The following is a 144,179-nucleotide window of genomic DNA, read 5'->3' as shown; positions in this document are numbered from 1 at the left end:
TGAACTAAAATTAAATCTTTTAGAATGCACAAACGGAAGGAACTACTTTTTAACAATAACCTATTGATAAACTTTAGTTCCACAAAATTTAAGAAAATTTTGCCATAACCTCCTTTGTATGGCTCACCATTTCTCAATTTTAACATTCAATTTATGACTTGAATTAATCCAATTTGAATTCTAATATCTCTAATCTACTCCATTTTCTAAAAATTAAGAGAGTAAACAATGAAAAGAGTTTAATCAATCATTTAATTAAACTTTCTAGGATTAAGAAGGGCTGAATTGTAAAGAAGAGAAAGGGGTGGCCTTTCCATCAAGGCATAGCATCAGATTTTAATTCAAACATTTTCAAAGCATAAAATTTAAGAAAACCATAGATTTAAAATTCACAATAAGTAAGAATTAAGCTTACATGGAGTTTGTAAGCTTTCCTTTGGCTTGAGAAATTGAAAGTTCTACTCTTGTTTGCAACAAGAGTGGCCGCCAATTCTTTTGGAGAGGATTTAGTCAAAAACAATTGAATTATCAAGTGAATTCAATGTATTTGACTCTGGGGAGGAGTAGAGTAACAATGCATAAACACTATTAACCTTTTACAAGGGGGGAGGCTTCTATTTATAGGAAAAAGTGAGCCTCTAACCAAGCAAACTGATTCTAGAATTTTCCAGATCAATTTGTTCTCATTCACGTCCATTCTTCTCATACACATCCTTATCCATTCTTTCACATACTCATTCACATCCATTCCTCACATACACATTCACATTCATTATCATCACATACATTCACTCACATCCCATATCATTCATTTATATTCTCATTCACATGACATCACATCTCATCCATTCATTCACATTTATCTGATTCACATCGCATCTCATCACATCCATTCATTCACATTTATCTGATTCACATCGCATCTCATCCCATCTATCCACCTCACATTCTCATCACCTCTATTCACATCACATCCACCCATCCATCCATTCCCATCTATCTGATTCACATCACATCTCATCACATCTATCCACATCACATTCTCATCACTTATATTCATATCACATCCGTCCATCCATTCATTCACATCTATCTGATTCTCATCTCACATCTCATCACATTCGTTTAAACATAGAATTTAAGAGCATTCTAATTTTTGATATAAAGATTCTTTACGCATCTATTTATGCATAAAATCAACTTCAGTGGGAATAACACTTTTAACAAAACCCTTTTATGCATCTATTTATGCATAAATTTAATTTTTAAGAAAAATAACACTTTAAAAATAAAAGAAATCCTTTATGCATCTTTTCTATGCTTAAAAGTAATTTTAATGAAATTAACACTTTTGGAATTTAAAAAAATCCTTTATGCATCTTTCAATGCATAAATTCAATTTTAATGGGAATAACACTTTTGAAAAAAAAATCTTTTATGCATCTTTATATGCATAAATTTAATTTTAATGAAAATAACACTTTTGGAAAAAAAATAAATCTTCTATGTATCTTTCTATGCATAAAATCAAATTGAAAGAATAACACTTTTGGAATAAAAATAAATCTTTTATGCATCTTTCTATCCATAAATTCAATTTTAATGAGAGTAAAACTTTTGATATAAAAAATTTTCCTTTTATGCATCTTTCTATGCATAAAATCAAAATTAATGAGAATAACTCTTTTGAAATAGAAATAAATTCCTTTATGCATCTTTCTATGCATAAAATCAAAATTAATGAGAATAACTCTTTTGAAATAGAAATAAATTCCTTTATGCATCTTTCTATGCATAAAATCAAAATTAATGAGAATAACTCTTTTGAAATAAAAATAAATTCCTTTATGCATCCTTCTATGCATAAAATCAAAATTAATGAGAATAATGTTTTTGAAATTAAAAATAAATTATGCATCTTTCTATGCATAAATTCAATTTTAATGGGAATAACACTTTTGAAATAAAAATAATTCTTTTATGCATCTTTCTATGCACAAATTCAATTTTAATTGGAATAACACATTTGAAATAAAAATAAATCTTTTAGAATGCACAAACGGAAGGAATTACTCTTTTAGAATAACCTAATGATAAACTTTAGTTTCAAAAAGATTAAGAAACTTTTACCATAACCTCCTTTGTATGGCTCACCATTTCTCAATTTTAACATTCAATTTATGACTTGAATTAATCCAATTTGAATTCTAATATCTCTAATCTACTCCATTTTCTAAAAATTAAGAGAGTAAACAATGAAAAGAGTTTAATTAATCATTTATTTAAACTTGATAGGATTAAGAAGGGCTAAATTGTAAAGAAGAGAAGGGGGTGGCCTTTCCATCAAGGCATAGCATCAGATTTTAATTCAAACATTTTCAAAGCATAAAATTTAAGAAAACTATAGATTTAAAATTCATAATAAGTAAGAATTAAGCTTACATGGAGTTTGTAAGCTTTCCTTTTGGCTTGAGGGATTGAGGGTTCTACTCTTGTTTGCCACAAGAGTGGCCACCAGTACTTTTGGAGAGGATTTAGTCAAAAACAATTGAACTATCAAGTGAATTCAATGTATTTGACTCTGGGGAGGAGTAGAGTAATAGTGCATAAACACTATTAACCTTTTACAAGGGTGGAGGCTTCTATTTATAGGAAAAAGTGAACCTCTAACCAAGCAAACTGATTCTAGAATTTTCCAGATCAGTTTGGTCATTTTTTGACCATTTTTAGGTAAGTTTGGATCTAGTTGAAACAGGAGAGAGGAGAGATGAAAACATCTCATTATTTGTGAGTTTAAAACTCATCCACACATCTGAAATAGGCGCCTCCTTCATGAGGGAAATTTCCCACACTGAGGTGTCAAAAATGCATCATTTCCTCTAAATATCTCTTCTTTTTTTAACTAATAAACTTTATTCTTAGTCATCTCTTCATGTTATTGAGTATTTACTCATTTTTGGGAGATTTTTCTTTTATTCTTCAATTTATCTCCTCCCTGCATTTGGATTAATCTTATTGTTCCATAGGAATCTTAATCCAAAATTTTAGAACATCAAGACCAGGGATTTAATATTCACATGATCATAAGATTTTTTGTGATAATAACACATGTGAACAAGTTATTCATATGTTCTCATGTTACCGTTCACAAAATAACAGGTCACTTGCCATTTGGGAACCCCTTAAAAGCTTGGCTACACATGGAATAAAGCTATTCACATGTTCTCATGTTACCATCTTCACATAATAGCAGGTCAGTGGCCACCTAAGAAGATTTTTTATGCCCGACAAAGATAATTTTTTTAGGCCCTTGTGAAAGCTTTGTGAATATAACATGTGATCATAATATTTTTTGTGTTATTAACATATGTTATTAACATGTTCACATGTTCTCGTTTACGTCAGTGAAATCCCTGATCAAGACCCTCAGGCTAAGGTCCTTTGTACCTATTTTCAATTTATTCCAATTGCACACTGGAAAGTTCTTTTTGAATTTCTGTTTCTCGGGAAATCATTTTAATAAGAAGGGATATTTTTCCATCCAAAGATATCTAGAAACTGAATTACCTCTCTCTAGAACATTTTTTCTCTCTAGGCCAAAATAGAGAGAAACAAGATCTGTTATTATTCTGAAAAGGGGATTGATTATTACAGGTAGAGAAACTAGACATCTTGAAGGGATGGGGGAGGAATCTTACATCCTACCCCACTTAAAAAACGTGAGATGTTCTCATCTCGCAGGTGGAGTATTATCTCTTTTATCTTCTTCTTCTTCTTCAATCACTTCCAGCGTTACTACCTTGGAAGTGGATGGCCAATTCGGGAACAACTCTCTTTGACTTCCCCTATTCTGAGGTAGAGGTCTTGCATTACTTTGGTTTGAAACTAAGGGTTGGTTAGAGGGTCTATCTCTGGGATCTCCCTGATTCTGGCGGATAGATACCTAATTACTCTATGGAAGGAAGGAGCTAGAGTGTGGAATCTTGATCCCTGATTTCCCTGCCCTGAAAACCTTGATCCAAAAGGAGTTGGACAATCCATATTGCATGTCCAAATCCTTGACAGTTATAGCATTTCACTCCCTTGTTCAAGGGTGGAACTTCTAAAGTTGAATTCCATGAGATTGCGTTTCGGGAAAAGGACATTTCTTCCATTCTGAAACTTCCCATATCCTGGGCTTTGACCTTGATATCTCTTAGGCGGTGGAAGGTTGGAATCACCTTCACGAACTAAAAACCTTTTGAAAGGTGATGGTGCTGGCTTTGGTGCGACCTTGACATCAGAGGCCTTGGAGAAATCCTTCGCCATCCGCAGTGCTTCGGCCATGGAAACTGGCTTGGCTTTCTTCACCAAAATATTCAAAGGTTTGTTCAGTCCCCGAATGAACCTGGCCATCAGCTGTTTTGCATTGAGCGGTGGTGAGTATTTGAGGAGGAGAGCGAACGCTTGGTGATATACTTCAATAGTTCTCCTCCCCTCGGTTAGCTCTAAGAATTCGTTCATCTTTGTTTCCAAAAACCTGGGAGGACAGAACCTCGTCCTTAGGTAAATTTTGAGATCATTCCATTTCAGAGTATTCTGATCCAGATGGTTTATCTTGCAGTGGTTTCTCCATGCCACTCTGGCTGTTTCTACTATCTTTAGCCTTGCAAGAGCCATTTTGCTCTTCTCATTGTACTCGATGACATCAAATTACTCTTCCATTGCTTCGATCCACTTCTCCACAGCCTCGCCCAACTTTTCCCCTTCACCCTTGAAAGGCCCAGGCTACGAACTATGAAGAGTTTTACGAACATCCAAGTTGAGCTCTTTCTCATCGAGTTGGGGGTTATCATTTTTACCACACGACGACCTCGATCTAGTTCCTATCAATACGAAAAATTTTGTTGAGTCCCTTTATTTATGATTCAAATCCAATTTTTGATTCATCTGATTCTGGGGTCCTTTAGATAGGTCGGCTCCCCACACAATCGTGGGATAAAGATACTCGCATTATCAGATAACAAATCATTCAAAACATATCATTCATATCTTTAACACAATAATGGTCTATTAGACCAAAATTTCCATCTGAACAATACTCCATGGGGGATTTCAATTTTATATAGTGATTTGCTGAAGTCATTATCGTCATTCTAGTTACGAACATCAACACAGGGACTCATCCCATTCATCTCCTCATTGTCGTTTTGCTCAGTTTATCACTTTTCAACCAAAAATTTGGGAATCATCATTTTTCAATCAAAATCCAATTCAACTCATCAGTTCTCAATGAGAATTTTATAATCATATCAACCACATTCGAATTCATCATCTAGATAGCATTTTAGCTTATAATTTCAAGATCTTAGATTTACTCGTACTACATACTGCCTGTAAAGAACTGCAGTTATACCCTCGGTATATACGGGTAGTCACGGTCCGTGAAACTATAAGGTAAATACCATCATGTCTAGGCCTCAAGCAAGTTAGGGACTCCATATAATTGCAGTACTTCCATCTGAAGACCCAATTATCAATTTATGAATTTCAGTGCGAATAACAATTTGTATGAATTTTATCACACGATTACAACCTTTTAATGCTTCTTCATAAATATTAGACATTTTTGATTTCTTGGTTGATCCACATTAGCCAAATTTTCTCTGATACGAGCTCTGATATCCCTGTAACCACACTGTGCAACAAATTTAGGGGTGCTAGCAATGGAAGTAGCACTTCTTGCACGGGGCAGGGTCCCACACTTGGGGCCTCGCCCACCACGGATATCCGGATAGAGACTAATCCATCGGTTCTTCCAAAAACCGAACCCGGAAAAACTTCCCTTGCCCGGAAAGCACAAACGATTCCTCTAGGATAACTTTTCTCTAACATAGTCAAAAGCCTTAACTAACAGAACTAATTTGACCGAACCCGTAAGTCCCATAGTCAGATCAAAATGCTTCCCCAGCATTCTTGACATAAAACATTCATTTCAAAACAGATCATAAATACAATTTCTATAACAAACTCTCGTCTTTCCACATTGTTCCACATCAACCACATTATTTAATTCCACAACCATTTCACAAGTATTCTTATTCTCATCCAATCACATCATTTTCATCTCATCACATCTTTCCTCAATATATCCTCTCATCAGATCTCATCCACTTGCATCTACCCATATCCACATCTCATGTCATCACATCACATTCATTCATATCTCATCCATTCAGACCACATCACATTCACTCACAACTCATTTATTCATTTTATCTCACATCTCATTCATTCACATCTCATTCATTCATATCTATCCCGGTTCACTCACAACTCATCCATTGAATCTACCTCACATTTATTCATTCACATCTATCCCGCTTCACATCCCATCACATCACATTCATTCATATCCATCACATTCACATTCATTCATATCCGTCACATTCATTCTCATCACCATTATATCACATCACTTCTATCCACATCATATCTCATTCATACACATCTCATCTCATTCATCCACATCCATCCAATCGTTCACATGTACGACTACTCATATCTATCCATACATTCATATCTATCACTTCACATCCACATATATTCATGTCACATCGCATCACATCTGTATCCATTCTTTCACATACTCATTCATCCACATCCATCCAATCGTTCACATGTACGACTACTCATATCTATCCATATATTCATATCTATCACTTCACATCCACATATATTCATGTCACATCGCATCACATTCTTTCACATACACATCTATATCCATTCTTTCACATGCTCATTCACATCCATTCTTCACATACACATTCACATCCATTCTTCTCATACACATCCTTATCCATTCTTTCACATACTCATTCACATCCATTCCTCACATACACATTCACATTCATTATCATCACATACATTCACTCATATCCCATATCATTCATTTATATTCTGATTCACATGACATCACATCTCATCCATTCATTCACATCTATCTGATTCACATCGCATCTCATCACATCTATCCACCTCACATTCTCATCACCTCTATTCACATCACATCCATCCATCCATCCATCCATTCCCTTCAATCTGATTCACATCACATCTCATCACATCTATCCACATCACATTCTCATCACATCTATCCACATCACATTCTCATCACTTCTATTTATATCACATCCATCCATCCATTCATTCACATCTATCTGATTCTCATCACACATCTCATCATGTATCTATTCTCATCACATTCGTTTAAACATAGAATTTAAGAGAATTCTAATTTTTGATATAAAGATTCTTTACGCATCTATTTATGCATAAAATCAACTTCAGTGGGAATAACACTTTTAACAAAATCCTTTTACTAGTTAGGAATTTGGTTAGGTTTTGTCCCGGGTACCAGGGAAAAGAGTTCCAAGCTCCCCTAGCCGGATTTTCAAGCAAATTTAACTCTAGTCACACCACTTACACACCCAATATGAAATTGCCTTTTTCTTAGATTGAAATGTATTTAATTCAGTCATTTAATGAAAATATAGTGTTACTGATCATAAACTTCCAAGTATCGGATTGAATCTTAATTTCCAATCATTCTTTCATCGTAGTATCTATGACATCATTGGCAACGAGAACGCTCACCACCTGTTCACTCAGGGGGGCCTTTTCGATAGTTCCTAGCTCATAGTACCCGGCAGATAATCACTTATAAAAATCAAGATCGAATCCTTGATCAGCAAGATCAACCAACAGATCCATATAAGAGAGCTATGGACTAATCAGTTGAGGACCAGCAAGGTCAATCAACCAGATCCATACTCGGTTTTAGAAAACAACTCTTACTCCTTGTTCCAATATCTTCCACGACGCACGTGTGGGTATCTTCGGCGACCGAGAGCCCGAGCACCGTATGGTCAGCACCCTCTAGGATCCTTCGCAGATCACCTAGTGCTTCACTCATAGGCCGCTTCCTTGGTCCCTCATCCACTGTACCGGAATCTCACCATTTTAATCAAACCGAGGCTGGTCAAGACCTCGGCCGACCTTGCTACGCGAGACGTCCTCCATTGACCGTCATAGCAGTTGCAACTTTAACAGATAGATCTCCACGACTTCATTCACAAGACGGTCAAAATGCTACCCTATTATTCTTGACATAAAATAGTCATTTACAAACAGGTCACAATTATAGTTTCTATAATGAACTCTCGTCTTTCCACATTATCCCTTATCAGTCCACATTACTTATTCCACATTCAATTCATATGTGTACTCATTCTCATCCAATCACATCATTTTCCATCTCATCACATCAGATTCATTCACATCACATATCATTTATTCACATCCCAATTCACATGTCATCACATCTCATCCATTCACTCATATCGACATCTCATCCATTCACTCATATCAACATCTCATCATTTCACATACACATTCGCATTGATTATTCCCCATACACATCCACATTCGTACATCCACATCCATACATCCAATTCCACATCTGCATTCATACATACGCATCCATATCCACATCCATATATCCACATCCATACATCCACATCCACATCTGCATTCATACATACGCATCCATATCCACATCCACATTCATACATCCATATCCACATCCACATCCATACATCCATTTCCACATCCACATCCATACATCCATTTTCACATCCACATTCATACATCCATATCCACATCCACATTCATACATCCACATCCATATTCCATATCTACATCCATACATCCACATCCATACCCACATCCATACATCCACATTCACATTCACATCCATACATCCATATCCACATTCCATATTCATACATCCACATCCACATCCACATCCTCATTCATACATCCACACATCCATTTTCACATCCATATTCATACATCCACATCCACATTCATACATCCACATCCACATCCACATCCATATTCATACATCCACATCCACATTCACATCCATACATCCATATCCACAATCCACATTCATACATCCATATCCACATTCCACATTCATATCCACAATCCACATTCATACATCCATATCCACATTCCACATTCATACATCCACATCTACATTCCACATTCATACATCCATTTTCACATTCCACATTCATACATCTACACATCCATTTCCACATCCACATACATACATCCACATCCACATCTACATCCATACATCTACATCCAGACATCCATTTTCACATCCTCATTCATACATTCACATCCACATATACATCCATACATCCATTTACATCTATCTGATTCCTATCACATCTTATCACATCTATTTATAGAATGTAGGAGAATTCTAATTTTTTTAATATAAAGATTCTTTACGCATCTAATTAGGCATAAAGTCAACTTTAGTAGGAATAACACTTTTATAAAAATCCTTTTATGCATCTATTTAGGCATAAAGACAACTTTAGTAAGAATAACACTTTTATAAAAATCCTTTTATGCATCTATTTAGGCATAAGTTCAATTTTAAGGAGAATAACACTTTCGAATTAAAAATAAACCTTTTATGCATTTTACTATGCATAAATTCCATTTCTAATGAGAATAACACTTTTAAAATAAAAAAAATCTTTTATGCATTTTACTATGCATAAATTCCATTTTAATGAGAATAACACTTTCAAAATAAAAATAAATCTTTTATGCATCTATCTATGCATAAATTCAATTTCAATGAAAATAATACTTTTGAAATAAAAAAAATCTTTTATGCATCTTTCTATGCATAAAATCAAAATTGATAAGAATAACTCTTTTGGATTAAAAGTAAAATTCTTTATGCATCTATTTATGCATAAAATCAAAATTGATAAGAATAACTCTTTTGGATTAAAAGTAAAATTCTTTATGCATCTATTTATACATAAAATCAAAATTGATAAGAATAACTCTTTTAGATTAAAAGTAAAATTCTTTATGCATAAAATCAAAATTGATGAAAATAACTCTTTTGAATTAAAAATAAAATTCTTTATGCATCTTTCTATGCATAAAATAAAAATTGATGAAAATAACTCTTTTGAATTAAAAATAAAATTCTTTATGCATCTTTCTATGCATTAAAAATTTTTTTGATGAAAATATCTCTTTTGAAATAAAAATAGATTTCTTTATGCATAATTCTATGCATAAAATCAAAATTGATGAGAATAACACTATTGCATTAAAATTAAATCTTTATGCATCTTTCCATGCATAAATCCAATTTAGTAAGAATTACACTTTTAGAATAAAATAATTTCTCTTATGCATCTAATTTATGCATAAAATCCATTTATGATGAAAATCACATTTTTAATATAAAAAATTATCTTTTATGCATATGTTTATGCATACAAATCATTTATGATGAAAATCACTCTTTTAATATAAAAGAATTTCTTTTATGCATCTATTTATGTAAAAAAAACATTTATGATAAAAATCACACTTTTAATATAAAAAAATATCTTTTATGCATATGTTTATGCATACAAATCATTTATGATGAAAAAACACTTTTATAATCAAAAGAACAATTTCAATATACTTCCTTCTATGCATGGAGTTTAATTCTAAAGAAATTAACACTTTTTTAATAAAATATTTTTAGTATGCATTTTCTTATACCTAGGATGAAAATTAACACTTTAAGAATACATATAAGATGGGAATTACTCTTTTTGAATTAAGAAAATAAAACTTATTTTTCACAATTTTAGAAAATTTTGCCATAACCTCCTTTGTGTGGCTGATCATTTTTTAATTTTTAATTCTCTAAAATTAATTAGAAGTTCACCAAGAGTATTTAAATCATTCTAATGTAAACATTTTCTACTTATCAAAGCGAAACATTATGAAAAACTTGATTTTATCCATTAATCATTCATCTAGGATAAAGAATGGTTGGATTTACTAAAGAAGAGAGGGGAATGCCTTTTTTCAATGAGGCATAACATCATAATCATTTTAGAGAAGATAAAAATCATAAAAACCATAAAATGAAATAGAAAAGAGAAGAATCTCCAACTTACAAGGAGAATTTGAGAGCTTTCCTTTGGCTTGATGGTTTGAGGAATCTACTCTTGTTTGAAACAAGAGTGGCCACCAATCTTTAGAAGAGCGAAGGTCAAAAACTAATGAATTATGAGTAAATTCACAGTTTTTTGGCTCTTGGGAGAAGCAGGGTAACAGTGCAAAAACACTATTAAGCTTCAATAAAGGGGGAGGCTTTTATTTATAGGAAAAAGTGAGCCTCTAACCAAGCAAACTGATTCTAGAATTTTCCAGATCAGTTTGGTCAATTTTTGACCATTTTTAGGTCAGTTTAGCTCACTTTTTGAATCTAGTTGAAACAGGAGAGAGGAGAGATAAAAATATCTCATTATTTGTTGGGAGTTTAAAACTCTCCGCCACATGTGAAATAGGCGCCTCCTTCATGAGGGGAATTCCCCCATACTGAGGTGTCAAAAATGCATCATTTCTTCTAAATATCTCTCTTTTTTAACTAATAACCTTGTCCTTAGTCAACTCTTCATCTTATGTGAGTATTTACTCATTTTTGGGGGGATTTTCTTTATTCCTTATGTGAGTATTTACTCATTTTTGGGGGGATTTTCTTTATTTCTTCCATTTATCTCCTCCACACATTTGGATGAATCTTATTGGCCCATAGAAACCTTAATTTAAAATTTTGAAAAAATCTTGACCCTCAGGATAAGGCCTCTTAAACAGATTATACTTGATTTCTAATGCACCTTCTGAAAATCTTTTTGAACTTATATTTTGGGAGAACTTTTTTAAATAAGAAGAGATATTTTTCCATCCAAAAATATTTAAAAATTGAATAATCTCTCTCTAGAATATTTTCTCTCTCTAGGCCAAAATAGGTAGAAACAAGATCTTTTATATTTCTGAAGAGGGATTTGACTACAGAGGGAGAATTTGGACATCATGAGGGGCTGGGGGAAGGAATCTTACAGCATCTTTATATGCATAAAATCAAAATTAATGAGAATAACTCTTTTGAAATAAAAATAAATTTCTTTATGCAGCTTTCTATCCATAAAATCAAAATTAATGAGAATAACTCTTTTGAAATAAGAAAAATAAATCTTTTATGCATCTTTCTATGCATAAATTCAATTTTAATGGGAATAACACTTTTGAAATAAAAATAATTCTTTCATGCATCTTTCTATGCATAAATTCAATTTTAATGAGAATAACACTTTTGAAATAAAAATAAATCTTTTAGAATGCACAAACGAAAGGAATTACTCTTTTAGAATAACCTAATGATAAATTTTAGCTCCACAAAATTTAAGAAAATTTTACAATAACCTCCTTTGTATGGCTCACCATTTCTCAATTTTAACATTCAATTTATGACTTGAATTAATCCAATTTGAATTCTAATATCTCTAACCTACTCCATTTTCTAAAAATTAAGAGAGTAAACAATGAAAAGAGTTTAATCAATCATTTAATTAAACTTTCTAGGATTAAGAAGGGCCAAATTGTAAAGAAGAGAAGGGGGTAGCCTTTTCATCAAGGCATAGCATCAGATTTTAATTCAAACATTTTCAAAGCATCAGATTTTAATTCAAACATTTTCAAACATCAGATTTTAATTCAAACATTTTGAAAGCATGAAATTTAAGAAAACCATAGATTCAAAATTCACAATAAGTAATCATTAAGCTTACATGGATTTTGTAAGCTTTCCTTTGGCTTGAGGGATTGAGGGTTCTACTCTTGTTTGCAACAAGAGTGGCCGCCAGTTGTTTTAGAGAGGATTTAGTCAAAAACAATTGAATTATCAAGTGAATTCAATGTATTTGACTCTAGGGAGGAGTAGAGTAACAGTGCATAAACACTATTAACCTTTCACAAGGGGGGAGGCTTCTATTTATAGGAAAAAGTGAGCCTCTAACCAAGTAAACTGATTCTAAAAATTTCCACATCAATTTGGTCACTTTTTGACTATTTCTAGTTTAGTTTAGCTTACTTTTTGAGAGGAGAGATGAAAACATCTCATTATTTGTTGTGAGTTTAAAACTCATCCACACATGTGAATTCCCCACACTGAGGTGTAAAAAATGCATCATTTCCCCTAAATATCTCTTCTTTTTTCAACTAATAAACCTTGTCCTTAGTCATCTCTTCATCTTATGTGAGTATTACCTCATTTTTGGGGGTTTTTTCTTTTATTTTTCAATTTATCTCCTCCCTACATTTGGATTAATCTTATTGGTCCATAGAAACCTTAATCCAAAATTTTAGAAAATCAGGACCCTTAGGCTAAGGTCCTTTTTACCTATTTTCAATTTATTCCAATTGCATGGAAAGTTCTTTTTGAATTTCTGTTTCTGGGCAAATCATTTTAATAAGAAGGGATATTCTTCCATCCAAAGATATCTAGAAACTGAATTACCTCTCTCTATAATATTTTTTCTCTCTAGGCCAAAATAGAGAGAAAAAAGATCTGTTATTATTCTGAAAAGGGGATTGATTATTACAGGGAGAGAAACTAGACATCTTGAAGGGATGGGGGAGGAATCTTACATCCTACCCCACTTAAAAAAACGTGAGATGTCCTTATCTCGCAGGTGGAGTATTATCTCTTTTATCTTCTTCTTCTTCTTCAATCACTTCCAGCGTTACTGCCTTGGAAGTGGACGGCCGATTTGGGAACAACTCTCTTTGACTTCCCCTACTCTGAGGCAGAGGTCTTGCATTACTTTGGTTTGAAACTGCGGGTTGGTTAGAGGGTCTATCTCTGGGATTTTGGCGGATAGAAACCTGATCACTCTGGGGAAGGAAGGAGCTGATTACTCTGGGAAAGGAAGGAGTTGGAGTGTGGAATGTTGATCCTCCCTGATTTCCCTGCCCTGAAAACCTTGATCCAAAAGGAGTTGGACAATCCATACTGCATGTCCAAATCCTTGACAGTTATAGCATTTCACTCCCCTTCAAGGGTGGAACTTCTGAAGTTGAATTCCAAGGGATTGAGTTTTGGAAAAAGGACATTTCTTCCATTTTGAAACTTCTCATATCTTGGGCTTGACCCTAATATCTCTTAGGCGGTGGAAGGTTGGAATCACCTTCACGAACTAAAAACCTTTTGAAAGGTGATGGTGCTGGCTTTGGTGGGACCTTGACATCAAAGGCCTTGGAGAAATCCTTCGCCATCCGTACTGCTTCGGCCATGGAAACTGGCTTAGCGTTCTTCACCAAAATATTCAAAGGTTTGTTCAGTCCCCGAATTGACCTGGCCCATCAGCTGTTCTCCATTCAGCGGTGGCGAGTATTCGAGGAGGAGAGCAAACGCTTGGTGATATACTTCAATAGTTCTGCTCCCCTGGGTTAGCTCTAAGAATTCGTTCATCTTTGTTTTCAAAAACCGGGGACAGAACCTTGTCCTTACGTAAATTTTGAGATCATTCCATGTCTGGGAATTCCAATCTGGATGGTTTGTCTCGCAGTGGTTTCTCCGTGCCACTCTGGCTATTTCTACTATCTTCAACCTTGCAAGAGCCATTTTGTTCCTCTCATTGTACTTGGTGACATCAAAGTACTCTTCCATTGCTTGGATCCACTTCTCCAGAGCCTAGCCCAAGTTTTCCCCTTCACCCTTGAAAGGCCTAGGCTACGAACTATGAAGAGTTTTACGAAAATCCAAGTTGAGCTCTTCCTCATCGAGTTGAAGGTTATCATTTCTACCATGATGACCTTGATCCATGTTCCTATCAATATGAAAAATCTTGTTAAGTCCCTTTATTTATGATTCAAATCCGATTTTTGATTCCTCTGATTCTGGGGTTCTTTAGATAGGCCAGCTCCCCACAGAATCGTGGGATAAAGATACTCGCATTATCAAATAACAAATCATTCAGAACATATCATTCATATCTTTAACACAGTAATGGTCTATTAGACCAAAATTTCCATATGAACAGTACTCCATGGGGGATTTCAATTTTATAGATTTTTAATTTGTCATCCCTTAACTTGATCCACTGGGTCAAGAGTTAACAGTAGCAATCTGTCAGCATAATCCACTAATCTCAAAATGATTTGCTGAAGTCATTATCGTCATTCTAGTTACAAATATCAACACAGGGACTCGTCCCATTCATCTCCTCATTGTGGTTTTGCTCAGTTTATCCCTTTTCAACCAAAAATTCAGGAATTATAATTTTTCAACTAGAATCCAATTCAACTCATCAGTTCTCAACAATCAGAATTTTAAAATCATATCAACCACATTTGATTTCATCATCTGGATAGCATTTTAGCTTATAATTTCAAGATCTTAGATTTACTTGTATATACTGCCAGTAAAGAGTTGCAGTTATACCCTCGGTATATACAGGTAGTCACGGTCCATGGAACTATAAGGTAAATACCATCATGTCTAGGCCTCAAGCAAGTTAGGGATTCCATATAATTGTAGTACTTCCATCTGAAGACCCAATTATCAATTTATGAATTTCAGTCTGAATAACAATTTGTACGAACTTTATCACACAATTACAACCTTTTACTGCTTCTTTATAAATTTTTGACATTTTTTGCTTCTTGGTTGATCCACATTAGCCAAATTTGCTCTGACACCAGCTGTGAGATCCCTGTCCCCACTGTACAACAAATTCAGGGTGCTAGCAACGGAATTAGCACTTCTTGCATGGGGAAGGGTCCCACACTCGGAGCCTTTCCCACGGATATCCGGATAGAGACTAATCCATCGTTTCTTCCAAAACTAAACCCGAAAAAACTTTCCTTGCCCGAAAATCATGGGCGATTCCTCCAAGATAACTTTTCTCTAACGTAGTCAAAAGCCTTAACTAACATAACTGATTTGACCGAACCTATAAGTCCCATAGTTTGATCAGGGAAAAGATTGCACTTTGATCATAGAGGCCAACCCTTTTTTTCCTCATTCAGAGGCACAACCATTGATTCTTTTCCATAGAAAAATTTTTGTCCAAGATTTACTTCATCTATCGTACCATAATAGAATTGAGTCTCAATTTACGGATCCATCAGTCCAGCCTACTAACCCCATCCAATCCCATGGGTTAGCCAACCGCCCAACCACTGTAGTGATGGGATCCAATCAAGAATTTGGTTAGGTTTTGTCCCGAGTACTAGGAAAAAGAGTTCCCAGGCCCCTAACCGGATATTCATGCAAACTTAAAACTAGTCACACCACTTACACACCCAATATGAAATTACTTTTTTCACAGAATCAGCTATCATTAAAAATAATCATTTAATGAAACCATTAACTCACTGATCATAATCCTCAAAATCTCTGGTTAAATCCTTATTTCCAATCATTCCTTCATCGGTGTACCTATGGCATCATTGGGAACCAGAATGCTCACCACCTGTCCACTGTGAGGGGCCTTTTCGATAGTTCCTAGCTCATAGTAACCGGCAATATATTCACATATCAAAATGGAAACTCCATTAAAGATCAGCAAGATCAACCAACGGATCCATATAAAAGGGCCATGGACTCATCAGTTGAGGACCAGCAAGGTCGATCAACCAGATCCATGTTCGAATTCAGAAAACAACTCTTACTCCTTGTTCCAATATCTTCCACGATGCACGTCTGTGTATCGTTGGCTACCCAAAGCCCGAGCACCGTATGGTCAGCACCCTCTAGGATCCTTCGCAGGTGACCTAGCTCTTCACTCATAGGGGCCGCTTCCTTGGTCCCTCATCCACTGTACCGGAAGCTCACCATTTTAACCGAACCAAGGCTAGTCAAGACCTTGGCCGACCTTGCTACGCGAGACGTCCTCCATTGACTCTCTGTGAGCTGTTGCAACTTAATTGATTAGGTCTCCACCACGACCTCATTCACAAAACGGTCAAAATGCTTCCCTAGCATTCTTGACATAAAACATTCATTTAAAAACAGTTCATAAATACAGTTTCTATAATGAACTCTCCTCTTTCCACATTGTTCCACATCAACCACAATATTTAATTCCACAACCATTTCACAAGTATTCTTATTCTCATCCAATCACATCATTTTCATCTCATCACATCTTTCCTCAATTTATCCTCATCAGATCTCATCCACTCGCATCTACCCATATCCACATCTTTCCTCAATTTATCCTCATCAGATCTCATCCACTCGCATCTACCCATATCCACATCTCATCAAATCACATTCATTCAAATCTCATCCATTTTGACCACATCACATTCACTCACAACTCATCCATTCACTCACAAGTCATCCATTCATTTTACCTCACATCTCATTCATTCACATCTATCCCGATTCACATCCCATCACATCACATCCCATCACATCCCATCACATTCACATCCCATCACATCACATTCATTCATATCCATCATATCCACATTCATTCATATCCATCACATTCACATTTATTCATATCCATCACATTCATTCTCATCCAACCATTATATCACATCACTTCTATCCACATCATATCTCATTCATACACATCTCATCTCATTCATCCACATCTCATCTCATTCTATCCACATCTCATCTCATTCATCCACATCCATCCAATCGTGCACATGTACGACTACTCATATCTATCCATATTCATATCTATCACTTCACATCCACATATATTCATGTCACATTGCATCACATTCTTTCACATACACATCTATATCCGTTCTTTCACATACATCCACATCCATTCTTTCACATGCTCATTCACATCCATTCTTCTCATACATATCCTTATCCATTCTTTCACATACTCATTCACATCCATTCCTCACATACACATTAAAATTCATTATCATCACATACATTCACTCACATCCCATATCATTCATTTATATTCTGATTCACATGACATCACATCTCATCCATTCATTCACTCACATTTATCTGATTCTTCACATCGCATCTCATCACATCTATCCACCTCACATTCTCATCACCTCTATTCACATCACATCCATCCATTCCCATCTATCTCATTCACATCACATCCATCCATTCCCATCTATCTCATTTACATCACATCTCAACACATCTATCCAAATCACATTCTCATCACTTCTACTCATATCACATTCATCCATCCATTCATTCACATCTATCTGATTCTCATCACATCTATTCTCATCACATTCATTAAACATAGAAATTAAGAGAATTCTAATTTTTGATATAAAAATTCTTTATGCATCTATTTATACATAAAATCAACTTCAATGGGAATAACACTTTTAACAAAATCCTTTTATGCATCTATTCATACATAAATTTAATTTTTAAGAAAAATAACACTTTTAAAATAAAAATAAATCCTTTATGTATCTTTCTATGCATAAAATTTATTTTAATGAAATTAACACTTTTGGAATAAAAATAAATCCTTTATGCATCTATCTATGCATAAATTCAATTTTAATGAGAATAAAACTTTTGAAAAAAAAATTATTCTTTTATGCATCTTTCTATGCCTAAATTCAATTTTAATGAAAATAACACTTTTGGAATAAAAATAAATCTTTTATGCATCTTTCTATGCATAAAATTAGATTGAATGAGAATAACACTTTTGGAATAAAAATAAATCTTTTATGCATCTTTCTATGCATAAATTCAATTTTAATAAGAATAAAACTTTTGATATAAAAATAAATTCCTTTATGCATCTTTCTATTGCATAGAATCAAAATTAATGAGAATAACTCTTTTGAAATAAAAATAAATTCCTTTATGCATCTTTCTATGCATAAAATCAAAATTATTGAGAATAACTCTTTTGAAATAAAAATAAATTCCTTTATGCATCTTTTTATGCATAAAATCAAAATTAATGAGAATAACTCTTTTGAAATAAAAATAAATTCCTTTATGCATCTATCTATGCATAAAATTAAAATTAATGAGAATAACTCTTCTGAAATAAGAAAAATAAATCTTTTATGTATCTTTCTATGCATAAATTTATTTTAATGGAATTAACACTTTTGAAATAAAAATAATTCTTTTATGCATCTTTTTATGCATAAATTCAATTTTAATAGGAATAACACTTTTGAAATAAAAATAAATCTTTTAGAATGCACAAACGGAAGGAACTACTCTTTTAGAATAACCTAATGATAAACTTTAGTTCCACAGAGTTTAAGAAAATTTTGCCATAACCTCCTTTGTATGACTGACCATTTCTCCTTTTTAACATTCAATTTATGACTTGAATTAATCCAATTTGAATTCTAATATCTCTAATCTACTCCATTTTCTAAAAATTAAGAGAGTAAACAATGAAAAGAGTTTAATCAATCATTTAATTAAACTTTATAAGATTAAGAAGGGTTGAATTGTAAAGAAGAGAAGGGGGTGGCCTTTCCATCAAGGCATAGCATCAGATTTTAATTCAAACATTTGCAAAGCATAAAATTTAAGAAAACCATACATTTAAAATTTATAATAAGTAAGAATTAAGCTTACATGGAGTTTGTAAGCTTTTCTTTGGCTTGAGGGATTGAGGATTCTACTCTCGTTTGCAACAAGAGTGGCCACCAGTTCTTTTGGAGAGGATTTAGTCAAAAACAATTGAATTATCAAGTGAATTCAATGTATTTGACTCTCGGGAAGAGTAGAGTAACAGTGCATAAACACTATTAACCTTTTACAAGGGGAGAGGCTTCTATTTATAGGAAAAAGTGAGCCTCTAACCAAGCAAATTGATTCTAGAATTTTCCAGATCAGTTTGGTCACTTTTTGACCATTTTTAGGTCACTTTAGCTTACTTTTTGGATATAGTTGAAACAGGAGAGAGGAGAGATAAAAATATCTCATTATTTGTGAGTTTAAAACTCATCCACACATGTGAAATAGGTGTCTCCTTCATGAGGGGAATTCCCCACACTGAGGTGTAAAAAATGCATCATTTCCTCTAAATATCTCTTCTTTTTTTAACTAATAAACCTTGTCCTTAGTCAACACTTCATCTTATGTGAGTATTTACTCAATCTTGGGGGATTTTTCTTTTATTCTTCAATTTATCTCCTCCCTACATTTGGATTAATCTTATTGATCCATAGGAACCTTAATCCAAAATTTTCAAAAAATCAGGACCCTCAGGCTAAGGTCCTTTTTACCTATTTTCAATTTATTCCAATTGCACACTAGAAAGTTCTTTTTGAAATTCTGTTTCAGGGAAAATCATTTTAATAAGAAGGGATATTTTTCCATCCAAAGATATCTAGAAACTGAATTACCTCTCTCTAGGCCAAAACAGAGAGAAATTTAATTATCTCTCTAGAATATTTTCTCTCTCTAGGCCAGAACAGAGAGAAACAAGATGTGTTATTATTGTGAAAAGAGGATTGATTACAGGGAGAGAAACTGGACATCTTGAGGGGATGGAGAAGGAATCTTATATCCTACCCCACTTAAAAAACGCAAGATGTCCTCATCTCGCAGCAGGTGGAGTATGATCTCTTTCATCTTCTTCTTCTTCTTCAATCACTTCTAGTGTTACTGCCTTGGAAGTGGACAGCCGATTTGGGAACAACTCTCTTTGACTTCTCCTATTCTGAGGCAGAGGTCTTGCATTACTTTGGTTTGAAACTTAGGGTTGGTTAGAGGGTCTATCTTTGGGACTTCCATGATTTTGGCGGAAACCTGATTACTCTAGAAGGAAGGAGCTGGAGTCCGGAATGTTGATCCTTGATTTCCCTGCCCTGAAATCCTTGATCCAAAAGGAGTTGGACAATCCATACTGTGATGTCCAAGTCCTTGACAGTTATAGCATTTCACTCCTTGAAGTTGGACAATCCATACTGTGATGTCCAACTCCTTGACAGTTATAGCATTTCACTCCCTGAAGTTGAATTCCAGGGGATTGAGTTTCGAGAAAAGGACATTTTTTCCATTCTGAAACTTCCCATATCCTGGGCTTGACCTTGATATCTCTTAGGCGGTGGAAGGTTGGAATCACCTTCAGGAACTAAAAACCTTTTAAAAGGTGATGGTGCTGACTTTGGTGGGACCTTGACATGAAAGGCCTTGGAGAAATCCTTCGCCATCCGCAGTGCTTCAGCCATGGAAACTGGCTTGGCATTCTTCGCCAAAACATTTAAAGGTTCATTCAGTCCCTGAATGAACTTGGCCATCAGCTGTTCTTCATTCAGCGGTGGTGAGTATTTGAGGAGGAAAGCGAACACTTGGTGATATACTTGTTAGCTCTAAGAATTCGTTCATCTTTGTTTTCAAAAACTCGGGAGGAGAGAACCTCGTCCTTCCTTAGGTAAATTTTGAGATCATTCCATGTCTGGGTATTTCGATCCAGACGGTTTGTCTCGTAGAGATTTCTCCATGCCACTCTAGCTGTTTCTACTATCTTCAGCCTTGTAAGAGCCATTTTGCTCTTCTCATTGTACTCGCTGACATTAAAGTACTCTTCCATTGCTTCAATCCACTTCTCCACAGCCTCGCCCAAGTTTTTCCCTTTACCCTTGAAAGGCCCAAGCTGCGAACTATGAAGAGTTTTACAAACATCCAAGTCGAGCTCTTCCTCATCGAGTTGGGGGTTATCATTTCTACCACGACGACCTCGATCCATGTTTCTATTATCAATACGAAAAGTCTTGTTAAGTCTCTTTATTTAAGATTCAAATCCGATTTTTGATTCATCTGATTCTGGGGTTCTTTAAATAGGTCGGCTTCCCACAGAATCATGGGATAAAGATACTTGTATTATCAGATAACAATTCATTCAGAACATATCATTCATATCTTTAACACAATAATGGTTTATTAGACCAAAATTTCCATATGAATAGTACTCCATGGGGGATTTTAATTTTATAGATTTTTAATTTGTCATCCCTTAACTTAAACCACTGGGTCAAGAGTTAACAGTAGCAATATGTCAATACAATCCCCTAATCTCATAGTGATTTGCTGAAGTCATTATCGTCATTCTAGTTATGAACATCAACACAGGGACTCGTCCCATTCATCCTCATTGTGGTTTTGCTCAGTTTATCGCTTTTTAACCAAGAATTCAGGAATCATCATTTTTCAATCAGAATCCAATTCAACTCATCAGTTCTCAATTAGAATTTTAAATCATATCAACCACAATTGAATTCATCATCTGGATAGCATTCTAGCTTATAATTTTAAGATCTTAGATTTACTCATATATACTGCCAGTAAAGAGCTATAGTTATACCCTCGGTATATACGGGTAGTCACGGTCCTTGGAACTATAAGGTAATTACCATCATGTCTAGGCCTCAAGCAAGTTAGGGATTCCATATAATTGCAGTACTTCCATCTGAAGACCCAATTATCAATTTATGAATTTCAGTCTGAATAACAATTTGTATGATTTTTATCACACAACTACAACCTTTTACTCCTCCTTCATAAATTTTTGACATTTTTGGCTGCTTGGTTGATCTACATTAGCCAAATTTTCTCTGATACCAGCTGTGAGATCCCTGTCCCCACCGCGCAACGAATTCAGGGGTGCTAGCATGGAAGTAGCACTTCTTGCAAGGGGTAGGGTCCCACACTCGGGGCCTCGTGCACGGATATCCAGATAGAGACTAATCCATTAGTTCTTCCAAAACCAAACCTGAAAAAACTTCCCTTGCCCGAAAAGCGCGGGCGATTCCTCCAGGATAACTTTGCTCTGACGTAGTCAAAAGCCTTAACTAACAGAACTGATCTGACGGAACCCGTAAGTTCCATAGTCAGATCAGGGAAAAGATTGCACTTGGATCAGAGAGACCGACACTTTTTTCCTCATTAAGAGGCATAGCCGTTGATTCTTTTCCATAGAACAATTTTTGTTTGGGATTTACTTCATCTATCGTACCATAATAGAATTGAGTCTCAATTTAGGGATCCATCAGTCCAACCTAACCCCATTCCTATGGGTTAGCTAACCGCCCAACCATTGTAGTGATGGGATCCAATTAGGAATTTGGTTAGGTTTTGTCCTGGGTACCAGGGAAAAGAGTTCCCAAGCCCCCTTACCGGATATTCATGCAAACTTAAAACTAGTCACACCACTTACACACCCAATATGAAATTGCCTTTTTCACAGAATCAGCTATCTTTAAAAATAATCATTTAATGAAACCATTGAGTCACTGATCATAATCCTTAAAAACTTTGATAAAATCCGTATTTCCAATCATTCCTTCATCGGTGTACCTATGGCATCATTGGGAACCAGCACGCTCACCACCTGTCCACTCAGGGGCCTTTTCGATAGTTTGTAGCTCATAGTAATCGGTAATATATTCACATATCAAAATGGAAACTCCGTTGAAGATCAGCAAGATCAACCAACGGATCCATATAAAAGGGCCATGGACTCATCCGTTGAGGACTGGCAAGGTCAATCAACCAGATCCATTCCCGAATTCAGAAAACAACTCTTAATCCTGGTTCTGATATCTTCCAACGACGCACGTGTGGGTATCGTTGGTGACCCAGGTGTTGTAACTTAATTGATTAGGTCTCCATGACCTCATTCACAAGACGATCAAAATGCTTCCCCAGCATTCTTAACTTAAAACATTCATTTAAAAACAGGTCATAAATACAGTTTCTATAAAACAAACTCTCGTCTTTCCACATTGTTCCACATCAACTACATTATTTAATTCCACAACCATTTCAAAAGTATTCTTATTCTCATCCAATCACATCATTTTCATCTCATCACATATTTTCTCAATTTATCCTCATCAGATCTCATCCACTCGCATCTACCCATATCCACATCTCATCACATCACATTCATTCACATCTCATCCATTCAGACCACATCACATTCACTCACAACTCATCCATTCATTTTACCTCACATCTCATTCATTCACGTCTATCCCAATTCACATCCCATCACATCACATTCATTCATATCCATCATATTCACATTCTCATTCATATCCATCATAATTACATTCATTCATATCCATCACATTCATTCTCATCACCATTATATCACATCACTTCTATCCACATCAAATCTCATTCATACACATCTCATCTCATTCATCCACATCCATCCAATTGTTCACATGTACGACTACTCATATCTATCCATACATTCATATCTATCACTTCACATCCACATGTATTCATGTCACATCGCATCACATTCTTTCACATACACATCTTTACCCGTTCTTTCACATACATCCACATCCATTCTTTCACATACTCATTCACATCCATTCTTCACATACACATTCACATCCATTCTTCTCATACACATCCTTATCCATTCTTTCACATACTCATTCACACCCATTCCTCACATACACATTCACATTCATTATCATCACATACATTCACTCATATCCCATATCATTCATTTATATTCTGATTCACATGACATCACATCTCATCCATTCATTCACATTTATTTGATTCACATCGCATCTCATCACATCTATCCACCTCACATTCTCATCACCTCTATTCACATCACATCCATCCATCCATCCATTCCCATCTATCTGATTCACATCACATCTCATCACATCTATCCACATCACATTCTCATCACTTCTATTCATATCACATCCATCCATCCATCCATTCATTCATATCTATCTGATTCTCATCACATCTCATCACATCTATTCTCATCACATTTGTTTAAACATAGAATTTAAGAGAATTCTAATCTTTGATATAAAGATTCTTTATGCATTTATTTATGCATAAAATCAACTTCAGTGGGAGTAACACTTTTAACAAAATCCTTTTATGCATCTATTTATGCATAACTTCAATTTTTAAGGAAAATATCACTTTTAAAATTAAAAAAAATCCTTTATGCATCTTTCTATGCATAAAATTTATTTTAATGAAATTCACACTTTTGGAATAAAAATAAATCCTCTATGCATCTTTCTATGCATAAATTCAATTTTAATGGAAATAACACTTTTAAAAAAAAATCTTTTATGCATCTTTCTATAAATTCAATTTTAATAAAAAAACACTTTTGGAATAAAAATAAATCTTTTATGCATCTTTGTATGCATAAAATCAAATTGAATGTGAATAACACTTTTGGAATAAAAATAAATCTTTTATGTATCTTTCTATGCATAAATTCAATTTAATGAGAGTAAAACTTTTGATATAAAAATAAATTCCTTTATGCATCTTTATATGCATAAAATTAAAATTAATGAGAATAACTCTTTTGAAATAAAAATAAATTCTTTTATGCATAAAATCAAAATTAATGAGAATATCTCTTTTGAAATAAAAATAAATTCCTTTATGCATCTTTCTATGCATAAAATAAAAATTAATGAGAATAACTGTTTTGAAATAAAAATAAATAAATCTTTTATGCATCTTTCTATGCATAGATTCATTTATTAATGGGAATAACTGAGAAATTATGAAAAAAGATCAAAATTCACACTTTACCTTACAAATTGCTTCATTCTTTGATCACGGTAGAGGCCCCCAACCAATCAATTTGTTTGGTATGCTGATGAAGCCACCAATGGAGATTGAAGAAGGAGGGAAGCTCCAATTTCTTCAATTTGGAGAGAATTTTAGAGAATAGTAAAAATTATCATTATTTCAGCATAATTCTGGGATAGTATAATTCTCCTATTTTTTTTACAAAGGACTCAGGTTCTATTTATAGGAGAGGGAGGCTCTAACCAAGACCAACTGATTTCTAGAATTTTCTAGATTCAGTTTGGTTGAATTTGGACTAGATTTGGACCTGGTTTGGTTCCTTTTTGATTCGATTTTGATTTGGTTGGATCCAAGAGAGAGGAGAGATAAAAATATCACATTATTTTTGAGTTTAAAACTCATTTAAGCATGTGAAGTAGACGCCTCCTTGAAGGGATCCCCTTTTCTTACACAAGTGTCAAAATGGAATCATTATACCCAAAATATCTCATTTTTTTAGTAATACTCATAGTTTTTTACTAATAAACCTTGTACATAGTCAACTCTTCATCTTATGCGAGCATTTACTCATTTTTGGTTATTTTCTATTACAAATTGGATTTATCTCCTCCCCACACATGGATTGATCTTATTGGCCCATAGGAACCTTAATTAGACCATAATCCAAAATTTTTTGAAAATCTAGACCCTTAGGCTAAGGTCCTTTATACCCATTCTCAATTAAATCCAATTGCAAATTGGAAAGTTCTTTTTGAAGTTTTGTTTCAAGGAAATTCATTTTAGACACTAGGAGGATTTTTATATCCAAAAATATCTCAATTTTGAACTATCTCTCTCTAGATATTTTCTCTCTCTAGGTCAAAACAGGGTAAAACAGAATCTTTCTTTTATTTCAGAGAGGGGAATAATTATAAGATCAGAAAGGGAGGTTCTTACTCCTGTATACCTTAAAAGTTGGGAAGGAGGAATCTTACATTCTACCCCACTTAAAAAACGTGAGATGTCCTCATCTCGCAAAACTAGAGGACAACTCTTTCCCTTCAGATCTAACTTATTCTGGGGTTCCTTATATTCAGGTCAACCCAACCAAATCCTGGGATAAATATCCCTTATACAGAACTCATCATTAAATAACAATTCATTCAAATCATAACATTCTTTTTTTTAACACAATAATGGTCCATTAGACTGAAAAAGATTTCCTTCTGACCATTCCTCCATGGGAATTTTAGTCAAACGAGTCCTTAATTTGTCATCCAATTATCTTGATCCATCGGGTCAAGTGTTAATAGTAGCAATCTGACAGCACAATCCATTAATCTCATAGTGATTTTCTGAAATCATTAACGTTATTCTAGTTAAGAACATTATCACAGGGACTCGTCCCATTCATCCTCATTGTGGTTTTGCTCAGCTTATTACATTTCAACCAAAATTCAAAAATCTTCATTTTTCAATCAGAATCCAAATCAACTCATCATTTCTCAATCAGAATTTAAAATCATATCAACCACATTCGAATTCATCATCTGGATAGTATTAATGCTTATAATTTCAAGTCTTAGATTACTCATATATACTGCCAGTAAAGAGCTGCAGTTATACCCTCGGTATACGGGTAGTCATGGTTCTTGGAACTATAATACCATCATGTCTAGGCCTCAAGCAAGTCAGGGATTCCATACAATTACGGTATTCCGTCTGAAGACCCAATTACCAATTTACGAATTTCAGTTTGAATATCAAATTGTATGAATTTTATCACACAATTACAATCTTTTAGTGCTTCTTGATAAATTTTTGACATATTTGGTTTCTCGGTTGATCCTCATTAACCAAAGGCTCTGATATCAACAATAAGATCCCCGCCCCCACCGCACAATGGATTCGGGGTGCTAGCAGCGAAAGTAGTACATCTGGCACCACGGGACAGGGTCCTACACTCGGGGCCTCGCCCACAGATATCCGGACAGGTGACTAATTTCTTGATTCTTCCAAAATCGAACTTGGAAAAACTTCTTTTGTCTGGAAAGCACAAGCGATTCCTCTAGGATAAAATTTTACTCTAACGTAGTCAAGATCATTACTGACCAAACTGATCCTATCACACCTATAAAGATACTCGGCCAGATCAAGGAAGAAACTTGCACTTGGATCATAGAAATCAACGCTTTTTTTTCTATCAAGAGGCACAGCCGTTGATTCCTATCCATAGAACAATTACTAGCCGGGATTTACTTCATCTATCGTAATAACAGAAAGGAGTCTCATTTTACGGATCCATTAGTCCAACCTAACCCCATCCAGTCCCATGGGTTAGCCAACCGCCCAGCCACTGTAGTGATGGGATCCAATTTAGAATTTGGTTAGGTTTTGTCCCGGGTACCAGGGAAAAGAGTTCCCAGGCCCCCTAGCCGAAAGTTCATGCAAACATAAAACTAGTCACACCACTTACACACCCAATATGAAATTGCCTTTTTCTCAGCATCAGCTTACTTTAAAATAATCCTTTAATGAAACCATTATGTCACTGATCACAATCCTCAAAATCTCTGGTTGAATCCATATTTCCAATCATTCATTCATCGATGTACTTATGGCATCATTGGCAAGTAGAACGCTCACCACCTATTTACACAGGGGCCTTTTCGATAGTTCCTAGCTCAAAGTAACCGGCAATATATTCACATAACAAAATGGAATCTCCATGGAAGATCAGCAAGATCAACCAACAAATCCATATAAAAGAGCCATGGACTCATCTCTTGAGGACCAGCAAGGTCAATCAACCAGATCCATGCCCGATTTCAGAAAACAACTCTTACTCCTTATTATAATATCTTCCACGACGCACGTGTGGGTATCTTCAACGACCCAGAGCCCGAGCACCGTATGGTCAGCACCCTCTAAGATCCTTCGCTCGTCGCAGGTCACCTAGCGCTTCACTCGCAGGCCGCTTCCTTGGTCCCTCATCCACTGTACCGGAAGCTCACCATTTAAATCAAACTAAGACTGGTCAAGACCTCGATCGACCTAGGGATTACTCTTTTTAACATAAAATTTAACTACTAGAAATCCTCTTTTTCTTAATTCATCAATTATGCATAACATAAAAATCAATTTCTCCATGATTACAATGAAATTCTTTCAATTAATCTAGGATGATAATTCCTAGAATATGGTAGGAAGTCCTCTTTTCATGCTTTGAATGAAATTTTTTTATGTGTAATTTTTACAAAAATTTTACCCCATAGCTCCCCTGCCATGACTGATAAATCTCAATTATTTTACAGGATAAAGCTTAATATTAAGGAAATGGTTAGAATGATCCCTAATTGGATCATTAACCCAATAATGGATTGAATCATCCATATTCATAAAATACATAAACTAAAAGTATTAAAAAAATCCATTAATTTGGCCTCCAATTAAATAAGCATAGATTAATCTTGGATTAAGGAAAAGCTTCATTTGGATTGAGAATCGGTCATGGGAACAACCATTCTTTGAGTGAGAGAGAAATTACATAAAAACCATTAAAATTAAGCATAAATGGAAATTTAGGTATTCCTTTACTACCATTCATAAATTAACTTCAATAGCATTCAAAAGCCATTCCAATTAAGCTTCTCAAGCTTGAGAGGGGTTGAGAAGAGAGGAACATTGAGAAATTATGGAAAAAGATCAAAATTCACACTTTATCTTACAAATTGCTTCATTCTTTGATCACAGTAGAGGCCCCCAACCAATCAATTGGTTTGGTATGGTTATGGAGCCACCAATGGAGATTAAAGAAGGAGGGAAGCTCCAATTTCTTCAATTTGGAGAGAATTTCAGAGAATAGTAAAAATTATCATTATTTCAACATAATTCTGGGATAGTATAATTCTCTTATTTTTTTACAAAGGACTCAGGTTCTATTTATAGGAGAGGGAGGCTCTAACCAAGACCAACTGATTTTTAGATTTTTCCAGATTCAGTTTCGTTGAATTTGGACTAGATTTGTACCTGGTTTTGTTCCTTTTTGATTCGGTTTGATCCAAGAGAGAGGAGAGATAAAAATATCACATTATTTTTGAGTTTAAAACTCATTCAAGCATGTGAAGTAGACGCCTCCTTGAAGGGATCCCCTTTTCTTACACAAGTGTCAAAATGGAATCATTATACCCAAAATATCTCATTTTTTTTAGTAATACTCATAGTTTTTTACTTATAAACCTTGTACATAGTCAACTCTTCATCTTATGCGAGCATTTACTCATTTTTGGTTATTTTCTATTACAAATTGGATTTATCTCCTCCCCACACATGGATTGATCTTATTGTCCCATAGGAACCTTAATTGGACCATAATCCAAAAAATTTTGAAAATCTACACCCTTAGGCTAAGGTCCTTTATACCCATTCCCAATTAATTCCAATTACACATTGGAAAGTTCTTTTTGAGTTTTTGTTTCAAGGGAATTCATTTTAGACACTAGGAGGACTTTTATATCCAAAAATATCTCAATTTTGGACTATCTCTCTCTAGATATTTTCTCTCTCTAGGTCAAAACAGGGTAAAACAGAATCTTTCTTTTATTTCCGAGAGGGGAATAATTATATGATCAGAAAGGGAGGTTCTTACTCCTGTATACCTCAAAAGTCGGGGGGAGGAATCTTACATATTCTACCCCACTTAAAAAACGCGAGATGTCCTCATCTCGCAAAACTAGAGGACAACTCTTTCCCTTCAGATCTAACTTATTCTGGGGTTCCTTATATTCAGGTCAACCCAACCAAATCCTAGGAAAAATATCCCTTATACAGAACTCATCATTAAATAAAAATTCATTCAAATCATAACATTCTTATTTTTAACACAATAATGGTCCATTAGACTGAAAAAGATTTCCTTCTGACCATTCCTCCACGGGAATTTTAGTCAAACGAGTCCTTAATTTGTCATCCAATTATCTTGATCCATCGGGTCAAGTGTTAACAGTAGAATTCTAACAGCACAATCCACTAATCTCATAGTGATTTGCTGAAGCCATTAACGTTATTCTAGTTAAGAACATTATCACAGGGACGTTATTCTAGTTAAGAACATTATCACAGGGACTCGTCCCATTCATCCTCATTGTGGTTTTGCTCAGCTTATTACATTTCAACCAAAATTCAAAAATCTTCATTTTTCAATCAGAATCCAAATCAACTCATCATTTCTCAATCAGAATTTAAAATCATATCAACCACATATCGAATTCATCATCTAGATAGTATTAATGCTTATAATTTCAAGTCTTAGATTACTCATATATACTGCCAGTAAGAGCTGCAGTTATACCCTCGGTATACGGGTAGTCATGGTTCTTGGAACTATAATACCATCATGTCTAGGTCTCAAGCAAGTCAGGGATTCCATACAATTGCGGTATTCCGTCTGAAGACCCAATTACCAATTTACGAATTTCAGTTTGAATATCAAATTGTTTGAATTTTATCACACAATTACAACCTTTTAGTGCTTCTTGATAAATTTTTGACATATTTGGTTTCTCGGTTGATCCTCATTAACCAAAGGCTCTGATATCAACAATAAGATCCCCGCCCCCACCGCACAATGGATTCGGGGTGCTAGCAGCGAAAGTAGTACATCTGGCACGGGACAGGGTCCTACACTCGGAGCCTCGCCCACAGATATCCCGACAGGTGACTAATTCCTTGATTCTTCCAAAACCGAACTTGAAAAAACTTCTCTTGTCTGGAAAGCACAAGCAATTCCTCCAGGATAAAATTTTACTCTAACATAGTCAAGATCATTACTGACCAAACTGATCCTATCGCACCTATAAAGATACTCGGCTAGATCAAGGAACAAACTTGCACTTGGATCATAGAAATCAACGCTTTTTTTCCCATCAAGAGGCACAGTCGTTGATTCCTATCCATAGAACAATTACTAGCCGGGAGTTACTTCATCTATCGTATTAACAGAAAGAAGTCTCATTTTACGGATCCATCAGTCCAGCCTAACCCCATCGAGTCCCATGGGTTAGCCAACCGCCCAGCCACTGTAGTGATGGGATCCAATTTAGAATTTGGTTAGGTTTTGTCCCGGGTACCAGGGAAAAGAGTTCCCAGGCCCCCTAGCCGGAAGTTCATGCAAACATAAAACTAGTCACACCACTTACACACCCAATATGAAATTGCCTTTTTCTCAGCATCAGCTTACTTTAAAATAATCCTTTAATGAAACCATTATGTCACTGATCACAATCCTCAAAATCTCTGGTTGAATCCATATTTCCAATCATTCATTCATCGGTGTACTTATGGCATCATTGGCAAGTAGAACGCTCACCACGTATTTACACAGGGGCCTTTTCGATAGTTCCTAGCTCAAAGTAACCGGCAATATATTCACATAACAAAATGGAATCTCCATGGAAGATCAGCAAGATCAACCAACAAATCCATATAAAAGAGCCATGGACTCATCTCTTGAGGACCAGTAAGGTCAATCAACCAGATCCATGCCCGATTTCAAAAAACAACTCTTACTCCTTATTATAATATCTTCCACGACGCACGTGTGGGTATCTTCAACGACCCAGAGCCCGAGCACCGTATGGTCAGCACCCTCTAAGATCCTTCGCAGGTCACCTAGCGCTTCACTCGCAGGCCGCTTCCTTGGTCCCTCATCCACTGTACCGGAAGCTCACCATTTAAATCAAACTAAGACTGGTCAAGACCTCGATCGACCTAGGGATTACTCTTTTTAACATAAAATTTAACTACTAAAAATCCTCTTTTTCTTAATTCATCAATTATGCATAACATGAAAATCAATTTCTCCATGATTACAATGAAATTATTTCAATTAATCTAGGATGATAATTCCTAGAATATGGTAGGAAGTCCTCTTTCATGCTTTGAATGAAATTTTTTTATGTGTAATTTTACAAAAATTTTACCCCATAGCTTCCCTGCCATGACTGATAAATCTCAATTATTTTACAGGATAAAGCTTAATATTAAGGAAATGGTAAAAATGATCCCTAATTGGATCATTAACCCAATAATGGATTGAATCATCCATATTCATAAAATACATAAACTAAAAGTATTAAAAAAACCCATTAATTTGGCCTCCAATTAAACAAGCATAGATTAATCTTGGATTAAGGAAAAGCTATATTTGGATTGAGAATCGGTCATGGGAATGACCATTCTAGAGAAATTACATAAAAACCATTAAAATTAAGCATAAATGGAAATTTAGGTATTCCTTTACTACCATTCATAAATTAACTTCAATAGCATTCAAAAGCCATTCCAATTAAGCTTCTCAAGCTTGAGAGGGATTGAGAAGAGAGAAACATTGAGAAATTATGAAAAAAGATCAAAATTCACACTTTACCTTACAAATTGCTTGATTCTTTGATCACGGTAGAGGCCCCCAACCAATCAATTGATTTGGTATGGTTATGGAGCCACCAATGGAGATTGAAGAAGGAGGGAAGCTCCAATTTCTTCAATTTGGAGAGAATTTCAGAGAATAGTAAAAATTATCATTATTTCAACATAATTCTGGGATAGTATAATTCTCTTATTTTTTTACAAAGGACTCAGGTTCTATTTATAGGAGAGGGAGGCTCTAACCAAGACCAACTGATTTCTAGATTTTTCCAGATTCAGTTTCATTGAATTTGGACTAGATTTGGACCTGGTTTTGTTCCTTTTTTATTCGGTTTGATCCAAGAGAGAGGAGAGATAAAAATATCACATTATTTTTGAGTTTAAAACTCATTCAAGCATGTGAAGTAGGCACCTCCTTGAAGGGATCCCCTTTTCTTACACAAGTGTCAAAATGGAATCATTATACTCCTTATATCTCATTTTTTTAGTAATAGACCTTGTACATAGTCAACTCATAGTTTTTTACTAATAGACCTTGTACATAGTCAACTCTTCATCTTATGCGGGCATTTACTCATTTTTGGTTATTTTCTATTACAAATTGGATTTATCTCCTTCCCACACATGGATTGATCTTATTGGCCCATATGAACCTTAATTGGACCATAATCCAAAAAATTCTGACAATCTACACCCTTAGGCTAAGGTCCTTTATACCCATTCCGAATTAATTCCAATTGCACATTGGAAAGTTCTTTTTGAATTTTTGTTTCAGGGGAATTCATTTTAGACACTAGGAGGATTTTTATATCCAAAAATATCTCAATTTTGGACTACCTCTCTCTAGACATTTTCTCTCTCTAGGTCAAAACAGGGTAAAACAGAATCTTTCTTTTATTTCGGAGAGGGGAATAATTATAAGATCAGAAAGGGAGGTTCTTACTCCTCTATACCTCAAAAGTAGGGGGGGAGGAATCTTACATATTCTACCCCACTTAAAAAACGCGAGATGTCCTCATCTCGCAAAACTAGAGGACAACTCTTTCCCTTCAGATCAAACTTATTCTGGGGTTCCTTATATTCAGGTTAACCCAACCAAATCCTGGGATAAATATCCCTTATACAGAACTCATCATTAAATAACAATTCATTCAAATCATAACATTCTTATTTTTAACACAATAATGGTCCATTAGACTGAAAAAGATTTCCTTCTGACCATTCCTCCACGGGAATTTTAGTCAAACGAGTCCTTAATTTGTCATCCAATTATCTTGATCCATCGGGTCAAGTGTTAACAGTAGCAATCTGACAGCACAATCCACTAATCTCATAGTGATTTGCTGAAGTCATTAACGTTATTGTAGTTAAGAACATTATCACAAGGACTCGTCCCATTCATCCTCATTGTGGTTTTGCTCAGCTTATTACATTTCAACCAAAATTCTGAAATCTTCATTTTTCAATCAGAATCCAAATCAACTCATCATTTCTCAATCAGAATTTAAAATCATATCAACCACATTCGAATTCATCATCTGGATAGTATTAATGCTTATAATTTCAAGTCTTAGATTACTCATATATACTGCCAGTATAAAGAGCTGCAGTTATACCCTCGATATACGGGTAGTCATGGTTCTTGGAACTATAATACCATCATGTCTAGGCCTCAAGCAAGTCAGGGATTCCATACAATTGCGGTACTTCCGTCTCTGAAGCCCAATTACCAATTTTACGAATTTCAGTTTGAATATCAAATTGTATGAATTTTATCACACAATTACAACCTTTTAGTGCTTCTTGATAAATTTTTGACATATTTGGTTTCTCGGTTGATCCTCATTAACCAAAGGCTCTGATACCGACAACTGTAAGATCCCCGCCCCCACCACACAATGGATTAGGGCTGCTAGCAGTGAAAGTAGTACATCTGGCGCGAGACAGGGTCCTACACTCAGGGCCTCGCCCATGGATATCCGGACAGGTGACTAATTCCTTGATTCTTCCAAAACCGAACTCGGAAAAACTTCTCTTGTCCGGAAAGCACAGGCGATTCCTCTAGGATAAAATTTTACTCTAACTTAGTCAAGATCATTACTGACCAAACTGATCCCATCGCACCTATAAAGATACTCGGCCAGATCAAGGAAGAAACTTGCACTTGGATCATAGAAATCAACGCTTTTTTTTCGTCAAGAGGCACATCCGTTGATTCCTATCCATAGAACAATTACTATCTGGGATTTACTATCTGGGATTTACTTCATCTATCGTAATAACAGAAAGGAGTCTCATTTTACGGATCCATCAGTCCAGCCTAACCCCATCCAGTCCCATGGGTTAGCCAACCGCCCAGCCACTGTAGTGATGGGATCCAATTTAGAATTTGGTAAGGTTTTGTCCCGGGTACCAGTGAAAAGAGTTCCCAAGCCCCCTAGCCGGAAGTTTATGCAAACATAAAACTAGTCACACCACTTACACACCCAATATGAAATTGCCTTTTTCTCAGCATCAGCTAACTTTAAAACAATCCTTTAATGAAACCATTATATCACTGATCACAATCCTCAAAATCTCTGGTTGAATCCATATTTCCAATCATTCATTCATCGGTGTACTTATAGCATCATTGGCAACTAGAACGCTCACCACCTGTTCACACAGGGGTCTCTTCGATAGTTCCTAGCTCATAGTAACCGGCAATATATTCACATAACAAAATGGAATCTCCGTGGAAGATCAGCAACCAACAGATCCATATAAAAGAGCCATGGACTCATCTGTTGAGGACCAGCAAGGTTAATCAACCAGATCCATGCCCGGTTTCAGAAAACAACTCTTACTCCTTATTACAATATCTTTCGCGACGCACGTGTGGGTATCTTCGATGACCTAGAGCCTGAGCACCGTATGGTGAGCACCCTCTAGGATCCTTCGCAGGTCACCTAGCGCTTCACTCATAGGCCGCTTCCTTGGTCCCTCATCCACCGTACCGGATGCTCACCATTTAAATCGAACCGAGGCTGGTCAAGACCTCGGTCGACCTTGCTACGCGAGACGTCCTCTGTTGACTCTCCGTCAGCTGTTGCAACTTTATCAGGTAGGTCTCCATGACCACACTCTCAAGATAGTCAAAATGCTTCCCCAGCATTCTTGACATAAAACAGTCATTTACAAACAGTTCACAAAATACAATTTCTATAATGAACTCTCATCTTTCCAGATTGTTCCACATCAATCCATACTACCTAACCCAATTCCAAATCATATGTGTATCCATTCTTAACCAGATACATCATTTTCCATCCCATCCCATCAGATTCATTCATTTCTCATAACATCCATTCCTATCTTCTTAAATTACATTACGTCTCATCACATCCATTTCTCATTATATCTCATTTATTCATCTTATATCATTCATTCACATTCTGATTCACGTATCATCACATCTCATCCATTCACTCATCTCGACATCCTATCCATTCACATACATATTCGCATTCATTAATCCTTGTACACATCCACATTCATACATCCACATCGATATCCTCATCCATACATCCACATCCACATCTGTATTCATACATCCACATCCATACATACACATCCATATCCACATCCATATCCATTTTCATACATCCATATCCACATCTACATTCATACATCCATTTCCACATCCATACTTCCATATCCACATTCATATTCATACATCCATTTCTACATTCCCATTCATATATCCACGTATGCCTTCACATCTATTCTTTTACAACACATCCATTCTCGCCCTATCACAACCCACTTATTTTTTATATAAGATTTCATTACGCATCTATTTATGCATAAATTCCATTTTAAGGAGAATAACACTTTCGAAATAAAAATCAATTTTTTATGCATCTTCCTATGCATAAATTCATTTTAAATGAGAATGATACTTTTGAATGATACTTTTGATTTTAAATGAGAATGATACTTTTGAATTTAAAATCAATTTTTTATGCATCTTCCTATGCATAAAATCAAAATTGATGAAAATAACTCTTTTGAACTAAAAATAGATTTCTTTATGCATCTTTCTATGCATAAAGTTGAAATTGATGAAAATAATTCTTTTGAAATAAAAATAGATTTCTTTTTGCATATTTCTATGCATAAAATTAAAATTGATGAAAATAATTCTTTTGAAATAAACATAGATTTCTTTATGCATCTTTCTATGCATAAAATCAAAATTGATGAAAATAACTCTTTTGAAATAAAAATAGATTTCTTTATGCATTTTTCTATGCATAAATCTAATTTAGTAGAAATTATACTTTTAGAATAAAAGAATTTCTCTTATGCATCTAATTTTTGCATAAAATCATTTATGAGATGAAAATCACTCTTTTGAATTAAAAAATATTCTATATGCATCTTTCTATGCATAAAATAAGAATTAATGAAAATAACACTTTTTGGATTAATTTAAATTCTTTATGCATCTATCCATGCATAAATTCAATTTAGTAGGAATTACATTTTTAGAATAAAAGAATTTCTCTTGTGCATCTGATTTGTGCATAAAATCCATTTAGATGAAAATCTCACTTTTAATATAAAAAAATCTTTTATGCATATGTTTATGCATACAAATTATTTATGATAAAAATCATTTTTTAAATATAAAAGAATTTATTTTATGCATCTAATTTATGCATAAAATAATTTATGATAAAAATCACACTTTTAATATAAAAAATATCTTTTATGCATACAAATCATTCAGATAAAAATCACTCTTTTAATATATAAAAAATTCTTTTATGCATCTACTTAATCAATTATGATAAAAATCACACTTTTATAATAAAATATTTCTACTATACATTTTTCGATGCCTAGAACGAAAATAACCCTTTAAGGGATTACTCTTTTTAACATAAAATTTAATTGCTAGAAATTCTCATTTTCTTAATTCATCAATTATGCATAACATAAAAATCAATTTCTCCATGATTACAATGAAATTCTTTCAATTAATCTAGGATGATAATTCCTAGAACATGGTAGAAAGTCTCTTTTCATGCTTTGAATGAAATTGTTTTATGTGTAATTTTTACAAAAATTTTACCCCATAGCTCCGTTGCTATGATTGATAAATCTAAATTATTTTAAAGGATAAAGCTTAATATTAAGGAAATGATTAGAATGATCCCTAATTGGATCATTAACCCAATAATGGATTCAATCATCCATATTCATAAAATACATAAACTAAAAGTATTAAAAAACCATTAATTTGGCCTCCAATTAAACAAGCAAAGAAAAAGCTTCATGGTGAGAAGCTTCATTTGGATTGAGAATCGGTCATGGGAATGACCATTCTTTGAGTGAGAGAGAGAAATTACATAAAAACCATTAAAATTAAGCATAAATAGAAATTTATGTATTCCTTTACTACCATTCATAAATTAACTTCAATAGCATTCAAAAGCCATTCCAATTAAGCTTCTCAAGCTTGAGAGGGGAAACATTGAAAAATTATGAAAAAGATCAAAATTCATACTTTACCTTACAAATTGCTTGATTCTTTGATCACGGTGGTAGAGGCCCCCAACCAATGGAGATTGGTGCCAATGGAGATTGAAGAAGGAGGGAAGCTCCAATTTCTTCAATTTGGAGAGAATTTTAGAGAATAGTAAAAATTATCATTATTTCAGCATAATTCTGGAATAGTATAATTCTCCTATTTTTTTACAAAGGACTCAAGTTCTATTTATAGGAGAGGGAGTATCTAACCAAGACCAACTGATTTCTAGAATTTTCTAGATTATGTTTGGTTGAATTTGGACTAGATTTGGACCTGGTTTGGTTCCTTTTTTATTCGGTTTGATCCAAGAGAGTGATCCAAGAGAGAGGAGAGATAAAAATATCACATTATTTTTGAGTTTAAAACTCATTCAAGCATGTGAAGTAGGCACCTCCTTCTTGAAGGGATCCCCTTTTCTTACACAAGTGTCAAAATGGAATCATTATACCCAAAATATCTCATTTTCTTAGTAATACTCATAGTTTTTTACTAATAAACCTTGTACATAGTCAACTCTTCATCTTATGCGGGCATTTACTCATTTTTGGTTATTTTCTATTACAAATTGGATTTATCTCCTCCCCACACATGGATTGATCTTATTGGCCCATAGGAACCTTAATTGGACTATAATCCAAAAATTTCTGAAAATCTAGACCCTTAGGCTAAGGTCCTTTATACCCACTCCCAATTAATTCCAATTGCACATTGGAAAGTTCTTTTTGAATTTCTCTTTCAGGGGAATTCATTTTAGACACTAGAAGGATTTTTATATCCAAAAATATCTCAATTTTGGACTATCTCTCTCTAGATATTTTCTCTCTTTAGGTCAAAACAGGGTAAAACAGAATCTTTCTTTTATTTCAGAGAGGGGAATAATTATAAGATTAGATAGGGAGGTTCTTACTCCTGTATACCTCAAAAGTTAGGGGGGGAGGAATCTTACAAATATCTCTAATCTACTCCATTTTCTAAAAATTAAGAGAGTAAACAATGAAAAGAGTTTAATCAATCATTTAATTAAGCTTTCTAGGATTAAGAAGGGCTGAATTGTAAAGAAGAGAAGGGGGTGACCTTTCCATCAAGGCATAGCATCAGATTTTAATTTAAACATTTTCAAAGCATAAAATTTAAGAAAACATTTTCAAAGCATAAAATTTAAGAAAATCATAGATTTAAAATTCACAATAAGTAAGAATTAAGCTTACATGGAGTTTGTAAGCTTTTCTTTGGCTTGAGGGATTGAGGGTTCTACTCTTGTTTGCAACAAGAGTGGCCACCACTTCTTTTGTAGAGGATTTAGTCAAAAACAATTGAATTATCAAATGAATTCAATGTATTTGACTTTGGGGAGGAGTAGAGTAAGAGTGCATAAAGACTATTAACCTTTTACAAGGGAGGAGGCTTCTATTTATAGGAAATTTAAGTGAGCCTCTAACCAAGCAAACTGATTCTAGAATTTTCCAGATTAGTTTGGTCACGTTTTGACCATTTGTAGGTCAGTTTAGCTTACTTTTTGGATCTAGTTGAAACAGGAGAGAGGAGAGATGAAAATATATCATTATTTGTGAGTTTAAAACTCATCCACGCATGTGAAATAGGCACCTCCTTCATGAGTAATCAATCCCCTTTTTAGAATAATAACAGATCTTGTTTCTCTCTGTTTTGGCCTAGAGAGAGAAAATATTCTAGAGAGAGATAATTCAGTTTCTAGATATCTTTGGATGGAAAAATATTTCTTCTTATTAAAATGATTTTTCCTGAAACAAAAATTCAAAAAGAACTTTCCAGTATGCAATTGGATTAAATTGAAAATAGGTAAAAAGGACCTTAGCTTAAGGGTTTAGATTTTTCTGAAAATTTTGGATTAAGGTTCTTATGGACCAATAAGATTAATCCAAATGGAGGGAGGATAAAAATTGAAGAATTAAAAAAAAACTCCCAAATTTGAGTAAATACTCACAGAAGATGAAGAGTTGACTAAGGACAAGGTTTATTAGTTAAAAAAAGAAGAGATATTTAGAGGAAATGATGCATTTTTGACACCTTAGTGTGGGGAATTCCCCTCATGAAGGAGGCACCTATTTCACATGTTTGGATGAGTTCTAAACTCACAAATAATGAAATATTTTCACCTCTGCTCTCTCCTGTTTCAACTGGATCCAAAAAGTAAGGTAAACTGACCTAAAAATGGTCAAAAAGTGATCAAATTGATCTGGAAAATTCTAAAATTAGTTTGCTTGGTTAGAAGCTCACTTTTTCCTATAAATAGAAGCCTCTCCCCTTGTAAAAGATTAATAGTGTTTATGCACTATTACTCTACTGTCAAATACATTGAATTCACTTGATAATTCAATTATTTTTTACTAAATCCTCTCCAAAAGAACTGGTGGCCACTCTTGTGGCAAACAAGAGTAGAACCCTCAATCCCTCAAGCCAAAGGAAAGCTTAAAAACTCCATGTAAGCTTAATTCTTACTTATTGTGAATTTTAAATCTATAGTTTTCTTAAATTTTATGCTTTGAAAATGTTTGAATTAAAATCTGATGCTATGCCTTGATGGAAAGGCCACCCCCTTCTCTTCTTTACAATTCAACCCTTCTTAATCCGAGGTCGTCGTGGTAGAAATGATAACCCCCAACTTGATGAGGAAGAGCTCAACTTGGATGAAAGGCCCAGGCTGTGGAGAAGTGGATCGAAGCAATGGAAGAGTACTTTGATGTCACCGAATGAGAAGAGCAAAATGGCTCTTGCAAGGCTGAAGATAGTAGAAACAGCCAGAGTGGTATGGAGAAACCACTGCGAGACAAACCGTCTGGATCAAAATACCCAGACATGGAATGATCTCAAAATTTACCTAAGGATGAGGTTCTGTCCTCCTGGGTTTTTGAAAACAAAGATGAACGAATTCTTAGAGCTAACCCTAGGGAGCAGAACGATTGAAGTATATCACCAAGCTTTTGTTCTCCTCCTCAAATACTCGCCACCACTGAATGAAGAACAACTGATGGCCAGGTTCATTGGGGGACTCAACAAACCTTTGAATATTTTGGTGAAGAACGCGAAGCGAGTTTCCATGGCCGAAGCAGTGCGGATCGCCAAGGATTTCTCCAAGGCCTTTGATGTCAAGGTCCCATCAAAGCAAGCACCATCACCTTTCAAAAGGTTTCTACTTCTTGAAGGTAATTCCAACCTTCCACCGCCTAAGAGATATCAGGGTCAAGCCCAGGATATGGGAAGTTTCAGAATGTAAGAAATGTCCTTTTTTCGAAACTCAATCCCTTGGAATTCAACTTCAAAATTTCCACCCTTGAACAAGGTAGTGAAATGCTATAACTGTCAAGGATTTGGACATCACAGTATGGATTGTCCAACTCCTTTTGGATCAAGGTTTTGAGGGCAGGGAAATTAGGGATCAAGATTCCACACTCTAGGTCCTTCCTTCCAGAGTAATCAAGCTTCTATATGCCAAAATCAGGGAGATCCCAAAGATAGACCCTCTAATCAACTCGGTACTCTCTCAGCTTTGGTTTTCTGACAGATGAGATTCAACACATCCTCCTTTAGGCCTGGCTTGAAGAAACTTCTTTTAACTACCATAAATGTCTTGACATAGCTTGGGTGTCCTGCTATGGGGCTACCATGTGCATCCATCAAAATTCTTATCCTAAAATCACCTTTATTAGGAACGCATAAGCGATTATTGAATTACAAGAATGGGAACGCATAAGCGATTATTGAAGTACAAGAATCCATCTTCAATTTTGTATCCTTGAACCTTATTCATTTCTAAAGGAGTTTTTCTTTCTTGATTTAATAAGGTAAGGATTGGTGCAAAGAAGTGATCTAATTTCTTCTTTGATTTGAGTAGGAAGAGGGTTAGAAATCATGGTTATGGAAAGCAATGATGCTTTTTGACTCAAGGCATCGGCAATTGTATTTTCTTTACCAGATCTATATTTAATCTCAAAGTCAAACTCTTGTAATATCTACATCCATCTTCTTTGATGCATATTAAGATCACTCTGAGTAAAATTCCATTTTAAACTTTTATGATCTAAAATCAGTGTAAATCTTTGGCCAAGAAGGTAATGTCTCCATAACCTTAATGCATGAACAATGGCTAATAATTCTAGATCATGAACTGCATAATTCAAATCATGAGGTTTGAGCTTTTGAGATTCATAAGCTACTGGATTTCCCTCTTGCATGAGGACTCCTTCTATGGCAAAGCCACTCACATCAATAATGACTTAAAAAGGCTTATCAAACTCTAACAGCTTCAATACTAGATTTGAAACTAGAGCAACTTTTAGTTTATCAAAAGCACTTTGACATATCGGAGTCTAGTTGAAGAAAATATCCTTCTTGAGAAGGGTTGTCAAAGGAGAGGCTATCTTAGCATATCTCTGAATGAATATTCGGTACCAACCTGTGAGCCCAAGAAATCCTCTGACTTTCTTCACATTTTTTGGCTCTAGCCAGTCAATGACATCTTGAATCCTTGCAAGATCTGCCTAGATCCCAATCCTTGGATACAATAAATCCCAAGTACTCAATGTGATCAGTGAAGAATGTACACTTACTTTTCTTTGCAAACAAAGAGTCTATGTTTCCTCAAGATGATCATGACTTTTTGAACATGATCCTCATGATCACTAGCATTCTTGGAATAAACTAGGATGTCATCAAAGAATACCAAAACAATTTAATCATGCAAATATTTCCTAAAAATTTCTTGCCATAAGCCGATTGAAGGTAGCAAGGGCGTTGAAGGTAGCAGGGGCATTTGTCAATCCAAAGGGCATCACATTAAACTCATAGTACCTATATCTAGTGTTGAATGTTGTCTTTGGTATATCATGTTCCTTGATCCTCATTTGATAATACCCTGACTTTAGATTAATTTTGGTAAACGATTGTGCTCCATGCAATCTAGAAACTGGACATCTTGAGGGGATGGGGGAGAAATCTTACATCCTACCCCACTTAAAAAATGCGAGATGTCCTCATCTCGCAGGTGGAGTATGATATCTTTCATCTTCTTCTTCTTCTTCAATCACTTCCAGCGTTACTGCCTTGGAAGTGGACGACCGATTTGGGAACAACTTTCTTTGACTTTCCCTATTCTAAGACAGAGGTCTTGCATTACTTTGGTTTGAAACTGCGGGTTGGTTAGAGGGTCTATCTCTGGGATCTCCATGATTTTGGCGGATAGAAGCCTGATTACTCTGGATGGAAGGAGTTGGAGTTTGGAATCTTGATCCCTGATTTCCCTACCCTGAAAACCTTGATCCAAAAGGAGTTGGACCATCCATACTGCGATGTCCAAATCCTTAACAGTTATAGCATTTCACTCCCTTCTTCAAGGGTGGAACTTGTGAAGTTGAATTCCAGGGGATTGAGTTTCGGGAAAGGACATTTCTTCCATTCTAAAACTTCCCATATCGTGGGCTTGACCTTGCTATCTCTTAGGCGGTGGAAGGTTGGAATCACCTTGATATCTCTTAGGCGGTGGAAGGTTGGAATCACCTTCAGGAACTAAAAACCTTTTGAAAGGTGATGGTGCTGGCTTTGGTGGAACCTTGACATCAAAGGCCTTGGAGAAATCCTTCGCCATCCACACTACTTCGGCCATGGAAACTGGCTTGGTGCTCTTCACCAAAATATTCAAAGGTTCATTCAGTCCCCGAATGAACCTGGCCATCAATTGTTCTTCATTCAGCGGTGGCGAGTATTTGAGGAGGAGAGCGAACGCTTTTGGTGATATACATCAATAGTTCTACTCCCCTGGGTTAGCTCTAAGAACTCGTTCATCTTTGTTTCCAGAAACCCGAGAGGACAGAACCTCGTCCTTAGGTAAATTTTGAGATCATTCCATGTTTGGGTATTTCGATCCAGACGGTTTGTGTCGCAGTGGTTTCTCCATGCCACTCTAGCTTTTTCTACTATCTTCAGCCTTGCAAGAGCCATTTTGCTCTTCTCATTGTACTCGGTGACATTAAAGTACTCTTCCATTTCTTCGATCCACTTCTCCACAGCCTCGCCCAAGTTTTCCCCTTCACCCTTGAAAGGCCCAGGCTGCGAACTATGAAGAGTTTTACAAACATCAAAGTCAAGCTCTTCCTCATCGAGTTGGGGGTTATCATTTCTACCACGACGACCTCGATCCATGTTCCTATCAATACGAAAAATCTTGTTAAGTCCCTTTATTTATGATTCAAATCTGATTTTTGATTCATCTGATTCTGGGGTTCTCTAGATAGGTCGGCTCCCCACAGAATCGTGGGATAAAGATACTCGCATTATTAGATAACAATTCATTTAGAACATATCATTCATATCTTTAACACAATAATGGTCTATTAGACCAAAATTTCCATCTGAAAAGTACTCCATGGGGGATTTCAATTTTATAGATTTTTAATTTGTCATCCCTTAACTTGATCCACTAGGTCAAGAGTTAACAGTAGCAATCTGTCAGCACAATCCACTAATCTCATATTGATTTGTTGAAGTCACAGGGACTCGTTCCATTCATCCTCATTGTGGTTTTGCTCAGTTTATCCCTTTTCAACCAAAAATTCAAGAATCATCATTTTTCAATCAGAATCCAATTCAACTTATCAGTTCTCAATCAGAATTTTAAAATCGTATCAACCACATTCAAATTCATCATCTGGATAGCATTATAGCTTATAATTTCAAGATCTTAGATTTACTCGTATATACTGCCAATAAAGAGCTGCAGTTATACCCTCGGTATATACGGGTAGTCATGGTCCTTGGAACTATAAGGTAAATACCATCTCTAGGCCTCAAGCAAGTCAGGGATTCCATATAATTGTAGTACTTCCATCTGAAGACCCAATTATCAATTTATGAATTTCAGTTTGCATAACATATTTTATGAATTTTATCACACAATTCTTCTACTGCTTCTTTATAAATTTTTGACATTTTTGGCTTCTTGGTTGATCCACATTAGCCAACTTTGCTCTCATACCAGTTGTGAGATCCCTGTCCCCACCGCGCAACAAATTCAGGGGTGCTAGCCAATGGAAGTATCAGTTATGGCAGGGTCCCACACTCAGGGCCTCGCCCACGGATATCCGAATAGAGACTAATCCATCGGTTCTTCCAAAACCGACGAACCCAAAAAAACTTCCCTTGCCCGAAAAGCGCAAGCGATTCCTCAAGGATAACTTTTCTCTAACGTAGTCAAAAGCCTTAACTAACAGAACTGATCTAACCGAACCCGTAAGTCCCATAGTCAGATCACGGAAAAGATTGCACTTGGATCATAGAGACCAACACTTTTTTCCTCATTAAGAGGCACAACCGTTAGAATTGAGTCTCAATTTAGGGATCTATCAGTCCAGCCTAACCCCATCCCCAGTTCCATGGGTTAGCCAACCGCCCAACCACTGTAGTGATGGGATCCAATTAGAAATTTGGTTAGGTTTTGTCCCGAGCACCAGGGAAAAGAGTTCCCAGGCCCCTAACCAGATATTCATGCAAACTTAAAACTAGTCACACCAGTTACACACCCAATATAAAATTACCTTTTTCACAAAATCAGCTATCTTTAAAAACAATCATTTAATGAAACCATTGAGTCAATGATCATAATCCTCAAAATCTTTGGTTAAATCCTTATTTCCAATCATTTCTTCATCAGTGTACCTATGGCATCATTGAAAACTAGAACACTCACCACCTGTCCACTCAGGGGCCTTTTCGATAGTTCATAGCTCATAGTAACCGGCAATATATTCACATATCAAAATGGAAACTCTGTTGAAGATCAGCAAGATCAACCAACGGATCCATATAAAAGGGCCATGGACTCATTCGTTGAGGACCAGCAAGGTTAATCAACCAGATCCATTCTTGAATTCATAAAACAACTCTTACTCCTTGTTCCAATATTTCCCACGACGCACGTGTGGGTATCGTCTCCGCGACCTAGAGCGCGAGCACCGTGAGGTCAGCACCCTCTAGGATCCTTCGCAGGAGGTGACCTAGCGCTTCACTCATAGGCCGCTTTCTTGGTCCCTCATCCACCGTACTACTACCGGAAGCTCACCATTTTAACCGAGGCTAGTCAAGACCTCGGCCGACCTTGCTACGCGAGACGTCCTCTATTGACTCTTTGTCAGCTATTGTAACTTAATTGATTAGGTCTCCACACGACCTCATTCACAAGACGGTCAAAATGCTTCCCCAGCATTCTTGACATAAAACATTCATTTAAAAACACATCATAAATACAGTTTCTATAACGAACTCTCGTCTTTCCACATTGTTCCACATCAGCCACATTATTTAATTCCATAACCACTTCACAAGTATTCTTATTCTCATCCAATCACATCATTTTCATCTCATCACATCCTTCCTTAATTTATCCTCATCAGATCTCATCCACTCGCATCTACCCATATCCACATCTCATCACATCACATTTATTCACATCTCATCCACTCGCATCTACCCATATCCACATCTCATCACATCACATTCATTCACATCTCATCCATTCAGACCACATCACATTCACTCACAACTCATCCATTCATTTTACCTCACATCTCATTCATTCACATCTATCCCGATTTACATCACATTCATTCATATCCATCATATTCACATTCATTCATATCCATCACATTCCCATTCATTCATATCCATCACATTCATTCTCATCACCAATATATCACATGACTTTTATCCACATCATATCTCCTTCATACACATCTCATCTCATTCATCCACATCCATCCAATCGTTCACATGTACGACTACTCATATCTATCCATACATTCATATCTATCACTTCACATCCACATATATTCATGTCACAACGTATCACATTCTTTCACATACACACCTATATCCGTTCTTTCACATATATCCACATCCATTCTTTCACATGCTCATTCACATCCATTCTTCACATACACATTCACATCCATTCTTCTCATACATATCCTTTTCCATTCTTTCACATACTCATTCACATCCATTCCTCACATACACATTCAAATTCATTATCATCACATACATTCACTCACATCCCATATCATTCATTTATATTCTGATCCACATGACATCACATCTCATCCATTCATTCACATTTATCTGATTCACATCGCATCTCATTACATCTATCTACCTCACATTCTCATCACCTCTATTCACATCACATCCATCCATCCATCCATTCCCATCTATCTGATTCACATCACATCTATCCACATCACATTCTCATCAATTCTATTCATATCACATCCATCCATCCATTCATTCACATCTATCTGATTCTCATCACATCTCATCACATCTATTCTCATCACATTCGTTTAAACATAGAATTTAAGAGAATTCTAATTTTTGATCTAAAGATTCTTTACGCATCTATTTATGCATAAAATCAACTTTAGTGGGAATAAAACTTTTAACAAAATCCTTTTATACATCTATTTATGCATAAGTTTAATTTTTAAGAAAAATAACACTTTTAAAATAAAAATAAATCCTTCATGCATCTTTCTATGCATAAAATTTATTTCAATGAAATTAACACTTTTGGAATAAAAATAAATCCTTTATGCATCTTTCTATGCATAAATTCAACTTTAATGGGAATAACACTTTTGAAAAAAAAATCTTTTATGCATCTTTCTATGCATAAATTCAATTTTAATGAAAATAACACTTTTGGAAAAAAAATAAATCTTTCTATGCATAAAATCAAATTGAATGAGACTAACACTTTTGGAATAAAAATAAATCTTTTATGCATCTTTCTATGCATAAATTGAATTTTAATGAGAATAAAACTTTTGAAATAAAAATAAATTCCTTTTTGCATCTCTCGATGCATAAAATCAAAATTAATGAGAATAACTCTTTTGAAATAAAAAAATTTCCTTTATGCATCTCTCTATGCATAAAATCAAAATTAATGACAATAACTCTTTTGAAATAAAAATAAATTCCTTTATGCATCTTTCTATGCATAAAATCAAAATTAATGAGAATAACTTTTTTCAAATAAAAAAAATAAATCTTTATGCATCTTTCTATGCATAAATTCAATTTTAATCAGAATAACACTTTTGAAATAAAAATAAATCTTTTAGAATGCACAAATGGAAGGAATTACTCTTTTAGAATAACGTAATGATAAAATTTAGTTCCACAAAATTTAAGAAAATTTTGCCATAACCTTCTTTGTATGGCTGACCATTTCTCAATTTTAGCATTCAATTTATGACTTGAATTTATGACTTGAATTTATCCATTTTGAATTCTAATATCTCTAATCTACTCCATTTTTTTAAAATTAAGAGAGTAAACAATTAAAATAGTTTAATCAATCATTGAATTAAACTTTCTAGGATTAAGAAGGACTGAATTGTAAAGAAGAGAAGGGGGTGGTCTTTCCATCAAGGCATACCATCAAATTTTAATTCAAACATTTTCAAAGCATAAAATTTAAGAAAACCATAGATTTAAAATTCACAATAGGTAAGAATTAAGCTTACATGGAGTTTGTAAGCTTTCCTTTGGCTTGAGGGATTAAGGATTCTACTCTTGTTTGCAACAAGATTGGCCACCAGTTCTTTTGGAGAGGATTTAGTCAAAAACAATTGAATTATCGAGTGAATTCAATGTATTTGACTCTGGGGAGGAGTAGAGTAACAGTGCTTAACCTTTTACAAGGGGAGCGACTTCTATTTATAGGAAAAAGTGAGCCTCTAACCAAACAAACTGATTCTAGAATTTTTCCAGATCAGTTTGGTCACTTTTTGAACATTTTTAGGTCATTTTAGCTTACTTTTTGGATCTAGTTGAAACAAGAGAGAGAAGAGATAAAAATATCTCATTATTTGTGAGTTTAAAACTCATCCACACATGTGAAATAGGTGCCTCCTTTATGAGGGAAATTCCCCACACTGAGGTGTCAAAAATGCATCATTTCCTTTAAATATCTCTTCTTTTTTTAACTAATAAACCTTGTCCTTAGTCAACTCTTCATCTTCTGTGAGTATTTACTCAATTTTGGGGGGGTTTTTTTTTATTCTTGAATTTTTCTCCTCCCTACATTTGGATTAATCTTATTGGTCCATAGGAACCTTAATCCAAAATTTTCAGAAAATCTGGACCCTCAAGCTAAGGTCCTTTTTACCTATTTTCAATTTATTCCAATTGCACACTGGAAAGTTCTTTTTGAATTTCTGTTTCAGGGGAAATCATTTTAATAAGAAGGGATATTTTTCCATCCAAAGATATCTAGATTCTCAATTATCTCTCTCTAGAATATTTTCTCTCTCTAGGCCAAAACAGAGAGAAACAAGATCTATTATTATTCTGAAAAGGGGATTGAATACAGGGAGAGAAACTGGACATCTTGAGGAGATGGGGGAGGAATCTTACAGTTGTCCCCATGGATGCCTTCGAAGTGATTGTAGGACTTACCTGGTGTTGACAAATACATTACTGCCTTTATGGGAAAGGGCGTGAATATGATGATACTGGATATGCAGGGAGCAGGAGTCAATGTCCCATGCATCCGGCCTCACATGGGAGACAAACCAGTCAAAAATAAAAATGGAAGAAAAATCGAGAGCACCCCGATGTATGTAACAAGGTCTAGTAAGGCTCAGAAAGTGACATATAACCACGGCAAGATGCCAAAATGGTGTAGTGCTGCCAAGTAGGCAGAAAGGGCAGCTAAGTAGGGTTGCCAAATACACTTATGTGTGATGAAGGTTAAGGATGCACAGTAGACAAAGTGCAAGATTGGTGAAGTAGAGATACATGAAGTTCTAAATAAGTTCCATGATGTATTGCGTGAGAAATTGCCATCATCTACAATCTGGATATCATCAAATACGAATCGCCGAATGTGGGATCCCAGTGCCCCCTTCGCACACTAGATTCTTGGTAGTTGGCAGTGGAAGCATCTCCCTCATGCGCGGGGCAAGGTTTCCCACTCAAGGCCTCGCCCTCAAATGTCTAAGCATGAGACTAAGCTGGTGGTCATTCTGCAAACCAAAATCGGGAAAATTTTCCATGCCCAGAAAACTGGGACGATTCCACCATTTTTATTTTCTTAATGAATTTATCTAACGAAGTCAAGATATTGAACTAACCTTAATCTGAATAAACCAGATAGAAGGGAAAGTATTACAGACTTAACTTGAAGGGATCAACGCTTTTTTCCTAATTGAATCAGGCACAGCCGTTGATCTATTCATTAGAGAAGTCTTCAGGCTTTTATTTAACTACTCAAGTTCTAAACGTATTCCTATTAATCAATTTTATTATTAAGATACTACTGATTCCAGCCTCCCCATCCGGCCCATGGGTTAGCCACCGCCCAACCACTGGAATTGGTAGAACCAGACAAGTACTCACCCACCCATAATTGAATGCCTTTCTTAACTTTTGCTTTAGAATACAAATACGCACACTCCTCTTTAAACTTTAACTTATAAAACAATCCATTGACAAACAATTATTGGTTATAGATGTCATAACTCAAAATTTCCATTCAATCCTTGTTTCTCACAAAAAAACAGTATCACTCTGGACTCTCCGTTGAGACCAGCTAGTCAACAATGAGATCCACTAATAGATTACAATAAACATTGGTCCATCATATAATATATATCTTCCACGACATACGCATGGGTGTCCTAAGCACCGCGAGCCCGTGCATCGCTCTGGTCAGAACCCTCCAGGAACCTCCTTAGGTGTCCTGGCACTGCACTCAGGGACCACTTCGTCGGCCCTTGCCCATCGTATTGAAAGCACATCATTTTTCACCATACCAAGACCTGGGCAGGTTTTGGCCGTGCGTGAGCCGTCCTTTTTGAACACTCCCCCCGCCGCCAGCTGTTGCAACCAAACTTCCCTTAGAAAAACACATATACCAAATGCTCCCTCTAGCATTCTAGCGTAAGATAGTCCTTTAAGAAAATAAGGTTTCTATGCAAGTTTTTATTTTTTATTTTCTTTTGAATTTAATGAGTATATCTTAAATCCGTATCCCAATACTTCTAGATCGCAGGTCTGAATTCCAACATAATTTCATGAATTCTGTAACCTTGATCCTCCGAATCAAAGGGTCTTAAGTTGATTTCAGATTCGGTGGGTGATTTGAGTGAATTTTCCTGAACTGGTCACATCGTCTTTTCTTGAAAAACTGACGAAGGAGTTATATCTTGGTCATAGTCTGATTTAGGGTTTGAGATTGGGGAAAGGTTCTCCTTGAACTATCTTTCTCGAAGGGTAATATTTCAATTACCACTTTACTAAATTTCATTCATTGAGTATTTGCTTAATTGAATTCAAAACTAATCACGAAATCCTATGAGGAATAAATTAATCATTTATCTAAAATTCTGACTTCGATAGTTTTTTGAGTTTTCTCATTACCATCCTAGAGAATATGAAACGGTAGAATTTTCTCTCACAGAGTATTTATTTATTCATTTACCAGTATTCATAAAATTTAAACGTAGGATTAGAGAGAACTCTTCTTTTGATATAAAAATTCTGTATGCATCTATTTATGCATAAAATCTAACTTCTATGAAAATAACACTTTTATATAAAAGAAAATCCTTTTATGCATCTATTTATGAATAAAAATCAATTTTGATGAAAGTAACACTTTTATAATAATAATAAAAATTCTTTTATGCATCTATTTATACATAAAAATCAATTTTGATGAAAGTAACACTTTTATAATAAAAAAATCTTCTACGCATCTATTTATGCATAAAAATAAATTTTGATGAAATTAACACTTTTATAATTAAAAAAAAAATCTTTTATGCATCTATTTATGCATAAAAGTCAATTTTGATGAAAGTAACACTTTTATTATATAAAAATTTATTTTATGCATAAAAATAAATTTTGATGAAAGTAAAAATTTTTATGCATAAAAATTAATTTTGATGAAAGTAACACTTTTAGAATAAAAAATATCTCCAATATGCATCTTTCTATGCATAAAAATTAATTCTAATGGAAATAACACTTTATAATAAAAATATTTCTTATATGCATTTTTTTATGCATAGAATGAAAATAACACTTTTAGAATACACAAACGGTGGGGATTACTCTTTTTGAATAATAAAAGATAAAACTTATTTCACAAAATTCAAGAAAATTTTGCCATATCCTCCTTTGTATGGCATTTTTTATTTTTTTTCATTCTCAAGTTACTTAGAAACTATCCCAAATGGTTTAAAGCATTCTAAACTAATCTAATTCCACTTTTTAAAGAGAAACAATATGAAAAGTTTAATTCTAAGAATTTGATTACATATCTAGGATAAAGAAAGGCTGAATTAAAGAATAAAGAGAGGGGGAAAGCCTTTCCAACAAGGCATAACATCATTTTTCATTTTAAAGAAAACAAAAATTAGAATACCATTAAATGGAATAAAGAAAAAGTAGGATTTCTAGCTTACATGAATTTTTGTGAGCTTTCCTTTGGCTTGATGGTTTGAGGGATCTACTCTTGTTTGCAACAAGAGTGGCCACCAATTCTTTTGAAGAGAAAATGGTTCAAAACTAATGAATTATAAATAAATTCACTGTTTTTGGCTATGGGGGGAGGAGTAGAGTAACAGTGCATAAAACACTATTAAGCTTCTACAAAGGGGGAGGCTTCTATTTATAGGAAAAAGTGAGCCTCTAACCAAGCAAACTAATTCTAGAATTTTCCAGATTAGTTTGGTCAATTTTTGACCATTTTTGGGTCAAATTAGCTTACTTTTTGGAGCTAGACTTGAATTAGGAGAGAGGAGAGATGAAATATCTCATTATTTGAGAATTTAAAACTCCACCACACATGTGAAATAGGTGTCTCCTTCATGAGGGGGAATCCCCACTCTGAGGTGTCAAAAAATCTTTTTTTTAGTATTTCCTTTGATCCTTAGTCCACTCTTCATCTTATGTGAGTATTTACCCTTTTTTGGGGGGATTTTCTTTACTTCTTCAATTTACCTCCTCCTACATTTGGATTAATCTTATTGGTCCATAGGAACCTTAATTTAAAAATATCAAAAAATTTGGACCCTTAGGATAAGGCCTTATTATAATTTATTTCTAATGCACCTTCTGAAATTCTTTTTGAACTTCTATTTTGGGGGAATTTATTTTAATAAGATGAGATATTTTTCCATCCAAATATATTTAAAAAGTGAATCACATCTCTCTAGAAGATTTTCTCTCTCAAGGCCAAAACACAGGTAGAAACAAGATCTTTTATATTTTTGAAGAGGGATTTGATTACAGGGGAAGATACTAGACTTCTTAAGAGGCTGGGAAGGAATCTTACATTCTCTCCCACTTGAAAAACACGAGATGTCCTCATCTCGCAAACTGGGGGTAATCCTGTAATAGTTCGACTTCTTTCTCCCACGAGGCATCTTCTTTCTCCCAGGAGGCATCTTCAAACGGAAAGAACTTCCATTTTACCAATAATTCTCTCAGAATTCTATTACTGAGAACCTTCTCTCAAACATCAAGGATTTCTTCAGGTTGGAGTTCCATCTGCCCTTGGGTTGAAGAAGTTAAGATTTCATCTCATCAAGCACATGATTCACACTTGGTACATACTTTTTAAGTAGGCTGCCATGAAATACATTATGTACTTTGAGATGAGGAGGCAAAAGAAGTTCATAGGCTAAGTCACCTACTTTCTTTGTAATAAGATATGGCCCACAATATCTGGGGGATAACTTCTTGTACTTCCCAAGAGATAGAGAACTTCTTTTGGGGCGTACTCAAATGAAGACCATATCTGCTTCTTCGAATTTTCTTTCTGTCCTCTTCTTATCTGCATACTATTTCTGTCTATCCTAGGTAGCTTTTATATCTTTGTGAATTGACTGCATCTAGTGCTCCATGTTGTCAAGCATCTGTCTGGACATCTTGACCCTAATAAATGGGTCGGACCAAGTTAATGGAGTTAAGCAATCTTGTCCATACAGAGCTTTGAAAGGGCTCATCCCAATACTTCGGTGATAAGAAGCATTGTAGGCAAACTCGACTAGGTGCAAATAACTTAGCCACTTCTTGGGTTCCCTGCCACAACATGACCAAAGTATATCTTCAATTACTTGGTTTACCCTTTCTGTTTTGACCGTCGATCTCGGGGTGGTAAGCTATGCTGAGATCCAAGAAAGTTCTTACTGCTTCAAAAAATGCAGTCCAGAATCTTGACGTGAATTTGGGGTCTCGATCACTTACTATTCTTCTGGTGGGTAGGCCATGCAATCTGAAGATTTCTTTGAGGAACACTCTGGCCACATCCACTGCGGTGTAGGTTTCTTTTACTGGAATCAGATGGGCAACTTTGGTTAGTCTATCAACTACCACAAAGATGGAGTTGTAACCTGATTGCACTGAAGATAATCCAGTAATAAAATCCATACTGATACATTCCCACTTCATATGTTGGATGTAACTTCCCAAGCATTTTTACTCTCTTGGCTTTGACTTTCTGACATGTAAGACATTGACATACATGATTAAGTACATCCTTTTTTAGTCCACGCCAAAAGATGTTTTTCTTCACAGACATGTAGGTTTTGATGAAACCTGGATGTCCTGCAAGAAGGCTGTCATGGGCTTCATTCAGAATTTGACCCTTAGTTCCCTCATTATTGGGAATGCATAGCCTGCGATTATAATATATAATTCCATCATCCAGGATGTACCCTTGAACTTGGTTCAACTCCTATGGAGTTTTGCTTTCCTGCATAAGTAGGGTAGCAATAGGGCCAAAGAATCTATCCTGCATGATCTTCTCTCTTGCCTCATTAATCAATGGATTTGACACCACTCTAATTGCAAGCAAGAAGGCTTTTCTAATCAGGGAATTTGCTACCACATTTTCTTTGCCTGGGCGGTACTTGATTTCAAAATCAAATTCTTGCAGGGTGTACATCCACCTTCTTTGGCGCATGTTGAGATCCTTCTAAGTGAAGATCCATTTTAAGCTCTAATGATCTGTCATCAAAGCGAATCTTTGACCCAGTAGGTAATGTCTCCACAACTTCAGGGCATATACTACTGAAAGTAGCTCTAGGTCGTGGATAGCATAATTCCTCTCATGCGTTCTGATTTTTCTCGGGATCCATAGGCCACTGCATGACCTTCCTGCATGAGTGCACCTCCTGGGGCAAAACCACTAGCATCAGTTTACTACCTCAAAGAATAGAGAGAAATATGGCAACTTCAGAACGGGATTGGTTACCAAGGTGATCTTTAGCTTATCAAAAGCACTCTGGCACCTGGCAGACCATTGAAACGGAGTATTCTTCTTGAGAAGATTAATCAAGGGGGAAGCTATAAGAGCATACTTTGGTATAAAAATTCTATACCAGTAGCCAGTCAATCCCAAGAATCCCCTGACTTCTTTCACTATTTTTGGTTCAGGCCAATCTATGACTGCTTGGACTTTTGCAGAATCTGGAGAAATTCCATCTTTGGATACCAGAATGCCCAAGTATTCAACATGGTCGTCGGCAGAGAGTGCATTTTCTCTTTTTTACAAAGAGTTGGTGCTTCCTTAGAATATCAAGAACTTTTCTGACATGAGCTTCATGGTCAGCTGCATTCTTTGAGTAAATCAGAATATCATCAAAGAAAACAAGAATAAAATCATCCAAGTATTCTTTGAAAATGTCTTGCATTAGGCGCTTGAATGTAGCTGGGGCATTTGTCAATCCAAACGGCATGACAGTGACTTCATAATTCCCATACCGAGTATTGATAGGTTTCCTTGATTTCTGGTATAAGAAGCGTACACATAAAGAAGCGAAACTGCGAAGGAGACATGCCATGGTACACACAATTCATTACAGAAAGAGGTGCTGTAATTCTACTTCTAAGGATAAAGCGGCTAAGAAGCCTAAAAACTCGGCATGAAATTTTGAAGTTTCGTGGTGAATGATTAAAGAGTTGTACATGCTAAACAAAAACCCTAGCCTTATCAGAATTCATGGCTAAGGAAATATTTTGCCGGAGCCTCTGACGACGCTGATTGGTACTGATATTAATTCATCGTCCTCCAAAGAAGCACATATAGCGACGTCGCTCTACAGTATCAGGAAAGTAAAGACTCTCAAAATGACGTGCGAGTCTCACTCTGCTTACTCGGGTCGTAGCAAAGTTGATGAGGTGCTCGAATGCAAAGGCTATCATATCCTGACTCTGGGAGAGTTCAAGAATGCCAGATAGATTTGGGATATCCATCTATAAATTTCCAATTCAATTTTTAAAGTTCATTCAACATATTATTAACAAGCAAAAACATTATTTCCCAGATGTACTTTAAAATTTTAAGCAATTTCTTGCTGTTACGTAAATTTATAACAGCGCTCTGATACCAAATGTGGGATCCCACCGTCCCCGCACACCGGATTCCTGGTAGCTGGCAGCCGAAGCAACTCCCTCATGCGCGGGGCAGGGTTTCCCACTTGGGGCCTTGCCCTCGAATGTCTGGGCAAAACGAGACTAAGCTGGTGGTCATTCCAAAAATCGAAACCGGGAAAATTTCCCATGCCCGAAAAATGAGAACCATTCCACCATTTTTTATTTTCTTAACGACCGAGTTTATCTAACAAAGTCAAGATACTGAACTAACCTTCTATTTGAATAAGCCAGATAGAAGGGAAACTATTACAGACTTAACTTGAAGGGATCAACGCTTTTTTTCCTAATTGAATCAGGCACAGCCGCCGTTGATCTATTCAGTAGAGAAGTCTTCAGGCTTTTATTTAACTACTCGAGTTCTAAACTTATTCCTATTATTTAATTTTATTATTAAAACTCTACTGATTCCATCCTACCCATGGGTTATAGCCACCACCCAATCACTGAAATTGGTAGAACCACACAAGTACTCACCCACCCATAATTGAATGCCTTTCTTAACTTTTGCTTTAGAATACAGATACGCACACACTTCTCTTTCAACTTTAACTTATAAAACAATCCATTGACAAACAATTATTGGTTATTACAGATGTACTCAAAATTTCCATTCAATTCTTGTTTCTCACAAAAAAACAGTATCACTCTGGACTCTCCGTTGAGACCAACTGGTCAGCAACGAGATCCAGTAACAGATTACAATAAATATTGGTCCATCATATAATATATATCTTCCACGACATACGCATGGGTGTCCTAAGCACCGCGAGCCCGTGCATCGCCTAGTCATAACCCTCCAAGAACCTCCTTAGGTGTCCTGGTACTTCCTTCAGGGACTGCTTCGTCGGTCCTCGCCCATCGTACCACCAGAAGCACACCATTTTTCACCATACCAAGGCTGGTCGAGACCTGGGCAGGTTTTTGCCGCGCCGTGTGAGCCGTCCTTTGAACACTCCCCACCAGCTGTTTGCAACCGAACTTCCCTTAGAAAAACACATATACCAAATGCTCCCTCCAGCATTCTGGCATAAGACAGTCCTTTAAGAAAACAGGGTCTCTATGCAAGTTTTCATTTTTTATTTTCTTTTGAATATAATGAGTATATCTTAAATCCCAATCCCAATACTTCTAGATCGCAAGTTTGAATTCCAATAGAATTTCATGAATGCTATAACCTTGATCCTTAGATCCCAATCAAAGGGAATTTTCTTGAACTGGTCACATTGTCTTTTCTTGAAACTGACGAAGGAGTTATGTCTTGGTCATAGTCTGATTTAGGGTTTGAGTCTGGGGAAAGGTTCTCCCTGAACTATCTTTCTCGAAGGGTAATATTTCAATTACTACTTTACTGAATTTCATTCATTGAGTATTTGCTTAATTGAATTCAAAACTAATCACGAAATCCTATGAGGAATAAATTAATCATTTATTTAAAATTTCGACTTCGATAGTTTTTCTAAGTTTTCTCATTACCATCTTAGAGAATATGAAATGGTAGATTTTTTTCTCACACAGAGTATTTACTTATTCATTTACCAATATTCATGGGATTTAAACATAGGATTAAAGAGAACTCTCATTTTGATCTAAAAATTATATATGCATCTATTTATGCATAAAATCCAACTTCTATGGAAATAACACTTTTATATAAAATAAAATCCTTTTATGCATCTATTTATGCATAAAAATCAATTTTGATAAAAGTAACACTTTTATAATAAAAAATAATTCTTTTATGCATCTATTTATGCATAAAAATCAATTTTGATGAAAGTAACACTTTTATAATTAAAAAATTCTTTTATGCATCTATTTATGAATAAAAAATAATTTTAATGAAAGTAACACTTTTATTTAAAAAAATCCTTTTATGCATCTATTTATGCATAAAAATAAATTTTGATGAAAGTAACACTTTTATAATTAAAAAAATTCTTTTATGCATCTATTTATGCATAAAAATCAATTTTGATGAAAGTAACACTTTTATAATAGAAAAAATTCTTTAATGCATCTATTTATGCATAAAAATCAATTTTGATGAAAGTAACACTTTTAGAATAAAAGAAAAATCTCCAATACGCATCTTTCTATGCATAGAAAATAATTCTAATGGAAATAACACTTTTATAATAAAAATATTTCTAATATGCATTTTTCTATGCATAGAATAAAAATAACACTTTTAGAAAATACACAAACGGTTGGGATTACTCTTTTTGAATAATAAAAGATAAAACTTATTTCACAAAATTTAAGAAAATTTTGCCATAACCTCCTTTGTATAGCTAACCATTTTTCACTTTTTTTTTCATTCTCAAGCTACTTAGAAATTATCCCAAATGGTTTAAAGCATTCTAAACTAATCAAATTTCACTTTTTAAAGAGAAACAATATGAAAAGTTTAATTCTAAGAATTTGATTACATATCTAGGATAAAGAAAGGTTGAATTTAAGAATGAAGAGAGGGGGAAAGCCTTTCCAACAAGGCATAACATCATTTTTCATTTTAAAGAAAATAAAAATTAGAATACCATTAAATGGAATAAAGAAAAAGCAGGATTTCTAGCTTACATGAATTTTTGTGGTGAGCTTTCCTTTGGCTTGATGGTTTGAGGGATCTACTCTTGTTTGCAACAAGAGTGGCCACCAACTCTTTTGAAGAGGAAATGGTTCAAAACTAATGAATTATAAATAAATTCACTGTTTTTGGCTATGGGGGGGAGGAGTAGAGTAACAGTGCATAAAACACTATTAAGCTTCTACAAAGGGGGAGGCTTCTATTTATAGGAAAAAGTGAGCCTCTGACCAAGCAAACTGATTCTAAAATTTTCCAAATTAGTTTGGTCAATTTTTGACCATTTTTGGATCCGTTTAGGTTACTTTTTGGAACTAGACTTGAATTAGGAGAGAGGAGAGATGAAATATCTCATTATTTGAGAGTTTAAAACTCCACCACACACATGAAATAGGCGCCTCATTCATGAGGGAGAATCCCCACTCTGAGGTGTCAAAAATTCATTTTTTTAGTATTTCCTTTGGTCCTTAGTCCACTCTTCATCTTATGTGAGTATTTACTCATTTTTGGGGGGATTTTATTTATTTCTTCAATTTACCTCCTATCCCTACATTTGTATTAATCTTATTGGTCCATAGGAACCTTAATTTAAAATTTTCAAAAAATTTGGACCCTTAGGGGGGATAAGGCCTTTTGATCAGATTATAATTTATTTCTTATGCACCTTCTGAAATTCTTTTTAAACTTCTGTTTCGGGAAAATTATTTTAATAAGATGAGATATTTTTCCATCCAAAAATATTTAAAAACTGAATCACCTCTCTCTAGAAGATTTTCTCTCTCTAGGCCAAAACAAGTAAAAACAAGATCTTTTATATTTCTGAAGAGGGATTTGATTACAAGGGAAGATATTGGACTTCTTGAGAGACTAGGGAGGAATCTTACACCGAAGAAGACATTGAGAAAATGGTGTTTCGCATGAGGTATGGAAGCTACAAATGGCTACCAGTGTTGCTGTTTGGGTTGACCAATGCCCCAGCCACCTTCTGCACGATGATGAATGATATTTTGAAAGACTATTTGGATGAATTTTTAATCATATACATTCATGATCTACTCATATACAACAAGACCTTGAGTGAACATAAAGAGAACCTGAGAAAAGGTACTCCAATTGTTATACGACAGCACAAACTATATGCCAAACCAGAAACATATGAGCTTGCATCACTGAAGTAGACTTCTTAGGATTTCTAGTCAATAAAAAAGGGGTACAAGTAGACCCTAAGAAGATCAAGGCACTGGTGAAATGGAGTGCACCCCAAACTATGCATGAAGTTCATGAGTTCATGGGCTTCACACTATTATGCTAAAAATTTATTAAGGCTTTTAGTAAGATCGCCACCCCACTCACTGATATAACTAAAGGCATCAAGCCTTTCAGGTGGACAGATATAGAAAGGAGTGCTTTCGAAAAGATGAAAGTGGCAATGTGCTGCACCCCAGTGCGTAAACTCCCAGAGTTCAACAAGAAGTTTGAGATTCACACAGATGCATCAAATGGAGCCCTTGGAGGAGTATTATTACAAGACGGGCACCCTGTCACATATGGGTCATGCAAATTCAGCGATGTAGAACGCCGATGAACCACACATGAAAAGGAAATGCAAGCGATGGTTCATTGCCTTAGGAAGTGGCGCCATTATGTGCAAGACAAGCACACAAAGGTCTTCACTGATAACATATCTCTCAAGTATTTTTAGATGCAACCTGAACTGTCACCAAAGTAAGGTAGATGGCAGGACTTCATCGCAGAATTTCATATTGACATTATTCACAAACCAGGAAAGCAGAATTTGATGCCACATGCCTTAAGCTGTATGCCACAATTAAATGGAGTGAGTGTTGCAAATGGTGCACTTTTGGACAAGATCAGAGATGCTCAGAAATTGGATGCGACAGTCATTCGAATGGCCACAGAGTTGCAAAATGGTACTTCAGCCGTGGGTTTGTTTGATTTAAAAGGCCCCTGAGTGGACAGGTGGTGAGCGTTTTGGTTGCCAATGATGCCATAGGTACACCGATGAAGGAAAATTTTAAAATTAGGATTCAACCAAATATTTTAGAGGATTATGATCAGTGATACTATAGTTTCATTAAAAGATTGGGTGTGTAAGTGGTGTGACTAGTTTTAAATTTGAATGAATATCCAGTTAGGGAGCCTGGGAACTCTTTTCCTCCCTGGTACCCGAGACAAAACTTAACAAAATTCAAAAATAGATTCCATCACTACAGTGGTTGGGCAGTTGGCTAACCCACGGGACTGGATGGGGTTAAGCTGGACTGATGGATCCCCAAAATGAGACTCAATTCTGTTATGGTACGATAGATGAAGTAAATCCCGAGTAAAAATTCTTGTATGGAAAAGAATCAACGGCTTTGCCTCTCAATGAGGAAAAGAACAATGGTCTCTATGATCCAAGTGCAAGAATTTTCCTTGATCTGACTATGGGACTTACGGGTTCGGTCAGATTAGTTCAGTTAGTTAAAGCTCATGACTACGTTAGAGTAAAAATACCCTGGAGGAATCGCTCGTGCTTTTCGAGGGCGAGGGAAGTTTTTCCGCGTTCGATTTTGGAAGAATTGAGGGATTAGTCTCTTGTCCAAATATACGTGGGTGAGGCCCCGAGTGAGGGACCCTGCCCCGCGCAAGAACCCCCGTGCAAGAAGTGCTACTTCTGCTACTACTTCCGCTACTAGCACCCCAGAATTGGTTGCGCAATGGGGACATGGATCTTTCATATCTATGCATGTATAGAGAGCTCTCAACATGCATAAAGACCCAAAAAATCACAAAACCCTAAAATCTTAAAACCCTAAAAAGCATAAAAGCATATTAGAAAGGAAGGAGCTCTTCGGGTAGATTGCAAAAGGTGGCAAGGCTTCATAAATAAATCATGGTTGAGAATCATCTTTCACCAAACCAATGAGAATGAAGTACTTCCACCACTACCACATGAGAGGAGGAAGAGGATCTCATCATGGAAGACATAGTGGATGATTTCTTAGAATGGGAGGTCATAGATGATAAAGAGTAAACTCCAATGTTACAAGAGAAGAAATCCTTACTACGTAGATATGCAAGGAACCCTTTGTATGAGGGATTTTCATAGTCTACACTCAAAGTAAACTTGGAGCTATTAAACTTTCAAACAACTCATGGATGGGGTGATGCAAGTGTCACAAGTCTTCTTAGCTAACATCCAATCATTATATTCTCTTAAATAGAAAATCTATGTTGTTTTATATCCTCTCCTTGTAGATATTTTTACATATGATTTCTTATGTTATGTTGTAGGCTTCTTAAGAAGATTCCTCCCCCTCAAAATCTATTGCTAGACTCATGAGATGGGTCTCATAAATTGCTCTCTATGCTAGGTATGGATTATACCAATACTTTTATGTCCCAATGATTGCATGCTATTTAGAGGGGTTAATAAAAATCCAATATAATGTGTACAATGTGGAGAGAGATCATATAAAGATGATTTGCAAGGAGACAAAATTCCTGGAAATGTGTTGAGACAATTTCATATCATTCCTTGCAAATTTAACACATGTTCAAATGTAAGGAGATTGCACAACTCATGTCATGGCATGAAACTCAACGCTCAAGTGATGGCATCAGGAGGATCGTAGAGTTGATTCATCGGCATGGCAACATGTAGAGAATCAATGGCTAGAGTATAAAGATGAGCACTGTCACTTACGTCTTGGCTTGTCCATGTGAAAGATCCCTACCCCCTCTACACATCGAATTCTGGGATGCGCAGCGGAAGTAGCAACCTCTTGTGTAGGGCATAGTTTCCCTCTCCGGGCCTCACCCACGAATGTCCGGACAAGAGACTAATCCCTCGGTTCTTCGAAAAACCTGGAAGAAATTTCCTCACCCAGAAAGCATAGGCGATTCCTCCAGGAAAAATCTTCTAACATAGTCAAAAGCCTTAATTACCCTTTTGCATTCTGATCGAACCTGCGGGCCACATGGCCGGATCAAGGGACGAACTTGCACTTGGATCATAGAGACCAATGCATTTTTTTCCATCAAAGAGGCACAGCCGTTGATTCTTTTCCATAGAACAAGGATTGTCCTGTGACTTACTTCAACTATCATGACTTGAACAGAGTTGAATTTTATTATAGGCATCCATCAGTAGCCTAACCCCATCCAATCCTATGGGTTAGCCAACCGCCCACCAACCACTATATTGATAGGATCCATTTAGAAATTTGGTTATGTTTTATCCCATGGGTTCGCCAACCGCCCACCAACCACTGTATTGATAGGATCCATTTGGAAATTTGGTTATGTTTTATCATGGGTACCAAAGGAAAAGAGTTCTCAAGCCCCCTAGCCAGCTCTCATGCAAAACTTAAATAGACACACCACTTATGCACCCAATATGAAATTGCCTTTTCTTAGACTCAACTATCTCCAAACAGCATTGCAATAAAACCATAGTATCATAATCCTCAGTATTCTAGTTCGAAGTTCCATTTCCAATCATTCCTTTCTCGGTGTACCTATGGCATCATTGGCAACTAGAACGCTCAACACCTACTCACTAAGGGGCCTTTTCAATAGTTCCTAGCTCATAGTACCCGGGATTATAATCTAGTATTTCATTCATTATTTCCTCGGTGTACGTAGGAATATAATCACATAAAATCCATATGGACTCTCCTGTTAAAGATTAGCTAGATCAATCAGCAAGATCCATGTAAAAGAGCCATGAACTCATCTGTTGAAGACGAGCAAGGCGAATCTGCAACCAGATCCACGCCCATGTTTAGGAAAAAAACTCCAACTTAGTTCCTTCCCCGGTGCACACGTGGGTATCCTCGGGCGGCGACCCACCTCCCAAGCACCGTATGGTCAGCACCCTTTAGGCTCCTTTGCACAGGTCACCTAGCGCTTCCATTCTCATCCATCCACTTCCATTCTCATCCATCTACATCCATTCACATCATATCACATCCGTTCACATCATTCCACATCCATTCACATCTATTCACATCATATCACATCATATCACATCTATTCACATCATATCACATCCATTCACTCCACATCATCACATCCATCCACATCATATCACATCCATTCACATCATATCACATCCATCCACATCATATACCATGCATTCATATCCATCCACATCATATACCATCCATTCACATGCATTCACATCCATCCACATAATATCACATCCATTCACATCATATCACATCCATTTATATCCATTCACATCCATTCACATCCATTCATTCAGGTTAAAAGTACAGTTACTCTACTTTCGATACTAACAAAACTTTTCTAAGTCTCCGCCAATTACTTGGCTGCTTAGTTAAAGGTAACATTTTCTCGATTCCATTAAATCTAAATTTTTGTTCACTTTTTGGATCCTTGATCCTCTCAAGGATTTCAGATTCCTTTCCCAGGGAATCTAGGGATAACTGAGTCATAAGTATTCATGTTTATCCAACTAAGCGTGTTTCTGGTCATTTTTCTAGGAAATCCTTTTCCCGTTTAGAATGTACTCCAAGATTTTGTTTTTCATGAATCTAGACGTAAAGTTCAAAATTCCAAAAGTTAAATGTGTTCAAAATTTCTTTTTCTGATTAAGAGTTATCCATGTTTTCTCGATGCACTCATATGGATATTTTCACATTCTTTCTCAACTTTCTCAAAATAAAATATGCTCAGTATTCTTTTTTTTGAATAAAAGATTCATGGGATTTACAAAATCAATTATACCCATATTTCATCTTTCAGTATAAACACTAATCCATTTATCTAAATGAATCATTTCCATATTTCTCATAAATTGAATGATTCTAATTAATTTGTGCATAACCTTCTTTAATTTTTTAACATTTGAATAAAATTTATTATGCATAAATTCATTCTCTAATGATATAAATTTTTCCATAGCTTCCCTTTATTTTCTAAGAAACGATAATACTCTAAATTTCACTTTTAAATAAATATTTTAAAATATGCCAAAAAGTCCTCTTTTAATATTTAAAAAATTTGTATCTAGAATATCATAAGAATACCTATTTTTGCATCTAAATTTTTATGCATGTAAAAATAAATATAACAAAAATTTCTCTTTTCTCTATTTAAATAATTTTGCATAAATTCTATAAAAGTATTTTCCATAAATACAAAAAAAAATCATTATTTTAGCATAAAAATGTTTAGGCCTAGAATATGATGGGAATTCCTCTTTTTGTTTTATTAAATTTATGCATAAAAATAAGATTCATCTTTTTTCTAAAAAAATTTACCATAGCTTCGTTGTAATTTTTGAGAATGTTCAATTTTCTTATTTTAAATGAATACTCATAATTGAAATGTGATAGGAACTTCTCTTTTAAACTAAAATTTTATTATGCATACGTAGCATAATTATAATCATAATTAAAAGCATAATTACGATTAAATCTCTTTATTAATCTTAAAATTTATCCATTTATCATTTCTAAATGAGAATACTTACAAAAATGTTAGCATAACTCTTTTTCAACTCAAAATGAATTTAGTATGATTTTTCTTAATCATAATCAAGCTTCAAAGAACTAATCATCATTTATAACTAGATTAAAATCATAAAAATATTAAATATTCTTCTCTAGCTTATCAAGCCTATAGTTTTGATTAAGATAATGAGATTATCATTAAGATCCATCCTTCTAACAAGGATCTAACCATAAAGATGATTAATATTTCAAAAAGAGAGAGATTTATTAATTAAAAATATTATAATTAAGCATAAAGATTAGCATTAATCTAATTAAATATTATGAATCACTAAAAATCTCTATTTCAAGGAAAAACCATTGATTAAGAAGCTTCCAAAGCATTAGAGGGGTTGGGAAGAAGATAACCATTGAGAAAGATAGAAAAACCATTGGATTAAGGCTTACCCTTGATTTTGGCTTGATTCTTTAAAGAAAGAAGTGAAGCCCACAAAGCAAGCTTTGGCAACCAAGATGGGGAGGGTAATATCCAAGAGAGGATGGAGATTTGTGAAGCTCCAAAGCTCCCAAAGTAGAGGTAAAATAAAGGGATAATAAAATTACACTAAAATGAAGATAATACTGGCATGTCAATACACACAGATGAAAATACAAAGGAATGAGGGTATATTTATAGGTGAGGGAGGCCACTAACCAAGTCCAACTAGGTTTTAGAGGCTTTTAGCTTCAGTTTGATCCAATTTGGACAAGATTTGGACTAGTTTAGCTCGCTTTTTGATCCAGTTTATAGAAGGAGAGATAAAAAAATATCTCATTTTTTTGAATTAAAAAAGCAAGGTAATGATGAAAAAAAGGTGCCTCCTTCATGAGCCCATTCCCTCCTTCATGAAAAAAAGGTGCCTCCTTCATGAGCCCATTCCCTCCTTATACTGAGGTATCAAAATTTTATTTTTTTACTAAAAAATCTCATTTTTATACTAATAAACCCAGTAGTTGGTCAACTCTTCATCTTATGTGAGCATTTACTCATTTTTGTGGTATTTTCTTTTATTATTTAGATTTTTGTCATCAAAACACTTGGATTAATCCTATTGGCCCTTTATAACCTTATTTGGACCTTAATAATTTTTTTTGAAAATGTGGATCCTTAGGCTAAGGTCTCTTATATACACATATTCAATTAATTTCTAATGCACATTGGAAAATTATTTTTGAACTTCTATTATAGGAAAATTAATCTTAGATATTAGGAGAAACTTTGTATCCAAAAATATCTCAATTTTATATTATCTCTCTCTAGAATATTTTCTCTCTCTAGGCTAAAAACAAGGAAAAATAATATTTTCTTGCATTCTGAAATAGGGGATGATTATAGAAATTGAAGGGGAGATTCTTACACCTTTACATCTCAAAAGTTGGAGGGAGGAATTTTACACCATGGATGGTGTTACCCCATTTGGCGTTAAGTCCACATCATGATCTACTTGGCGTATTGTATTGGTAAATTACAACCTCCCTCCATGGGTGGCAATCAAGAGAGGTCATATCATGCATGCTTTCCTTGTACTAGGGAAGTATGAGATGGCAAATGTGGATGTGTATCTTAAGCCTTGAGGAGCTTGAGACACTATGGGAGGTATTAAAGTGCAGTCTCAAGGCCAATAAAAAGGGATGATATGGAGGTGAGAGGATTTTTTCTTTGGATGATACATGACTATCCTGGGTTCTCAAAGTGCTCAGGTACATACTTGAACTTTATAACTTTATAACTTTAAACTTTAAAATTATCTTACTCTACTTCTCAATCATCTCAATTTTTAAATAGAATTGGCAACCTATTTTAAACTTGTCTTACTCTACCTCTCAATAATCTCAATTTTAAAATAGGTTTGGCAACCTCCAGTCATCATGCATATCTGATTTGTGGACCATCACTTGACCCTCTACACTAAAGAAGGTGGTGTATGACAAACATCATTGATTTCTCCCTCGTTCACATCCCAAATATGTGCCACATGATGTCTCACCACTTGTCATGAGAGGTAGAGATTGGTTTGAGGCATGGAGAAGTACCCCAAATCCATGACTCGATGGGATGTCAAGACAATGTTAAAAATTAGAGAAATGTTTTTATGGTATATTTTTTATGGATATTTAATTTTTATTATTTGTCACATGATCAATGACTTACTATTGCTTACCATGTACTGGTCGCACCATGCTAGATAGATAGTCACTAGATATAATCTTATACATGTGTTTTTGATTAGGAGATCAGTGGCACAACTAGTGTGTGCGGACACAACATGATGATGGTTACAACTTTTTCACGTACATATTGGATGTTGAGAGAGGGAGAGAGACGAGACAAGAGACACCACATATGCTCCACAAGAATGAATCATATTAGTCACAAGTCACATATATATAGGCAAGACCTTGAGTGAGTTAGGGCTAGCTATATATAGCTCCAACACCCCCACTCAAATAAAGGTCTCCAGTTGCAGCGAGTAAAAAAACCCTTGGGAGCACAAGGGAAAAACCGGAGCTCCTACATATAAATGTACAATGCCACCTTAAAGTCCATGTGCAATGTGCTTCTATATACAAAGTACAAAGAATAAACGTGCATGATGTGAAGTAATGTGTGAAGTGTCCATGTGCAATGTGCTTCTATATACAAAGTACAAAGAATAAATATGCATGATGTGAAGTAATGTGTGAAGCGTCCTAAAGTCTATAGGCTATGTACAAGTCTAGACAAAATTTACATGACGTGAGATGTGCTAATCTCCAAAAAGAGAGGCCGTCGTAACTCCAAGTTCCGATCGCAAAATTGTAAACTGAGCTTCATGGAGTCCTTTGGTGAAAATGTCTGCAATCATTTGATCAGTTGGAAAATGTTCTACCATTATTGCTCCTTTCCTTACTTCATGTCGAACATAGTGATAATGAAAACTGCAATATGCTTGGACTTGCTATGTTGCACGTAGTCCTTGGCTAGACTAATAACACTTTGGTTGTCACATCTAAGGGGAGTGCTTGAGGAAGGAGAATGACCAATATCAACAAAACAAGCAATTGTCAAAGCCAAACCAGTTCACGAGCTGCTAAAGATGCAGCTACATATTCAGACTCTATAGTAGAAATTGCAATACAGCGTTGTTTCTGTTAAGATTCTAGAAATGGGATTGGTCATGGTGAAGGACATAGATTAAGCATAAGAATTAAGGTGGATTAAACCACACTAAGAACTCCATAACTAGAGAGAGAGAGAGATTGCACACTCAACACTTGATCTCTTCTATTCCATTCTCCATGAACCATACAATGATATAGGCCTTCTAGCCTTATCCAACTTTACACATCATCATCCATGTGGCACTCCCTTTTCCACTCTTTTGGTCAACTCTCACACACCATGCAATATTACATGTGGTATTCCTATCTCACCACAATATCTTGCTCTTCTAGAGTGCTTTCCCACATACACACAACACCACGATTACATCTCTCAACACCCCCTCTTAATCGAGGTGTTCCACAACTCACCCATCACCCATCATCCATATCAATGTAGCATTGTACAAACGCAATCGCTACCTTTTAACACTCCCCCCCCCTCAATGATACATTGGAGTGTTCATTAACCAAACATGTATGCCCGTGTCTACCATCTTAGACACCTAGTCCATTTTGAGCCGACTCACTCACAGCGGAACCACTGAGTCCGATTTGAACATGGAAGTTCGGGTGGGAACCAACCCATGCGCATGCACCTCACACGTGCATCGCTCTTGCACACATCACACAACAGCCATTTCGAGCTTCTAGGTGAGCTCGGGCAGGGCGACCCTCATACCATGGGTGAATACACATCTTGTTTTGAGCATGCAGGCTCGGGTATGATTACCCCTAAGTACATGGGTGAATTTTATTTTTATTTTTGACAACTTCCATTTCAACCGTAGTCGAGCAAGGCACCCACATAGGAACAATCCTTTGAAATAGGTTATAAAAACCATCCATGTGAACATATGCTTGTTTGGGATTGTGTGAAATTATCCTCTTAAAGGTTTTTTTTAATAAATAAATAAAACCTTTTATTTGATAGCGCACACCTGTCGGCATTAACTACGCACCTTCCTCTACTACATGCCAAATTTTCTTTCAGAATCTTGCTGGCTGCACCGCTTGACTGCTACTACACTACACGTTGCAACTTTGGGACCCACAGCCAATGGGTCTTCTTCTTCCTCAGGCTTCTTCTGTCCTTGCCTCACCAAGCTATGGGTGGCTTGTTTTTGCTGTAGTTGCAGCTATCATTCCCAACGTTGTTGCTATCATTCCCCAGCATTGTTGCAGCCGTTGCTCCTCTTGCTGCACGCCACATGCTGTTCGCGCAGTGTCTCCCTTGCTATGGCTCTCTTGCTACGCAGTGTCTCTTGCTACTACGCAGTGAAGTGTCTTCCTGCTTCTTCACGCTACTCGACTATGGCTCTCTTGCTACTACGCAGTCTTCTCTGACTGTGATGGGTACCAGCCACTACTGTCTTCTTTGCCACTGGCATGCACTTTGCTAGCTGCCGATTCATCTCCCGGATCTGCTCTTGGAGCATGCTACAGAGGTAGCCCTCTGCTTTCTTTTAGCACCGTACTCAATTTTCTATTTAAATAGACTTGCTTCTCTGCCATTTGTTGTGATTCTCTCTGCTGCCTGCCACCATTGTCTTGTCCATTCAGCTACCATATATGCTGCTCTTCTATTATAGCAGTATCTCCACGTTTGCTTGTATAACATAATCCTTATGGTTGTTGACATCATCTACTTCAAGATTCCAATATGCAACCTCTTTTTGTTGCATGATATTACTCTTCCTTACCTCAACACACCCTCTTCATGAGCTTCACACATAGCCATCCAAATGGCCTTCCAGAGCTCCCCAATTTGAGCTCTAACATGCATCTCCTTCTTGTTTCAATCTCTTTGCCTCTTCTAAACCTCTCTCATTGAGGTTTCTCCCATAGCCATCAATATGGCCTTGTAAGTTCCCAAATGAACTTGCACTCTCTATGCCTTTTCTTGCATACAAACTTCAAGGGTGCTTCTTCACATGGTCTCTCAAATGAAACCATAGGTGCAAACCAATGTGAAAACTCCAAAAGCTTCCACCAAACATTGCCCATCTTCTATGAGCAAAAACATGAGCATCACTCTTTCCAATGTGCTCAACCATGGACTTCTTCCAAGCCCATAACCGCTTGTCCCTTCTTAGACAAGCATTGCACCTCTTACACTCTTTGCCCAAGTGCAAAGAACCATGGGATCCACAAATCCCACACATAGCAACCCTTCTCAAATATGAACATTCTTCCATGCTCAAACCAAAACTGAAATGAGGCAAAACAAATCACAAAATACCTTCACAAATCTCCTTGGCAGCTTCTCTTTGATGAAATTGAAGACTTCATAGTCTTCACACTTGCTAAAATCTCCATTTTCAGCTTCCTTGATGATGAGCAGGCTTTCCTTGTTGCAAAACTTCATTTGCAACTCTCTTGGGCAGCTTCTATGCAACCTCCTTGTTGCAAATCTCCTCTCAAACTTGAGAATGGTAGCTCCAAATCTCTCTCAAATCCTCACAAATGCAAATCCAAATGATAATATGAGTGTGCATAATTTTTTTTCTCATAATAACTGAAAGTAATGCTTAATCAAAGAAACACACAAACAAGCTAATATACATAATAAACACCATGACCAAGAGCCCATTTGGCTCTGATACCATGTTAAGATTCTAGAAATGGGATTGGTCATGGTGAAGGACATAGATTAAGCATAAGAATTAAGGTGGATTAAACCACATTAAGAACTCCATAACTAGAGAGAGAGAGAGATTGCACACTCAACACTTGATCTCTTCTATTCCATTCTCCATGAACCATACAATGATATAGGCCTTCTAGCCTTATCCAACTTTACACATCATCATCCATGTGGCACTCCCTTTTCCACTCTTTTGGTCAACTCTCACACACCATGCAATATTACATGTGGTATTCCTATCTCACCACAATATCTTGCACTTCTAGAGTGCTTTCCCACATACACACAACACCACGATTACATCTCTCAACAGTTTCTTGCTAGCGGCCCAAGATACCAAACACCCATTGATAAAGAAGCAATTACCCCCACTGGTGGATCGCATGGACAAGTTAGAGCTTGCCCAATCAGCATCTGAATAACCCAAAAGATTAAGAGAAGTTTATGAAAATATGTCTTCTTGACGGCGATATACAAGTTCGAAATCTGCAGTGCCCTTCAAGTACTTCAAAACACGTTTAGCTTGAGACCAATGTCGTGTAGATGGAGAGGACAAGTATTGTCCTAACAGATTTGCTGCAAATAGAATATCAAGACGAGTGCTCATGCCCACAAATTGAAGACAACCAACAAGATTAGCACAGGGTTGATTTAAAGCTAATGATTCAGCCTCAATATTTGCAGAAGTCCTCCTAGTAGAGCTTGCAAGACAAGGAGTGTTTGCCAAATGTGCAGTAGCCAATACAAACTTTTGAACAATATCTTGGATAAACTTTGTTTGAAACGAAGAAGCAAAATACCATTGACGATACCTTTGAACTTGAATACCAAGGCATGAATGGATGTCGCCAAGATCCACCATATTAAAGGCTGAGGATAAAACCTTTTTTACTTGTTTCATGAAAGATAGATTATTAGACACAAGTATAGTGTCATCAACATAAAGGGCCAATATCACAAAATGGTTATCCACATTGTTCTTGATATAAAGATTTGGATCAGAGAAGCAAGAAACAAACCCCTGAGATGTGAGAAATTGATCAATGTTGATGTACCATGATCGTGAAGCTTGTTTTAGTCCATACAAAGCACGGTGGAGTTGGCATACAAGATGTTCCTTTCCGGGAATCATAAATCCTTTAGGTTGCTTCATATATATTTCCTCCTTTAAGTCTCCATTGAGAAAAGCCGTCTTAACATCCATTTGATGTATTTCCAAATCAAACTGAGTTGCAAAAACTAGTAGTACTCGAATGCTTGTACTATGAACTACGGGTGAAAAAGTGTCATGATAGTCAATCCCTGCAATTCGTGAGTATCCCTTTTTTACAGCTAGACGAGCTTTGAATTTATCAAAGGATCCATCTGCCTTTGTTTTAGTCTTGTAAACCCACTTACATTTGATAGGAATACGATATTACGGAGATATAGAATCTTTGTAACAGTTTTCTTCTCAAACATAGTGATAAGATAGTCCCATATAGCATATGACGTGGATAACGGATAAACATCTAGCATGAGTTAATCATTAACCGATAGAAAGTATATATCAACGAGCAACCTTATCATGTGACAAATCCAATGTGCATGATCAATTTTCCACTATTCGAAAATAGGACCTTCGGTAATAATAACATCATTCTAAAGTGGATCAAGAGGTTGAGGAGGGCATGCAAGAATACCAAGAACAATATCTGCCAATTCGTCTCCTTCCAATATTAATAACATCTTGTATTTCCAACCAGGAAATCCTTAGCCTTGGAAAAGAGGAACAGAACGCTACCCAGAAGGAAATTTGTAAATAAGTATGGTGTTTGCCATGTCGAGTTGTGAGAACACGTAAAAGATAAGATCACAGAACTTGCAGACCATGTACGAGATATGAGAAACGTAGCCAAAAATAGGCATGCACCAGATGACGAGCATAAAGTAATCGTGTAAAGAATAGAACGTGAACCAAAATTAGAACTCTAAAAGTGGAGACCCATGTCTCATGCATGTAAGCAAACTTAGAGGTCCGTAAAAGACAAAAATAATAATAAGAAAAAGCATCGCGTTATGACGCAACTTGCACGGCAAGTTTTGTATCTAATTATAGCAGCTTGTACAGCAAGCATCTGTCTGAAGCTTTCACGGAAAGCTTTGACGATCAAATCCTGCTTAAGACTCAGAGACAACTACCTGTTTGCTCTCACAAAGAACCTCTTTTACTGTTTTAGATGCAGTTTGCATGAACTGTCCTAACTTTTGACTCAAAAGTCCGATTGATAAACCATTTTGATAGGATTCACCAGCACTGTACCATCATTCTAAGAACCAATCATGTGAGGGTTTTAAGGACATGATTAAGAAACAATTCTAATTACAACAAGTGGAGCTATAAAATCATGTAGGCAACGTCATATAATCAAAGAACCAATCAACCCTACACAAAACTATTACCAAAGATCAATCTTGTAAGACATGAAATTATAATCAGAAATTGAACAAGAAGACGAAGATGCTTCCCTTATGATTAGAATCGCTCTGATATCATGTTGAGAGAGGGAGAGAGACGAGATAAGGGACACCACATATGCTCCACAAGAATGAATCATTAGTCACAAGTCACATATATATAGGTAAAACCTAGAGTGAGTTAGGGCTAGCTATATATAGCTCCAACATTGGATGCACATCTTGGCATCATTATGTTCATGGCGACATTATATATATGTGAGATTTTATGTAGTGGCTTGGTGGTCGTCATTATCTTGTACATAAAATGGTGGCACACATATTTATTATGCTAATTTGTTATAGGGACATAATTATTCAAATGGTTTGTTAACCCTTAGTAGATGTCCCATATTAATTCATGCATGACTCTTTGCTAAAGTCAAGGCCCAAAGATGGTTCACATTACTTCATGCATAAAACTTTCCTAAAGTTTAGGGATAGGAACCAAAGTGGAGTGTAAAAGTCATTTTTTGCTCACATAATAATATATCTAAATACACTTCCTTGAAAGTGTGAGCCATCAAGAAAGTGTGGGGAGATTGTACACAATGTGTGTGATGCATCTTCTCTTCTTTCATGTTTATGCAAGTTTATTTCTCAATAAGCTATGGTGTTTTGAGAGAGATAGAGTTAGCGTTGTCCATTATTTTATTGAATTTGTGAATGAGGACTAGAACCCTCTAGAAATAGTGGTATCATACCCACTTTCACATCCAAAAGGGTTACAAACCACTCCTTAGTAATCGTGTCACCTGTCGGGCAAAAAAACCAGTCCTCGGTAAGCGCACCACATGGTGTGCCAAGAAGCATTCTAGAGACACGCTCCGTGAATGTGGTAGGCACCAGCTCAACCTATAGAATCAAGCAAACCTAATGGTAGCTAGGTACATCCTAGCATAGGCCCACAAAGGCCCAAGTACCTATAGAGGATCAAGGTCAATAGTAGGATCGAGTGAGTAAAGTCCACAAGCTCTCTCTCTTCTCTTTCACCTCTTAGATACATGAAAATGAAACCAAGACACTATATATACCCCTCTTCCCACTCCCCATGTTTTGGCTTATGGGATTTGTCCTTTTCCTTCTCCCCTCTCCTCATTCACCCTCCCACTTTTTCATAAACACACCTCCCCCCAAAATTCATCCCCAAAATATACTAATTTACTATAAAAAACCACATCACACCTCCAAATTCACCTTTAGTGTAAATTCCCTCCTCTTCACCTCATGGACCATGTCGCTTTGAGCTACTATACCTCTATTTTATTTTAAATAGCAATTTAAAAAATCATTGTTGATTCTTGTGCAAAGTGATTTTCAAGCTTCATAAGCAATGAATGCCGGCCTCTCCATCAAAAATCTCCCCCTCAAATCAACCATGTTGCTTCATCAACAACACCTTTAAATCTCTTTTTTTGCAGTGTAAAAGAAAAAAAATAAAGCAGAAGAAGCTTTTATCCATCAATTAATAACATTTCACTTGTTCATATTGAGTCTTTTGATGCTATACGTGATAGTTATGCCCATGATGTTGATTTTTCAAATGATTGGATTCCACTTGTTCATAATAACTATTTGCCTCTTAATAGTTATTCATATGCTACTGGTTTCCTATTCTTTGAGAAAAGATTATGTAATATTGCACCATTTAGGCATATTGTTTTGCAAGAAATACATGAACCACCTTATGTTGGGAATCATGGCATTATTTCCACTTTGACATCATATGAAAAATATTTTTATTAGCCTAACATGAAAAAAGATATTGCAAAATTCTCTAATTGAATTGTTTGTCAACGTGTCAAGCGTCATCATGGAAAACCATATAAACTATTGATGCCTTTTCCAATTTCAAATGGTCCATGGGAAGAAATTTTAATTGGATATGAGATTACCTACTACTTTCTCAAATAATGACATGATTTGGAACATAGTAGATAGGTTTAGCAAACAAGAATACTTTGTGGCATGCAAGAAGACATTAAGTGCTCCACTTATTTTGCAAAGATATTTATTAAAATTGTTTTCAATGATCATGGTTTTCCTATATTAATTGTTTTTGATAGAGACCCTCTCTTTTGAAATAATTTTTGGATAGTTTTGTTTTCAAACTAAGGCTTTAAGATGGACGTAAGTTCCACTTTCTGGATCTGAAGCTACTCATAGAACTATCATGGACCTTTTGAAGGTCTATACAATTGATAAACCTTCTAATGGGGAGGATGAGGATTTGCAAATTTTACAATTTTCACATAATAATATAACCCACTTTTCCACAGGAAAGGCACCCTTCAAAGCTGTCTATGGTAGAAAGTTGCCTACTCTAACTTGGAGAATCGGAACACAAGTTCCAGTTTTGCAGACCATTTTGCCCATGACCATACCCGGATTTTGGTAGAAGTGACACAATCTATTCAAAAATCTCAAGAAAGATATATAAAACAAGCAAACAAGAAGTGAAGACCTATGCAATTTCAAGAGAATGACATCATTTGGTTAAGAATCAAAAAACATAGACTTAAGATCATTCAAAGCATCCCAATCTTAAACCCGCTCCATGTTTTTATGGGCCACCTCATTGGTGTATACAAAACTCCTTCCATATCAAGATTTTTAAGAAAATTAATCACAATGCTTTTAGATTGCACATCACACCTCACTAGTGTATACATAACTCCTTCCATCACACCTCACTAGTGTATACAAAACTCCTTCCATCACACCTCACTAGTGTATACAAAACTCCTTCCATATCAAGATTTTTAACAAAATTAATCACAATGCTTTTAGATTGCACATCACACCTCACTAGTGTATACATAACTCCTTCCATCACACCTCATTGGTGTATACAAAACTCCTTCCATATCAAGATTTTTAAGAAAATTAATCACAATGCTTTTAGATTGCACATCACACCTCACTAGTGTATACATAACTCCTTCCATATCGATTCCTATCCCCGTTTAAGGGAACTCTTCGACCTTATCTTGTTCTAGATGACCCACCTCTTTTACAAGAAGACTCATAAAATTTAGTCCCAAAATCTATCGTTGACCATGAACGATACACTACTCGTGCAGGTACTATTTATCATTGATACTTGATTAAATACAAGAATCACTCTACTGAGGAAGCACGGTGGATACCTGAAACATCGTTGTTTGCCTATCGTGCCCTGATTACTGCTTACCATTCAGAGTCGCCTTGATTCCATCTACGTGCATAGACTTGTTAAGATTGAGGTAGAGTACACATATCCATTTGTGTGTAGAGACTAACTGATTTGAGACAGTACACTATGTGCACATACTCACTTATTGAGCCAGTGTAAAGATATCTATTTATGTGTGCAGACTTGCCATTGAGATACCACACTCTTTATATGAAGAATTGATGGATCATGATTTCATGTAGACTTGTCGATTAAGGCAACACAAGTAGAGGAATAAAAATCATCGGTTGAGGCATCTTCCTAGCTTCATGACCAACAGAGGTTAGTTGACTCCCCCCGATTAAGGAATCTTCCTAGCTTCATGACCACATGAGGTCAGTTGCTTTTCAACCCTGGGGGATGTTATGGATTATTAAATATTTTTATAGTATATTTTTTATAGATATTTATTATTTACCACATGTTCTATGACTTACGGCGCCAAGTACAGGTTGCACCATGTTAGGTAGATAGTCACTGGATATAATCTTGTGCATGTGTTTTTGATAGCATATTGGTGGGGAAAGGCTAGTATGTGTGGCATGATGATGGTTACACATATTTTTCATGCATATTGGATGAAAATTTTAGCATCATTATGTTCATGGCGACATTATATTCATGGCATCATTATGTTCATGGGGGGGTGACATTTTATGTCATTATCTTGTACATAAAATGGTGGCACACATATTTACTACACAGTTTTGCTATAGTAGCAAATTTATTCGAATGGTTTATTTACCCTTAGTAGATGACCCAAATTAATTTATGCATGACATTTTGCTAAAGTTAAGGCCCAAACATGGTTCACATTACTTCATGCATGAGACTCTCCTAAAGTTTCGAGGCAAGTCTCAAAGTTGGGTGTAAAAGTCATTTTTTCCACACAAAATAATAAATCTAAATACACTTGCTTGAAAGTGTGAGCCATCAATGTAAGATTCCTCCCTAGCCTCTCAAAATGTCCAGCATCTTCCCCTGTAATCAATCCCTCTTCAGAAATATAAAAGACTTGTTTCTAACTGTTTTAACCTAGAGAGAAAAAATATTCTAGAGAGAGAATATTCAGATTTTTAATATTTTTGGATAGAAAATTATCTCATCTTATTGAAATAAGTTCCCCTGAAACAGAAATTCAAAAAGAACTTTCCAATGTGCAATTGGAATTAATTGGAAATGGGTATAAAGGACCTTAGCGCCTAAGGGTCTATATTTTTAGAAATTTTTGGATTATGGTCCAATTAAGGTTCCTATGGGCCAATAGCATCAATCCATGTGTAGGGAGGAGATAAATCCAATTTGTAAAAGAAGATACCCCAAAATGAGTAAATATCTCACATAAGATGAAGAGTTGAAAATGTACAAGGTTTATCAGTAAAAAACTATGAGCAATATTAAAAATATGAGATATTTGGGTATAATGATTCCATTTTGACACATATGTAAGGAAGGGGAGTTCTTTAAAGGAGGTGCATATTTCACATGCTTGAATGAGTTTTAAACTCATAAAAATTGAGATATTTCATCTCTCCTCTCTCCTCATTCAAGTCTAGTTCCAAAAAGTTAGCTTAACTGACCTAAAAATGGTCAAAAATTAACCAAATTGATTTGGAAAATTCTAGAATCAGTTTGTTTGGTTAGGAGCTCAATTTTTCCTATAAATAGAAGCCTCCCCCTTGTTGAAAAATATATAGTAATTATGCATCGTTACTCTACTCCACCTAAGCCAAGAACTGTGAATTCATTAATAATTCACTAGTTTTTGGAGCTTCCCTCTTTCTTTGGAAAAGGCCCCTGAGTGAACAGGTGGTGAGCGTTCTGGTTGCCAATGATGCCATAAGTATACCGATGAATGAATGACTGGAAATAAGGATTCAACCTGAGACTTTGAGGATTGTCATCAGTGACATAATGGTTTCATTAAAGGATTGTTTTAAAGTTAGCTGATGCTAAGAAAAAGGTAATTTCATATTGGGTGTGTAAGTGGTGTGACTAGTTTTATGTTTGCATGAATTTCTGGCTAGGGGGCCTTGGAACTTTTTTCCATGGTGCCCGGGAGAAAACCTAACCAAATTCTTAATTGGATCCCATCACTACAGTGGTTGGGCGGTTGGCTAACCCATGGGACTGGATGGGGTTAAGCTGGACTGATGGATTCGTAAATCGAGATTTAAATTCTATTATTACGATAGATGAAGTAAATCCCGGATAGTAATTGTTCTATGGATAGGAATCAACAGCTGTGCCTCTTGATGGGAAAAAAAGCGTTGATCCCAATGATCCAAGTACAAGTTTCTTCCTTGATCTTACCAAGTATCGTTAGAGGTGCAGTCGGATCAGTTTGATCAGTAATGATCTTGACTACGTTAGAGTAAAGAGTTATCCTGGTGGAATCGCCCGTGCTTTCCGAGTAAAGGAAGTTTTTTCCGGTTTCGGTTTTGGATAAACCGACGGATTAGTCTCTTGTCCGGATATCCGTGGGCGAGGCTCCGAGTGTGGGTTCCTGCCCCGCGCATGAAGTGCTACTTCCGCTGCTAGTACCTCGAATCCGACCGTCGCATGGTGGGGGCACGGATCCTACAGTTGGTATCAGAGCGAAATTGAAAGCTAATAAAGATAATTAAATTCTTATCTGAAATTGGTAATAAGAATTCAGAAACAACATTTTTATAATGTATTTTGATTCCGTAAGCTTCTTTAATGAAGAAATTTTAATTAAAGAAATTATTTTTATAGATGGAAGTTCCCCATTTATTTGGTATTCCCGACCTCACCCAGTCTCAAGATATGATTGCATTTGCCTTCGAGCATCTCATCTCTTCCGCTTCAACAAGAACAAGTCGAGCAAGACTCGCACGCCATTTTGAGGAATTATATTTTCCTAACCTAGTGGAGAGACAACAGCATAAGTGGTTTGCAGTGCTATATATCCACACCTCTTGCAACCGACAAGCAATGCTGAGGCAGAACCTCTCATTGGCCATGATTTTGATAAAGCTGAAAATGACGTGTGGTGTCAGTCTATATCATTCAACGCCTCAAAATTTCAGACTTGCTTGCCGAGTTTATAGACTCTTTAGTCGATTTATCCCTAAGGAGAAAATAATAGCTCCCTTCGCAATTAGAGAAATTATATAGCAGGGCATGACTATGGCCCAGTACCGTCGTCTTATGCGTCTCTCGAGGAGATTTTGAATTTTGGAGCCGAGCCACTCTATGTACTTATTGCCACTTGTATATAAATATACAAATATTTTTTTTTATTTTGAATGTTTACGGACGATCGGATAAAGAAAAATCTGTTTATCAGACTTATGTCATAGATCTCCAATAAGATCAACTGAGGAGCCAATTATGTCAAAAGTTTATCAAGACACACAAAAAGGTTGTAATTGTGTGATATAATTCATACAAATTATTAATTTAAATTGAAATTCGTAAATTAGTAATTGGGTCTTCAATTGGAAGTACCGCAATTGTATGGAACCCTGACTTGCTTGAGGCCTAGACATGATGGTATTTACCTTATAGTTTCGAGTTTCATGACTATCCGTATATACCGAGGGTATAACTGTAGCTCTTTACCGGCAGTATATAGGAGTAAATCCAAGACTTGAATTTATAAGCATTAATGCTATCCAGATGATGATTTCAAATGTGGTTGATATGATTTTTTAATTCTGTTTGAGAACTGATGAATTGATTTGGATTCTGATTGAAAAATGATGATCCCTGAAAATGGATTGAAATGTAATAAACTGAGCGAAACCACAATGTGGATGATTGGGACGAGTCCCTGTGATGATATTCATAACTAGAATAATGATAATGAATTCAACAAATCACTATGTGATTAGTGGATTGTGCTGTCAAATTGCTATTGTTAACACTTGTCACGGTAGATCAAGTTAAGGGATGATAAATTGAGAACTTACTTAACTGAATTTCCCGTGGAGGAATGTTCAGAAGGAAATTTTTCGGTCTAATGGACCATTATCGTATGAATGATATGATCTAAATGAATTATTATTTAATGACGAGTTCTATATAAGGAATATTTATCCCAGTATTCTGTTGGGTTGACCAAAATATAAGGAACCCAGAATAAATTGGAAAAAGAGTTGTCCTCTACTTTGTGAGATGAGGACATCTCGCACCTTTTTAAGTGGGGTAAAAGTTTGTAAGATTCCTCCCCCAACCTTCGAGGTATACAGGAGTAAGAATCTCCTTTTCTGATCTTATAATTATTCCCTCTCTAAATAAAAGAAAGATTTTGTTTAAAAAGGGAAGACACTTTACCCAGAATACCTTCTCAGGAGCCCACCTGTTTTTAAGATTCAGAACGATGAGTTCAGAAGTGAGAATCAGTGTTTTAGATGCCAAGGTTTTGACCATCAGTTAAAAGAGTGCCCGAATCCTACCATGAAAAGGGCACAGGGAAGTCTAGAACCCAAATTCAGAGACCAATTCCTTCATACCAATCTAATCAGGGTCCGTCTCGGACAAGATTGCTTAACTCCATTAACTGGGTCCGACCCATTGATTAGGGTCGAGATGAACAGTCAAATGCTTGGCGACTTAGAGCAACAGATGCAGGCAATTCATAAAGATATAAACGCTACCCAGGATCGACAGAGACAATATACAAATAAGAAGATGACAATCATAGAATTCAAAGAAGCAGTGATAGTCTTCATTGAATATGGACCAAAAGAATTTCTTTATCTCTAGGGGAGTATAAGTAGTTATCCCCCAGATATTGTGGACCAAAGAAAGTAAGTGACTTAGCCTACGAACTTCTTTTATCTCCTCATCTCAAAGTTCTTAATACCTTCTATAGAAATATGTACCAAACCCAAATCATGGAAAGACGGTAAAACTTCAGTGGCAAGATACCGTTGGCTTCTAGATTATGCTAACTCCTTCCTTTATTTAAGTCGTAACTTTTACTTATCGCTTACAGTAATCTTACTTCCATCGATCTCCCTTCTTCTTAATCTCCTTCATGGCTTGGCAACAAAAATTAGTTTTATCCATGATGATTTCTCACCTTCAAGACGCAAGTGAGTCTGTGAAGAAAGATTTTATAGAACAATATGAGCGCTCACTTTTTCCTCACTTGGGAACGTCTGTAGCTCAGACCAAATGGCGGACCTATCAAGACATAACTAGGGTAACACCTTGGGGTCAGCAGCACTTTCATAACAATGTTCGCTTGGCCATGGTTATTGAAGCCTTGGGTTTGGGTCCCCGATACTACTGCGTCATGAGATCAAGACATCTTGGGTTTTCTGAGCGGGTCTTCTTACTGGCGTGTTTTCTTCCTCATCAGAAGATATGCCTTTACCCCGTTTTCTTAGAGGTCCTTTTGTTAGATCACCTCATACCACTGAGATAGGTGTGGCAATAACCAACACAATTATTCCCATAGATGAGTTACCTTATACGTGCGCAGCTTGTGAGTGCTGCTTTTGTGATCATATGATGGACGGGCTTATGGAAGTGTAAAGAGTTCTTCTATCTTTACTGTATATGTTCCAAGAATGAATAAAGTTTAAATCTTGTTCTTGTCTTGACCCTTACTCTCTTTGAGACTTTTTTAATTGGTGATTAATCTTAATTAAAAAATTTCTCTCAGTCTCATACTTGTGCATCTTGCGAAATTACCCCCAGTTTGCGAGATGAGGGCATCTCGCGTTTTTCAAGTGGGAGAGAATGTAAGATTCCTCCCTAGCCTCTCAAAATGTCCAGCATCTTCCCCTGTAATCAATCCCTCTTCAGAAATATAAAAGACTTGTTTCTAACTATTTTAACCTAGAGAGAGAAAATATTCTAGAGAGAGAATATTCAGATTTTTAATATTTTTGGATAGAAAATTATCTCATCTTATTGAAATAAGTTCCCCTGAAACAGAAATTCAAAAAGAACTTTCCAATGTGCAATTGGAATTAATTGGAAATGGGTATAAAGGACCTTAGCCTAAGGGTCTAGATTTTTAGAAATTTTTGGATTATGGTCCAATTAAGGTTCCTATGGGCCAATAGCATCAATCCATGTGTAAGGAGGAGATAAATCCAATTTGTAAAAGAAGATACCCAAAAATGAGTAAATATCTCACATAAGATGAAGAGTTGAAAATGTACAAGGTTTATTAGTAAAAAACTATGAGCAATATTAAAAATATGAGATATTTGGGTATAATGATTCCATTTTGACACATATGTAAGGAAGGGGAGTTCTTTAAAGGAGGTGCATATTTCACATGCTTGAATGAGTTTTAAACTCATAAAAATTGAGATATTTCATCTCTCCTCTCTCCTCATTCAAGTCTAGTTCCAAAAAGTTAGCTTAACTAACCTAAAAATGGTCAAAAAGAATACACATTGAATGGAATGTGGATTAAGTAAAGTGGATTGTGGAGGGATAATGTAGAAAGACGAGAGTTCAATATAGAAACTGTATTTTATGACTGTTTGTAAATGACTGTTTTATGTCAAGAATGCTGGGGAAGCATTTTGACCGTCTTGTGGATTAAGGTCATGGAGACCTAACTGATAAAGTTGCAACTGCTGATGGAGAGTCAATGGAGGACGTCTCACGTAGCAAGGTCGGCCGAGGTCTTGACCAGCCTCGATTCGATTTAAATGGTGAGCTTCCGGTAGTACGGTGGATTAGGGGACCAAGGAAGCGGCCTATGAGTGAAGCGCTAGGTCACCTACGAAGGATCCTAGAGAGTACTAACCATACGGTGCTCGGGCTCTGGGTCGCCAAAGATACCCACACGTGCGTCGTGGAAGATATTGGAACAAGGAGTAAGAGTTGTTTTCTGAAACCGGGCATGGATCTGGTTGATTGACCTTGCTGGTCCTCAACGGATGAGTCCATGGCTCTTTTATATGGATCTGTGGGTTGATCTTGCTGATCTTCCACGGAGATTCCATTCTATTATATGAATATATTGCCGATTACTATGAGCTAGGAACTATGGAAAAGGCCCCTGAGTGAACAGGTGGTGAGCGTTCTGGTTGCCAATGATGCCATAAGTATACCGATGAATGAATGACTGGAAATAAGGATTCAACCTGAGACTTTGAGGATTGTCATCAGTGACATAATGGTTTCATTAAAGGATTGTTTTAAAGTTAGCTGATGCTAAGAAAAAGATAATTTCATATTGGGTGTATAAGTGGTGTGACTAGTTTTATGTTTGCATGAATTTCTGGCTAGGGGGCCTTGGAACTCTTTTCCATGGTACCCGGGACAAAACCTAACCAAATTCTTAATTGGATCCCATCACTACAATGGTTGGGCGGTTGGCTAACCCATGGCACTGGATGGGGTTAGGCTGGACTGATGGATCCGTAAATCGAGATTTAAATTCTATTATTACGATAGATGAAGTAAATCCCGGATAGTAATTGTTCTATGGATAGGAATCAACGGCTGTGCCTCTTGATGGATAGGAATCAACGGCTGTGCCTCTTGATGGGAAAAAAAGCGTTGATCCCAATGATCCAAGTTCAAGTTTCTTCCTTGATCTGACCAAGTATTGTTAGAGGTGAAGTCGGATCAGTTTGATCAGTAATGATCTTGACTACGTTAGAGTAAAGAGTTATCCTGGTGGAATCGCCCGTGCTTTCCGGGTAAAGGAAGTTTTTTCCGGTTTCGGTTTTGGATAAACCTACGGATTAGTCTCTTGTCCGGATATCCGTGGGCGAGGCCCCGAGTGTGGGTTCTTGCCCCGCGCATGAAGTGCTACTTCCGCTGCTAGTACCCCGAATCCGTCGCATGGTGGGGGCAGGGATCGTACCCAATGTGTGTGTCATGTATCGTCTCTTCTTTCATGTTCATGCAAGTTTATTTCTCAATAAGATATGGTGTTTTGAGAGAGGTAGAGTGATCTTTGTTCATTATTTTATTGAATTTGTGCATGAGGACCAAAACCCTCCTATAATAGTAAATCTTATTTCAACTTCCATATTGCTGTGAGTTGAAGATCAAACATCTCTTAGACCCCATGCATATCTTCAATAATGTGGCAACAAATATCTAGGACCAATAATTTGATAAAAGAGATACCAAGGGTGCAAGGGATGACTTACAAAATATTGTACCCCTTCAAAGTGCATGGCCAATTGTAGGTGAGAGTGGTAACATGGTCTCACTAAAGCCACCATGGGTATTAACCGAAAAGGAGAAAAATAAGGTGAAAAGTGTGATTGCCTCTTTTTGTACACAAATGGGAGTAATGCATGCATTGAAGGGTCCCTTCAAGACCAAAAAGAAAGGAGAGATACAATTATATGGCCTCAAGACACATGATTTGCACAATATATTATAGGTATTCAAGTGTCCTTTTATTCATTATCTCTTTATGGTACATAATTTCTAGGCTCATATACTACCTTGAATTTTTTCTATGCATAGTTTATTCTTCCAATATCTATAGTTGGTTATGGAGATAAGAAGGTGAGAGAGGCCATTTACCAAATGAGAAGCTTGGTGCGATATGAATCTTCTCTTGAATTACTTATCTAAACTATATTTAATATTTGATATTCTTACTTAATCACAAGCTATGTATAATAAATAGTACACATGATTTCTATGTATAATAAATAGTACACATGATTTCTATGTATAATAAATAGTACACATGATTTCTATGTATATAGGTGCATATCTTTAAAGGAGATAGATCCTACATTGCAATGCTATTGAGGCAGTCTATATTATGAGAGAGGAAAATTTTCCCATAACAATTCTCACTAAACAATTACATCTTGTGGTGAATTTGGTTGATGAAGTGGAACTTTGTGGTATTGTTAATGTTCAATGGGGATTTTTCTCTTGAAAGGTTCATGAAAAACTTAAAAGATGAAGTGGAACTTTGTGGTATTGTTAATGTTCAATGGGGATGTTTTCTCTTGAAAGGTTCATGAAAAACTTAAAAGACTTTGTGATACAAAGAGCAAGTCCAAAAGTAAGCATGGAAAAGGGATGGTTGATGTAAGAGTCTCTTACATATATCTCTTATGAATTTAGCTTATGCCGAAAGCCTATGCATTACAATTAATGCATAGTCTTAATAAATTAAGGTTATACATAATCTTAATTCACTAAACCTATGCATAAGCTTAAAGTATTATACTTAATGCATAGTGTTAATGCATATATTTTTAGTCTTTATGCATAAATCCTTTACATAAGCATAATAAAGACTTATGCATAAAGCTTTTGTATAAGCCTTTGCTTATGCATGCATGCTTTATTAAAGCAGGCATGTCTAAGCTTCAAATAAGAATTTACTAAAGAAAAAGAAATACCTAGCACCCATAGGCGCTATGAAAGCATGAATGAAAGAAATATTCTTACCTATAATTCTATGAAAACATGAATGAAAGAAAGATGCTTACCTATAATGCTTGAGAGAGCTTCAAGTAGCCAAAGAATTAATTCTCTCAACCTAGCCACAAGAGAAGAGATTCATAACAATTAGGTGATTCATTTTGTTATGAATGAATTCAATCCAATAGATTTAAAAGAAAACATGCATAGAGTAATGGAAAACCTTATATACCTTCCTTAGAAGGTATATAAGGTTTAAAAGAAAACATGCATAGAGTAATGGAAAACCTTATATACCTTCCTTTGCTTATGCATGCATGCTTTATTAAAGCAGGCATGTCTAAGCTTCAAATAAGAATTTACTAAAGAAAAAGAAATACCTAGCACCCATAGGTGCTATGAAAGCATGAATGAAAGAAATATTCTTACCTATAATTCTATGAAAACATGAATGAAAGAAAGATGCTTACCTATAATGCTTGAGAGAGCTTCAAGTAGCCAAAGAATTAATTCTCTCAACCTAGCCACAAGAGAAGAGATTCATAACAATTAGGTGATTCATTTTTTTATGAATGAATTCAATCCAATAGATTTAAAAGAAAACATGCATAGAGTAATGGAAAACCTTATATACCTTCCTTAGAAGGAGAGGCTTACTTGTGAGGCTATTGGGGAGATGACTTTTTCTTATGAGGAGAAAAGAGACTTAGTGAGGTCTTTTGGATTGTAAGTAGGACATTAATTATTCTTGTGAAAAAGGAGAGGAGAAGAAGAAAGCTTGTAGTAAAGGAAAGGAGAAGGGCATTATTCTTGTGAAAAAGGAGAGGAGAAGAAGAAAGCTTGTAGTAAAGGAAAGGAGAAGGGCATCATAACAAGGAGAAAGGCAAGGACAAGGGCATCATAGCAAGGAGAAGGGAGTGGTGAGGGAGTATGGTACCATGGGTAGGGTTTGCAATAGTAGCAAGAATCGAGTTGAAACCTCATTGAAAGAAGAAGATGAGATATGTGGCGGCACCACACACAGGATTTTAAATCCTAAAATTACAGTACACAGTTATAGTCATGGTTGTATCTGCAATGTGCATGGTTGTATGTGGCTATAGCCACGTGTATAACCATGTACCATGCACATGCCATCTCTCATCCTTGCATGGATACATTACATGGTTGTTCTCTCCCCCTCTTGTAGTATTAAATGATGATTTTCCCCCCGAGCCAAAGTGCGACACTCCCTGCTCTTGTATTCTTGAAGCACTTACTGGTGATTAATGTTGAAAATCGCTTGGATGCTTCCTCAAGATCTACACATACCTCCACTCTTCTTGTAAGAAAACACTTGGCTTCTCTTCGTTGTTCTTGCCCACTCTCATAATGTTTCCTCTCCTATTAGAAAAGGAGAAGATTTACCCTCTTCTTAATCTAGTCATCCAACAAAGCGAGACCCGGATGTGGAACAAGAAACTCAGTTTTGAGAAAATCAAGAACATATTGTTTTGATAGCTCATCTTAGGCTTTCCGTTTCTTGAAGATTACCAAAAACTGAGCACGGAAAAACCGAGTGAGGACCTAAACCGAGCGGCACGCAAGAGACCGAGCAAGCTATTTTGACAGTGTCATTTAGAACTCGTAGTCATATCTTAAAGTTTTAGATTCTCAAAGAAAGTGCATACACAAGCCTAGTAATGGAATTCTCCCTCACAAGAACAACACAGCAAAACAACAACTTACAACATAGCAACAACTTATTGACATTAGCAAAAGAAACTTATATTGTCTCAATCAAGAAAGCGCAAACATAATTCAAAATGCGACTCTGTTTTAATGAACCAAAAAAGGAATGACAATATATAACCATCTATAAGACACTACAAGAAGAAATTACAGATGTCCCAAAAGTTACTGACTTATCTATGGTGCAAACCTAATTTCTTGCTTTACATAATTTCTTGCTTCCCTGCAATTTTCGCATTTCCACAATGGATCAAAAAATCCAACCAAATGCCAAACATCCCTTATACATTCCTTCTATATAACACTAGTAGAAGGAATATTGCAGTGTCCCGAGAGTGCTTGACTAAGCTCTAACTTTGTAATTGCAGCTTGGTGCATAAATTTGTGTAGTGCAGGTTGCAAACCAAACACCCTAATGAACACAAAATATATATGCTCACATGGCACGTACGACTCTTTTTTCAGATCCCTCAAAGCAAACTCTAGACAAGAGCACCTTGGAAATTCGCATACATTAACCGCGCAAAGGAGATTCCAGATTTCTTTGAATCAGTTGTTGAAATCCAAAAAATGTGTGACTCTGCTTGACTGACAACTTCCTCACGCACTACCTCTCCTTCCATTATAAGTGCTCTGTTAATGTAATCTTGGCTTTCCTTGCTTATCTTCTCCTTCCATCTTACAATGCGGCCATCATCTCTGCTCGTTGGGCGAACATTGCATGGTGTTGTCTGAATAGTGGAAACACTGTGTTTTACACCCTCCAAAATAAAACCCGCGTTGATGAGTTTGGTTGTCTCTTCCACAGACAAACATGTGCCTCTAGCAACCTTCCAAAGAAGAGGAGCTAGCCCACAAACTTCTGAATCTGCTCATCCACTCTAGCTGAATGAATTACACTCGATGGACAAAAGTAGAACATCTGCCAACTCTCCTTATCCTTATACTTTCAACGTCCTTTGAAGCAAGGTGCAGGAAAACCGTTCAATGGCTTTCCTTCTTGTCAAGAACGAAAGCTTCACAACGTTTGGCTCTCCCTTCCAAAATACCCTAGCATGTAGATTGACATTTGGGTGGTGTTCTCTGGATAGCCCGTTCTTTCACATCAACCTCACTCTCTTTTGGGGTCCCATGAATGCATGAAGCACCACCTTTTGGTATTGGAACATGAATAGTAATGTTCTCATATTCTGGCCGATGACTATCTGTATCAAGTATAATTTTTGCATCCATTTTTCTTCTCTTGCACATCACACTTTTCAGGACTGTCCTCTGAACATCTGGAGCAACAATATCTTGTTCCTCCAACACTGTTGATGCAAGGTCCACAAGATTTTTTTTTGCTCAAACCCCTTCGTCTTCGGACATAAATCTTTTCTTAATTTGATTTAAACTTGGCCCAAACCCCTCATGTCTTCCTGTCAAGTAGGCCTTATAATGGGCACTTTGCAAGACTGACATGGCAAGGTCTGCAGCAGCTGAAGCAGAGAACAAGCTTACTTGTTGAGTATATCCCAAAGCTGCTCGCATGGATGCATGCTTAGACTCTGAGAGATTAACCGTAGGCACAAATGGACCTCCACCCCCTTGTGTCAATACCCATTTTGCCCAGTGAAATCCTCGCACCTCCCACCAAGATAACCATGATAACCATGTCTCTAATGAATGTAGCTCTGTCTCATGCGCATGTCCCGAACTCCAAAATGTAACAAGTTTGTCCTTTGCTGATGCCGCCTGCTGACACTTCACTTGGTGCATCTCTCCACCGTCGACACAAATCCTTATGCTCTTCTCAAAATTGTGGTTTGATATAAACTCGTGTCTATTCCAGCATACTCTTTTCCCAGTGAAAAGAACACGAGCATTCCTTGAACATCATCACATTCCTTTTACCTTTGTTGAAAACAGTACGCACTGCAAGACAATTTGCTTGTGCCTCATCAGCCATGAAACCTGCAAACTCTGCACTCTCAAATCCACATTGCTACAACCTTTCATTCATCAAAGTCCAAAATAAAACCTGTGCATTTGTATTCTCCACCTTGAACTCAGTACTGCAATTGTAAGCAATTCTCTGACAAAAGGGTGATAAACATGTGCACTCATTGTGGTCCAGCCACTTGTCCTGTGCACATGATCAAAGTGGACAAATTGTTTCTCTAATGGTCCACCCGACCTCATTTGATTAACCAAGTTGATCCCACTTCCAGGACCCATAGAGGACATCTTAAATACATGAGGCTCCACATTGCTTACCAGCTGGTTTGGAAATAAGAGGCTATGAAAGAAAGGGTATCGCCTGTTTGTTTTCTCCTTAAGATCCAGTCATGCTTCGAGCCCAAGAACCGATCCCTTCACATTTTGACGGGCAATATCCATGGATCTCTGAATCCTAATCAAATACCAAAAGTCAACCATTACAACATGTGAGTTTCAAAAAAAGTAAACAAAGTTTAGACCTAACCTTTTTCTTTGTACAAGAGGTGTAACTCTTTCCAGAAGCTGCTCGACCCCCAAATCTCCCATATCAGGAGTGATATAAGTGTCATCAAAGAGCATGTCCAAAATTATATCTTGAGCTACACCTGTCTCAACCTTTTTACACTTTGCATAAAGGTCATGGGAAGCTCTATCTTGCACCAAAGTATACACAAAAGTCTCATTTGTTTTTGACACCCCAACTGTCTGTGATGACTACCTTGATGCCTGTGACTACCTTGATGCATGACACATCTTGTTGTAGTAGTTCTATCTGTAGGGTAGCAATGATAAATAGAAGACTCACACACAGCCAAGCATTCCGATAAAGTAGAGCAATGTCGACAAACTAAAGTGCCAGTTTCAGAACTTAAAAACCCAATTCTGGGCACTTGTTTAAGTTTTCCCTTCCATCGAGATTGATTGCTTCCCTTCGTTCGCTCATAATATGGGCACTCCACATTACAACATCTTAGATGCCCCCCACAAGAACTACGCCTAACAACACCATCAAAACATTCCTTTGTACATGTGTTATACTCCACCCACACATGACCATCATATCTTTGCTCTATCCCAGCCACATTGGCTTACCTTGTGGTGCAATAGGGAGCTCAAAAACTAGATAGACATGGTTCAAGGATTGATGGAGTTCCCAAATAGGAGAAAGAGGGATTTTTTACTGATGAGAATATATGCCTACCATCATCTCTACCATGTACAACATCCTTGGAATGTAGAGATAAAGTAGACACAGTGCATTCCCTTGGCATTGTTGCAGTAAGTTTAAATGCATAAACACCATCAGCTAGCTTTATCCTAGGCACTACACTGCTTTGATTCTCCATTGATAAGTTATTATTACCTAAGGAGAAGTACTCTTGAAGCTCTCTCTCTGTCAAAATAACCGCATCTTCTGAATCAAAACGGACGGATAAAATTTCCAAAGCGCCAAAGCAAAGAATATCAATGACGTGCACCATTCTGCTTGCGAGATGCAGCTATTGAATGTCTGAAAATATATCAAGAAGGCCAAAATCATTCTCCCTTTTCAAGATATGAGTACTGATATTTTCCAGATATGATTGCATTTAAAACCGAATATTTGCACCACTAGTATATGTCTTTTTCAAATAACTGAAGAATGATTACGATGCATTTAATGACTATATCTCCACAGTGACTAATATATGCTTGTACAATCAATTCATAGCATTTCAATGCATAATATATAAATGAAAATAAATACATATATAAATAATACATAATATATACCAATCTCTATCCATAGCTCTCACTCTAACTCTATATATATCCTTTTCAAATAGCTGATTAATGAGTATGATGCATTTATTGAATATATTCTCCACTAACTAAAAGCATTCTTTCAGCAAGAGGACCCCTACTGCTCTTACACGCATACCTAATCGCATAGCATATTCTCAAAACTGCAGGGTCGTCTCCAACCAACACCTCTTCGCTCTGCTCTTCTTCTTTCGCCTTCGCCAAGCCTCTGCTTGCTCTTTTCTCAGCTGCAAGGCCTGATTGTTTCCCTCTTCGTTTGTCTTCGCACCCTGGTTGTTGCTGCAGTGCTGCTTGACAAAACCGACATTTACATGAAATTTTACCAGCTAGATTTCAGAAAAACTAGCTTCCTCTTCCGCGAACCCCTTCTGCACTGTCGCGGCCCCTTCTTTTGCACTGCTAGGTGAGCTGCGGCCCCTTCTTCTCCGTGTTATGCACTCCCCTTAGCCCCTTGCCACCAAGGGCAAGAAAGCCCATACGCTGGCGTATGGGCTTTCTTGCCCTTGGTGGCAAGAAGCTAAGGTCTCATTGTCTAAGTAATCAACCAAGGAGTGAGTGGTTGTGTGAGTGTGTAGCGTGGGGGTCCATCAGAGGGCTACGAGTGCACAGGGGTGTTCTGAGTAATCAAAAACTATTTACTAGCAACAAAAACCACGCGGATATTCAATGTCTAGTTTCAATTTTACTTGCAAATTTATGCATTGGCCAAGCACAAAATACTAAGGGCATGGTTTCCTTATTGCCACCAAGGGCAAGAAAGCCCATACGCCAGCGTATGGGCTTTCTTGCCCTTGGTGGCAAGTTGCTAAGGCCACAGACAATGAGACCTTAGCCCCTTGCCACCAATCTTATGATAGGTAAATTTAATAGGAGTGAGTAGAGGAGTTTAGGATGCTTGCCACAATGACCATGATCTTGATTACCTCATGGCCATTTTGTGGCCATGATCTTAATTTTTTGAAATGTTAGGGAATAATCATGCCTCCAAGAAAGAGACAACAAGCAAAAAACATAAGGAGTTCGGGTCTCTTACAATAAGATTTTACATTCAAGTGTTGCAGCTTTGATTTCTTAATATTTCTATGTGAACTAATGATTTATAATTCAGCCAACCAGCAAGGAGAAAGGAGTGTGTGCATCTAGTCCTATAGCAGATGAGAGTGGCGGCGATGATTTCTCTCCTATCCAGGTTCTTATTTGTATGCTTTTTCTAGGGAATATTTTATGTTGATTATATTGAGTTTGCCAGTTTCTAAGTTCTATGTTTCAAATGTTGTTTGTTTTGTGTTTGATTAATGTCTTCTTAGGTTTATAAAAGAAGACATAAAGAACAAGTATTCTCTCAACCCGCTAGCAACACTATGCAGTCCATGTGTAGTGAGAAAGAAGAGCAAGGGAAAAATGAGGTGGTGGAAATTATGAAAGGTGGAGATGTATCGGCTAAATGCAGGGTTTTAGATGTTTCAAGGTGCCCACCCATTGCCCTTTGTAGGATGTTTCCATACCCTAGGGTTTGAGGTTTGAGAAGTGACACTTTGCTACTCAAAATAGCCTTAGAGGGTGAAACTTACTATCCAGAGAAGGGTATTTTCATTGTCTCTGTTGTCTCCCCTTTGGGTGTTGCAATTCCGGTGACAAGTGAGATGAGGGCTTCATGGGATGCCCACTGGGGATGCCCACTGGCAGGCTATAGATAAAGAGTTTGAGAATGAGTTGAGAACCAAGAAGGGGTTGTCTTTTCTTTCCAATAAAATGTTCTATGTGTGGGAGGGGAACCATCACACAGTGGCTTGGATGGAGCTCATTACAGAGAAATAAAAAGATGATAAAGAATGGCATTTGAGGGTCTTTAGCACTGTTGTTGATCCAACTAGATTCAGTGAAGTCTCCTTGCTTTGCTGGCTTTCTTCGCATGAAAATGAGTAAGTTCCTCTCAAAACACAATGTGCATGTGATCCTTCTCATTAAATACATCTGTATTAAATTTTTATTTTTTGTGGAAGCTTGAATGAGCATGCAGTCATAGTCACAAATCTGAAGGATACATTGGTCAATGCTGCAAATATTTGTGAGTGTGACATTAAATCCTATTTGCGAGAGCAACCTGCTAATGTGGCTAAAACCTTGGAAGCCAAAAATAAGCTTGAATCAAAGACTTCACCCCCATGGTATCCGCTGGCTAGAGAGGATTTGGCCCAACTTGTTTACCAGGTAGATATATATTTGGGCTCTTTCTTGTTATGAGAGGATTAGAAAGTATGGTATGCAATGACTTCCCCAAAATTTTGTAGGTTGAGTTTCAAAAGGAAGTAAGGACCAAAGTAGTTGAAGTGACAAAAGGTCTAAGTGCGGAGGAGAGGGCTTTAAAAGAAAAGGAGATCTCCGCTGAGTTGCCACGAAAGTACACTGATCGTATGCAAAAAGTATTGCAATGTTTGATTTGTTTAAAATTATTATTGTTGTGTTTGTCTCCTACTAATATGAAATGGTTTTGGTATATTTATTAGGTTTTGAATATTATTAATCCATCCCTTGGCAAGGAATGGAGAGAAACTTTGTTTTCTCTTCAATTTGATGGAGCGGACATCATTGTGGGTATTGAAAAGTTGAATTTGATAGCAATCTCAGTGTGGAGAAAAAGATAACTTGGTTGAGATTGCTTGAGAGTTCAAGATCTGTTTGCAATACCCATGGTATGCCATCAACAAACACAGAGTTCAGAGCGTAAGAGTTTTTCACTTTTCTTGCTTTATCTCTATGCTTCATAGAAAAAAATTATCTTCGCTTTGCATGTTTTCGTGCCTTTCATTATTTCTATCATTGTAGGTGGTTGTCTAGGGAACTGTTGCTAGACATGATAGAAAAGAATGCACTTCGTTCTTTGGAGCAAGAGATAAGAATAGCAGCTACCACAGAGCATCCAAATAATTTGTCCGATGAGCCATCTCTTCATGTTTACTTTGCATCCATACGATACGAGGCTAGAAAATATATTTTTGGCAACATTAAGAAAACTGGTGCTAAAGAAAAGTCCAAAAAAATGAGGGTCAACCTATTCAGTCCCATCTTGATGCAGCCGCTTGTCGGTTGCTCTATGTGGGATCCCTCTGCCCCCCCATCCGCACACCGGCCGGACTCCTGGTAGCTGACAGCGGAAGCAGCCCCCTCATGCGCAGGGCAGGGATTCTCACTCGGGGCCTCATCCATGAATGTCCGGGCACGAGACTAGGCTGGTGGTCACTCCGAAAACTGAAACCGGGAAAATTTCCCATGCCCGAAAAGCGGGGATGATTCCACCTTTTTGAATTTTTCTTAACAAGTTTTCTAACGAGATCAAAATCTAAACTATCCTCCACTTGAATAAACCAGATAAAAGGAAACTATCACTGATATAATTTGATCATCTGAGCAATTCAACGCTTTTTTCCTAATCAAGATTAGGCACACACTACAAGACACTGCTGCCATACATATTACACGCGTTCTATACACGCGATAAGTTATGGGCGCGTGTATGGTCGCACATGTATTTGAATAGTATCGGGCGCGTGTATATTGGCATCTAAATTCGCGTGTATTGAACTTTAAGTAATGCGTCTACCAGCGCATGTATAAGCACGTGTATATACACGCAATTATACATGCATCAATATACGCATGAATACATGCATCAATACACGCTTTATTTAGAAAAACTAAATTCCTTTACAAAATTAAAAACTATTTTCTTTAAACCATCTCATAGTACATTATAGTATATATCATTACACAATCCCACTACATGCATTTACAACAATGAAATATATTCAAAAATAAATCATGAGATAATTAAAAGACAACATATACAATAGAAATGTCATCAATTTAGAACGATACAGTGATGGATTGGTTAGGGTTCGATCTCATCTTCAATAAGATCCATCCTTGCCAAACGATCAACATCAATATCCATTTGATCAATTTGTAAGGCTATGATTAAATTTATTCCACTATCGATATTATGTCCATTGATAATGGTATCGATGTCCTGATCATCGTCATCAACATCACTATCATCCTCAATGGTAGGGTCATTCTCATGATCATGAGAAATAGCATGCTCATCCTCATTATCATGATCATCTCTTATTTCTTGATCATCGATCACAACATCTTCATTGGCATGTTCGACATCATCTTCATTTGCGGCTTGTTACATCCTCCATATCAGTGAATGTATTATACATCACTTTGGAACGTGGTGCAATAGGGATGACGTACCACCATTTAATGTCATGTACCATTGGCGGATAGATAACCTAATCAAATACACATACTGCAGTAATTAATTAGCATATCAAAAGTCAAGGGGTACGCGAGCTTAGACAATATGTACATGAAACACATTAGTAAAAAAATCCAAACCTGCTCACATTGTTGTGGCAATACGAGCCTATCTTTCTTTGTTTGCCAAAACTTTGTAAAGTCAATAGTTACATAGCCACTTGCATGGCGTTTTATCATTGCATTAGGTCCTTTTTCTACCATGTTCATTTGCCATTTGACATCCAAAACATACACAAAGAAGCGACGAAATTCAAGCCTAAATATGTCTTAGATTGTACTGCCACAATAATCATCCATTTTTCCATTAGCTCCCTCAAAGCTACTAATGACACCGCAATCTTGTGTATTCCTCTTTTCATCAATTCTTTGTGTTTGAAAATGCTTGCCTTCACACCATATAGCATTGAACATAGTGCACTGGACCAAAATAGAAGCAATATTTGTGTAAGCAATGTGAATAAATATTAAAATCAAATCACTTACAACTAATGCAAAACATTAGTTCTATGTACCTTTAACATGCATCCTCGTGCATACTCTCATTCTTCTGCCGTGATATGCAGCCCCTCGTCACTCTCTGCTCTCTCCATTTCCTTATGCAACCAATCAACATGGATATCATTCAGAAGTGTTGCTAGATGCTTAGGGTACGCCTTACGAGAGCCATGTTGCCTCCGAAAGAGAGCTCTTTCTGCTTGTCTTTTTGTCTTTGCATCCTCATATCTTGTAACCCATCTGCTCATCACATCACTATTAAGGATGTAAGTGAAATTGAGATCATCAATCAATGTTCTGTCAATTACTTTACTCTGTCCTTTTCCTTGAGGCACAATAGAGGTCCTCAAGTCCTCTTCATTGCTCCATAGTCATGGCAAAGAGCTGTCCACCTGACCAAGAAATTTTGAAATATATACAAGAGACTCTTGTATCAACCAACCCTCGGCCATGCTTCCTTCGGGCCTTGCACTTTGCCTCACAAAGTCTTTTAAGGTCTTCATGAAGCGCTCTAGGAAGAACATCCAACGTGCATGCACAGTGCCACATAAAGCAATTTCGTCCACTAAATGCACAATGAGATGTAGTTGACTTGTGAGAATGGTTTGCAAAAAAGTCTCCTCTACCAAACAAACCACCTCCACTACCATAACACGTGCATCATCCAACGTGGCTGGATCAATTGCTTTGGAACTATTATTAGAGTAGGGAGGTAATTCGAATTCTTACCAGAACAATCATTGTATCCTGGAAAGTCATGCATTGTCCACATCAACACTGCCTTTAAGTTGAAGTGTCGAGAGAAGGGAGGCCTACTAGTGTCGAGAGAAGGGAGGCCTGCTAGTGTTGAGAGAAGGGAGGCCTAGTAATGTCCACCCACTGCAACACCTCTCCATAGTTCCTCCAACTCATCAATCAACGGTTCGAGATAAACATCCATATGCTTGACTTTATGTTTCCCTAGAATTAGAAGGGATAACATAAGATGTCCCTGGAATTAGAAGGGATAACATAAGATGTCCCTTGTTGATCTCCATTGATGGTGGAAGGTTGTTATTCACCAACACAACTGGCCACACACTGTATGCGGTGCTTTTGAAACCAAATGGATTCACTCCATCCATACCTAGGCCAAGTCTCAAGTTTCGGGGCTCTGTTTTAAAGCTAGGCCACTCATCTTCAATATGCTTCCAAGCAGGAGTGTCTGCGGGAATTCTCCACATGCCATCATCCGATCGATGTGAGGAATGCCATGACATGAGCTCTGCTATGGATTTGCACTTGAACATGTGTTTGATGCGAGAAATTATAGGAAAGTGTCGCAAGACTTTACGAGGTACATCAAAACTCTTCACATCTATTCTATACCTTGCTTCACCACAAGTGGGACAATGTCGAGCCTCCTTATGCGTCCCATGAAAGAGAAGACTTTTGATTTTGATCTGAGGATCAAGTTGACAGAATTCGTGGAATTCTGTTTGGAATTCAGACCTAGATCTAGAAGTATTGAGATACGGATTTAAGATTATTCATAGTTTTCAAACAATAATCAAAACTAAAAACTTGCATAGAAACCCTGTTTTCTTAAAGGACTGTCTTACGCCAGAATGCTGGAGGGAGCATTTGGCATATATGTTTATCTAAGGGAAGTTCAGTTGCAACAGCTCTGGCGGGGAGTGTTCGAGGGACAGCTCACGCGACAAAGCCTGCTGAGGTTTTTTTGAATGGCTTATATTCTTTGCCAATCCCATTCAAGCAGACACTCACCATGTCATCATCTTCTATTGAGACATTAATAGATCCAAGGGGTTTAGCAATACCCTTGATCTTCATTGATGGATATGTTCTTTTTCGCTGTATGCATCTCCCGTTCTAGCTGCAATTTCTTTACGTTTGTGTTGTTCTAGAACATCTTCACTAGATTTTCCCATGTAATTACTGAAGTGTTGGAATCCTATATAGGCCCTATTATCATGTCCATCACACCAATTTAAGGTTAATACATAACTTTCCTTGAACTCTAGTTCTCTCTTTGGGAGGAAGAGTCTTCACCCAAAGACTCCTCTAATATGACTACTAACATAGACACCAAGTTTTGAAAGTTGGGAACATTCTCTCTTATAGAAATAGAGGTTTTTCATGGCTTGTATTCTTTGCGAAGCCATTTAGATAGATGCTCACCAAGTCATCATCTTCCACTAATAATACCCTTGATCTTTAATGCATACTATCACTCTCTCATTGATGAAAATGTTCTTATCCACTATATGCATCTCTCTTGTTTTAGTTGTAGCTTCCTTGCCTTTGTGTTTGTCTAGAACATCTTCTCCAAGTTTTGCCATGTAACTACTTGTGTGTTGGGATCCTCTATGTGCCCTTTCATAGTGTTTGTCACATTGATTAAAAGGAAATAAATAACTTTCTTTATACCCTAATTGTAACTTTTGAATGCCTTTATCTCTTTTAGAGTTACATTCTCTCCAGGAAATTCTAGAGGCTCCAACACAGTTCCAAAATACTTTTTCCATTAGGAAATTAGTCATCCTAAACTTCCATGCATGGAAGTTGTACTTGTCAAGCTTCTCACTCATAATTTGGTTCATATATAAACCTTTTCTTACAACCTTGGGGGGTTCACCTAAAAATATGTAACCATACCATGTGAGTTCAAATGAAGGGGTTTTTTAATTCAAAAGTTTAAGGTAAATTTACAGAAATACGTTTACAAAAGGGGTTTTTTTAATCGATTTTGAAAAAAACCTATAAGTCCATGAAGGAAAAGGGATCATTTTATTCATGAAAAATTCATAGGTAAGGGTTTTTTTAAATACCCCTTGAACGCACGTGATACATAGGGTTTCTTAGTAGTGCACTCCCCAAGCTTACAACAATAACAACCAGAAATCTACGAACAAAAAATTTCTATATGTAACCTATGACACAATAATATCTTAAAGCGATAGTTTTGAACAATTTATATATCTCAACACATGACCAGAGTACATGTACATACACCCACAATTCACAATATATGTGCAACCACTATTTGCACACCCAAAATGCACCGTTGCACTGCATAACTACAGTTGAGTGCTCGAAAACACTTCTTGTGCAGTGGCTATTAATGGAGGCTGAAACATGCTCGAAATGTGGTTTTGCCATAAAATTAACACACCATATATGTACCTCTGCACCTGTGAAGATAGATCCTCAATTAGAGATGTGTATCTCTTAGAGCCGTACCAAAACAGGGAAGGGAAGAGATGATGATGCTCTATGTACTCCTTTCTTTGCCGTCAGAGATTTCTTCTCATCTCCTTTGCTTGAACTAGACCTCAGGGGGTCCACTATAAGTAAGTCCTCAATGTCACGTGCGTTCAATGCTTATTTTAAAAATCTCTTATCTGTGAATTTTTCATGAATAAACATACTCCTTTTCTATTCAACCTATGAATACCCCCTTTAAATGGTACTTTTTGTATGTAAGAAATGTGTAAAAAAGAGATTTTAAAAATTCCATCTATTCAACCCAAGTGCTTTGCTTATATATTCATAAGTGATGACCTCTGTGCCCCCCCCTCCCCCGAGATCTAGACCCTAATACCATGAAAATATTGGGGGCGGAGAGAGAGAGCTAGAGCTCTTGTAAGTACATACCCACACTCACACAATAATGGATAAGACACATACAAAAATGGAAGGCTGAAATATTCTTCTTCTTATTTCTCTTAAAAGAGGTCTACAAAAGATTTGTAAAAACCAACATAAGTGCTAGAGTACTATGTATAAGAGGTCTATAATGTGAACGCACTAAGTAGGTAATCTAGCAAGATAAAATGACATAACTCGATTGGAATAGGTAGGTGTAGTCTAGCTATAGAATCACTAGCAAAGATCCATCCTGTTAGCTACCAAACACACCAATGGGGGGTATAAGGGTGAAATAGTCACCTAGGCATGTCATGAGTGTCAAATCGTGTTAGGCTTAACATCTTAACAAGGTAGATGGTAAATAACTTGCAACACTATGCTGCCATGGTCTAGGATGAATTGTCAATTTTACATAGACTATGCATAGGAACTTTAAGTATTTATGTTTATGCAACTACAACAGGTTAACAACATAACAACATTTTCTAGAAGCGTTCTTCTAGCAATGTTGAGGTCTTTGGGATGTTGGGGATTTTTGTCACTGCTGTTGAGTAATGAAATAATGATGTTCAGTAGCAAAATTTAACTATTGGGCAGTGAAAATAATAGAGTGATTTTGTTGTTATTTTCATTGCCCAATAGCAAAATTTCACTATAGGGCAGTGATAATAGTAGTGAAATTTCACTGCTACTACATTATAATTTCTCTATTCGGGTAGCAAAAATAGTAGTGAAATTATGTTGAAGAGTTATTGAAGATCGATAGGTGTACCATGTCACATATATAGAAAATGATGATGGTTTTTTTTTTAAATCCTTTGGAACTCTTAAATCCATGTTTGAAAAATAAAAAGAAAGATAGTTGAAAAATTTTGAAGAAAAATAATTATACAAACAATGTTAAGATCATGAATCTATCCTATCTTGTATAGATCCATTTGTGTTGCTTCATCAATATCTATATCTAATGAAAGTAGAATGAAAAAATGGGGTAAATCAGTATCACTATCACTATCCACAATAAAACATTGTCATGAACAATAGGTGACTCATCTTCTTCCTCGGATTGATGTTTCTCATGCTCTTAATCGGTGTTCTCTAAATTGTTTTCTTAATTTTCATCATCGTCTTCTTTTAATGAGTTGATTTCATGTAGTACCTGCACCTCATCTAGAGATTCAACCTCAACATCTTGATCTTGAAAGATACATTTTAGCAAGGGAAAACTTGTATAACATACCACCTCTTTGGATTAATTTAATCGGTTGAAACATAATCTAAAATCACAAAGCATAAGTTTTATACTTTCATTATACTACATCATGATTTACCGATGTGATTGGTTGGGTTACTGTGCTGAGGTAGTACGAAAGTATCTTTCTCATCATTCCAAAACATAGTAGAATGAATTTGAAAAAACCCATCTGGATGTTTCTTCATGTATTCTTGAGAATCTCTATATATCGCCTTGAACCATTTGACATCAAATATGAATAGACTAAATGCTCTAAACGTAAGCTCAAGAATATCTTGAATAATTCCACAATACTCAAGATTTCCTCTATGATATCGGTATCATGTCTAGTATGTTGAGATTTAAGCTCGATGTCAGCTTGTGCCAGTTGCACTATGTGCTGGCATGTTAGGTAGTAACATGTGTGAGACATAAATGACTGCGTCCAGCTAGTCATAGTGTGTGGACAGTAGCTAGGGTTAGCGGTGTGTGGACACAACACAAGTAGTGTGTTGTAGCTTTTGGATTATGGCTTTATGCATTGTGTGAGAAGGGACATGGATTTCCTCTATGATTAGGGTTTGACTAATACATTAGGGTTTGCTCCTGTGTGTGTGTCTCCTCTCCCTCTACCTATTTTTCATCATGGTATCAAAGCCTGGTGCTCTCTATTAGGGTTTATGAGTGAGTGAGAAAAGAGGAAGAAGAAGCTGTGAAGAAAAGCTATGGAGCTTGCCATTGGAGCTGTGAAGCTTGGAGCACACCGACTTTCACCAAATCTGAGAGCTTGGCCTACCGGGTAAGGAACACTAAACATCCTTGAGCAGGTTGCAAGTGCAAAAACACAAACAACATCAGATTTGAGTTGCCCAAAGCAAAGAAAATTTTTTGTCTTGCAAGCTCTCCATTGAAGCTTGATTGTGTGGTGAATGTATGAGGCAAATGGTTGCAAATGTGGTGTAAGATTCCTCCCTCCAACTTTTGAGGTGTACAGGTGTAAGAACCTCCCCTTTCGATCTTGTAATTATTCCCCTCTTTGAAATAAAAGAAAGATTATGTTTTACCCTGTTTTGACTTAGAGAGAGAAAATATCTAGAGAGAGATAATCCAAAATTGAGATATTTTTTGATATACAAATCCTCCTAGTGTCTAAAATGGTTTCCCCTGAAACAAAAATTCAAAAAAGAACTTTCCAATGTGCAATTAGAATTAATTGAAAATAAGTATAAAGGACCTTAGCCTAAGGGTCTAGATTTTCAGAAATTTTTGGATTATGGTCCAATTAAGGCTCCTATGGGCCAATAGGATCAATCCAAGTGTGGGAAGGAGATAAATTCAATTTATAAAAGAAAAATACCCAAAATTGAGTCAATGCCCACATAAGATGAAGAGTTGACTGAGTAGAAGGTTTATTAGTAAAAAACTATGAATATTACTAAAAAAATGAGATATTTTGGGTATAATGATTCAATTTTGATACCTTGGTAAGGAGAAGGGGGCTCTTCAAGGAGGTGCATATTTCACATGTGGTGGAGTTTTAAACTCAAAAATATTGTGATATTTTTATCTCTACTCTCTCCTGGATTAAACCCAATCAAAAGGGAGCCAAACTAGGTCCAAATCTTGTCCAAATTCAGCCAAATTGAACCTAAAAATTTCTAAAAACTAGTTGGACTTTTGGTTAGAGGTCTCCCTCACCTATAAATAGATCCTTAGCCCTTTGTAAAAAAATATGAGAACTATACCATGCCAGTATTATACTGAAATAATGATATTTTCTATTATCCTCTAAAAATCCTCTACAAATTGAAGAGATTGGAGCTTCTCTCTCTCTTCAATCTTCCTTGGAGTCTTCATCAACATACCAAACCGATTGATTGGTTGGGGGCCTCTACATTGATTAAAGAATCAAGCAATCTAGGAGGTAAAGTGTGGTTTATGGTCTTTTTTTTTAAATCTCCAAATGTTTCTCTCTTCTCAACCCCTCTCAAGCTTGAGAAGCATTTAATTGAATGGCTTTTTAATACAATTGAAGTTCTTTAATGAATTGTAGTGATAAAACACATAAATTTCCATTTATGCTAAAATTAAATGTTTTTTTAAAGCATGTTTCTCTCTCCCCCAAAGAATGGTCATTCCTATGACTTATTATATATTTAAATGAAGCTTCTCATGAAGCAAAACTCTAATCTAAAAGTAATTTCTATGCTTGTCAAATTGAGGCCAAATAAGTGGCTTTTTATTGCTTTTATGCTATTTAATTCATGGAAAAATTAGGAATCAAGTCCATAATTGGATATTGATCCAGTTAATGGTTATTCTATCATATGATATTACTAAACTTTATGTTTTCAAAATTATTGAGAATTATCACTAATAGCACAGCGAAGCTATTACTAAACTTTATGTTTTCAAAATTATTGAGAATTATCAGTAATAGCAGCGAAGCTATGGCAAATTTTTAAAAAATTATAACACATAAATCATTTTCATTCATAATATGAAAAGAGAACTTCCTGCCATATTCTAGGATTAATCATCCTAGATTAATTGAATGATTCTCATTATAATCATGGAAAAATTAATTTTATGTTTATGCATAAATAGCTAATCAGGAAGAAAAAGAGAAATTTCTCGTAATTCATTTTCATGTTAAAAGAGTACCTAGTCAGAACTCTCTAGGATCCTCCTTAGGTGTCCTAGCACTTCACTCAGGGACCACTTCATCCGGTCCTCGCCCATCGTACTGGAAGCGCACCATTTTAACTGTACCGAGGCTGCTCAAGACCTCGGCAGGCTTTGCCACGAGTGACGTCCCTTGACGACTCCCCGCCAGCTGTTCAAAAATGAACCTCCTCTTAGAAAAACATAAGCCAAATGCTTCCTCCAAGCATTCTGGCGTAAAACAGTCCTTTGAATTAAAAAAAAGAGAGGTTCCAATGCAAATAAGATTCTAATTTGAGATTGGAACACCATATTTGTGAGTTTGGGAATCTCCCAAGTCCCATTTTTGTAATACTAAAAAGGTGGGACCCGATTAACATGTCTATAAGTTTCTCAAAACCCTATCATGTAACCTATCATTGGAAAACGCTTGAAAAGAGGGATCTATTAAGCTTTAAAGCGCACAATTTGGAGTAATGGTGTTCAAGTTATGGCAAATCCAAAGTTTTGACCACGTGTCCCAAACTTATGGGAAATTCCCATATTCCCCAATATGGTGTTTTGGTTCCAAAAACCCTTTTTCCATAATTTCCAGTTTCATAATGAGGATCCTTGATCTCTCATCAGGGTAATCTACCCATCATTCAGTCTGATTGTCCAACTAGATACTTGGTGAGTTCGGTCAAGAAAAACTAGTTTAGTTCCGATTGTCTCTTCTTTGTGATTAGAACTGGAATCGGTCACCCACGAAGTTTTTACTTGATTCTGATCGAGAGATGGACAAGTAGGTTTACTGTCCATCCCTCTCGTAGTCTAACCAAATTCATTCGGTTTAGTTCTACAAGGATTCCCTTCACATAAACATCTAGTTTTGGGTAAATATCCATTTAGTGATTTTACCAATTAAAATATCCAAAGATATTCCTTCTATCACATAATTTCTCAACCTTAATTCATTAGGTAGAACTATGGTGGAAATTCATCTTTTGACCCTAAAATTTAATTCAAATCCATCTTTTCTTAATTATCATAAAAATTCCTCTTTTTAATTAAATATAATACCTATTTTTAAAAAAAACTTGAAATCCCTCTTTTTCTCATTTTAATGAGTGCAATCCAATTATCATGGGAATTCCTCTTTTACCATAATTTAAGTCTATTTAAAATTCTTCTTAAAAATTACATAAAAATATCCATTAATTCTATTAAGCTAAAAATTCCACTTTTCTCATTGAAATATTTGAATTCCAATATAGTGAAAATTCCTCTTTCATCATTTAAACTTATCTATGCAAAAAGATAAATTTAACTAAATGTTCTCTTAAAGTTTAAATAAAAATCTCCATTAATTCCTTTACACTAGGAATTACACTTTTCTCATTTAAATATTTGAATTCCAATATGGTGGGAATTCCTCTTTCATCATTTAAATTTATCTATGCAAAAAGATAAATTTAACTAATTTTTCTCTTAAAATTTAAATAAAAATCTCCATTAATTCCTTTACACCAGGAATTACACTTTCCTCATTTAAATATTTGAATTCCAATATGGTGGGAATTCCTCTTTTATCATTTAAATTTATCTATGCAAAAAGATAAATTTAACTAAGTTTCTTCTTTAATTTTTAAATAAAATATACATTATTTTAGCATAACAAATTTTCTCCTACTTCATTGGAATACATGGATTTCAATTGTCATGGGGATTACTCTTTTAACATAAAAATGAATTACTAGAAATTTCTCTTTTTTCTAATTAATTATTTATGCATAAACATAAAAATCAAATTTTCCATGATTATAATGAGAATAATTCAATTAATCTAGGATGATTAATCCTAGAATATGGTAGGAAGTCCTCTTTTCATATTATGAATGAAAATGATTTATGTGTTAATTTTTTAAAATTTTTACCATAGCTCCGCTTTGCTATTACTGATAGTTCTCAATAATTTTGAAAACATAAAGTTCAGTAATACCATATGATAGAATAACCATTAATTGGATCAATATCCAATTATGGACTTGTTTCCTAATTTTTCCATGAATTAAATAGCATAAAAGCATTAAAAAGCCACTTATTTGGCCTCAATTTAACAAGCATAGAAATAACTTTTAGATTAGAGAATTGCTTCATGAGAAGCTTTATTTGAATTAGAATAGGTCATAGGAATGACCATTCTTTGGGGGAGAGAGAGAAATGCTTTCAAAAAAACATTATAATTTAAGCATAAATGGAAACTTATGTGTTTTATCACTGCAATTCATTAAAGAACTTCAATTGTATTAAAAATCCATTCAATTGAATGCTTCTCAAGCTTGAGAGGGGTTGAGAAGAGAGAAACATTTGGAGATTTTAAAAAAAGACCATAAACCAAACTTTACCTCCTAGATTGCTTGATTCTTTAATCAAAGTAGAGGCCCCCAACCAATCAATTGGTTTGGTATGTTGATGAAGACTCTAAGGAAGATTGAAGAGAGAGAGAGAGAGAGGCTCCAATCTCTTCATTTATAGAGGATTTTTAGAGGATAATAGGCCCCCAACCAATCAATTGGTTTGGTATGTTGATGAAGACTCCAAGGAAGATTGAAGAGAGAGAGAGAGGCTCCAATCTCTTCATTTGTAGTGGATTTTTGAAGGATAATAGAAAATAAGGTTATCTTAGAGTAATACCGGCATAGTTTAGTTCATAGATGAGAATACAAAAGAATGAGGGTCTATTTATAGGTGAGGGAGGCCACTAACTAAGTCCAACTGAGTTCTAGAATTTTCTCGCTTCAGTTTGGCTGAATTTGGATAAGATTTGGACCAGTTTGGCTCCCTTTTTTATTTGGTTTGATCCAGGAGAGAGGAGAAATAAAAATATCCTATTATTTTTTAGTTTAAAACTCATCCACACATGTGAAATAGGTGCCTCCTTGAAGGGCCCCCTTCTCCTTACCAATGTGTCAAAAATGAATGATTACTCCAAAATATCTCATTTTTTAATTAATACTTCATAATTTTAAACTAATAAATCTAGTACTCAGTCAACTCTTCATCTTATATGTGGGCATTTACTCATTTTTGGGTATTTTCTTTTATTCTTTGGATTTATCTTATCCCAACACTTGGATTAATCTTATTGGTCCATAGGAATCTTAATTGGACCATAATCTAACATTTTCAGAAAATCTTGACCCTTAGGCTAAGGTCTTCTAAATCAGTTTTTAATTAATTCCAATTGCACCTTGGAAAATCTGTTTTGATTTTCTGTTTTAGGGAAATATTTTTTTGATATTTGTAGAATTTATTTATCCAAAAATATCCCAATATTGATTTACCACTCTCTAGAAATTTTTATCTCAGTAGGCCAAACAAGGAAAAATAATATTTTGTTGTATTCAAAAACATAGAACGATTACAAGGGATTGAAGTAGAGGCTTATTAGTTATTCAGGCTGAGGAGGAATCTTACAGCAAATCTGGCAAAGATGTATGTATCTAACAAAAGGGAATATGTTGGCAACTCATGTGCAAGCCCTAAAATGAATTTGGAGCAAGTTTGATGCATTAGAGTGATTGAAAAATTACTGTTTTGAAGCCCTCACAAAAACAGAGAATAGAGGTTCAATTTTAATGCAATTGGAGCTAGTCTCTTGCAAAAATCAACCAATTGGAGCTGGTCTCTTGCAAAAATCAACCAATTGGTGGCTTGGGTGCATGCCTAGAGTGTGAAGTACATGATTAAAAGCTTTCTGAAAGAAAAAGGATTTTGGAATCTTGTTACAGGTGCGAAGCTAGAGACTCTCATAAACAATGGTCAGAGAGAGCATACAAAGTTTTACATTACTTGTCTATATGTATCTCGGATGCTATACTCATACATATACATGATGCTGAGAATCCCAAGGATGCATGGGATACTTTGGTAAGGCTGTTTGATACAGATACTAGTGCTCGTAAGTCTCAATTGAGACAACAGATTCATAATGTGAAGCGGAAAGGAAGGAGTATTCATGATTATGTACAAGAGATAAAGAAGTATACATATGCATTGGCAACTATGATGATTTGGTAGACATTGCCTTGCGTGGTCTTGGCAAGGAGTATAAGTCTTTTGATACATCTATCTCTGTTCGAAGTACCGGTTTACCAGATTTTGATGAGTTGGTTTCACTCTTGCTTGTTGTGGAAATCAAACTCAGTGACTCTTTTCATGATGTAGCTACTAGCCATGATGATAATGGCAGGAATCAGGCTTTCTATTCACAAAGGGGATTTAGAGGCAGGGGGAGATTTGCATCACAAGGTTGTGTTAATGGTCGTGGATGGCAGGATAGGTCACCACAACAGAATTTTCAGCCCTCATATGGTGCTAGAGGTGGTTGTGGATATACACCTCAGAGAGGCAGAGGTAATCCTCGTGGAAGAGGACATTGGCAAGGCCAACAAGCATCTATGCAAAATGTGGAATGCCATTACTGTGGAAAGCTTGGTCATATGGCACGTGATTGTTACCGCAAACAAAATGATTTGAGAGGGGGTAGAGCACAACATGGTGGAAATTATGCAAATGGTGGAAATTTTGCATCAAGCAGTCATGATGGCAGTGCAAATCACTTGTTTGCCATGAAACATGTCGTGGGATCTATGATGACACATGGTGACAGTGATGACACTTGGTATATAGACTTTGGAGCATCAAACCATATGACTTGTCATGGCGAATGGTTTGAACATAGGAAGCCAATGGATGTGAAAGGCTATGTGGAGACAGGTGATGATTCCCAGCATGCTATCACTCATGTTGGGAGTGTACCATTGGTGATGCACAATGGTGAAACAAAAAGTCTATGGTAGATGTCTTGTATGTGCCTTCTATTACAAAAAGTTTTGGCCTCAGTTGGTCAAATGGTTGAACAAGGTTTATAGGTTCGTTTCAACGAGCATGGTTGCTTCATTGAGGATTTCCAAAATGGATGCAGAGTCATTACCAAAGGCAAGAAAGAAGGCAGGTTATTTAAGTTGGATGATGGGATTCCTGAGTTGAAATCGGCCATGTTCTCTAAAAGCCGAAATGTGGTACAGGACATTAAAATGTGGCATAAAAGGATTGGACATGTGAACATACAAAGGTTAAAGAACATGCAGGCAAGAGGCATTGTTGGTGGGTTGCCTAGATTCAAGTATGATGGGAATATGCATGTTTGTGATGCGTGCCAGTTTGGAAAGCAAGCAAGCAAGGTTGCCATTTCCTAAAGAAGGCAACATGAGTAGCAGGCCACTTGAGATTTTTCATAGTGATGGGAATATGCATGTCTGTGATGCTTGCCAGTTTGGAAAGCAAGCAAGCAAGGTTGCCATTTCCTAAAGAAGGCAACATGAGTAGCAGGCCACTTGAGATTGTTCATAGTGATGTATGGGGTCCTACACAAAACCCATCCATTAAAGGCAACTTGTATTATGTGACATTCATTGATGATTTCAAAACAGAATGACTTGGATTTACTTTCTCAAAGAGTGAAGTGTTGAGAAAGTTTATGGACTTTAAAGCTTTTGCAGAGAAGCAATTTGGCTCTTCGATAAAATGTTTCAGGAGGACAAATGGAGGTGGTGAATACACCTCACATGCTTTTAGAACTTCTTGACAAAGAATGGCATAGGAAGGTAGCTAACTTTGCAGGTACTGTGGGATCCCTCTGCCCCCTCCGTGCACCGGATTTCGGGTAGCTGACAACAGCGGAAGCAGCCCCCTCATGCGCGGTGTCATGCTGTGACACGTCCATGTAGGGAAAATCTTCTCTGTGATCAATTCACATGAATTCAGAGACAAGGACATGCAAACAGTGATGTATAAACTGTACATGGGCTTGATATGCTAGTACTCTGTAAATAGGAGTTCAAATATAGTGTGATTTCAAGTATAAAGTGATACACTGGCATGGTTGATTTCTTTTGGGTATACAGGGCATTACAGATGGGCACTTGGAAGGTCGCATTTGAGTGTGTGAAAGCATGGGGGATAATTGATGATAAAAGGGCCAAGGTGACAATGGGCATTGGTGTGAAATGGAATGTTTGGTGGCCATCCATTAGACACATGGCCAGTAATTTTAATGGCCACATGGAGGCGTGAAGGACTGCCAGCTCGAAGGCCCGGAAGGATGGCGAAGCTGGCGAGTTCGAGAAGCTGGCGAGTTGGAGAAGCTGGGGTGGGCCTGCAAACGAAAAGTGTATGCCGCCTGAAGGGGGCCGGGGTAAGAGTGAAGAGCCGGGTTCAGTGATGCAAGCTCGTTCTGGTGCTGCAGCAGACCCGTGAAGAGTGCTGAGGCTGAGGCGGAGACGAAGTGGCTGGTGGATTCTGCAGGCGGTGGCGGTCGTGAAAAGGCGGGGGCTCTTGGATGCTGTGAAGCTGTGCGCTAGCTGCAGAGGAAGAGATAGAGAAAGGAAGGCCGGGCTGGTAATACTGCGGGAAAAAGAAGTGTGGGCTGGCGTGTGGGAGCCGTCGTCGCAGGTAGGCGTGTGAAGAGAAGCGAGAAGGCTCTCTGGCGCAGCTGCTGACAGAGGAGAGGTGCCTGGGTAATCGTGAGGAAGAGGACCGCCTGGTAGAAGAGGGCTGGGGAGGACAAGTGAACTGCCTGGGGAAGAAGGCTGTGCACAGCTGCAGATATAAAGGATATAGACCGGCTGCAACAAGTTCTCTCTCTCTCTCACTTCTCTCGCCTTCGAATAGGTCAACAACAGTATGGTTTCCTGCCTTTTGCTGATCGCCCTCCGACTGGCCAATAGTAAGCTGGTTTAATCCCTCTCTCGACTGGTTGCTCTCAGGCTGGTCGTGCAACTGCGAGTTCTTTCTCTACTGGATGCTCTCCAAAACAGGTCATATAGCTATGTTCTCTCTCTCAATACAATGAGCTCTCTTCTGGACTCTTTTGTATGGAACAAATCGTGCAGCAAAACTGTGTCACCTGTACTCTAGTCAGGTTGCTCTTTCTTTGGTGTGGAAGAGTGTTTCTTCTCTCCTACCCTCAAAACAGGATGTAAAAAAGCGGACTACTATGGGGTATATTTGGGGTTGTTTATGGTTGTGTATGGGACTTTTATAGAGCTATTTTTCATGAAGCAGATCTAGCATGAGCACATAGCAATACACTTGGGCTTTTAGTCTTGTGAAGAAAACTTGCATATACTCTCATATGTGCTTTGAGGAAAGCTTTCCAAGATATATGTGGACAAATACACTGCTGATTGCACCTGCACCGGCTTGAAAATCAGGGTTTTGAAGCTGTGATGCTGTGGTTTACCAGAGGAGGGGAACCCTTGAGAGTTTTCTTTTGTATTTTCTTTTGATGCTGATGCCCGTGTCTCAGGGCTGTTGAGACACTGTTATGTTTTGCCTATCTAAAGAATCTAGAGAGATTGGCTTGCAAGCTTCTGCAGGTGATGCCCCTTGAGGAGATATATCGAAACGACTCTCACAGCCAGACACCCAGTGTGTTCCTGGCTAGACCGCACACGTCACGACAGCTTTGGTGAACCCGACGTGAAACCGCTGGGGTGAGAGTACGTAGAGATGGCTAGCAAAATGGAGCATTTATATGCAAAGATGAAAGAGCTTGAAGAGCGGTTCAGGAAGATTGAAGAAGAAAAGCGAATTCAGGAAGCGGTGGAAATTGCGGTGCAATTTGTATATAACAGGGTCAATATATTTGATGGTTTCGATCCAGAAAGCTATCTAAGGTGTTACGAGACTGAGATGAAGAATCAAGGGGTTCCAGAAAACATGATGATTGCATATTTTGCATACCTTATAAGTCCTGATTTAAAAGATGAAGTGCTGGAACTAGCTGAGTATCACTCCAAACGATGGAGTGATTTTGCAGATGCACTTATTTATGCGAGTTCCATGAACCTAAAGCAGGAGCAACTTACTTGGGAAAAGAAAAAGCAAAAGGGTGATGAAATGAGGTATAATGTGAGCTGTGATAGTGTTCCAGCAACGATCCGAGCCAATTTAGAAGCGGTTGTCGATGCATGTCTTATGGAGGATAATCAATTGCTATTCAAGGCTGATACAGAGATTGTGGAGGCTGTTTATGCTAAATTGGGACTACAAAAAGCCATTAGTGAGCATCAAGGCCTTCACAGTGCCAAAAGCGATGCTTTGCTACAGCCTCATAAAGATGCAATGGGTGAACTGTGCAAGTATAATCTGTCTTCCTTGTTTGAGGGTGCAGACATACAGGGTCCTATAATCATACCACATGATGTGTGTATGCCTATGCTTGAGGAGACACTTGATTCAGAGAGCTTCAGGACAGGTGCTCAAGACCCAATACACGAGGAAGAGGACATCGCTAATAGTTTCCTCTTGGGCTGTGAAGCATGTAAGCTGTGTAAACTTGAGGATTCTCATGACGAAAGTGCTCCTTCGAAGGGTATTTCTCAGGTGTCGTATCATATGTGTGAAGAACAGCAGGAACCAATGCTTCTTGCTGAAAGCATGATTGCAGAGTTTGAAGATCTAAGACAAGAAGAAGATGCTATCATTACTGCATTCTTATCTGGTTATGATGCTTATAAGCAGGATGATGTACATGAATATGCATGCAAGGAAAATAAAATATTACAAGATGGGCCACAAGTATGTGTGATTGATTTAGAGGGGGTGAGTGATATGGGTGATTCCAATAGTGATGTTGCTTCTGAAGCTAGTTGCCAAGGTTCTTTGGATTTGGGTTATCCAGGAATGCTAACTGGGTGTTCCAACAATAAACAGGGTGATGCTATGTCATCAGTGTCAGGGTTACCTTGCAACCACATTTGTGAGCAACAATCTTGAGCTTGGAAGCCTGTTTATGATGATGATTTGGAGAGGGAAATTGAATCTGTCTTTTTGGATCATACAGGGTTCAATGACATACAGATTCAAGGGTACTCGGGTGAGGGACCCATAATTCTAAGCCCATCTGCAGACAGGTATCAAGAAATACTGGGAGATAACATGCAGGATATGCAAAGTGTGGTCACAGAGCCTCATGAGGCTGCATATGAGCAACCAAATGGATATAGCTATGGGGGTATGAATGTTCATGATAATCAACATGTGGGATTGCAAGATGATAATGGCTTCAATGCGATTGATCTTGAATTGGATGCTATCCTAGATGATGCATTGGATGATTTCATGATATATAATAGATCCCCATCAGCTTTGGGCTCTTCTATGCTTGATGCTAGTCAACTGTCGGTTGCAAGTGAGGATGTGCAGGTGTTATGTAAGCCAAATGATTGTGATGAGATTGATTCAGATCTGAAGGCTATTCTCGATGATGCCTTGTTGGACTTTGTATGTGATGGTGTGGATGCTTTGCATACTTTGCAACAGCCTAAAGAAGAGGTATATAATAGCATAGAGGAAGCCAATGAAGACCATGCTTTTCCGTCTTTGGATGAGAAGAATGAATGTTTGTCAGTGGGTGAGCTGGATCCGGGCAAGGTAGATTTGGATGGGATGTTACCAAGTGTGTGTTCCATGCTGTTAATGCAGTTGTTACTTGGTGTGGCCATACAATATGTGGTGCAAAGGCTTCAAACATGGCCTGAGGAAAATTTTGAAGGAAATTATTTTGAAGAGCATCCCACTTTGAATGATGAGGATAATTATGCATATGCAGAGAATCTAAGTGAGGATAGGGCTTCATATGAGCAAAGGATATGGCACATATGCCAAAAGCGGTTGGTATTTGATCCAGGTGGGAAAGCAGAACCATTCAGATGTGATTGCTAAGATATAAATATCTTGCAGGCTAGGGGGTAGGTTAAGATGTCATGCTATGTTTCAACAAAGGATAACCCCTTGTGAGTGGCACTATGTATATTCTTCTACTGTTTCATGTTTACTAGGGTGATACCAACTGGGTCATGTTTGACAGGGTTTAAGTACATATACCAATGTTGGTGTGCAAATAATGCATGGACACTGAATTCCAGGACCAGTGTGGCACATACCGGAGGATGTGCAGGCTTAGAGGGGGTGGATGTCGTGCTGTGACACGTCCATGTAGGGAAAATCTTCTCTGTGATCAATTCACATGAATTCAGAGACAAGGACATGCAAACAGTGATGTATAAACTGTACATGGGCTTGATATGCTAGTACTCTGTAAATAGGAGTTCAAATATAGTGTGATTTCAAGTATAAAGTGATACACTGGCATGGTTGATTTCTTTTGGGTATACAGGGCATTTACAGATGGGCACTTGGAAGGTTGCATTTGAGTGTGTGAAAGCATGGGGGATAATTGATGATAAAAGGGCCAAGGTGACAATGGGCATTGGTGTGAAATGGAATGTTTGGTGGCCATCCATTAGACACATGGCCAGTAATTTTAATGGCCACATGGAGGCGTGAAGGACTGCCAGCTCGAAGGCCTGGAAGGATGGCGAAGCTGGCGAGTTCGAGAAGCTGGCGAGTTGGAGAAGCTGGGGTGGGCCTGCAAACGAAAAGTGTATGCCGCCTGAAGGGGGCCGGGGTAAGAGTGAAGAGCCGGGTTCAGTGATGCAAGCTCGTTCTGGTGCTGCAGCAGATCCGTGAAGAGTGCTGAGGCTGAGGCGGAGACGAAGTGGCTGGTGGATTCTGCAGGCAGTGGCGGTCGTGAAAAGGCGGGGGCTCTTGGACGCTGTGAAGCCGTGCGCTAGCTGCAGAGGAAGAGATAGAGAAAGGAAGGCCGGGCTGGTAATACTGCGGGAAAAAGAAGTGTGGGCTGGCATGTGGGAGCTATCTCGCAGGTAGGCGTGTGAAGAGAAGCGAGAAGGCTCTCTGGCGTAGCTTGCTGAGAGAGGAGAGGTGCCTGGGTAATCGTGAGGAAGAGGACTGCCTGGTAGAAGAGGGCTGGGGAGGACAAGTGAACTGCCTGGGGAAGAAGGCTGTGCACAGCTGCAGATATAAAGGATATAGACCGGCTGCAACAAGTTCTCTCTCTCTCTCTCACTTCCCTCGCCTTCGAATAGGTCAACAACAGTATGGTTTCCTGCCTTTTGCTGATCGCCCTCCGATTGGCCAATAGTAAGCTGGTTTAATCCCTCTCTCGACTGGTTGCTCTCAGGCTGGTCGTGCAACTGTGAGTTCTTTCTCTACTGGATGCTCTCCAAAACAGGTCGTATAGCTGTGTTCTCTCTCTCAATACAATGAGCTCTCTTTTGGACTCTTTTGTATGGAACAAATCGTGCAGCAGAACTGTGTCACCTGTACTCTAGTCAGGTTGCTCTTTCTTTGGTGGAAGAGTGTTTCTTCTCTCCTACCCTCAAAACAGGATGTAAAAAAGCGGGCTACTATGGGGTATATTTGGGGTTGTTTATGGTTGTGTATGGGACTTTTATAGAGCTATTTTTCATGAAGCAGATCTGGCATGAGCACATAGCAATACACTTGGGCTTTTAGTCTTGTGAAGAAAACTTGCATATACTCTCATCTGTGCTTTGAGGAAAGCTTTCCAAGATATATGTGGACAAATACACTGCTGATTGCACCTGCACCGGCTTGAAAATCAGGGTTTTGAAGCTGTGATGCTGTGGTTTACCAGAGGAGGGGAACCCTTGAGAGTTTTCTTTTGTATTTTCTTTTGATGCTGATGCCCGTGTCTCAGGGCTGTTGAGACACTGTTATGTTTTGCCTATCTAAAGAATCTAGAGAGATTGGCTTGCAAGCTTCTGCAGGTGATGCCCCTTGAGGAGATATATCGAAACGACTCTCACAGCCAGACACCCAGTGTGTTCCCGGCTAGACCGCACACGTCACGACAGCGGGGCAGAGTTTCCCACTCGGGGCCTCGCCCACGAATGTCCGGGCATGAGACTAGGCTGGTGGTCACTCCGAAAACTGAGACTGGGAAAATTTCCCATGCTCGGAAAGCGGGGACGATTCCACCTTTTTGAATTTTTCTTAACGAGTTTTCTAACGAGATCAAAATCTAAACTATCCTCCACCTGAATAAACCAGATAGAAGGAAACTATCACTGATATAATTTGATCATCTGAGCAATTCAACGCTTTTTTCCTAATCAAGATTAGGCACATCCGTTGATGCACTCAATCAAGAAATTTATCTCAAGGAATGAACTATCTACTCGAATCCTAGCGTAATCCTAAGATTTTTCAGTTTGATTATTAAAACTCCACTGATTCCAGCCTAACCCCATCCGGCCCATGGGTTAGCCACCACTGGAATCGGTAGATCCAAACAAGTACTCACCCACCCATAATTGAAATGCCTTTCTTAACTTTAGCTTTAGAAAACAGATACGCACACACTCCTCTTTAAAACTTTAATATAAAAAAAATAATCCATTGATAAACAATTTACTGGTTACACATGTCATACTTCAAAATTTCCATTGAGTCTTTGTTTCTCACAAAACAGTATCACTTTGGACTCTCCGTTGAGACCAGCGAGTCAACAACGAGATCCAGTGATAGATTACAATAACATTGGTCTGTCGTACAATATCTTCCTCGACATATGCATGGGTGTCCTCGGCACCGCGAGCCTATGCATCGCCTGGTCAGAACCCTCCAGGATTCTCCTTAGGTGTCGTGGCACTTCACTCAGGGACCGCTTCGTCGGCCCTCGCCCATCGTACCGGAAGCGTACCATTTTAACCATACCGAGGCCCTCGATTTCTATAAGAGAGAAGGTTCTTAACTTTTGGGATGTAGTGTGTATGTTAGTCATAGAACAGAAGTCTTTGGGTGAAGACTCTTCCTTCCAAAGAAAGAACACTTCAAAACATGAATTCTACTAAAATTGAGGTAGAGGTAGAGGTCATGTATAACGCCAGGGTAATGGTTATTTTGAAAATCAAATTATGGATAGTAGTAATTCAATGATTCATACAATATCAGCAAACACACGTAGGTGGAAGTGGCCAGTCTCAAGGCAAGGGGAGCCTAAGAGGCCAAGGAAGTTAGCAAAAATAGTACCGGGATCAAGTTCAAAGGATTGCTTTTATTATGGCAAAGGAGGTCACTTTGCATTATAATTTTGCATGCAAGAGAGTGACATAAAGAGTGGTAGGTTGGAGAGCAAAAAAATTCTGCATCTTCAAGTAAGCAGGCTCAAGACAAATGTGAGCATGTTAAACTGAGTGATTGCACATGTATCCATAAACGTCAATGATGTATGGTATGTGGATTTGAGAGTCTCTAACCACATGACTTGTCAAGGGTGAATGGTTCAGAGATGTAAAAAATTAGAAAAATCTAGGTTATGTAGAGACAAAGGATGACACAGCTCATCCTATTTCTCATATTGGAAATGTGCCATTGGCTATGCAAGATAGTACGATGAAAAATCTTCTTCTTCTTCCCTCAACACTCAACACACCATATACAAAGATAAGATGGATGAGGAGATGGATGCACTCTATGGAAATGAGACTTGGGATTTAGTGCAATTGCCTGAAGGCAAGAAAGCCATTGGATGCAAGTGGGTGTACAAAGTAAAACATGACAGTGATGGAAGCATAAGTAGGTACAAGGCTAGATTGGTAGCGAAAGGATATGCGCAGACATATGGCATTGATTATTATGAGGAAACTTTCAGCCTAGTTGCCAAGATGGCAACAATGAGAGTTATGATAGAAGTGGCTGCGTCAAAGCAATGGTCTTTACATCAGATGGATGTAAAGAATGCATCCTTGCATGGGGATTTACAAGAAGAGGTGTATATGTTGCAGCCGCCTAGTTATGAGGATGTGAGTCACCCCGAGCATGCTCACAGGTTGAAGAAATCCTTGTATGGCTTAAAATAGGCACCAAGAGCATGGTCTGGCAATATTTCTGAATATCTTGTCACTATTGGCTTTCATGTAGCCAATGCAGATTTCTCGTTGTATGTGAGACATGGTGATAGAGGGGTTGTTCTTGTTGTCATCTATGTAGATGACTTGATCATTACGGGGGACCATGATGCAGAGATCTTTGATGTAAAGATCCTGCTTAGATAGAAGTTTGAGATGAAGGATCTGGGGGAGCTCAGATATTTCTTGGGCATTGAGGTGATTAGGTCACCACATGGTATTGGATTACTACAGAGACAGTATGGCTTGGACATGTTGTCCAAGTATGGTATGACACGCTGTAAGCCTATCTCAATGCCATTGGATCAGAATGGCAAGTTGAGTGCAGATTCAAGAGAGATTTTGGAGGATCCTACTATGTATAGGTGCATAGTAGGGAGCTTGATCTACATGACAATCACCAGGCCAGATTTGAGCTATGCTGTTGGGTTGGTGAGTCAGTTTATGTAGGTTCCTCGAAAGCCGCATTTGGATGCATTGAGATGCATACTGAGGTATGTGAGGTCTACTTTGCATTGTGGACTATTTTATGAAATTGGGACAAAGATATGTGTACATGGGTACACAGATGCTGATTGGGCTCGTAGTATCTCAGATAGAAGATCTACTAGTGGCTTCATGTTTTCTTTGGTGAGTGCTGCTGTGACTTGGAGCAGTAAGAAGCAGCCTACGGTTGCTCTATCCAGTACAGAGGCCGAGTACAGAGGTGTTGCTATGCCGCATGTGAGGTAGCTTGGTTGAGAAAGCTACTTGCAGATTTGGGTCTATCAGTGGATAGACAAGTTGTCATTTTCTATGACAACATTAGCAGAGTATACAGTTGGCCACCAGGAACCCAATTTTTCATGCTCGCACGAAGCATATAGAGGTCCACTATCATTTTGTCAGAGAGAAGGTCTTGGCAGGAGATGTTGACCTTGTTTATGTCAGCACACAAGATCAGGTAGCTGACATCTTCACCAAAGCATTGGGTACAGAGAAGCTCCGCAGATTCAGGGCTTCGCTTGGTGTACATGAGATGGAGTTGAGCTCGAGGGGGAGTGTTGAGATATAGAGCTCATCTAGTGAGCCGGTGGACACTGAGATGACCCGCCTGGGGGATAGGCCCCACACTTACACCACTGGCATGGTTGGTGAGATCATGGGTGATATGCGGCCAGTGAGATGACAGGCTGTGTGACAGCCATTCTAGAGACTGGCATAGTTATAGCGCGAGCTCATTTAGTTGGGTTCACACTATAGAGAACCCTATTATGTATTTGGTTGAGTACCTTTCATTGTGTGATTTGGTTATCCCAAATCTAGGACGGAGTTCTGAGATTACTCTGTACAGAGGCAGATGGCTAAGCTGGATTTCTCCTGGGATTGCCCTGATTTTGGCGAGACGGGACCTTGATTTGACTGATAGCTGGTCTCTGCATTCTAGGTCCTTGACTTCTGTGTCCTCTTGACATGGCAGGAGTCGAGCAGTCTTTTAGCTGGTGTTCGAAACCCTGACATCCAAAACATCTGTTCTCACTTCTAAGCTCCTCCCTTTGAGTCCTTGAAAAAGGTGGGGCTCCTGAGAAAGTGTTCTGAGGAAAGGGTCTTCTTCACTTTCTAATCTACCAGCATCTTTATTCTGAATCTGCCAGCATCTTGATTCTGACTGGGGCCTTGCTACCTCTTTGGGGGTGGAAAGTTTGAAGCACTTCCCAGGGTTTCAGACCTTTTAAAGCTTGAGGGTGCACGCCTTGGCGGGTCCTTGACAACAAATGCCTTGGCAAAGTCCTTTGTGCCATTCTAACAACTTCCCCCATTGAGACTGGTTTGGCATTTTTCACTAAAGTATCCAATGGCTCGTTCATTCCTCGAATGAATCTGGCCATCAGCTACTCTTCATCCAAAAGTGGAGAATATTTGAGGAAAAGGGCAAATTCCTGATGGTACTCTTCAATTGTTCGGCTATCCTACTTCAATTCTAAGAACTCATTCATTTTGCTTTCCAAGAAGCCCGGAGGACAAAACCTTTTTCTGAGGTATGTTTTAAGATCTGACCAAGTCTAGGTATTTCGGTCGAGATGGTTTGTCTCGCCAATGGTTCCTCCATGCGACCCTGTCCATTTCCACAATCTTTAATCTGACGAGAGCCATCTTACTCTTCTCATTGTACATAATCGGTTACATCAAAGTACTCTTCCATTGTGACCGGTTACATCAAAGTACTCTTCCATTGCCTTTCTCCTAACTATTTCCCTTCACCCTTGAATGGACCAGGTTGGGATCAGTGCAGGGCTTTACGAACATCTGGATTTAACTCTTCATCATCGGTAAGAGTATCCGGTTGCCTAGCACACAGGCCGTGCACCTCATGATTCTGACAAAACGAGATTTTTGTCAACTTAACCTTGTCATCTTATGATTATTTTATTATTGAGATTTTTTTCTTAAACAGTAATTATTCCATCATAATTCTTAAAAACAAGATTCACTCTGATAATTTTATTAACCAAAATTCACAACCATGAAAACAATTTGGAATCTTTTGCAAAACGTCATTTATTATCAAAAGTTTTTGATATATACATAGAGTATCTCGGCTCCAAAAGTCACTGCCTCAATCGCGTACGCATAAAAAGGTGATATTGCAATGGAGACATGCTATGATATACACGATCCATCACTGACAAGGGTGTTGTAATTCTACTTCTAGGAATAAAGCGAGAAGTCTAAAAATTCAGCAAGAATTTCTAAAATTCCGGGGCGAATGATTAAAGAGTTGAACATAATGAACAACTCCTACCTTATCAAGATCATGGCTAGGGAGATATTCTGCCTGAGTCTTTGAAGCTAATTGGTATTGACATTAATACATCGCCCTTCAGAGAACCACATGTGCTGACGTCGCTCTACAGCATCACGAAAGTATAGATCCTCAAAGTGACAAGCAAGCCTCACTCTGCTTTCTCGGGTTGTAGCAGAGTTGATGAGATGTTTGAAGGCAAAGGCGATCATATTGTGACGTGAAAAATTGATATCTTTCATTGTCAATTTTGTGCATATTTTGATGGTTTCGCAATGGTAATAAGGTGGAAGCTTGTCCAAGAAGATTGCGGCGCCCACAATGGAATAACGGCGTGGTGATGCGGCGGCTTGGCGGCTACCCCGATAACAACATTCTATCTTCAAATATAATGGTTTTACTTGATTTAGGGTGCACACATTGTAAATGCCACAAGTATGCTTGATAAATACTTTGGTATGGTAGATAGACTAGTGATGTGGAAAATAAAAGTGGGCCTTCATGCTCACATGGATTTTTATTGTATTATTAATATGGTATTCACCATAAGGCTACAAGTTGGGGAGTGTGGAAGGCATGTGGAGGAGTGTGTGTAGGTGCATAATTGGGAAAGATTCTTCTAGAATGCCTACATGGAAGAGGAGAATTCCGCCATGTGTAAGTGGGATCTCCACCTACACGCCACTTAGGCTTGGCTATTATCTCATCACACTCTCAAAGTCAAAAAGTCTTCAATTTAATAATCAATAGAAGACTTAGCCTAAGAGGACAATTGATGGTGACATCTACCCTTATGTCACTGAAGGGTTGAAGATTTCTATGTTGTAATTTGTAACAATGGAAGAGAGGGTGATTCTCCACCTATAAAAGGAGCCCTCCTCTCCCTTTCAAATCAAGGAATGGGCCTCCTCAATTGAGCATTTTGTGTCATTGCCATTCTCTTATCTTTCAAACCCTTATTCAAACACTCTCTTTACATATGAATGTCTCATTTAGCATTAGCTCCTCATGCTTAACCCAATTTTGGACCTCTTTGATGATTCATGATAAGGGGGATAAGGAGTTATTATCTTGGCGGGCCTGTGACTTCTCAAGGTAGCCCTTGCCTTATTGCCGCCCTCCTTTGGAGGTACCAATGGTTTTAGCGGTAATGAGCATGTGGAAAGACTTTGGGGACCATAGGTAAATCTTCACGATTGTCCGCTGAGCAATGTTAACCCTTACCCTCTAGCTTGAATCATGAAGGAGATGAAAGGCAAGAGGCTATGTGAAAATTGAGGTTTCATTCAAAGAGAGAGAAGTGCAGTTTTTTGTGGTCCAATACCCAAATTTCAACCGGTAATTACTCATCACTCGGGTATTGTTTTCTTAAATTGATTATATGGCTAGGAAGCTCTTTCTATGCTCTTTCCACTCATGTAACTAATTTCTTAATCACTTACTTCATTGATGATTAGAATTTCTCCCAAAGTTGCTAATTTCTAGGCGAATTTTGGCAGTTTTATAGTCTTGTAGTAAAATGCTCATAACTTTTCGCTCGGTTGTCCGTTTTTGAAAGTTTTTATATGGGCGCGAAGCTCTCTTCAAGCTCTACGCACCTATCTAATCATCTCTTGCACAGCCTATATGGATTTAAAACTGCAATTCTCTGTGTATCTCTGTTTTTATAGAATTTTGGCAGTTTTATAGTCTTGCAGTAAAATGCTCATAACTTTTCGCTCGGTTGCCCGTTTTTTAAAGTTTTTATATAGGCGCGAAGCTCTCTTCAAGCTCTACGCATCTATATAATCCTCTCTTGCACAGCCTTTATGGATTAAAAACTGCAATTCTCTGTGTATCTCTGTTTTTATAGCTTTTTGGCCATTCTTTCTTCTTAATCATGATTAATTCCTCCTAATCCCTTATCAAAAGGCAAACCCCATGTGTCTTATCCTCTTGTAAGTGATTGCCGTATTCATTTTCTTTAATATGTTCCGTCCAAATCGCCCAATTCGAACAGATGAACCTTACCAATATTCCCCATATGTTTCCGTTCACATAATCCTGAGTCGGAAGATTTTCTTCCAACAAAGAATCGCCCTTTTGTTTGGAGCTGCAAGACTGGCAGAAATTCTTGCTTCTCCGGAGCCTTTCATCTTTCCTTCCATGAATTATGATCTCACCTTTGATGTGTATATCTTTATCCTAATCTAGGGAGAGAAAGGGAGGTGAGGAGGCTGTGAGGTTTCATACAAGTGTGTTTTGATTCTGAGAAGTGACCGAAGTCCAAACCCCAACTTCGTGTCACATCTTTTGGTGGAGGCGGCGGGCAGGTTTTACTTAGAATTATTCTATTTTAACCTCAAGGTTCCGCATGATTAAAGGAAAGTTGTTTTGAAACAAGTAAATTTCCCTTGTCACTACTCATCTTTTGGTGCACGATGTTCAACATTCCGGTGTTCCGTGGATCGGAAGGAGAAGACCCGGGGAGTTATCTCCGAGATTTTAACCGAGCATGCCGCTTGACGGGTTGGTCTATGAAAGAGAGGGCAGAAATACTTCCAGATTTCTTGGAGGGTATGGCCTTAACTTGGCATGAGGCTTTGCCAGAGGAGTCCAAGAATGATTGGGAAAGGTTGACCAAAGCAATGAAGGAGAGATTTGGGACAGTGGAGTCGCCAAATGCTTTACTATTGCAATTGGATCAAATTTTCCAAAAGGATGGAGAGTCAGTTTCTGCCTTTTCAGTGAGGTATGAAGCCTTATTCATCAAATATCAACAAGCTGCTTTACATGTTGTTGCTTCTTCTCCTTCACCTTCTATGGAAGATTCAAAGAGTTCTTTAGCAATGGAGCACCTTAAGATGAGCAAGTTTATCAGGGCTTTGGATCCCCGCTTGCATGGAAAAGTTCTTAGCAAAGATCCCACTAGTTTTAAAGAGGCCCTTCGTATTGCTTTGAAGAAGGAGGCCACTCTTCATATTGAGTCCACATTCCAATCTTCTCCAAGTGTGCCAACCCCACCACGAGTAGAGATAGCCTCAACATCTCAGGTACAAGCTCCATCCTTGGATCATAACATTGCACAACTTATGGCAGAATTTGCTGATTTGAAGTTACACTTAGTCAATGCAAGGCCACCTAGGGTTCCACGAGCTGAGGATAAACCTAGGGATAGAAGTAGTGTCACATGCTATGAATGTCAAGAGAAGGGGCACTATCGTACTGAGTGTCCAAAGTTGAGGAAAAGTGAGGATAAAAGTTTAGCACTTTTAGAGGAAACATGCTCAGAAGAAGAAGAGGAAACATTGATGCCATTAATGGCAAAAAGGGGTCGTAAAACTAGAAGCCAGGAAGAAGAAGAACAAGAAGATAAATCTGAAGAAGAGGAGAAAAATAAGAAGAAGAAGAAGTCATCTAGGAGAAAAATTGGACAATCTGATTTTCCTCTTGGACAAGGATCTCTTAGTTATGACCTCTTGACAGATCTTAGGGAGAAAACGGCACAAATCACATTTGGGCAGCTTTTGGCACTCTCTCCTAAGCTCAGAAAGGAATGGGGTAAGCTGGCTAGCACAAGGGAATCTAAGAAAAAGAAGAAGAGGGATAATGGGACTCCTATGGTTCAGAAGGTGGATATTGATGTAGGAGATGATGTGCCTGTGATTGATGTCATCATTGAGGGGCAGACAATTTCTAATGCATACATTGATGGAGGTGCATCAATCAATGTCATGAGTGAAAAAACAATGAAAGATGCTGATTTAAAGTTGTCTTCTACCAACTCTCCCTATCGCATCAAACTTGCTGATAATACTAGGGTGAAAACCTTAGGAATTGTCAGGAATTTGGGAGTGGATGTATGTGGTATTTCTGTGCCTACAACTTTTCAGGTCATTCCTACAAAGCCTGATGCTAGGGCTTACCCATTGATATTGGGTAGGCCATGGCTTCGCCAAGTGAAGGCGATTCAGAAGTGGGAGACAGGTGATCTTATTCTACAAGGTGAGAATAAGAAGGTCCACTACAACATCAAGAGTCGTCGCAAGAAGGTGGTAAGAGGTGAACCTTCAACTTCTGAAAGTTCAGAGTCAGAGTCATCCGATGAAGAAGAGACAAGTGGTAGCTCCGAGGATTCCATCTCAGAAGGAGAGGTGGAGGGAGTTGCATTTGGTCTTTCCCTAGGAAGGGATCGAGGGGATGCTGAAGACAATGGAGCCTTGGAAGGGGAAGCTTCTTCAACCATGTGCAAGAAAGGAGATGTGGACCTCACTAGTCTTCACCAACAGAATGAACTTCTTCTTGATGAGTCCATAGCAGGTACTGAAAGGGAGGATTACTTAAAAATGTTAGATGGATTTCCTAACCTTTTTGCAAACAGCTACTCACAAGTACGCCAAGTTACCCTAGTAGAGCACAAGATTGATCTCAAGCCCCAAAGTAAGCCAGTGGTGCAGCGGCTAAGGCGTTTGGGAGTAGTGCAAGCAGAGGTGCTTAAGAAGGAGGTAACAAATTTGCTTGAAGCTGGATTTATTTTTCCAGTAGAGAATTCAGAGTGGATTTCCCCAGTGGTAGTCACTCCCAAAAAGGGTGGAAAATGGCGTGTGTGTGTGGATTTTCGCCCTTTGAATGCATGCACAAAGAGGGATTATTATCCTCTACCCTTTCAGGATGAGATTTTGGATCAAGTTGCAGGTCATGAGTTGTATTCAGTGTGTGATGGATACTCTGGATACTTCCAAATCCGGATTTGTGAAGAAGATCAAAGGAAAACCTCATTTATCACCCCTTGGGGAGTGTATGCCTATAGGGTGATGCCATTTGGCTTGACCAATGCACCAGCAACTTTTCAACGCTTCATGAGTCAGGTATTTGCACCTTACTTGGGGAAGTTTATAAGGGTCTTTCTGGATGATTTTTGCATTTATTCAAGCCGCATGGATCACTTGGAAAAGTTGAGGTTGGCCTTGCAAAGTATTGATGATGCAAAAGGGTGTCTTAATCCTGGAAAATGCCGCTTGGCACGAAGGAAGGTGGTTCTCTTGGGACATGTTATCTCAGAAGAAGGCATAGAGATGGATCCTGAGAAGGTGCAGGCAATTGTGGCTCTCCCACCACCTACCAATGTAAGGGAGGTAAGGAGGATTTTGGGTAAAACAAAGTATTACCAACGCTTTGTTGACATGTTCTCTGAAAAGATGTATCCTATAAATCTGTTAACAAAGAAGAATGTTTCTTTCCAATGGGGGCCCGATCAAATTCAATCTTTTTGTTTGCTCAAGGAATGCATGAGTCAAAGTCCAATTGTGCAGCCTCCTAGGTGGGGGGAGGACTTTTATGTGAACCCAAGTGTCTCATCACATTCAGTAGGTGCTATACTCTTGCAAAAGGGAGAGCAAGGGCGTATGCAACCAGTGTATTATGCAAGCCGACAACTCACTGATGCCGAGGAGAGGTATGGTGAAATGGAGAAAGGTGGTTTGTCTCTTGTTTTTGCAGTAAAGAAGTTCAGGTCATACTTGTTACCTCGCCCTTTTTTCTTCCTCACATCTCAACCTTATTTACAATTCTTGGTCCGCAAGCCCAATCCTGCAGGAGGGAAGTTTGCAAAGTGGATTTGTGAGCTTCAAGAATTCTCTTTCACTTTTATTACAGAAAACACCACTAGGGCCTCTCTTGCAGATTTGCTTACCAGGAAGGAAGAGGAAGAAGGAACAAGAGCAAAGGAAGAAGTATATGAAGATTTGGAGACACCACCAACTGCTTTCACTATGCATTTTGATGGAGCCTTTAGCCCTTCCAGGCAATGTGGGGCTGGGGGGATAGTTTTATTCGATCCAGAAGGAAAAGAGGTATGGGCCAAGGGTAGGGAATTTCCAGAGGCTATATCAAATAATGTGGCTGAGTACAATGCATTAATTTGGGGATTAGAAGATTGCATAAAAGATGGAATTGAAGAGGTAGAAATTAAAGGGGATTCACAATTGGTCATCCGACAAATGAAAGGAGAGTATAAGGCAAGGAGTCCTAATCTCCAAGAATTGTATAAAAGGGCAATGGAGTTGAAAGAAGCTTTTGGGTTTTGTAAATTTGTGCATGTGAATAGGAAGGATAATCAAAAGGCTGATGAATGGGCTACTAAAACCTTGGCTTCTTTCAAAGAAGCTACTCTTGCATTAATGGATACAGGTTGGCCTGAGCTCCAAGACGTTCAACACTATTTAGATACAGGATACTTCCCTCCTGGATTGAATCCTCAACAAAAACAAAGGCTTACCAGGAAAGCTCATCCTTACACCATTCTAGGGGATGTTCTTTACAAGCAAGGTAAGGATAAGATTCTTAGGAGGGTAGTGGGCCTAGAGGAGTCTAAAAGGATTATGGAATTATGTCATGAATGTTCAGGTCACTTTGCCTCAGCCAGCACAACCCGGAGGATCCTTAACACAGGGTATTATTGGCCTCGACTCAGCAAGGATGTTCATGAGTGGTGCAGAAGCTGTGAAGTATGCCAGGCATATGGGCATAAGCAATTGGTTCCCGGACCCTTAAACCCTATCCCAGCATATGGTCCATTTGAAAGGTGGGGATTAGATTTTGTGGGCCCACTTCCTCGTTCCTCACATGGGAAGTATTACATATTGGTGGCCACAGATTATGCAACAAGGTGGGCAGAAGCAAAGGCAATGGTCAATAATAAAGCAGTGGCTGTGGCATCCTTTCTCAGGGAATACATATGTGCCCGATTTGGGTGTCCATTAGAAATCCTTACGGATGGGGGGAGGTCTTTCAGGAATGACTTGATTGAAGCTTTGGTGCAGAAATTAAAAATAAAGCATGCTATGTCAACTCCCTATTATCCCCAATGTAATGGTTTAGTAGAAAAAACTAATGGACTGCTTTGTGGATCTTTGTCTAAGCTAGTGGATACTATGAAGAGAAAGTGGGATGTGCATTTGCCAGAGGTCCTATGGGCCTATAGGACAACTCACAAACTCTCTCTTGGTTTCACACCTTTTCAGTTAGTTTATGGAATGGAGGCTATTTTGCCAATAGAATTGGAAATCACAAGCCTTCGCACATCTTTTGCACGCTTGAATAATGAAGAAGAAACAAATGCCCAACGCTTAGCACAACTGGAGATCTTGGATGAGAGGCGACTTCAGGCACTTCAAAATTTGGAGGCTGCACAACAACGGCGCAAGGCAAGGCATGACACTCTCATGAAGAAGAAGAAGAAGCTAGAACTCAAGCAAGGAAGCTTAGTCATGAGGTATGATGGCCGTGTGGAGAAACGGCTAGACAAGAAGCTTCTTCGACGATGGGAAGGCCCCTTCAAGATAAAGCAAAAGTTCAAAAATAACACCTATCTTCTAGAGGATGCAAGTGGCCAGGAGGTTCCCGGACGTGCCAATGAGTACCGGCTAAAGATATTCTACCCTCGAGCACCATGGCCAGCAGACCCCCCAGACAAGCATGGAGGATCTGCTGGGGGGGGAAAGATGTGACGTGAAAAATTGATATCTTTCATTGTCAATTTTGTGCATATTTTGATGGTTTCGCAATGGTAATAAGGTGGAAGCTTGTCCAAGAAGATTGCGGCGCCCACAATGGAATAACGGCGTGGTGATGCGGCGGCTTGGCGGCTACCCCGATAACAACATTCTATCTTCAAATATAATGGTTTTACTTGATTTAGGGTGCACACATTGTAAATGCCACAAGTATGCTTGATAAATACTTTGGTATGGTAGATAGACTAGTGATGTGGAAAATAAAAGTGGGCCTTCATGCTCACATGGATTTTTATTGTATTATTAATATGGTATTCACCATAAGGCTACAAGTTGGGGAGTGTGGAAGGCATGTGGAGGAGTGTGTGTAGGTGCATAATTGGGAAAGATTCTTCTAGAATGCCTACATGGAAGAGGAGAATTCCGCCATGTGTAAGTGGGATCTCCACCTACACGCCACTTAGGCTTGGCTATTATCTCATCACACTCTCAAAGTCAAAAAGTCTTCAATTTAATAATCAATAGAAGACTTAGCCTAAGAGGACAATTGATGGTGACATCTACCCTTATGTCACTGAAGGGTTGAAGATTTCTATGTTGTAATTTGTAACAATGGAAGAGAGGGTGATTCTCCACCTATAAAAGGAGCCCTCCTCTCCCTTTCAAATCAAGGAATGGGCCTCCTCAATTGAGCATTTTGTGTCATTGCCATTCTCTTATCTTTCAAACCCTTATTCAAACACTCTCTTTACATATGAATGTCTCATTTAGCATTAGCTCCTCATGCTTAACCCAATTTTGGACCTCTTTGATGATTCATGATAAGGGGGATAAGGAGTTATTATCTTGGCGGGCCTGTGACTTCTCAAGGTAGCCCTTGCCTTATTGCCGCCCTCCTTTGGAGGTACCAATGGTTTTAGCGGTAATGAGCATGTGGAAAGACTTTGGGGACCATAGGTAAATCTTCACGATTGTCCGCTGAGCAATGTTAACCCTTACCCTCTAGCTTGAATCATGAAGGAGATGAAAGGCAAGAGGCTATGTGAAAATTGAGGTTTCATTCAAAGAGAGAGAAGTGCAGTTTTTTGTGGTCCAATACCCAAATTTCAACCGGTAATTACTCATCACTCGGGTATTGTTTTCTTAAATTGATTATATGGCTAGGAAGCTCTTTCTATGCTCTTTCCACTCATGTAACTAATTTCTTAATCACTTACTTCATTGATGATTAGAATTTCTCCCAAAGTTGCTAATTTCTAGGCGAATTTTGGCAGTTTTATAGTCTTGTAGTAAAATGCTCATAACTTTTCGCTCGGTTGTCCGTTTTTGAAAGTTTTTATATGGGCGCGAAGCTCTCTTCAAGCTCTACGCACCTATCTAATCATCTCTTGCACAGCCTATATGGATTTAAAACTGCAATTCTCTGTGTATCTCTGTTTTTATAGAATTTTGGCAGTTTTATAGTCTTGCAGTAAAATGCTCATAACTTTTCGCTCGGTTGCCCGTTTTTTAAAGTTTTTATATAGGCGCGAAGCTCTCTTCAAGCTCTACGCATCTATATAATCCTCTCTTGCACAGCCTTTATGGATTAAAAACTGCAATTCTCTGTGTATCTCTGTTTTTATAGCTTTTTGGCCATTCTTTCTTCTTAATCATGATTAATTCCTCCTAATCCCTTATCAAAAGGCAAACCCCATGTGTCTTATCCTCTTGTAAGTGATTGCCGTATTCATTTTCTTTAATATGTTCCGTCCAAATCGCCCAATTCGAACAGATGAACCTTACCAATATTCCCCATATGTTTCCGTTCACATAATCCTGAGTCGGAAGATTTTCTTCCAACAAAGAATCGCCCTTTTGTTTGGAGCTGCAAGACTGGCAGAAATTCTTGCTTCTCCGGAGCCTTTCATCTTTCCTTCCATGAATTATGATCTCACCTTTGATGTGTATATCTTTATCCTAATCTAGGGAGAGAAAGGGAGGTGAGGAGGCTGTGAGGTTTCATACAAGTGTGTTTTGATTCTGAGAAGTGACCGAAGTCCAAACCCCAACTTCGTGTCACAATATCCTGACTCTGGGAAAGTCCAGAAATCCTAGACAGATTTGGGGTATCCATCTAAAAATCCAACTCAATTTATGAGTTTTCAATTTGTGAATTCATTTTAAACATAATCTTAGCAAGTGAAAACATTTTTTTTGTAGATTTATTTTAAAATTTTAGGCAATTTCTGCTCTTTTTCATAAGTTTACAACAATGCTCTGATACTAGCTCTATGAGATCCCACTGCCCCCCTCTGCGCGCACACCAGATTCCCGGTTGGTAGCAGCAGGCGGAAGTAGCTTCCTCTTGCGTGGGGCAAGGTTTCCCACTTGGAGCCTCGCCCTCAAATATCTGGGCACGAGACTAATCTGGTGGTCATTCTGAAACCAAAACCGGGAAAATTTTCCTTGCCCGAAAAATGGGGACGATTCCACTTTTTTGAATTTCTTAACGAATTTTCTAACGAGGTCAGTCAAGAGACTAAACTAACCTTCATCTGATTAAACCAGATAGAAGGAAAACTATTACAGACTTAACTTGAAGAAATCGATGCTTTTTTCTTAATTGAATCAGGCACAGCCGTTAATCTATTCATTTGAGAAGTCTTCAGGCTTTTATTTAACTACTCGAGTTCTAAGCATATTCCTATTAATCAATTTTATTATTAAAACTCTACTAATTCCAGCTTATCCGGCCCATGGGTTAGCCACCGCCCAACCATTGGAATTGGTAGAACCAGACAAGTACTCACCCACCCATAATTGAATGCCTTTCTTAACTTTTGCTTTAGAATACAGATACGCACACACTGCTCTTTAAACTTTAACTTATAAAATAATCCATTCACAAACAATTATTGGTTACAGATGTCATAACTCAAAATTTCCATCCAATCCTTGTTTCTCAACAAAAATAGTATCACTCTAGACTCTCCGTTGAGACTAGCTGGTGGTCAGCAAACGAGATCGAGTAACAGATTACAATAAACATTGGTCCATCATACAATATCTTCTTCGACATACGCATGGGTGTCCTCGACACCGTGAGCCCGTGCATTGCCTAGTCAGAACCCTCCAAGATCCTCCTTAGGTGTCCTGGCACTTCACTCAGGGACCGCTTCATTGACCCTCGTCCATCGTACCGGAAGTGCACCTTTTTAGCCATACCGAGGCTCGTCAAGACTTGGGCAGGCTTTGCCGCGTGTGAGCTGTCCTTTGAACACTCCCCGCCAGCTGTAACCGAACTTCCCTTAGAAAAACACATATACCAAATGCTCCCTTTCCCAGCATTCTGGCGTAAGACAATCCTTTAAGAAAACAAGGTTTCTATGCAAGTTTTCAATTTTGATTTTCTTTTGAATACAATGAGTATATCTTAAATCCACGTCCCCAAAACTTCTTGATCGTAGGTTTGAATTCCAAAACAGAATTCCTCGAATTCTATAGCCTTGATCCTCAGATCAATTCAAAGGGTCTCAACTTAGTTTCAAATTTGGGGGGAGATTTGAGTGAATTTTCCTAAACTAGTCACATCATCTTTCCTTGAAACTGACGAAAGAGTTTGGTCTTGGTCATAGTCTAATTCAGGTTTCGAGTCTAATAAGGTTCTTCTTGAACTATCTTTCTCAAAAAGGGGGTGATATTTCAATTACTATTTTACTAAATTTCTTTCATTGAATATTCACTTAACTGATTTCTAAACTAATCATGAATTCTGATGAGGAATAAATTAATCATTTATCTGAAATTTTGACTTCGATAGATTTTTTGAATTTTTGCATAACAATCCGAGTGAATTAAAAAATGATAGAATTTTCTCTCTTAGAGTATTTACTTATTTATTCATCAAATACTCGTAGAATTTAAACATAGAATTAAAGAGAAATCTAGTTTTGATATAAAAATTCTTTTAGGATCTATTTATGCATAAAATCCAACTTCAATAGAAATAACACCTTTATATAAAAGAAAATCCTTTTATGCATCTATTTATGCATAAAATCAATTTAATAAGAATAACACTTTTAAAATAAAAAGAATTTATCTTATGCATTCTTCCATGCATAGAAATTGAATTCAATGAAAATAACACTTTCATAATTAAAAAAATATCCAATATGCATCTTTCTATGCATAGAAATTGAATCTAATGAAAATAACACTTTTATAATAAAAAAATATCCAATATGCATCTTTCTATGCATAGAAATTGAATCTAATGAAAATAACACTTTTATAGTTAAACAAAATATCCAATATGCATCTTTCTATGCATAGAAATTGAATCTAATGAAAATAATACTTATAATTAAAAAAATATCCAATATGCATCTTTCTATGCATAGAAATTGAATCTAATGAAAATAACACTTTTATAATAAAACAATATCCAATATGCATCTTTCTATGCATAGAAACTGAATCTAATGAAAATAACACTTTTATAATTAAAAATATATCCAATATGTATCTTTCTATGCATAGAAATTGAATCTAATGAAAATAACACTTTTATAATTAAAAAAATCTTTTATGTATCTTTCCATGCATAGAATTTATATCTAATGAAAATAACACTTTTATAATAAAAAAATCCTTTTATGCATCTATTTATGCATAAAATAGGAATAACACTTTTAAAATAAAAAGAATTTCTTTTAGAATGCACAAACGGTGGGGATTATTCTTTTTGAATAACATAAAGATAAAACTTATTTCCACAAAATTTAAGAAAATTTTGCCATAACCTCCTTTGTATGGCTGACCATTTTTCAATTTGTATATTCTAAATTTACTTTAAAATTTATCCCAAGATGAAATAAAGCACTCTAATCTAATCAATTTTCACTTCTAAAGAGTAATCAATAGGAAAAGTTTAACTTAATTTATTTGTTTCTAATTTTAGGATAAAGAATGAAATTCTTAATGAAGAGAAGCCTTTTCATCAAGGCTTAGCATCCATATTCACATTAAAAAACAAAGAATTCAAAAAACCATAGATTAGAATTTAAACAAAAGTAGAATTATTAACTTACATGGAGTTTTGTGAGCTTTCCTTTGGCTTGAGGGATTGAGGGTTCTACTCTTGTTTGGATCAAGAGAGGCCACCAATTCTTTGTAGAGGAATTAGTCAAAAACAAGTGAATTATCAAGTGAATTCAATGTTTTTGGCTCTGGGGAGGAGTAGAGTAACAGTGCATAAACACTATTAAGCTTTTACAAAGGGGGAGGCTTGGGAGGCTTCTATTTATAGGAAAAAGTGAGCCTCTAACCAAGCAAACAGATTCTAGAATTTTCCATATCAGTTTGGTCAATTTTTGACCATTTGTGGGTCACTTCAGCTTACTTTTTGGAACTAGACTTGAATTAGGAGAGAGGAGAGATGAAATATCTCATTATTTGAGATTTTAAAACTCCTCCACACATGTGAAATAGGCTCCTCCTTCATGAGGAGGAATCCCCACTCTGAGGTGTCAAAAAATCTTTTTTTTAGTATTTCCTTTGGTCCTTAGTCCACTCTTCATCTAATAAGAGTATTTACTCATTTTTGGGGGGGGTTTCTTTTTTTCTTCAATTTATCTCCTCCCTACATTTGGATTAATCGGATTGGCCCCTCAGAACCTTAATCTAAAATTTTTAGAAAATCTGGACCCTTAGGCGGCTAAGGTCTTTTTAGCATATTATAATTTATTTCTAATGCACCTTACAAAATTCTTTTTAAACTCTTGTTTTGGAAAAATTTATTTTAAAAATAAATGATATTTTTCCATCCAAAGATATCTAAAAACTGAGTTACTTGTCTCTAGAGCATTTTCTCTCTCTAGCCCAAAATAGGTAGAAACAAGATCTTTTATTATTCTGAAAAGGGGATTGATTACAGAGGAAGATACTAGACATCTTGAGGGGCTGGGGAGGAATCTTACATTCTCTCTCACTTGAAAAATGGGAGATGTCCTCATCTCGCAAACTGGGGGTAATCCCGCATCAATTCAGCTTCTTTCTCCTAGGTGGCGTCTTCAAAAGGATAGAACTTCCATTTGACTAAAACTTCTCTCAGAATTCGGTTTCCTGATGAGAACCTTCTCTTGAACATCAAGGATTTCTTCAAGTTGGAGTTCCATCAGCCCTTGGGTTGAAGAAGTTAAGAGTTCATCATTAAGCACATGATTCGGGCTCGGTACATACTTCTTAAGTAGGCAGACATGAAATACATTATGTACTTTGAGATGAGGAGGCAGAAGACGTTCTTGTACATCCCAAGAGATAGAAAACTTCTTTTGGGACGTACTCAAATGAAGACAATATCTACTTCTTCGAATTTTCTATCTAACGTCTTCTTATCTACATATTGCATCTGTCTATCCTGGTGGGAAGCTCTTAAATCTTTGCGGATTGACTGCATCTGCTGCTCCATGTCGTCAAGAATATGTCTGGACATCTTGACCCTAATCAATGGGTCGGACCAAGTTAATGATGTTAGGCAGTCTTGTCCATACAAAGCTTTGAAAGGGCTCATCCTGATGCTTCGGTGATAAGAGGAATTGTAGGTGAACTCCACTAAGTGCCGATAGCTTAGCCACTTCTTGGGTTCCCTGCCACCACAGTATGACCGAAGTATATCTTCGATTACTTGGTTTACCCTTTCTGCTTGACCATTGGTCTCGGGGTGGTAAGCTGTGCTGAGATCCAAGAAAGTTCCTCTTGCTTCAAAAAACGCAGTCCAAAATCTTGACGTGAACTTGGGATCTCGCGATCACTTACTATTCTCCTGGGTAGGCCATGCAATCTGAAGATTTCCTTGAGGAACACTCTGGCCACATCCACTGCAGTGTAGGTTTCTTTTACTGGAATCAGATGGGCAACTTTGGTTAGTCTATCAACTACCACGAAGATGGAGTTGTAACCTGATTGCACTGAAGGTCATCTAGTAATAAAATCCATACTGATACATTCCCACTTCATCTCGAGGATGTCTAATGGATGTAACTTCCTAGGTATTTTTATTCTCTCTGCTTTGACTTTCTGACAATTCAGGCATTGACGTACATGATTAAGTACATCCTTTTTTAGTCCAGGCCAAAAAAAGCTTTTCTTTACATACATGTAGGTCTTGATGAAACCTGGTTGTCCTGTAATAAGGCTGTCATGGGCTTCATTCAGAATTTGGCCCTAAGTTCCCTCATCATTTGGGAATGAATAGCCTACTACTATAATACATAATTCCATCATCCAGGCTGTACCCTTGAACTCGGTTCAACTCCTGAGGGGTTTTGCTTTTCTGCATAAGTAGGGTAGCAATAGGGCCAAAGAATCTATCCTGCATGATCTTCTCTCTTTCTTCATTAATCAATAGATTTGACACCATTGTGATTGCAAGCAAGGAGGCTTTTCTGCTGAGGGCATCTGCTACCACATTTTTTTTGCCTGGGCAGTACTTGATTTCAAAATCAAATTCCTGTAGGGTGTGCATCCACCTTCTTTGGCACATGTTGAGATCCTTCTGAGTGAAGATCCACTTTAAGCTCTGATGATCTGTCCTCAAAGTGAATCTTTGACCCAGTAGGTAATGTCTCCACAACTTCAGGGCATATACTACTGAAAGTAGCTCCAGGTCATGGAGAGCATAATTTCTCTCATGCGTTCTGAGTTTTTGGGATTCATAGGCCACTCCATGACCTTCCTGCATGAGTGCACCTCCCAGGGCAAAACCACTGGCATCAGCTACTACTACCTCAAAGAGTAGAGAGAAATCTAGCAATTTCAGAATGGGATTAGTTACCAAGGCGACGGTCTTCAGCAAATCAAAAGCGCTCTGACACCTAGCAGACCATTGAAACGGGGTATTCTTCTTGAGAAGATTAGTTAGGGGGGAAGCTATGAGAGCATACTTAGGTATAAAAATTCTATACCAACCAGTTAATCCCAAGAATCCTCTGACTTCTTTCACTGTCTTTGGTTCAGGCCAATCTATAAATGGTTGGACTTATGTGGAATCTGGAGAAATTCTGTCTTTGGATATACCAGAAAACCCAAGTATTCAACATGGTCGACAGAGAAAGTGCATTTGCTCTTTTTAGCAAAGAGTTGGTGCTTCCTTAGAATCTCAAGAACTTTTTGGATATGAGCTTCATGGTGGTCAGCTGCATTCTTTGAGTAAATCAGAATATCATCAAAGAAAACAAGAACAAAATCATCCAAGTATTCTCTGAGAATGTTTTGCATTAGGCGATTGAATGTAGCTGGGGCATTTGTCAATCCAAACGGCATGAGTGTAAATTCATAGAGCCCATACCGAGTATTAATGGTTGTCTTCGAATATCTTGCTCATTAATCCTGATGATCTGATAATACCCTGATTTGAGATCTATCTTTGTGAAAATCTGGGCTACACTTAGCCTGTCCAAAAGCTCATCAATTCTGGGGATAGGATACTTATTCTTAACTCTGCTGATTCAGACTTCTGTAATCCACACAGTCTTAGCGTTTCATCTTTCTTTTTCTGAAAGAGAACTGGCGCTCCCCAAGGTGAAACACTGGGTCTTACAAACCCTTGTTCTAACAGCTGCCTAAGCTGTTCCTTGAATTCAATGGCTTCAAGGACTTGCATTTTGTACGTGCGCTGTACGTGCGCTGGGCTACTGGTGGCTGAGCTCCAGGGGTCAATTCTATCACATGATCTACTTCTCGAATCAGAGGCATTTCTGTTAGCTCTGCTGGGAATAAATCATCATATTCACTTAACCATTCTGGTTCTTTAGCTTTTAACTTTGTGTCTACTAGATTCATTTTGACAACCTAAATGAGCTGCTTCTTTCTAAGTCCTTTCTGTAACTTAGAAGCTTTTACTAATTGCAGACTTGGGGATCCTGAATTTTCGGTTCCTTGAACTTTGTTTCCGTGAAGGTCACGGAAGGAAATGGTTCCATTATGACAGTGAATGTCAGCTTAATTTTTGTGGAGCCAATCCATTCCAAGGATCCCATCGAAAACTCCCAAAGGTAGGACTCTGAATTGACAGTCAGTTATATTCCCATCTAGATTGAACTGAATACGATCTGTCTCATGGTGAGTGAAAAGGATCTTCCTATTGGTCAATTCAACTTGCATAGGTTTCCCTGATTCTTGATCTAAGACTAGCTTACACAAGCATCCAGGGAAAATAAATGAATGAGTACTGCCTAAATCAATCAAAAGTATGAATGACTTACCCTTAGACTCAGCTGGAGTATGGATGACTGAGAATTTACAGTTTGGCCCTTGGTTTTCAATTGCGGCATAAATCTGTAGTGTAGGTTTCTTTTACTGGAATCAGATGGGCAACTTTGGTTAGTCTATCAACTACCACGAAGATGGAGTTGTAACCCGATTGCACTGAAGGTCATCTAGTAATAAAATCCATACTGATACATTCCCACTTCATCTCGAGGATGTCTAATGGATGTAACTTCCTAGGTATTTTTATTCTCTCTGCTTTGACTTTCTGACAATTCAGGCATTGACGTACATGATTAAGTACATCCTTTTTTAGTCCAGGCCAAAAAAAGCTTTTCTTTACATACATGTAGGTCTTGATGAAACCTGGTTGTCCTGTAATAAGGCTGTCATGGGCTTCATTCAGAATTTGGCCCTAAGTTCCCTCATCATTTGGGAATGAATAGCCTACTACTATAATACATAATTCCATCATCCAGGCTGTACCCTTGAACTCGGTTCAACTCCTGAGGGGTTTTGCTTTTCTGCATAAGTAGGGTAGCAATAGGGCCAAAGAATCTATCCTGCATGATCTTCTCTCTTTCTTCATTAATCAATAGATTTGACACCATTGTGATTGCAAGCAAGGAGGCTTTTCTGCTGAGGGCATCTGCTACCACATTTTTTTTGCCTGGGCAGCACTTGATTTCAAAATCAAATTCCTGCAGGGTGTGCATCCACCTTCTTTGGCACATGTTGAGATCCTTCTGAGTGAAGATCCACTTTAAGCTCTGATGATCTGTCCTCAAAGTGAATCTTTGACCCAGTAGGTAATGTCTCCACAACTTCAGGGCATATACTACTGAAAGTAGCTCCAGGTCATGGAGAGCATAATTTCTCTCATGCGTTCTGAGTTTTTGGGATTCATAGGCCACTCCATGACCTTCCTGCATGTGCACCTCCCAGGGCAAAACCACTGGCATCAGCTACTACTACCTCAAAGAGTAGAGAGAAATCTGGCAATTTCAGAATGGGATTAGTTACCAAGGCGGCGGTCTTCAGCAAATCAAAAGCGCTCTGACACCTGGCAGACCATTGAAACGGGGTATTCTTCTTGAGAAGATTAGTTAGGGGGGAAGCTATGAGAGCATACTTAGGTATAAAAATTCTATACCAACCAGTTAATCCCAAGAATCATCTGACTTCTTTCACTATCTTTGGTTCAGGCCAATCTATAAATGGTTGGACTTATGTGGAATCTGGAGAAATTCTGTCTTTGGATATACCAGAAAACCCAAGTATTCAACATGGTCGACAGAGAAAGTGCATTTGCTCTTTTTAGCAAAGAGTTGGTGCTTCCTTAGAATCTCCAGAACTTTTTGGATATGAGCTTCATGGTGGTCAGCTGCATTCTTTGAGTAAATCAGAATATCATCAAAGAAAACAAGAACAAAATCATCCAAGTATTCTCTGAGAATGTTTTGCATTAGGCGATTGAATGTAGCTGGGGCATTTGTCAATCCAAACGGCATGAGTGTAAATTCATAGAGCCCATACCGAGTATTAATGGTTGTCTTCGAATATCTTGCTCATTAATCCTGATCTGATAATACCCTGATTTGAGATCTATGTTTGTGAAAATCTGGGCTACACTTAGCCTGTCCAAAAGCTCATCAATTTTGGGGATAGGATACTTATTCTTAACTCTGCTGATTCAGACTTCTGTAATCCACACAGTCTTAGCGTTTCATCTTTCTTTTTCTGAAAGAGAACTGGCGCTCCCCAAGGTGAAACATTGGGTCTTACAAACTCTTGTTCTAACAGCTGCCTAAGCTGTTCCTTGAGTTCAATGGCTTCAAGGACTTGCATTCTGTACGTGCGCTGGGCTATTGGCTGAGCTCCGGGGGTCAATTCTATCACATGATCTACTTCTTGAATCAGAGGCATTTCTGTTAGCTCTGCTGGGAATAAATCATCATATTCACTTAACCATTCTAGTTCTTTAGCTTTTAACTTTGTGTCTACTAGATTCATTTTGACAACCTAAATGAGCTGCTTCTTTCTAAGTCCTTTCAGTAACTTAGAAGCTTTTACTAATTGCAGACTTGGGGATCCTGAATTTTCGGTTCCTTGAACTTTGTTTCCGTGAAGGTCACGGAAGGAAATGGTTCCATTATGACAATGAATGTCAGCTTAATTTTTGTGGAGCCAATCCATTCCAAGGATCCCATCGAAAACTCCCAAAGGTAGGACTCTGAATTGACAGTCAGTTATATTCCCATCTAGATTGAACTGAATTGACAGTCAGTTATATTCCCATCTAGATTGAACTGAATACGATCTGTCTCATGGTGAGTGAAAAGGATCTTCCTACTGGTCAATTCAACTTGCATAGGTTTCCCTGATTCTTGATCTAAGACTAGCTTACACAAGCATCCAGGGAAAATAAATGAATGAGTACTGCCTAAATCAATCAAAAGTCTGAATGACTTACCCTTAGACTCAGTTGGAGTATGGATGACTGAGAATTGACAGTTTGGCCCTTGGTTTTCAATAGCGGCATAAATCTGGCCTCTTTCCTCTTCCACTACTTCTGCTATTGTAACCGCTCTGGCTGCTCTGCAGACTGTGGGGGGGAACTCTTTATCTTTGGTTACCCCAGTTCTTGGGACGGAGTTTTGAGATTACATACAGAGGCAGATGGCTGAGCTGGATTCCTCCTGGGATTGCCTTGATTTTGACGAGATGGACCCTGATTTGTGATTCTATGGCGGCTTGTGTCACGCAGGGCATATATCATGTCGGCCATGTCATGTTCTAGAACTTGATTGGAGTCGATAAAAGCTTTCTTGTGTTCCACTTCCATCAAGGTTACCTCTTTCCTTTCTCTTTTCCACTCAAGTTGGATATCCACTGGTTCATTATTGTCTGGGCAAACATTGAGGCCAATAAGTAGATGTTGCAAGTGCTCTACTGGAAATACACCCCATTTTTTGGAATGCTCGTTGCAAATTCTTAGACATCTGGGTGACTTGGTACTTGCAAAACAACTGCATGGGCACAACATTTTCTCCTCTAAATTGACAAAATTTAAAAGGTTCATAGCCCTCACGAGCTCTGTAAGATTCCTCTCTCCAGCTTTTGAGATGAAACGATGTAAGAATCAGTCTCTTGTAATCATCCCCCCCTTCGAAATGGAAAAAGATCTTGTTTTTCCTTGTTTTTGGTCTAGAGAGAGAAAATATTCTAGAGAGAGGCAATATAGTTTTAAAATATTTTTGGATAAGAATTTTCTCCCAGTCAATAGGAAGAGATCCCATGAGACAAAAGTTTAAAAAGAGTTTTCCAATGTGCATTAGAAATCAATTGAATATGTGTATTGGACATCTTGGCCTAGGGGTGTATAATTTCAAAAAAAATTAAATTAAGGTCCAAAGAGTATTGCCGCTGCTCCCTCCTTCTACGAGTATCATTGAGGATTTTTGGCATGCTTCCTCACCTCCTCATCCCATGTCTCTTGGTCAATGAACCAAGGCTATCCCCCCGTTTTCACCGCTTGGGTGACATCCGACCTCTTGTGTTTCATACAATCTCTCATGAGATTGTAGATCCACTTGTTGGGTACTTCTTCGCTACCTAGGGCAGGCTTAAACTCACTCTTAAGTTGATTGCAAATCCTTGTTTTCTTCTCAGATGGAAGGTGGAGGAATTTAGTTAAAGTGTCATCGTGGGCAAACACTATTTTGCATAGCTCCCTCACACAATTGCACATCTCCTGACCAACATCATCAAGTACCACCTTCCCTTCCCGCACCATGTAAAGATGCTGATGTGCATTAGGGAGAGGGCTACTAGCAAAACGTCGACTCAATCGACATGAGGAGATGGGGGTGTTGGCCACACTCTGTATAGGTGGATTCTCTCGTGGAGGGGTAAATGCATTTGTGGCACTACCGCCACGCCACCACAACAACCACCACTATCCCTATGATGCGTATCGCGATTGCGGTTTTGGAGGAATGGCCCGAGGGTGGGGGGGTTTGAGTAGGGGATGGTATGGGTGTAGGTGTGACGATGGTGGTGGTGGTGGTGGAACGATGGGCCTGCACCCGGCTCATCATGGCTGAAATAGGCTCTAGCCATGGCTGCTTGCTCGAGGGTGGTTTGTGCAATGAAATCTCAAAATTAGTCAAGGCTCATGACGCGTGGAGTAGGTGGGACAGTTGGTTGGGGGGTAATTGTTGAAATATCAAGCTCGTATACAGCTGGAGGATAGCACATGGGTGCTGACAGAGTGACAGTATGGTAGATAGATATCGTGTGGTGTGTTTATGACCGCGTCCAGCTGGTCATGTGTGGTGTGGACATTACATTAGGTTTACTTTGTAGTGTGGACATAACACTATGTTGTGTTCTCCTTTGTGTGTGTGAGAGAGATGGTGACTATGGCTTCTCTCCTTCTTTATGGTTGATGATTATGGATTAGGGTTTGCTTCCCTTGTGTGTGTTACATCCTGCTCCTGTTTTTTATCATGGTATCAGAGCCAAGAGCTCATTAGCTGTGTTGTGAGAGTGAGTGAGAGAAGAGGGAAGAAGAAGAAAAAGCTGTGAAGGAAGCCATTGGAGCTTGGAGCAAAGGAGAAGCTGTGGAGCACACATCGGCATCAGATCTGAGAGCTAAGGACCATTGGTGAGTGTAGCAAGACCCCCTCTGCGGATTGCAGGTATCAAAGAGCAAGTTCAGTGAAGATTGAAGTGCATAGAGCAAGTGAAAAATTCTGGTTTTTTCTCAAAGCTTCCATGGAAAGCTTGAAGTGAATGTATACTCTTGGCAAATGTATACACAAAGGCACATGTATTCGGGCTTGCAAATGTATTAACAAAGTGGACACAAACAACATACAGGATCTTGAAGCAGATTGATGCATACAGATTTGAGCAAAATCAAGTGAAAGTGAGTTTATGCAAAAATTTCTGGTTTTTCACAAAAACAGAAAACATACCCCCCGTGGAGGATCAATTGCATGAGCTAGAGGCAAAATTGAGCTAAACCCTTCATACCCAAGGTAGATTAGGTCATTTCTAAGAGGCCTATCTATTCAATTGTGATTTCCCCTCTCTCTACAGCCCTCTGGAGCAGGCGGTGCATGAAGATGCAGAATTCTGGACAGTTTTCAAAGATTTCATCCTAATTCACTCATTTGGACACCAAATTGAATGCTTTAAAGCTTGGAGAGTTTAGCAAAGTCATTGCTAAGGACTTGTGATGCTTGGTTGCAGCTCATTTCATGTATTTGGAGCTCATTTAAGTGATTTATCAGAGGTGTGCAGGTTTGCAGAAATTCTGTCCAAAAACAGAGCATTTTTAATCAAGGCATTAATCTTTGTCTATATCAAATTGGGCTAATTCCTTTGGTACAAGTAAAGTCCTATGAGTTGCTAAACTTTTGAATCAAAAAGTTTTGGATTTGGAGAAGATGTGAAGGAGATAGAGCAATTTTAGTGACAGGTGGTACCTGACAGGTGCAGAAAAATTCAAACCAGAGGTTACAAAAATTGATGGTTCTCATTCCCCTTGAAGAATTGGATCAAACCCTTCTAGGATATGTTGGAGCAATGTGTTGGGAAGCTAATGCAAGTTGAATCATTGAATTTGGACAAGATTTGAAGGATTTAGAGCATAATCTTGACTGGTTACTGGCGAGAATTTACTGGCGAGAAAAAGACCAGAAATTTTTTTGTGAAGGAGTTTCATTTGATTTCAACTTTGATCGAGTGTACATTGTTGGTGAATCATTGTGGGATGTTAATGCACACAATTTGCAAGCATTTGATGTGATTTGGAGAGATTTGGAGCATTACAGGTACTTCGTACATTGTAATCGAAAGGGTACATCTACTCTATTTTTTTTGCAACAATGGGAGATAGTCCGATACAGATTGTTGGCGAGAAGCTTGATCGCACTAACTTTCAAGTGTGGAAGTTTCGAATGAAGAGTTTTTTGAAAGGCAAAGGTTTATGGAGTCTTGTCTCGGAGGAAGATCCGGAGCCATACTTACC

The sequence above is a fragment of the Cibotium barometz genome, unplaced genomic scaffold (assembly GCF_041138505.1).
Source record: "Cibotium barometz isolate CiBa-2024 unplaced genomic scaffold, ASM4113850v1 ctg368, whole genome shotgun sequence".
Taxonomy (NCBI): Eukaryota; Viridiplantae; Streptophyta; class Polypodiopsida; order Cyatheales; family Cibotiaceae; genus Cibotium; species Cibotium barometz.
The sequence above is the reverse complement of the archived record's forward strand: the minus strand, read 5'-3'. Positions refer to the sequence as shown.